Below are 144179 nucleotides of genomic sequence, written 5' to 3' on the forward strand. Positions count from 1 at the left end.
GGCATTATTTAAAGTGCCATTGTTTAAAGTGACTAGTGATCCATTTATTAAAGTGGCCAGTGATTGGGTCTCAATGTAGGCAGCAGCCTCTGTGAGTTAGTGATTGCTGTTTAGCAGTCTGATGGCCTTGAGATAGAAGATGTTTTCTGGTCTCTCTGTCCCAGCTTTGATGCACCTGTACTGACCTCACCGTCTGGATGGTAGCAGGGTGAACAGGCAGTGGCTCGGGTGGTTGTTGTCCTTGATGATCTTTATGGCCTTCCTGTGACATCGGGTGGTGTAGGTGCCCTGGAGGGCAGGTAGTTTGCCTCCGGTGATGTGTTGTGCAGACCGCACTACCCTCTGGAGAGCCTTGCAGTTGAGGGAGGTGCAGTTGCCGTACCAGGCTGTGATACAGCCCGACAGGATGCTCTCGATTGTGCATCTGTAAAAGTTTGTCAGGGTTTTGGGTGACAAGTCAAATTTCTTCAGCCTCCTGAGGTTGAAGAGGCGCTGTTGCGCCTTCTTCACCACACTGTCTGTGTGAGTGGACCATTTCAGTTTGTCTGTGATGTGTACGCCGAGGAACTTAAAACTTTCCACCTTCTCCACTACTGTCCCTTCGATGTGGATAGGGGGGTGCTCCCGCTGCTGTTTCACGATCATCTTCTTTGTTTTGTTGACATTGAGAGGTTGTTTTCCTGATACCACACTCCCAGAGCCATCACCTCCTCCTTGTAGGCTGTCTCGTCTTTGTTGGTAATCAAGCCCACTACTGTTGTGTCGTCTGCAAACCTGATGATTGAGTTGGAGGCGTGCATGGCCACGCAGTCGTGGGTGAACAGGGAGTCACAGGAGGGGGCTGAGCACGCACCCTTGTAGGGCCCCAGTGTTGAGGGTCAGCGAAGTGGAGATGTTGTTTCCTACCTTCAGCACCTGGGGGCGGTCGTCAAAGTCCAAGACCCAATTGCACAGGGCGGGGTTGAGACCCAGGGCCTCCAGCTTGATGATGAGCTTGGAGGGTACTATGGTGTTGAATGCATTCTTACATAGGTATTCCTCTTGTCCAGATGGGAAAGGGCAGTGTGATGGGGATTGCATCATCTGTGGACCTTTTGGGGCGGTAAGCAAACTGAAGTGGGTTTAGGGTGGCCGATAAGGTGGAGGTGATATGATCCTTGACTAGTCTCTCAAAGCACTTCATGATGACAGAAGTGAGTGCTACGGGGCGGTAGTCATTTAGTTCAGTTATCTTTGCCTTCATGGGTACAGGAACAATGGTGGCCATCTTGAAGCATGTGGGGACAGCAGACTGGGATAGGGAGCGATTGAATTAGTTGGGGGCGTGGTCAAGGGGCAGGGCAGAGCAGATGGCATCAGAATGTTTGAGGGGGTCAACCGCTTTGATGTTGCGGAAGGAGATGAGGCATTTGTCAGTGTTGTGGGGTGAGTATGAGGTAGAGAGAAATGAAGGATCTTGTAGTCAGACAGTGGGAACAGGGAGGGGGACTAACCTACTTATAACCAGCTAGCATTAGAACCCACAGTCAAAACACATCTGAAACACAACCTGTTTTGCCAGCAGAGCAAAAGCAAAGAGAGAGCGGAAACTTACTCAATGACATTGACGGCTGGGGCCCACGCGATAGCAAAGTGGTGGCTGGGTTACCAGAGCGAGAGCCAGGGAGAGAAGTGCTAGCCGGCGAATAAGCAGGAGGAGGCAGGAGCTACACCGAGCCGTGGGAGAGTCAGAGGGTAATCCAATAGGTATTCCAGAGGGAGGTATATGGCGAGGGAAATTCAAAATAGATAAATTCCCAAGGCAATAAACCAGAGGTGGGTCAGGGAACCAAGAGCCCAGCGATCAGAGGAAGAATCCAGGCAGGTGGAGGTGATCACAGCAGCGCCGTCCAGACTCAGAGGTAGGCCAACATCCAACTAGCAAGCTAGCTAGCACTAATATCCAAGCTTCCACGGTTTCTAAGAGTCACAACACTCCAGTAGCCTTAAAGTGGACAAAAACAACAGGCCGAAAAGTAGACAAAACCAACACTGAACGAAAAGCAGACGAGTGAACACTGTTACTAAACAGGTAACAGGGAGAAGCGGCAGTCAAGCACGACGCCAGCAGATACTCTGGCCCGGAAATGACATCACAGGGACTCACTGCTAATGTTTTGCCAGTGTAATTGAGACTGCAGTGCATGCACTTTCTCACCCTACAGTTACAAATAACATACTCCATTCAGAATATTAAGTAGCAGCCCAGTTGGCTCTTGGTCGGTATAGCCTATCCTTCTCTTTTAACTTTTAAATGTCATTTTAATTTAATCTCCCATTGATTAGATATCTCCTAACTTTTGCCCCACACGGAGGCTCTATGAATGTAGCCTATTGCCGCTTTGATGACTTATGATTGGCCAACAACAAGCTACACGCGCCATTCTCCACTCTCGTGGAAAGCAAGAGCAGCAGCATAAGTTATCACATTTCTCTCTCTCGCTCGTCTGCAGCTGTCGCATTCGGATCTGTATGGGCCCTTCCGGACAAGTCGGTTAAAATTGCACATACCCGATTACACATACCCAATCAAATCAGACCCAGACCTGTGACATTATCTAGAATTCGGGTCTCGGATCAGGTCTCGAGTATTCTGGTGCAGGTGGATCCGTGAAGACCTCTTAGTTCCAAGGTCTGCCCAAAACAGCCTTTAAACACAGGACTGGTAGTGCTGCCATGGAGGCCCAGACTGTAAAGCCACCCAAGTGTGCAGATCGCCTGCAGTGGGCTGGTTCTCCTTCACCCACCCCACCCTTGCCTGCCACCAGAACCCCCAGCACCCCCCCTCGAAATGAACCCAATTAAGGTGGTATTTAAAGAAAATTGGAGCAAGGCCGGATAAGTTGGGGCTTTTCCAAAAACCACAAAAGGAAAAGTCCAGGGCCACTCATAGGCAAAATATGGAATAGCTGCAGGACAAAAATGGAATGGCACTTTTGGGGGTTGATGGTGTTGAAAATATTTGTAGATATTCCCTTTTGATACTGTGATACTTTGTCTCTTACTCTTTACCATTACAGTGTTCCCTGTGCCAAAAGTCTGTCTAGAAATGTATCCTCTGTATAATTCTAGCTGTGGCAAATTGGACTTTAAATATAACCCATTAATCATGTGAATCTGGTCTTGGCAATGGTGTTTCTTATTCGAACAGAGGATCAGGGAGAGATGGATGCTCAATAATGACTCTGACCAGGATGCATGGCTGCTTTTCCTCTCCTCTTGTCCATGCCTGCTGTGAGATCTGGCCCAGTGTAGAGTATAGACCGAAAGCAGCACTTCATAATGTGTGTATGGAGCCTAGCCAGGACACTACAGGGGCCAAATCCACTCTGGCTCTTCTGTCTAAGCCCCTGGTTGGAAGAGAGGGGCCTCTGTGAAAGCACAGAGCCCCCTGGAGCTGAACAGTGAGGAGGAGTGTGGAGTGTGTCTATGGAGTGTGATAGTGGTGCCTGATCCAGTGGGCTGTCAGTATGAGTGTGTCTGAAGCAGTGTAATATGTGTGAGATGATCTGAGGGGATCTTTAGAGCCAGAAAGCTTGTCTGGGATCAGCAGTAATTGCCCACCTTGGTCGGGGACATTAGCACTTTTCTAGCGCTCTCTCTCTCTGATCTTCCTCCGCACTGTCATCTCTCAGGAAAATCCCCTCATGACTGAGCCCAGAATGTAAATGCGCAATTTTACCTCCTCCAAAGCAGGCTTTGTTGCCTCTCCCATTTTGCTTTTTACATTTTTTTTTTTTTATCTCAGCACTTAAAAGCAATTATACCCTAAATATGAATACTTTCGAACAGACGTTGCTATTCAAAAGTATTTTTTCCTCCCTTCATCTGTCTCCATTTTGCCTTATGGGCTAAATCAAAGGGAGGACAGTCAAGGTGTCTGGTGTCTGAAGATCTCACTCCCCGGCTGCAAAAAAATAGTTGTTGTAATGTGATCTCACGTTAAGGATGAGATCAAAACAATGGGGATGCGCCACGTCACTGCAGAGGAACCATGGGAACTGTTTCTGAGCCCAGCGATAAAGACTCCAGTCACCCTAGTCATAGACTGTTCTCTCTGCTAACCGCATGGCAAGCGGTACCGGAGCGACAAGTCTGGAACCAAAAGGCTCCATAACAGCTTCCAAGCCATAAGACTGCTGAACAACTAATCTTAATCAAATGGCCACCGGACTATTTACATTGACCCCCCCCCCCCCCCCCCCCCCCCCATTTGTTTTTACACTGCTGCTACTCGCTGTTTATTATCTAAGCATAGTCACTTTACAAATTACCTCGACTAATCTGTACCCCAGCACATTGACTCAGTACCGGTATCCCCTGTATATAGCCTCGTAATTTTTATGTAATTTTGAACTGCATTGTTGGCTAAGGGCTTGTAAGTAAGCATTTTATGGTAAGGCCTGTTGTATTCGGCGCTTGTGACAAATAAAATGAAATTTGATTTGATTTAACTGCCAGACGAGGGGGAGTGGAACACAGTCACGTGCTGGCCACATGATGAGATAGGACTCTATAATACCAGAAACACTGTTGTGGATAGGAGGGCCTGGATGGAGGGTCTGGATGTTTGTGTGATACTGCTGCTCATGAGGATGATGACGATTATGTTAATTGTGCTCGTGCTAGATGATGATGATCACAGTGGTGACGATGAAGAAGAGCAGAGTGATGATGATTTATCAGAGGCTGTGGATTGGCTTGGAATGATCCCTCTGTGTCAGTCCTCAGTTATTAGAAGACACGGGTCAATAGATCTACAGACCACCCTTGTGTGGCATCTATCTACATCTACATAGGAGCAGATAAGGTCCCACTTTATTTGGATAGACCGGATAGTCCATCTGTAGATGCTCTACAGATACTATCAACAAAATATCTGTTGATTAGCAACTGCTTGCTAAGGTTATGGTTAGGGTTGGGTTTAGAATAGGTTAGGTGTAGGGTAAGGTTTAAGGTTAGGGTTAGTAGATGTTACTGATAGTCTGTAGAGCATCTACAGATGGACTATCCAAATAAAGTGTGACCGCAGATTATCTACAGAGAAAAACATGAGGTTACGCACACTAAACAGTAAACATGAGTACAGTATGACATTTTATATTGAAAACGGCACTGTCGTTATTGCCTCTCCATAGCAGCTTCCACTGGGAAGCATAAAGTGAAAGGAGGACTCGCATATCCAGTTTTAACAAGCCTTTGTTTTCCCATGTGACTGAAAACAGACTAAAACAATCATCATTTTACTCACTGCCAGTGCACACAGATGTAAAAAGCGATAGAGATAAAGAAAGAGAGCGAGAGATTGTGTATGTGAACTAGAGAGTGAGCATGTTCACTTCTCATGCAGGAAGTGAACAGAGACCTGGTCCACAGGGATCCCCGTTTCCCCTTTTCGCCTCGCTCCCCCCCACTCAACTCTAGATTCCACGGTAATGGAGGGAGGCCCGAGAAGAGCCTGGCAAAGGCTAGAAGTGTGTGTGTGTGCGTGTGCGTGTGTAATTTAATGTAGTATGAAGGAAGCACTAGCTCTTTACATGAACATGCGATTGTTATTCAGAGTTTACTGTGTGAGAAAGAGGACAATGTGTATGGATTATCAGGGAACTGTATTGGAAACAGTTCAACTGTGTGGATGTTTTTTTAAGACATTTCTGGGAAACCTTTTTTTTTCTCCCTCTAATTAGTTGTCCTACTGTAGGTCAATGATGATGCACAGATATATAAAGTTGAATCCAAAATAAAGAATCTAACTCATGCAAGAACCTAATACAGTGCATCAGTGTTGTTCTGAAATGGTCTGAAAGAGATTTGCTTTGCACTCTATTTCAAATGTTCTGTTTTCTGTCATTTTTACTCTATGAATGTGGCCTAATCAAATGAAGGGTAATTTGGTACGAAAATATGAAGCTATGTGGACATTATGTAATGAAGGAACCCACAAAGAACAACTCAAACCCATTAAGTGGTCATAATTAAGATTGTATATGTTGTGGTCTTGGTCAGTAAACCCCATGACCACCCACTGGACACAGACGTCAATTCAACATCTATTCCACGTTGGTTCAACATAATTTCATTGAAATAATGTGTAAACAATGTTGATTCAACCATGTGTGCCCAGTAGGCATGGTCTTAGTTAAGGAACTTGCGGTCTGATTGTCTGTCCTGCTGTAGTGGTCTTGCAGGGGAGTAAGGGAGAAGCTCTTTTTGTCTATAAAATAGCGCTGCTTCTCATTAAGTTATTATAAATAACATTTTTTTTATCCTCAACTCAAATTCATGTAGGCAGTTGATGATATATGTAGTGTGAACTACAGCACTTTAATATAAAAGTAGCAAATTGAGAAGTGCATGCAACTGTAACATAATTATTCAACAGCACTTCACCTGCACCATATACAATGAGAACTGGACAGTCTGATCAAAGATGAGAGCAGAGTTTCTAAGCTTTTCCAACCATTTTGTTTCAAACTAAGCTCTGATACTGTGTCTCTCCACACAGGGGCATTACGTTTATCTACATCTGATAGTGTGATTTCGTCAGATTATTTTCTGAGCTGGTCCTTCGTCAATGATCCTCATGGGTCTCCGTGGTAAGAGAGGTTTAGCTCCATGGAGAGTTCTTCCGCTGTGGGAACTGCATGGTGTTTGGAGAAACAGAGAACTGTCTCTGTAGGGTTACATTGTATGAGAAACTACTTTAAGTGGGAGATTCTCACCCATTCTTCTTCTGCATCTCTCTCTCTCCATCTCTCTCTCTCTCTCTCTCTCTCTCTCTCTCTCTCTCTCTCTTCTCTCCTCTCTCCCTTCTCTCTCTCATATATCATGTTCCTCAGTGTGAGAGGGGTTGTATCACTACTCTGATAGACCAAGAGCCCTTGGCTCTTCCCGTTCTCGGTCAATGTGTGGGAACTGTGATTTTGGACAGCAGCCGCTTTTCCCACCACCAGTCCAGTTGGAAAATAGACCCAGTCATACTAAGAACCCAAATCAAACCAGTTTTAGCCCGCTTGCCTCTTCTCACGAGTTCTGGGAGGAGAGATCAGCAGCTCCAGAATAAGCTCTAATGGGTTTCGTATGCAGGTACCGCTGGGCCGCTGTGGTCATGAGAAATTATGGCTTTACGATCATGCACTCTTTCCAAAAAAAACCCTTTTACTTACTTCTTCCCAGTTTGTATTTATAAATAGCATTTCTCGTCTTTTCTTCTTCTCTAACTGAAAAATAGTATTTTCTCTTTCAATTGACTCGGTTTGACATCTCAATATCGGACACACCTTCTTTTGCGGGTCATTGGTTGAAGCCTTATGCAATCACACCTAACAGTCCAATCAGAGCTTTGTGGATGTTATATGTTTATATAACACCCTGCACTGCTCTGGTTTCCTAATGTTTTGGTTCTTCACGTGTCTTTAGCTCTCAACTTAACTGTTCCTTTCGGTGTGGGTTACTACCCCACCACGGAGCGTTGAGTGGCAAATGTTTATATTTTCAGGAATTCAGCTTCACTTTACAGAGTGAAGTTACCTGGATTAGCTTGTTAGCAGAGCTTTTTGTTGTTAGCCAGCTACAGTTCACCTTTTGCCTGGCCAACTCACAATTGGCATTGTTAGCTAGCTAACTCCACTGCTTTATCATCCTGCTAATATCAGGTTCCCACACATTTTAGCTACTTCTACCCAGGGTCTCTAGCTCTCTGTCGGTTCCCATCATTCAGAGTTAGCTACCTAAACTTTTGAGTGTCTTGAGCACCACTGGCGTTTTAGCTAGCAATCTCTGGGCAAAACCCCCATTCGGTGTGTCTGGCTAGCACGAGCAGTATTGTTTCTTCAGTGTGTTACCACACCATTGAAGCACCATGCCTTTTACATTTCCCTGTGAAAGATAACCCAGCCATCCGTTCTACCTCGAGATACTTGGTTTACACACAGAGTCGGCACTTGGTATCTCAAGCGGTGGCTCGGCTAGCTGGCTATCATCACTCAGGTGAAGATAGCGTCGCTGTTGGCTCTACTTTCACTACACTGAAAGTATAAATACGGCATTTTGTTTCCCACCACCCTGTTAAATAAAGTTTTCTGTTTCTACTTACCTTGCTCAAGCGCACATTAACCTGTGTTTCTTCCGACTTTCCGTTGTAGTAGCAGTGCATGGAGTAGCTAGCTAGCCCCCCGGTAACTCGATTGGCTTTAGTCTGTCCGGGCAAAACGAGATGTCGACAGGCTTACCGGCCAAGTTGTCAGGGAAGGGGGAGAAAAAGCAGCACAAGCCTAGCAAAGCTTGCTCTGGCAATTGTGGGCATCACATGTCCAGTACGGATTCCCATCTGCTCTGTACTACTTGCCTCGGCGTTGAACACGTTATGGAGGATCTCGTCGACCACACAAATTGTGTGCATTGTGCTCGTATGGGCTCCGGTGTCCTTAGAGCGAAGTACACGGAAAGTATTGCCCAGGCCTCATCCTTGCTCGAGGACGACTTTGCTGACAACGAAGTCCCAGAGGAGGGAGAAGCTACTCAGGCATCCCCTCTGTCTGTGCTTCAGGCTGTTTTGGAGAACCCTCACCTTTCCCAGGGGGCGGACCTTAATTCCAACGAATTCGGAAGTGAGGACGACGGCATGTCTCTTGCCGCATCAGGCCTCTCTGACCAGGAAATGGAGTACGCCCTTGAATCATTTATTCTCTCTGCTCAGTTTGTGCTACCCAGCCAGACTGAAGAGGTAGGGCAGGAGTCAAAACTGACATCCCCTTATTATATTTTGAGAATCTCACGCCTCCCCAACTTCTAAGAAGACTAGGATGGATACATTCTCCTCTCAGAGAAATTCTACATCCGTCTGACAACGTGTACCAGTCTTCCTGGGTGGAGCCACTCAAGGCACGGCATGGAATCATCGGGATGGCTCAGCCCGCCTTCGTGGAGCCTTCCCTGGCTCAGCACTTCGACCCGAAGGCTTTGAGCTCTACTTCCTCTGCCCCCAAGCTCACTCATCCCAATGACTGCTTCACCGTGTCTATGTATGAGAGAATCTACCGATCTGCAGCTCAGGCGGGGTGTTCCGTGAACGCAGCTGCCCTCCTGTCCATCTACATGGCGGTGCAGGCTAAGGAGCTGTGCAACTCCCTGGTGAATGGTCGCACCATCACCCAGGAGAAGCTAATGGAGCAAAGTCACCTTGCCGACCATACCACCTGGACCCTCAAGTGTACCGCTGAGGCTTCTGGGAGGGTCATGGCGCACACAAACGTCGGCCAGAGAGCCCTCTTGTTGAACAACGCAAGGGTGTCTGAGAAGGGGAAGATCCTGAATGAACAGATTGATCCCACCAGGTTTGAGTCTAAGAAAAAGGAGACTGAGGCTCGGGGCTTCCTGATACCACAGAAACAAAGCCCCAGAAGCCCACGTTCTCCCAGTTTGTCACCATGAGGCCTCCCTCACAGAACTGGAGGATCCCTAAGAAGCCTCAGCAGCCTTCTCTGGCAGCTCCGACCCAGGGACAGACTCAGTCTGCTCACCAGAGACATGGTGCCTCAGGGCACAGTCCTCACTCCAAGCAACGACTCAAGGCTCAAAGCTCGACTCAAGGCTCAAGGAGCCGGCAGAGCTCCTCTGACCTTCCGACCAAATCAAATCAAATGTATTTATATAGCCCTTCTTACATCAGCTGATATCTCAAAGTGTTGTACAGAAACCCAGCCTAAAACCCCAAACAGCAAGCAATGCAGGTGTAGAAGCACGGTGGCTAGGAAAAGAAAGGCCAGGTCTCCTCGGGAGTCCTGCGACAGGTCACACACGGCAGTGGTGTAGCAGGATGATTGTTTTGCATAGGAACATTCTGAACAATCAACCTCTCGAGGGCGTCCTTGTTTGGCCACCAGGCCTGGCAGGCCCCCTGTGGGACGACTGCCACAGGGCTCCCCTGTCCCCCCCAGAGGACAGGCGGGTTCCCTTGCTCCTCACAGGAGCAGTGGCATGAGTGTGCAGTCCTACTCACCGTAGACCAGGAGTACAGACTACAATTCGCAGGGGCCCCCCATGTTTCATGGGAATAGTGCAGTCCACAAGGGTAAGCGGGTTGAGTCCTCAGAGAGCCGTTTGAATGGTTCTGAGAGAGGCAGCTCCCAGGGCTTTGATGCTAACACATCGCATGCTGTTAGATTAAATTCTGCCAAATGAGTGGTTCACCACAGACCTCAAGGATGCTTATTTCCACATCAGAGTTTATCCTGCACACAGGAGATATCTAAGGTATGCCTTCGACGTGGCGAGAGCGACGGCTTTTCGTCACTGCCTCTGAGTTTGCAGTGTGTGAGAGACGCGAATTGGTCTTCTTTCAGTGTTCCATCCCTGCCGTTCTCTCCTTCCTACAGGAATTGCTTGACAAGGGCAGGCCTTTGTCGTTAAGGTCTACTTGGTGGCGATTTCAGCCTGCCATGTAGGACGAGGTGAGACGATGATTGGGGCACACCCTCTGGTTTGGCATTTTATGAAGGGAGCGTGCCATCTCCATCCAGTCTCCAAGCCACTTGCCCCATCATGGGACTTGGGACTGGTTCAGGATGCACTTACAGGCAATCACTTTGAACCCCTGGTGACAGTGGATCTTAAGACTCTGTCTTATAAGACAGCCCTGTTGCTCGCCTTGGCTACGGCCAAGTGCGTTTAGCGGCCTTCATGCACTCTCGGTTCATCCTTCATGCACTCAGTTTGCCCCTGACTACTCCAAGGTTATGATTTGTCCTAACGCTGCGTTCATTCCTAAGGTCATTCCCATGACTTATAGTAGTCAAGCCACTGACCTCTTTCTCCTCCACCCTCCACCGTTCCTTTCTCCAGAGCAGCGACGCATTAACACGTTGTGTTCGGTGTGCACCCTCCATATCTACATGGACAGGACGAGGCCATTCTGGAGTTGTGACCAACTGTTGTTTTGCTTTGCCAAAACAACAGGTTCAAACAATGCCTCTGGTTCAAACAATGCCTCTCCGATTGGAGGCTATCGCCAAGGCGTCCAATTGTCGGGGATTGCAGTCTCCCCTGGTTGTCCAGGCACATTCCACTAGAGGAATTTCCACGTCAAGGGCACTGTTCAGAGGCATCTGTCTTGGAGATATGTGCTGCGGCTAGTTGGGCTTCCCCTCACACTTTTGTGAGGTTCTATTGCCTGGACGTTACTGCGCCCTCCCTGGTACACACAGTCCTTGGCGCTGGAGCTGAGTAGGATGGATTATGTACATTATTATGTACCACAACAGGCTTTTCAGGAAACGGGCTATTGGCTATCGGGAATTTTTGCAAGTGTCCCATAGTGAGATGTCGAACTTAGTCAACTGAAAGAGAACTTTGGGTTACGGTATTTAAAGAAGAAGATGAGGGAGACATCTCACAAGATTGCCCCTCTTTCACAACTCGTGTAAGAGGTGGTTCTTAGAATGAGGAAACTAGAGCAGTGCAGGGTGTTATATAGACATGCAGGGCCTGATTGGCCTGTTAGGCGTGATTGAATAAGGCTATAACCAATGACCCGCAAAAGAGGGCATGTCCAATGGTGAGATGTCTCCTTCAGAGAACCGGGGTTACATACCGTAATCCAAAGTGTTATGTTGTATTACTGTCATCTAGCTGATGAGTTGTGTGTTTGCTCACATGCATTTTGGTGTTTGTGTACCAGTATGTTTGATTGCCACGTATCTGTGGGATTGCTCACTGAAGAATAAATCTCCCAATCTCCTCATACTGTAAGACCATTCATCAAGCCGTCTGACTTCTATCACATCCATTCAACTTTGAGTGTGTTTCCCGTCTTCATGGAGAGCTACAGTTTTAGGAAGAGGGCAACAACGAAGGAACAGAGGGAACATTAAAAACAATGAACTCTTCTCGTCGTATGTCTATGACAAAGCCAAAACCAGATGGGAGTTCTTCTGGCCCTCACATGTGAAGCACATGCTCACAGAGTGTGTGAAAACAGCTGTAAAATTCCCCAGAGCTCTAGCTAATTGAAAGCTTACCATCTTCTCTTTGTATTTCCTGAGCCGTGGGGGAGCAGCGTGGAGGGACACTGGCTTTGTGATGAGACTAAAGGAAGTGGATGGGAGTGTTTAAGACAGCACAGATCTGTCATACACTGTGAAGTGGAGCGCCACTCTTTCTGTGTGAGAATCTAACCGGTTGTGAGATCTGTCAGCGGGGATTCTGTGTGTGTGTGTGTGTGTGTGTGTGTGTGTGTGTGTGTGTGTGTGTGTGTGTGTGTGTGTGTGTGTGTGTGTGTGTGTGTGTGTGTGTGTGTGTGTGTGTGTGTGTGTGTGTGTGTGTGTGTGTGTGTGTGTGTGTGTGTGTGTGTGTGTGTGTGTGTGTGTGTGTGTGTGTGTGTGTGTGTGTGTGTGTGTGTGTGTGTGGTGTTCTGAGTTAATTGAATGCAGTGGTGTCTGGAGCCTGTGTGTGCGCGCATCCTGAGGCTTTGTTGTCCACAGAAGGCCTGACAGAGCTAAACCCATACAGATGTAGGATCTTAATTTGAGCCAGTTTGCTACAGCAGGAAAATGATCCTGCAGCAACAGGAAATATGAATTATTATGGGGAGTAAGTAATGGATATTTTTGTAGGGTTTGATAATTTTTTGGAAGGGAAAATCAAGTCTGAAATTTCTAATTAGAAATTACAAACGTCAGAACCCTTTTATACCTCAAATACACCAAGTTTTTAGTTTCCCGCATAGCAGGAAAGTTCTCCCTCAACGTGGTGATCAAATTAAGATCCTACATCTGTACGGTGAAAAGAAAGGAGAGAATAAAAGAGGAGATGAGAGAAAAGAGTAGCTTGGGAGGAGAAGAAAGAGTTTAAAGGTAGAAAGGAAGAGAGAGAAAGCAGCATACCAGGGAGGGAGAAAGGAACAAGGGAGTGAAGGAAGCAGCGGACCTTTTCATGGCATCTCAAAAGGTAGAACTAGTTTAAGAGTTAGGGATTGTGGGCATTGTATTTCAGGTTAACCACAGAACTGATATCAGACCACCCTATGAGAGAGTGTGTTTAATCCTGTGGGCAGACATCAAATGGCCCAAATAGATGCCATCAGCACTGCATAAATTAACACCCAACCTTACAGTGGAAAAGAACGCCGACATTCCTAACTTTGACTCTTTTGTTTTTTAACAAGTGACAACTTGCCAAGGTGCACTGTGCTGAGATTGCCAGGGTGGTGTCGGATTCCTGGGACGTGCTTTATTTACGCCCTGGGTACTGCCGTGTTGACAGCTATGGCGTTTGTGAGGCACTGAGGAGTGTGGGTAATTTGCCAATGAGAGGCGTACTGATGGTAGACTGGGGGATAATTAAGAGGGTAGGCTTGGGTAATGCACCACCATTGAGATGATGAGATGACAACACAGAGAGAAGGGTTTTGTATTTCTGGGTCTAAGCCTAAGAGGGCATTGGATGAGAACATAATTTGCCAGAAAGTAATGAATTAGAATGCATTGAGTTTGATTAAACTTTGAGATGTTTTCCTGCTTTGTACCCATTATACTGCACCCGTTAGTTAGTCTGCTGAGGTGATCCTGTTTGTATTTCTAGGGGTTGAATTATAACCTTTGCCTACGTGTTACCGTGTTCACTTTCAACACCTTCCCTTTGCTAACCATAGAGGTATTTACAATCCAGACTTTTCAATATTGAATGTCAGAACTGAAGAAGTATTATCCAGTGGAATGTCTTTGCAGTGAAGCTAATCATGTTGAAGAATTTGGTCGTAAATATTTGAGACCCCTCCAGTATTACTCAATGGTGCTATTGTGTTATAACTTGTGTTGACGAAACTTTTCTCAAATTTTATTTTACCTTTATTTAACTAGGCAAGTCAGTTAAGAACAAATTCTTATTTTCAATGGCGGCCTAGGAACATTGGGTTTAACTGCCTGTTCATGGGCAGAACGACAGATTTGTACCTTGTCAGCTCGGGGGTTTGAACTTGCAACCTTCCGGTTACTAGTCCAATGCTCTAACCACTAAACTACTAGGCTATATTATAATTAGAATAAAAACAACGATCACGAGAAAAAGCTGAAATTGATGTTTTTTTTAATGAAAATTGTTAAAAACTACATTATCCGCACACTTTACAAGCACTTAATACAGTCTTTAAAGATATTACATGGATGAAAATTAAATTAACATATCAGCTTCAGACATACATGCTTTGAGCATTAAGAAAAAGGAAAGAGAGCAAAATGAATTAACATTATGGTATAACAAAATGAAGAGGAGCTTCTTTAAAATAAACATCAAAAGATACAACAGAAAATAAAATACAATTAAATTGTATCATTTGGCCTTCCTGTTTTGCAAATGTCATATGATATACACACAACCTCTTTCACAAGAGTTGTGGACATGTTTTCGACAGATCTTGGAAACCAACCAAGGCTTTACAAAAGTTACCACAAACAATTTGTGTAAAACAACAGATCCAAACTCGCAATGGAACAATATTACAGGCATTTCTTTGGTTTTGATATAACCACATCATATCAGGTACATCTTTGGTTTCTCATAGCTGCATGAATTTTGCCCAATCTAAAGTTGGGCCTTCAAACCCAAAGGGATGAGTAGGAACACAGTCTAGGACATGCAATGTTTTCCCTCCACTCACCAGGAGATAGGAATGAATATTGATATTATTGATGGTCTTGAACAAGAATAAGGCATAGGGAAGTAGATACTGTATGTGATTAACCATCCCTAAATGGTAGAACATGGGCTCCCAAGAAGCCCCAACAAGTCTCATCCTCCTCCTTATCACCAAAAAAAACAACCTCTGCCAGTTTGTAACATGAGACACCTGACACCATGACTTAATTAAGTGGCTTTAACACAGCTCATACAAAGATGCTCTGTCCTGACAACATCTTAATCCTGGGCAGAGCGCTGAGCTGCTGGCACTAATGAGCAGTAAATTACAATAGGATGGAGAGAGATCCAATTTATAAAGGCTTCAAAGGACTCACAGCTCATGAAGAACAAAGGGGCTTGTTTTTTTGCTAGGATTGCCCATGTTGTTGGTAAGAGGATCCCACTTTGACCTCCCTTATCTTCATCCCTACTCTAGGTGTCCCCCTGGGGTACAGGGATCATGGCTGCGACAGCATGGGGAAAGGCCCTTGAGACTGTGAGAATGTGCAGACCTGTACCTTTACCTCAGTCACTGCTCAATCTACTGTGGTTCTAGTAAGGATATCAGAAGCTTGTTCTCGTATGAACGGCGTGTGTGTGTGTGTGCATTTGAAAATGAGCTCACTTCGTCTCGAATGTTTTGCGAGTCAGTTTATTCAGACATGCCAAAATGGTTTGAAATGAAGCCAATTAAAGTCTGAGGTTTCAGTCGTTCTTCGTGCAGGTTAGTATCTTTGTCTGATATACAAAGAAACAAGATCTGCATAGCCACATAATGTGGGTTGGATTGACAAATGTGTGCCTTAGGTATTTTTCTCTCTCTCTGAAAGGAAAATCTGTGTACATAAAAGTTTATTATGATAATTGAATGTTTAGAACAGTGAAAAAAAATGAATATTTTTTTTGCGATGACTTTGGGGCCTTAAGGAGGCTGGGGGGGGGGGGATCTTTAATCTTTATAAGTAATGTGATTGGTGAAATGAATGCTGAGATCTGTGGTTCTGATGGTGGAATATCATGAAAGTTTTTAGTGCATCTACGCTACATTGGAATACAAAATAATAACAATAGAAGTGTATTTTTTTCATAATTTAGGAGCAATATATTACACAGATTCAAATTTTTATATTAAACAACAAATGAACAAAATAGTTATATAAAAAGAGAAGTTGGAGAGAATGCTAAATGATGTTGGGCATAAGTGAACATTTCCTTAAATTTGGCTCAAATAAATATAAAAAAGTAAACTGTGCTATCCAGTTCAACCATACTATACTAAAACAGTTTGCATACAGAATGAAAAAAAACACTGAGTGTACAAAACATTAACAACACCTTCCTAATATTGAGTTGCCCCCCCCCCCTTTGGCCTCAGAACAGCCTCAATTTGTCGGGCCATGGACTCTACCAGGTGTTGAAAGCGTTCCCATGTTGGAACGCTTGGCACCAATGCTTCCCACAGTTTTGTGAAGTTGGCTGGATGTCCTTTGGGTGGTGGACCATTCTTGATACACACTGGAAACTGTTGAGCGTGAAAAACCCAGCAATGTTGCAGTTCTTGACACAAACCGATGAGCCTACCACCATACCCCATTCAAAGGCACTTTCATATTTTGTCTTGCCCATTCACCCTCTGAATGGCACACATACACAATCCATGTCTCAATTGTCTCAAGGCCTAAAAAATCCTTCTTTAACCTGTCTCCTCCCCTTCATCTACACTGACTGAAGTGGATTTAACAAGTGACATCAATAAGGGATCATAGCTTTCACCTGGATTCAGCTGGTCAGTCTGTCATGGAAAGAGCAGGTATTCTTAATGTTTTGTACACTCAGTGTATATATCATAAGTAAAAATAAAGAAAACAGTCCAACAAACTAAAACAAAAGGAATCCATAAAATTCCTGCTTTAAAAAAAAAAAAAAATCTGCTAATGTCCTGTACAGTCTTCAAAATATCAGCTATTCTACTGCATAGATTATCAATACATTAACAACTTTACAGGGGAGCTTCACTCAGACATCAGTACAAATAGTACATTAAATTGTCAAGCAATGCAGAATTACTTTGAGACCATGTATTGTTTTTAATGATGTTTCATGGACTGAAGGGTGAATCTCCAAACCTCACACCAAATAAAAGCTTCAGAATCAACTGTTATGTTACATTAGCAATACAGCCACAAGCCATCTAGGGCAGTTTCTGAGACACTCGTGAAGCAAACATCATATTTGACCTCTATTATCACCTGACAGTGAAAGGCCGTTGAGGCAGTACAGTCACTGGTCTGGATGCTTAGCTTGTAATGCCAAGAAAGGTACTGTCATCTGAGGGAAAAGGATCATTTTGGTCGTGTTGGCTAGTTAACCACAATAGCACTAGCATTTTTTCAGTTCATCAGCTGCATAGAGTGAATGGCTATGAAGGTTTTGCCATTCATAGTCTTTGGTATGCATGTACCTGTTTTTCAAAAGATCCTGATATATTACTATGGCTTTTTGTTGTAACACCAGAACATCTATTTACAGTTATTTTGCATTTCTTACTCATCAATTGAAAAGCATGAGATTTGTATGGTTTCAGAGCCTCAGAGAGTAGTCCCTGTCACAGTGCAGGATATACCCATGGCTTGCATAAAGGCAATCTCTGGCCATGGCATCCTGACAGACAGTGAATGTCTTTGGTCAACTAGGAAAAGGGTACGAAGCGAGTGCGCGAGAAATAAAATACAAACATGCAGCATTTATTTTTGGGGGAGGATTCATCTTTTTTTGTTCGTTCATCTTCTTTACTCTCTCTTCTCTCTCCTGCATTTCCTCTAGCTGTCTGACAGTCAATAAGGCCTCCAGACAGACTCGTCCATGCGTCCAGAGCCGCTCATGGCCGTGGGGGAGTTGCTGTGGCTGCCGTCTGCCTCCACCCCCTCGCTCTGGTTGTTCAGGCCCTGGTTCATCAGGCTGTTGCCCCCTCCAGAGGCTGAGATTCCAGAGCAAGGCAGCAGGCGGGTGGGGGAACGCTCACCCCCGGTCCCGGCCGGGCCCACCATGGAGAACTGGTAGGAGCCGGACCCGGTGCCATAGTACAGGTGGTAGGGGGAGGAGTTGGACTGGAAGTGGCTGCCCTGGTTCTGGTTTCCAGGGTAGGGCGGGGGCAGGTAGGTGTGGTAGCGGGAGGAGGCGGACATGCCTGTCACACTGAGGCCTCCGATGCCCGTGCTGGAGGGGTTGGCTGAGTAGGTGAAGGCCCCTGGGTAGTGCATACGTGGGTCTGAGAAACGGGGGTCGGTCAGCGGGGACAGAGAAGGGAAGGTGGTCCTCTGGGGGAAGAGGTCAGCGGTGGGACCTGAGCGAGGGAGAGAGACACGACAGATTTGGTTTAGAAACTCCTGGCGCACATAGATCAAACTCATGGAAATGTTTCAGAGTCAAAGTGAGATAGGGACAGAGTTCCTTCCTTTGACAGGAAGCTGTAGTGAAGTACCACATCCCCAACTGACAGTGTGGGCTCTCCAGTCTACAACCCTGCAAACACTAGCTACAAGTAATAAACTGAGACATCAAGCTGTGACAGCACATCACCACACAGCTCTGTGAACCAGATGAAGTTATGAGTGTCCTCCCTCTCAGCCTTTAACATAGCCCTCCTACAGAACCCTACCAGCTGAACTAGAGTAATGTACAGGAACAGCGTTCTCTGTTGTTTGGAGGAATGAAAAGAGGTATTGTCAGAGCAGAGTGGTGCTTTGAGTAAACACTGATAGCTTGTTGTGCAGCGTGTGCTGTTGTGTAACTCTACATACCGTACATCAAACTGATGAGAGAGAACAGGAAACTAAAGAGGTAACCATCCCATTCAGACAAACAGAGGGAGGGAGAGGGAGAGATTTCTATGTATTTGTGTATTTTGTCAAAGTAATGCAAGCCGTCTCAATGTCACATTCTTGTCAGTGCTAAACTATCCTGAAGTGTGGTCACATAGGTAACACAGCACACAAAAGCCAGCTGTTTTGACTTAAATTTCACAGCCAAACATTCCCTGATTTATTCAACTGATCTTGCTCAAGGGTTTGACTCTGCAGTTTTTCTCGCTGGGATTTGGGGCAGCTCCTGTCACCAGCATATTTCCTTAAACACAACACCATACCGCCCCCAAAAAAACATGCATGACTGCAGGGTTAGGCTGATTTGGCAGTTCTTTCCAAATGTGTGTGTTTCAAGTTTTAATGTCACGTACAGTGAAATGCCTTTCTTGCCAGCTCTGACCCCAACAATGCACTAATCAATAAGAATGTAATACTAAAAATAACAAGAGAACAAAAACACACAAGAAATACAAATAAGAATACGAGAAAGTAAGTAAGCATACTATATACAGGGTCAGCCAGTTCGTTTGTGTGTGTCTCTCGCTACCATTGATTTGGTAGCTGGCTGTTTTGGCTACAGCATGCTGCCACCTACTGTACTGTAGTATCTGGGTTTGATAGGTACATACAGGGACAGATCCACATACCATGCATTGAATGTATGCACCTAGGCCTTCAGCTAGCCTACCTGTTGGATCAGTCAGGTAGAGAACCCATAAAGGCTCCACTTACAATTACCAATATTGACAACGGTGATTTTTCTTCTTCATTCCGTGTGATGTAGGCTTCTGTAAACCAATAAACTGACGTTTAATGTCTCTGTTAAACGGACTACCCTTGTATTTTAGTTGGGTTTTGACTGTCTCTATGCACACTCTCAGGACTCAACCCACTCACGCACACTGACACTCCAACACGCACATGACATGCACACACATTTATACTGACTCTACACACACACACACACACCCTTCGTTTACGCTGCTACCAATCTGTTTATCCTGTATATAGCTTCTTACTTTCCCCTGTTTTTCAATTTGTATTTATTGTGTGGTTTCTGTTCTACGTTAGGTTATTTTCAATACTACATTGAGTTTGCAAGAAAGGCATTTCACTGTACTTGTGCACGTGACATTAAACCTTAACTCTCTACTCGATCAGTTTCACTTCTTTTTGGCAGGCAATCAGGAATGAAGGTTTGCTCAGGGTGCGGCAGTCAATCACCTCTGAGAAAGTAGGCCAACGGGAGCCATAGAACACCTGACAACTGTCACTCATCTCTTAGGTCACGTCTCACGGTTTTCGTGTTACTGAAGCCATGGTTTTTGGAATAAGAAATATATGTTTTATGACATTAAATATGTAGCATAGGCCTATATCTGAGACTTATGATGGCATTGTCATTTAGACTTTGTTATGGATTTTGGTTTTGCCAATACCCTTCCCATGCTCACCTGTGTTATCATTGGTAAGTCATCGCCCTCTTGCTATCCTACTGCAATGTAAATCATCCCGTTCCTTTCCTATATGCTGTTTCCCAGTGTATTGATGTATAAAACATTAAGAACACCTGCTATTTCCATGACATAGTCTGACCAGGTGACTCCATGATCCCTTATTGATGTCACTTGTTAAATCCACTTCAATCAGTGTAGATGAAGATGTTAAATAAGGACTTTTAAGTCTTGAGGCAATTGAGACATGGATTGTGTGTGTGGGCCGTTCAGAGGGTGAATGGGCAAGACAAAAGATTGAAGTGCCTTTTAAGATTTAAGCACCTGTTTAAGTGTGTCGAGAACTGCAATGCTGCTAGGTTTTTTACGCTCAACAGTTTCCTGTGTGTATCAAGAATGGTCCACCACCCAAAGGACATCTAGCCAACTTGACACAACTGTGGGAAGCATTGGAGACAACATGGGCCAGCATCCCTGTGGAACGCTTTCAACACCTTGTAGAGTCCATGCCCCGACGAATTGAGGCTGTTCTGAGGGCAAAAGGTGTTCCTAATGTATTGTAGAATCGGTGTATGTTTTAATCTAGATGTACATAGGGTAATGGGCTGGATGCTGATCTTGTCAGTAGAACTTTTTGTGGCCTGTAGCATGGGTGATTTTCTAGTACATAGGAAAGAATGGCATATGTGTACTGATGAATAGTTAGTTATTGGGTAAGGTGGGCATGCAGGTATGCATGTACGCTCTGGAATTTTATTGACTTCTTTGTCTTTTGCTGTGGCTTGGGAGAGCTCAACCTACATTGTGATTGTCAACAGGTGTGATATGGTTCCTTGCACCTGCCACGCACACGCACGCAGCCCCCCCCCTGAACCTACTCATTTGTTTGTCTGATTCCACTGGATTTGGTTTGGATGGGCTCAGTGTTCCCACATGACTCTAGTATAAAATGTGGATTTGGATGGCAGAGAAAAGACAGGCTGTATTTGTGAAACAGCAAGCGCTTGCACGCCACAGCCCCGAGGGGGGAAGATGCTGAACTTGCGTGCCATAGTCTTGTTGAAATGTCTTTCCCCTACGTCTGGAGAATTGGGTCCATTTTCAGCAACAAAAAAATATGTTCCTTTGCAATTTCCACGGCTCCTGCTTTCTTTTCTCAAGAACACATTTATTTTCTGCAGTTGAAAATCTCTTCCTTTTCGGATGAAGGGGGGTTAGTGAGGAGGGTTGGGGGTGTTGTTTCTTTTTCCAGAGTCTACCAGGCACCAGAGTCGGGCCCCGTATCTGATTTCACGCAAAGAAAATCCAAACCTTCAGCTGCTGTTGATTCAGTATAAGTGGAGTCGGCCCACTAATTCCTACCGGACTCCCAAAAAGCTCCCTTTCTCTCTCTCCCCCTCTCTGTCTCTCTCTGTCTCTGTCTCCCTGATAAATATAGGCTTCAGGGTGGAGCCTGTATCTGTGGCACGGGGACTTGATGGCTCTGGCGGCTTTGGCCCACCCCACACATGATCTCTATTTAATTGTCGCCAGTGGAAACGTGTTGACTAAATTGCGGCGGGGAGAGGCTCCTGTATTTTGTCAGGGGAAACTCAACTGGACACTTATCACAACACCTTAATGGGGTTGAGTCCCGTCACAACCTTGGCGGTGGGCCAGCCAGTCACCACCACTGTTTACCTCTCAGCAGCTCAGCTGCTCCCTCTAGAGGAGACGGGTAGATCAGCAACTCTCTACTCACACACAGAACCACAGTTTTGCAATCTTCTGTTAGCTACCCTGATCTACACACAGCCCCTCCTCATCTCTCTGCCAGCTAATTATAGGCTGAGGCTCTGCGGCTCCGGGGCTCTGGGGCTGTGGTAACAGCGGGGCTGTGGGTACAGGGGAGGAGGAGTGTTGGATCTTTGGTCCTGATGCGGCCTAGCTGGTAGCAGCGGCCCACCCAACACATGATCTCCATTAGGCTCAGCTGAAACGTGTTGACTAAATTGCAGGGACAGGAGAGGGGATGGACCCCAGAGGGCTAGTTGGTGCGGCCCGCCGTCTGTGATGTTCCCACTCTAAAAGGGGTGGCGGCTGGGAATCAAGTTTTTTTTAATAGAGAACACATTGTTCTAGCGCGCTCCTTTTTTCCCTTCACTCTCCTCTCTCTCTCGCTCCCTTGCTTGTGTGCACGTTCCCATATTGAGTTCTGCCACACCGCAGGAGCGGGGGAAATCTCTGTCTCTCTCGCTTGCTCTCTGAGGTCCACTAGTCCACAGTCAAGCGTGTAACCCAGATATGGAGGGAGGTTTGCCTCATTTGCTTACGGGAGAAACTGATTTTGGTTGTTAACATAAGGGCGAGCTGAGTTCGCCAGCGAGGTGTGTGAATGTGTGTGGGGGGGGGGGGGGGGGGGATGCAAATCCAGGCCCTCACCTGTGAAATGTTTACTCAGGCTGAATGCAAACTGTGACGAGCAGTGTCCAGGGAATGGTGTCTCAGGCAAATAAGTGGAGGGGTGGGAAAGAGGGAGAAAACAGACCAGTCTGGCCCAGAGAGAGAGAGATGGAGAGAGAGATCTCTTCTCCTTTCATCTCCTTCCCTCAGACCGCAGCCAGAGAGGAGTGACTGTCCCATGCTTCCCAGACCATCACTGATTTAAGAGTAGATTAGATTTTTTGTTGATGAGTTGTGAGAATGAAAAGTTGTTACGAATGCTGAGTGAGATCTTGATCAAACGCTGCAAGAATAGTCAAAGTTTGGCCAAGAAATACATTGCCAGGGAAATAATGTTGGTCCACAAGCCAAAGAATAGGAGACACAAATGAACACAAATTATCCTTAGATGTTTGTTTAAGCGCTCAGGCCTTGGGGTTGGAGCTTCGCATCTGATGCAAATAGCCTTCACCTCTTACCGTGGCTCTTCTGAACTAGAACAACACGGTCAACAACCCCAAAGCCCTCTCCATTGCAGCCACTGTAGCATGTGAGCCCAGCAGGTTTTGCATGGCTCTACCTATCACTAGCAACACGATTGAGGCATTAGGGTGTTTGTGATGATACAACACCAAGATGTTCCTAATGCATCAATGAACCAGATGTGATTTATGAGTTTGTTAACTAAATCAACTGTTGTTTCCTACTATGACTTATTATTATTTGACCAGGTAAATTGACTGAGAACACATTCTCATTTACAGCAACAACCTGGGGAATAGTTACAGTGGAGAGGAATGAGCCAATTGTAAGCTGGGGATGATTAGGTGACCACAAGGGACAGATTGGGAATTTAGCCAGGACACCAGGGTTACCACCCTTACTCTTACAATAAGTGCCATGGGATCTTAAGTGACCACAGAGAGTCAGGACACCCATTTAACATCCCATCTGAAAGACAGCACCCTACACAGGGCAATGTCCCCAATCACCGCCCTGGGGCATTTTTTTAGACCAGAGGAAAAGGTGCCTCCTACTGGCCCTCCAACACCACTTCCAGCAGCATCTGGACTCCCATCCAGGACCAAACCTGCGTAGCTTCAGAAGCAAGCCAGCAGTTGAATGCAGAGTGGTATGCTGCTGGCCAATGAGTTCTGGCCAGGTGGCATGTGCACTCTTCGATATTATTGTTGATCGTAATAGTTCAAAAATCTCTGTCTCTCTGGAATTGGATATGAAGTTCATGATTAGACATTAGGACTTCTCCCCACTACCGTTAGTCCCCATCAAACGGCAATTCCACTTTTCACACCCTAGTGAGTATTTTGTTCTGAAGTGAATATCTGTCAAGGGAATGTCTCGCTCGCGTAGTGTCAAAAGTAAATATGTCAATCTATACATTCCATCTCTGCGTACATTCCATCTTCTAGTCATTGAAAAATTATGAAACTGCTGCATTGTGTTTGGAAATCACTGACAGTCACATCTAAAGTCTGTTTTACAACGGGGGCTTTCTCTTATCAAACCTTTTGAAAACCATGATTTTCCAACAAGCCTAATTGATGAGTCATACAGAAGGGGCTTAGTATGAGGATCATCAAGGAGTAACATTGAATGGTGTGTAAGCAGATGACTCAGCAGGTCTGGTGCAGTGTGCTTCGGTGGTTTCTGGGAAGAGAACGGGTGGGTGGCTGTGGGGCAGGAGAAGAAGAGTGCCAAAACACCAGGGAGGGAGGGAGGAAGGGGGTGTTTTGGAATGTTCTGGGATCCAGAGCTCTGAAGGCAAACCAAAACGCATTCCCCAAAATGTCACAACGAGTGGAACGCCCATTGCATATCCTTCGTCCCAGCTCTTCCATTATCTCTATATTAATTCCACCTTGTCAAAGAGATGATTGACTGACTATTGATATGAAGCAGTGTCTTAATTGTTGTTCTCAGCTACTCCTGAAGATGTTGGATAGTGTGAATTGGCTAGGGTAATGTTGTGTATGTAGTCCAAGCCTCCTCAATCATCCCCTCTCTGTACATTTCATGCCTGTTTTCTCAGACTAGTAATTATGGCCATCTCTTATTGCTCACCACGCCTCTCGTACTGCTCAGTGATTGGGCCTGGCATGTTATGATTAAGCCTCAGAAACAAACAAACAACACAAGCAAACATCTTTCCCATATAGGCCTGCACAGAGATATGACTCACGCTGAAATGCACCTAAAACCGGGGTCATATAAGCAGAGCAGAATACTTGTTCACTTCCTACCGCTGTGCGAGGGTGTGTGAATGAGAGAGGCCGAAAGAAAAGAGAACAAAACAAAAAAAACGAGCGACAACAATAGAGAGAAAGCACAAGTGAGAAGTAAGGCGACGTAGAGCAGTTTGGGATAAGGGCCCCAGGTAGAGTAGATATAATATCTCTCTTACTTGACCATCTGAGGTCGTCCTCCACCTTGCATGTCTTCAGAGTTGGTGGGTCAATCTGGTCAGACCACAGGGCTGCAATGGACATAGATAGTATGTGTTAATGAAGGAGAATTTAGACATGACACTAGCCTGACACTACTGTAGTCTGGGCAGGTATGACAACGACCTCATTACATGAGTGTTTCTCATTCTGATGCACAGTAGAAGTGCAAGAGGATTAGAGAGAATTGTTTCCGGTTATGATTCTGTAGGTTCTGTGCATGTACTGTGTTTGAGTGCAGATCTCTTCAATGCCCTATAAAAAGCCAGCAACATGTCAAAGCTATCTGAGTGTGGTGGTTTGGCTGTCTACCTGTGACAGGCTTGCCTGTGCTGACTGAGCAGAGAGGAGGGCAGAAGGGGAGCTCTCACTGGAGTGAGACTCGAGAGAGGGCTTGGGAAAACAGGGCTGAGGGGCTGATGGAGCTAACAGAGATATTTTGGTTTCTCAGGGGTCTGGGAGGAGGAGGTGTGAGGCCTTTGTTGGCCTGTCCAGTCAGCCTGTCAGGGAGAGAAGAATCCTTACAAGCGCAGCGCGTGAGACCCTGGTTCACACTCAATGGCCACACCGCAGGAAGCTGACAATTTGACATGCAAAGAGTGTTAGTTTGCTCTCGGACAGAGATAGGGCAATTGTTACAAGCCAAACTGTACGAATGAACCGTGGACCTCAAACACACATGCTTTTACTTGTACACGCACACTCATGCCCACACATTCTTAAAAAACCACTAGTCCATATACAGATTCAGACATACTGATAGCAGAGAAACTGTTAGACGTTGGCAGTCATATACTGTATCTCCTGTTATGAACAAAAATATAAATGCAACAATTTCACCGATTTTAATGAGTTACAGTTAAAATAAGGAAATCAGTCAATTGAAATGAATAAATTAGGTCCTAATCTATTTATTTCACATGACTGGGCAGGCCCACCCACTTGGGAGCCAGGCACACCCACTGGGGAGCCAGGCTCAGCCAATCAGAATTACAGACAAAAATACTTGTCAGTTTTATCAGCTGTCCGAGTGGCTGGTCTCAGACGATCCCGCAAGTGAAGAAGCCTGATGTGGAAGTCCTGGGGCTGGCATGGTGACACGTGGTCTGCAGTTGTGAGGCCGGTTGGACGTACTCCCAAATTCTCTAAAACAACGTTGGAGGCGGCTTATGGTAGAGAAATGGACATATAATTCTCTGGCAACATCTCTGGTGGACATTCCTGCAGTCAGCATGCCAATTGCCACTCCCTCAAAACTTGAGACATCTGTGACGTTGTGTGACAAAACTGCACATTTTAAAGTGGCCTTTTATTGTCCCCAGCACAAGGTGCACCTGTGTAAGGATCATGCTGTTTAATCAGCTACTTGATATGCCACACCTGTCAGGGGGATGGATTATCTTGGCAAAAGAGAAATGCTCACTAACAGGGATGTAAACAAATTTGTGCACAAAATGTAAGAGAAATAAGATTTTTGTGGGGTATGGACAATTTCTGGGATATTTTATTTAAGCCCCTGTAAACATGGGACCAACACTTTATATGTTGCGTTTGTATTTTTGTTCAGTATACTGCAACTCTAAAATGTGCAGTTTTTTCACACAACACAATGCCACAGATGTCTCAAGTTTTGAGAGAGCGTGCAATTGTCATGCTGACTGCAGGAATGTCCTCCAGAGCTGTTGCCAGAGAACTGAATGTTAAATTCTCTACCATAAGCTGCCTCCAACGTCGTTTTAGAGAATTTGGCAGTACATCCAACCAGACCACGTGTATGGCGTCATGTGGGCAACCGGTTTGGGGATGTCAACGTTGTAAACAGAGTGCCCTATGGTGGCAGTGGGGTTATGGTATGGGCAGGCATAAGCTATGGACAACGAACACAATTGCATTTTATCGATGGCAATTTGAATGCACAGAGATACTGTGATCAGATCCTGAGGCCCATTGTCTCGCTATTCATCTGCTGCCATCACTTCATGTTTCAGCATGATAATGCACGGCCTTATGTCGCAAGGATATTTACACAATTCCTGTGAGCTGAAAATGTCCCAGCTCTTCCATGGCCTGCATACTCACCAGACATGTCATCCATTGAGCATGTGTGGGATGCTCTGGGTCGACGTGTACAACAGCGTGTTCCAGTTCCCGTCAATATCCAGCAACTTTACACAGCCATTGAAGAGGAGTGGGACAACATTCCACAGGCCACAATCAACAGCCTGATCAACGCTATGATGTGTCACGCTGCATTAAACAAATGGTGGTCACACCACATACTGACTGGTTTTCTGAATCACTCCCAAACCTTTTTCTAAAGGTACTGTATCTGTGACCAACAGATGCATATCTGTATTCCCAGTCACGTGAAATCCATAGATTAGGACCTAATGCATTTATTCCAATTGACTGATTTCCTCATATGAACTGTAACTGTAACTCAGTAAAATCGTTGAAATTGTTGGCTGTTGCGTTTACATTTTTGTTCAGTATACTTATATTGCAGTTTTGACATGAACATACAGTAACTAAGGCCTGGAGAGTTCCTGGTCATGTCCCTGTCCCTAGCCGGGCTACAGTAACACTACACTATAGTATGAGCTGAGGAACAACATCCTAACCGCTATATTAGCAGTTGTGATCCTGACCTTGAGAGGGGCCAGGAACAGGGGGAGGAGGGGGATGTTCACCTATGCCCACACTGGGCCCAGGCTGGCTGGGGTTGGGGTGTGTAAAAGCTCTCTCACCCCCGGAGCTAGTCTACTTCCTCTCCAAAGGCCCGGATCAGCACTTAGCCTCTGAGAGGTCCCGCGCTTCGCCCCACAATGGGAAATTCTTACACATAAATGGGGTTATTCAGAAAGGCTTCGAAGCAGCTGGTGCGATCCGCTCAAGAAAATAAACATTTCCTTCAAATATTTTGATTGGCTGGTGGACAACATCAATACCAGCGGCACAGATTACCCCTGTTAATATGAGTCTCAGCCCCCTGGGTGGGGATAGAGATTGGGGGAAGGGGGTATGTGCATTAGGGGTAGAAGACGACGGCCGCGTCACAAATATGAACGTTTTTGGGGTGCCATCAGTGATGGCTGGGAAGACACAAATAAACACATACTCTGCTTTTTGAAGTGCATTTGGAGATGAAAGGGCCAAAATGGCGTCTGTCCACATGACTCCGGATTCGGCAGCGCCTCAGAGACATGTAATGCGCCTGTCGTAATGAAGCGTGTCATTGAGACACAGTGAATGCTGGGCCTTGTGCTGGCTTCCTGTTTCGCTTAGGCCCTAGGCGTCACCACGGAGAGATAGAATGTGAGAGGGGGAGAGAGAGAGAGAGAGAGAGAGAGAAAGCGAGAGAGACGCCAGCGAGGAAGGGAGAGGGAGCGAGCGTGTTAGAGAGCGAGTGAGAGGGGAGGAACATGGCCTTGGCTCAGCTATGTGGGACATTTGATATGTCTTTTGAGCCCTCACTTAAACATGAGTAAAAACAAACACATCGACTGAAAAATCCTATGTTCTATTTGAGAGCCCCCTGCCCTGCCTCCCTTTCCCCTCTCCTCAGACTCAATAGAGACTGTTCATTGCGCACATGTAGTTTCTGTAATTGCTGAAATGTAAAGCTCGACCCGGCTCTGATGTTAAATTATAACTAACACAAACAGTTGAGTCTGGGAAAAAAAGCTCTCTTTTCTCTTTTTCCAGCTTACTGTTTAGAGATGGCTTCAAAAGAGTTTTTTTTTTTAAATTGGAGAACAAAAACATTTTCAGTTTGAATAATTCAGATCTAACTAAGGTCACAAAAACAGAGTAACCACAAGTGCAGCTCTTAGGCACCATAACAAATAAACCCCATGGCGACCATTGATATATTATGTAAATACAGCGCTGGAGAAGTAAAACAGAATCCCTCGTTGCTGGTCTGGATTCCCGCTAGTTTTGGTTGCATTTGGCCTGAGAGCTCCTTTCCTGTATGGGTTTGGCACGGACCAGCATGCATTGCTGCCCAAATGGAGCTTGGAGCCAACAGCATCTCCACCAGGCTCACAGCATGGCCACCTCTCTCTGGTCTTGTCCTGACAGACAGTCAATGACCCACAAACCAACACAATAACCTAGTAAGCACATCTGGTACTAAACAGAGACATGGAGGCACGATGCTTTGACCTTTCCCTCTATAAGCATGTGCTATGTGCCCGGCTGCATGTTCCAGGGACTGGCATACTTGTGTCTTACAGTGACTCTTTGTTGGTTATAATTGGTTGATAATGTCCTGCTGGGTGTTAGAGTGGTTTTGAGGTTTGAGGTAGACACAGATCCAGGATCAGATTACCCAACTCCACATCCTAACATTTACCATTAGAAGGATTAAATAATATCTGACCCTGGACTAGCGGTTAGGGGCTCTGGGTCTGATCAGGGCTGTTAGTGGTAGACTGGAGCAGGCATTCGCTTGGGGGGCCAGCCGGCTTGTTTATGTGGAGTAAACAGTGTGGTCACTGTGGACAGGAGAGGAGGGGTAGGACCTCCCTCTAGCTAGCAGGACTTTCACAACCAGAGAGAATCCGGGATAGATTCACCTGTTTGACCTTTCACCACAGCAGAACTGCTGCAGATGTATGCCATTGGAAGATTTGTGGTTTATTGGTGGAGTATCTACGGTAACCACCAGTAAATTGTTTTATTTTGACCCCTGCTATTTTGTAACCTATACCATACAGGTGTCACGGCTTAGCATTCGACCTTGTGAATAGTATTATATAATTAATACAACTAGAGTGTGCTGTATCACTCACAGCCAACACACACACACACACACACCACAAGTTTATTGGGCCCTCATCAAAGCAGTGGAGCACTTGACTAGATGGCCGAAAGGTATGCTAGTATCTGATATTCATCTCCAGTCAGAAAAACACAGGTGTTGGAACAAATAGCATGTTAAATGATACTACCTCAAAAGGCAAAATACTTTCTTTTGGATGATTCAATTGCTGCTGTCTTTTTTTCTTAAAACACATTTAAGTTAAAAGAGCAACTTTGTTCTGGCGATCTTGTTTAGTTTAGTCTCCTTTTCAAAAGGGAAAGAGGAAAACTGAAATCAGGATTATTTCTGTAGCGTCCCGTTGAGATCAAATATTTTTTCCATTTAATCTTAACATCTTTGTCTGGCTGGTAAGACTGGAATGAGCTGTAGACTTTATACCCAGGGTGTGTTAAGGAGATGGCATTCTCTAAAAATCATTAAAACACACAAACACACACCACACACCAGAGTAAACCAGAATAACAATTTTGTTGTCGATTGTCTGAGTGTGAGATTTGCTTGACTGCCCTGGCAGAGCCACACACACAGCTCCCCACACGCCCTCCCGTAGGTTCATTCCTCACGGCAGCCTCACCTGTGGTCACGGCTGAACAAAAACAAGCGGCTAGCCGAGCAAGCGCAGTGTCTGCCAGGGCTTGAATCCTGTCACTGCATGCACTGTAATGAGCTCTTAATTATCCTGGCTGTCTAGAGCGCTAGCAGAGCTTGCAACATTGGCACGTAACTGTGTGAGTGGTGTGTGTTTGTTAGAACATACTGTGTGTGTGCGTGTTTGTTACCACATACTGTGTGTGTGTGTGTGTGTGTGTACGTCTGAGAATCCCACCCAGCGTTTAGCTTTAGTTGACAACAAAACTCTGTCTCTGTTTCATGGCTCAGACAACAATATGAAGCGAAGGGCTTCATTAGGAGATGATATTGTATTTTCTCACGTTGTCGTCAGCTGGAAAGTCCAGGTTTATGTGTGGATAATGGAAAACATTTTTTTTTGCAACAGCAAGATGGGAATCAATGTAATTATAAAGTGTTGACGCTCACTCATCTATTACCCTGTGATCCTCCGCAAAATACAACTCTGCCTGCGACGACTGCCAAAAGCAGAGGCGCGTGTCGTGTTTATATGTAAATACATCCCTGTTTCCAAATGTATTTATTACAAAAGGTACTATTTTAGTTTGAGCTGGGTTTGTAGTTGTGTGTTGTCTAAGCTGGCATGGAGATGCCCAGGTTTATATGTCACTGGGTAGCTGAGAGGAGGGCGAATGTGTCTTCATTGTTATTGAATTATTTTAGCACTAGCCCTGAGCTATAAAGTCGTGATGGTAATATCAGAGATTAAGGTGTGTGGTTTTACAGTCCTCCACGCACGCATGCACGCACACAGAGATACAGAGACACAGACAGACACACACTCTTCAGAGAGGGCCCCTAGCACCTGCAGGTGTTGTGTGGAATCAGTTTGGAGCTCTATACCTCTCATCCCTGGCGGCTCTGAGCCACATTAATGTGTTGTGTCTATGTTGGAGGTGTGTGTTTGTGTGTGGGGGGTTGTGCATATATATACGCCCCACGTGTTTGTGAGCGTGCTGTGTGTGTGTGTGTGTTCAACTGGTGCAGGTCTTTGAGATCTGACAGGCCTATGAAGAGGTAATTCCTGCCCTAATCCTCCTGCAGCTATGCAGACAAGTACAGAGCCTTTCTTCACATGCCATCCCAGCATTGTCTGTACACCTCTCCTGCTAGACAGTTTGGAGATATTAAGAAATCCCTTATGGATAAGTCCCTCTGGATAAGCTTACCTGCCATGGCCCTTCCATTGGCAGACAACACGCAGTAAAGTACAGAACCCAAACTTAATATCATGAAATATATATTGTATCTCTGTCTAACTGCCAACTAATCCTGGTCCTACTGGTCCACAGCACTGGCAGATGATTTTCCTTGGCCATGTTCAGTACATTACATGGCACTTATAGAGGAACAACATCATCAGTTAAACTAAGTCCAAGCTGGTGCTGATAACCACAGTTGTGTAAGCTGAGCTGTACGATAGGTAGGTCCACAGTGGTGAGTCAGGAGCACAAGGCTAAACCCCATGAGAGATACACTTCCACCCACAGATAGCAAAACACTCCTAAACACACTGATAAAGACTCATTAACTGGGAAGTAGCCTTACTCTGTCTGTCAGCCTTAACCCCCTGCATGAGAACTAGGGAGTGGGTGGGAGAGGACAGCGTGTCTGTGTGTGTGCCTCGTGTGTGTTTGTGTCTGTATGTCTGTTCGTGTTTTGTCTGCACACATCCAGACATGCCATCACGTTAAGAAGCTCTGACACACAGTACCAGTCAAAAGTTTGTACACACCTACTCATTCCAGGGGTTCTTTTTTTTACTATTTTCTACATTGTAGAATAATAGTGAAGACATCAAAACTATTAAATAACACATATGGAATCATGTAGTAACCAAAAAAAGTGGTAAACAAATCAAAATATATTTTATATTTGAGATTCTTCAAAGTAGCCACCCTTTGCCTTGATGACAGCTTTGCACATTCTTGGCATTCTCTCAACCAGCTTCATGAGGTGCCTTGTTTAAAGTTAATTTGAGGAATTATTTCCTCAATGTGTTTGGGCCAATCAGTTGTGTTGTGACAATGTAGGGGTGGTATACAGAAGATAGCCCTATTTATGGCAAAGAGAAATGACAGTCCATCATTACTTTAAGACATGAAGGTCATTCAATATGGAACATTTCAAGAACGTTGAAAGTTTCCCCAAGTGCAGTCGCAAAAACCATCAAGCGCTATCATGAAACTGTCTCATGAGGACCACTACAGGAAAGGAAGACCCAGAGTTACCTCTGCTGCAGAGGATAATAAATTCATTAGAGTTAACTGCACCTCAGATTGCAGCCCAAATAAATGCTTCACAGAGTTCAAGTATCAGACACATCTCAACATCAACTGTTCAGAGGAGACTGTGTGAATCAGGCCTTAATGGTCAAATTGCCACAAAGAAACCACTACTAAAGGACACCAATAAGAAGATACTTTCTTGGGCCAAGAATCACAAGCAATGGAGATTAGGCTGGTGGAAATCTGTCCTTTGGTCTGATGAGTCAAAATGTGAGATTTTTGGTTCCAACCGCCATGTCTTGGTGAGACGCAAAGTAGGTGAACGGATGATCTCCGCATGTGTGGTTTCCACCATGAAGCATGGAGGAGGTGGTGTGATAGTGTGGGGGTGCTTTGCTGGTGACCCTGTCAGTGATTTATTTAGAATTCAAGGCACACTTAACCAGCATGGCTACCACAGCATTCTGCAGCGATATGCCATCCCATCTGGTTTGCGCATAGTGGGACTATCATTTGTTTTTCAACAGGACAATGACCCAAAACACACCTCCTGGCTATGTAAGGGCTATTTGACCAAGGAGAGTGATGGGGTGCTGCATCAGATGACCTGGCCTCCACAATCACCCGACCTCAACCCGATTAAGATGGTTTGGGATGAGTTGGACCATAGAGTGAAGGAAAAACAGCCAACAAGTGCTCAGTATATGTGGGAACTCGTTCAAGACTGTTGGAAAAGCATTCCAGGTGAAGCTGGTTTAAAGCATGCCAAGAGTGTGCAAAGCCATCAAGGCAAATGGAAAAGAATCTAAAAGAAGAAGAATCTAAAATATCAAATATATTTGAATTTGTTTAACATTTTTTGGTTACTACCTGATTCCATATGTGTTAATTCAAAGTTTTGATGTCTTCACTATTATTCTACAATGTAGAAAATAGTACAAATAAAGAAACCCTTAAATGAGCAGGTGTGTCCAAACCTTTGACTGGTACTGTATGTCTGAGAGCGAACTTCCACCCACGTACCCTCTCTCCCCTAAGACACACACACCTCCTTCCCCCTGTCTCCATTGCAGATCTGACTGTGCCAGTCAGTCTGAGACTGACGTGATTGCGGAGGAAGCGGGCGGCTGTGAGATTCCTGAGGCTGTAGAGTGGTGTGGTGAACCAGCTCCAGCCCCAGTGCCTTGGCCAGGCTGTTTGGCAGTGATCAGGTTGCCACCTGGCCCCAGACTGGACCCTGTGACCGATGCAGGGCATCCGGGGACAGAGCTGGCATGAGTGAGCGGCCCCTGCCAGTAAATGTACTGGACCCTCCCCCGGGTCTGGGCTCTCATATCAGTAGGGAGGGTTGTACTCAACCTGGGGCTTCAGCCTGCCACATACAGGCTAACTCAGCCCCTAAAGTGAGAACAACACCGTCAGTTCATTATGTGTCACAGTCAGACCATGCAGGCTAACTCAGCTCATAACACCACAGCCATGAGCTGTTCACTCCCTTACCGTCAGGGCAGATGATATTGGAGCATGAGGTCTGATACAGGCTCAGAGACAGTTTCAGAGACAGAACTGGACTGACCAACTGGACCACCTGGACTGACCCCTGACTCTCTACACCTTAGCAAGCATTCACACACACATAAACTCCTGTATTATACTTATGCCAAAAGGTTTACTCTACTCTACTGAGCCATTTACTTTATGTTCCTATTCTTATCTTTTATTATTTCTTAATGTTGTTTCATTGTCCAGAAGGAAGCTGCAAGTAACCATTTACTTGTAGTGTATACCATGTGTATCCTGTACATACGACTTATAAAACTTGAAACTGATAGCAAAGTCAGCTCTCACTGTCGGCAGGGAGAAGCATTTGTACCGCTAACCCCTATATACAGTGCTGTAGCCGAAGGTGGAGTGTTTTGTGATGAGTGAGCAACACTGACTTGGGACAGACGGTGTGAGTGAGTCAGTGTGATAGTTGTTCCTGTCTGGTCAGCGGCCCTACCTTGTATCTGGGACTGGGTAGAGGGCCCCAGGTGGCTCTGGTGCATGGGCCGGGGCTGGGGGTTACCAGGCCCCATCCTCAGGCTGGCCCGCTGGTAGCGCTCAATCTCTGTCAGCCTATCAGAGAACTGCATCTTCTGGGGGTCCTCCATCTTCACCCTGTGTCCTGAAAGAGAGCGAGAGAGGGAGAGAAAAAGAGAGTGAGAGGAGAGCCAAGTTACCACCTACACAGCCGGGAAATCATGGCTCTTTATTCGTTTTTCCCCAGCGGTACCAAATGGTCAAAAATAGTAAAAGCAATAACACATCCAAATGTTTGGTCTGCAGTAATATTTGAGTTTTATTTCCTAACCCTGTCCATGGGCACCAGCAGTTTACAGCTTATTACGTTTTGTGAGGGTTTGTTTAGAAGTGGAATGGTTATATTGGCAATGGCATCCCATTCTATTCTAAGACATAATTAGTGTGAAAACAAATAGTACAGTGACAGAATTATACACATGAATAAAGGCCACTGTCCTCCACCAAATAATCTGATTCAGTCAGATTATACGAAAGCTTTCTTAGAAATATAGCAGTACTCATAGAATGTTGACAGGCACTGGACTTGTGGTTGAGCTAAACTTGCAATTGCCTTTGCGTTAAAATCAGATAAACATTCATATAGGAATAGCACTAATACTCCGGTGTATATCAATAGTACTAGCACAATAATATAATTATAGTATGATAATAATAGTATGAAATTGTTTAACTTTACGGCATGAGAAAATTCTGCACTCAGAAGTACAGCCCCAGACTGGGTCTGCTTGTCGAAATGATGACTATACGTCATACAGCGACTCAGGTCTGACCAAGCAGTTACTCAGTGAGGGAAACACCCAGGAATTGCTCCTAGACTATATTACTCATCAGACTGGAACACACTGTGTGGACGGTTGCGCGTATGTGCATGTGTGTGTGTGTGTGACGAGAGAGGTGGGAATGTACGAGAAAAAGCATATTTGGCACCTCGATTACATTTGATCTGAACAAGACTTGGAAAGACAAATCACTACACTCAAACCCAAATCACTTTGAATAGTTTTTCTTAAAAGTTATACTTGAAAGGCTAATTCCAGTGCAATCTCTCTCCAGCTTTGCTTTATCTTGGCCAGGTCGCAGTTGTAAATGAGAACTTGTTCTCAACTGGCCTACCTGGTTAAATAAAAGTGAAATAAAAAAAGACATGTATTTAACATGTGGTGTCACAATAGAAAATTAAATAGTTTACATAAATATTGGCAGTGTATATTCTACACACACCTAAATGCCATACGTGAATCCGGATGAGGGACTCCTCTAATGGAAGAAGGGCTTTATATGTAACTATCAATGCAACAGACACATGTCTGAAAGAGCATGTAAACATTGTGGTTTTCTCCCTGGCATCTCTAATGTGAAGTAATGGCTGGATTTGAATATTTTATCACTATATAAAAGGGGGCCAGCAGACAGACTGATATGGATTTTGCCCATCCTCTCTCCAGACTTGACCCATGGGTAATATATCCTCCCTGCCTGCGACTTGACCCAAGGGTAATATATCCTCCCACCCTGCGACTTGACCCATGGGTAATGTATCCTCCCCTTTACCACTCACTCTTCTCTTTTCATACAATATAGAATTCTCTATCTCGCCCCTGCCCCCCCTTCCCACACACACAGACGTACACACACCAATGATGTGGACTGAGCTTGGCTCCCAAGTAGAATTTAACAGTTTACAATGCTTCCAATGGCTAGATGCAGACACATTCAAATCAACACTCACATGCATGCACATAACAAAACATAGATAAATACCCATAACCCACACAATCACCTCCCCCATCACACACACCAACACATTTTCTCTTGCCAGTAAAAAAAAAACACCCACACATGTTAACTCACATACTCACACTGGGATCAACACCCTCCCCCGTGTGTGTGTGTGTGTGTGTGTGTGTGTGTGTGTGTTTAATCCGTTACATGTAAAGGATGACAAAAAAAACACTGTAATGAGTGTAATAATCCATTCCGTTACCAGCTAAAATATTGTAATCCGATGACAGATACTTTTGAAGCTTCAAGTCAGAGACCACTATGATGACACACCACGTGTGTTTGATGGTTCACAGGAAAATAGCAGGAATCGGCTTTAGTAGGCTAAGCTATGTCTTCCAATGATGCGACCAATGATTATCCAACTTGAATAAAGGTAAGAGGTAAGGATGACAGTAGAGGTGTAGCCTACGGGCGATATGGATATCACTTATAATTGATATCCACATAGCACATTGATGTGAATCACACTGCTGCTCGCTCATTTAGGTATTTGCTCCTTACGGATTGTGGTTGTTGTGGATGGCTGTTCACAAATGTGTATGTGTATTTTAACCCAGTAATGGTTGAATTGATTACGTTTAAACTGCCTATCAATCATTGTTTTTGCAACTAGTGCGGATACAAGCCTATGAAAAAAAGGTTTGATGGGGTCCCTCCATCTAAAGTCCTCTGAGGTATTGTGTTCCATACCGTCAACCACTAGTTTCATTTAAGAAGACTAGTGGGGCGTTTATTGTTAAATCTAATGTGTGCTGATAAAAAACAAAGGCCTAATGGACAAATGCTCAAACTTGCACACTTTTGATAGACTTACATATCTGCATATATTATCAAGAAATCAAAGTGTAACCAACAAAAATGTAAAACAATAGGTCTATAGCAAATGCAGTATATGGCATTCATTTTTCACATTCAAATAGCACTTTTAGGTCGTGCTCAAAGCAAGCCATTCCATTAGAGCAGCATTTATTTTTCAACCCCGAGGTAATGAATCCAATCAGTCCTCCATGACAACAAAAATCATAAACAACAGAGTAGGGCTTTCTAATAAGTCCTTAGTTTTGGGCTTATGCTCATGTAAAACAATTTGGCTAATCTATATTTCGATATTTCCAAGTCCTATTTTGGAAGGGGTATTACATTCATTGGAATGACTGGAAATCTGACAGACTTAATTTAATGTAAATATACAATTGCATTATTATATGTAGTAGAAAGCGATGGGTTAGAAGAAGTCTACATAACCAACCCATAAAGTAAAATGCAACACCCATTTATGACCAGCTATGTAAACTCTAACATTGATTTATCCTGCAATAGATGTCTTTCAATTGGTAATATAAATGTTTGTCTTCTAATGCCTCTTTAGGGGAAAGTAATCTAAAAGTAACGGAATGTAACCAGATTACGTTACTGAGTTTGGGTAATCCAAAAGTTACATTACTGATTACAATTTTGGACAGGTAACTGTAACGGATTAAATTTAAAAAGTAACCAACCCAACTGTGTGTCTGTGTGTGTGTGTGTGCATATGGATGAGAAATGTGTCTGAATGCAGAGACCAGGGCTGTTGGACATCTCCAGCTGTTTGTGTTCCCTGTGTTGGAAGTCAGACTTGTAGTAGGATGCAGTAAAAGTGAGTGACCCCACCTATACACCCACCATCTCACTATGACACAGGGACACAGTCTACTCCAGACACACCCGCTTAAGCACACTTATACTCACACACTTTTACAACTAGTATCTTGTTATTCACACATTTCTGAACCCAGTCCCCCTCCCAGTCCCCACACCATCGAGAGGGAAAGTGGGACACACACAGGCAGCTACAGAGCTTAGCTGGCTCCATCTCCCACACAGACACTGTGGCTACTGTCTGCTCCACCCCAGAGCAGGGGAGGCCAGGAGAAACGGCCCTCCAAATATAGACCAATAGTTAGTGCAGTTATTAAGAGATTTACACCACCTCAAACGGCTGAGGTCAGGGATATGATACATCCAGCTCTGTGGAAGAAGTAAAAAAACAACCAGGGGGAAAATTAGAATTGGTCACTTTTTCTGTGGCCTGTGGTGGTCTGGGATGAATTGGTTGGCGCTTTGGGGATGAAAGTGATTGTACCGCACGATCTCACACACACACACACACACAGCAGTGGATCTAGTGGCTCAGATCCAGCTGGCAGGGGGTGTGTGGCGACACACTGTACTGTACTTCCAGTAGAGGGTTTGGCCAGCCATGAGAGAGAACTATAGGAGCAGAGCTGAGGCTTCATTAGGACCATGCCTGGTGCTCATTACCCCAAACCCCACAGTTACTGTTAACACCACTAATCAACTCACATGGTCGACTCTAGCTCTCCTCTCTTCTCCCTCTTCATTCCCGACTTCCTCTCTGTCTGTCCCCTCTTTCTCCTTTTCTCTCTCTCTCGCCCTCCCTCTCATTTACTTTTTTTTTTATAGATGAGAAAACTTCAGCAGTTTCCCATCTGGAAGCTAACACAGTTTATACAGTATACACAACCTTCCTCCTGTTTTCTTCTGTTAGATATCATCACCACTCTAAGCTTCAGAGAGAGGAAATGGATTGGTGCGATGGAGGGAGAATGGATGATTGGCTTTTCTAGTCCCTGTCTTGGCCTTGGTTAAGAGACCGACAGAGCCCATGGCCTGCTTGCTGTTCAACGCAGTGTTTAAACCTCTTTTCGGGTCTGACCCCAGCTTTTCCATGAGTGTGTCTGGTAGATTGCCAGAGGTTGACTCCCACTTTGCAGGGTCTTGACCATGGGTTTCTGTGTAACACAGACCCATTTCGGAGGGGATTGTGTGGTGGATGAATATTTTATGTGTCAGGGTGCACTTAGGAGAGAATGCACCGTTTTTTCTCTATGATATCATAACCACAAGATAGAGCTGGGAGATGGAGGCCAACGGGGAGGCAGGGATGATGTGGTTCAAATACCAGCCCTCAATACATGGAAGAGGTAAAATGGATGCCAGAAGCTGTAGATTTACTAGCTTCCTCTCTAGATGGCTGTTGCATCATCTTACAGCATTATGAGGACTGTGACGAACACATAAAAAGGTTGATACAAAATGTCTGGTATTAATGATGTACTGAAAATCCATTTCACTGAAAATCTCTTTAGAAATAATGGCTGTGCCCTTCCCACCCAGCGTTTGTGTTTTCTTGTTTTGTTGCCCAATACAATACCATTTTATCAGCAGATTAACTAAAGACATAGAGCCTTGATGTCCCCAATGTTTTTTTGTGCTCTTCAGAACATGTAGATAGGTTCAAGTATAACAGATAAGATACATCAGTGTGGGAAACTGACCCTGTGACTGGTCCCTCTGAATTGAAACACTGATGAGCAAAATGATCAACCCTGATCGCCTACAAATTGCATTGAGCCACAAGGAGCAGGATGATGAAGGTTAGTATTTAGGAATTCTAGAGCTGTGCCTATGGGCAACTCTTACTCAGAGCTCACAACCCCTTCAGACGAGCCAATCTCAGCAAGTCCCGCCCTAACCCTCTAAAGCCCATATCAGTGGAACACATAGACAGTGTTTGCTCAGAGAGTGTTAATGACAGCTCATAAACACGGCCGGGTCCAGCTGAATGATCACACGATACAGCTTTTTTTCCTAACATTGAAAGAAAGAAACATATGTTCCCTTCCAAAGAGAGACACATTGAACACAAGCTTTTTTTAGTAAAGGGCTGGGCGAGTTTTCAGGGGCAAAGTGAAACTCTATCTGGACTGCAAAGGGCAATACGTGCCTTGGCCCGGACCCAGGGCAATACGTGCCTTGGCCCGGACCCAGGGCAATACGTGCCTTGGCCCGGACCCAGGGCAATACGTGCCTTGGCCCGGACCCAGGGCAATACGTGCCTTGGCCCGGACCCAGGGCAATACGTGCCTTGGCCCGGACCCAGGGCTGTGCTGAATATATTTGAAGTGTAAATATTTGTATTCGTCGTATAAATGGACTTGAAAGCCACTTGATAACAGACTCGAATTGGTTGAGTGCCTATATCAGACTGAAAACGTCTAGCGCACCTCTATAAGGACTATGGGCATTTCCATGTAAATGGACCCAAGTTCATAGGAGCATATCAAATTGGGTGTCAAATGAAAGCTAAGAGTCTATATTTTGGGGAAATTAAGGCATAGTTACATTTAGAAAAAAACAATTGCATAAGTAAAGGCTTTGATTTCTGGATAAACAGATTTAAAAAGGGGTCTTACCAAAAACCAACAAATGTTCTCATTTCTCTCCCTCATGAGGGAGGATAATAAAAGTTCACAGAAGTAACAAGTAAAGGTAGGCCTATCAATTGGTTATAGTGTTTTACTGATATACATTTTGTTTATGAATTATTAAGTGATTAAAACTCGTAAAAAACTCCAAATTGGTAACGGAATTACCAAAAATTCTGTAATGGAATTACTGCAACTGAATTGGCTACAATGGGAAATCATCACAAACCACAGTTAGGTCACCTGCTACTATCCACCCTTCCACTGGCATACTGTTATGTTCAGCTCATAACTGTTTTATTTCTATTTCTGTCAAACCAAGAGTGTTAAAAGTCTGAGTCTGGACAACCTCTCTCTCTCTCTCTGGCTCTCTCTGTCTGTCTCTCTCTCTCTCTCTCTCTTTCCTTTCTTTCTTTCTTTCTTTCTGACACCTACCCATGAGCCCCCTCTCTTTCCATTTACTATTAACAGCTTCCTCCCCCACTGGGCACCGACCGACACCGGACGTCCATGGACGTTGACATTTGGTCAGTCCACCCTGGCCTTGATGTTAGCATCCACAGACGGACCAGAGCTCTGCCTTTATACAATATAGGTGTACATAGTAAGTTAGGTAGGTACCTTATATGTTGGCACTGTACCAATAGCTGTAGAGCAGAGTTCTGTGTTTGTCACTCTATTGTTATGACATGTTGATGTCAGCCTCTCCCTGTCTGTCGTGTGTGGATACAGCTGCTGAGATGATTCATAGAGTCACAAAAACAACACACAACTAACATGCTGCTGTTGACTGTGTTCAGTGATGTGTCTGAATATGCGTGTATTAGGGAGGAACCTTTCAAGGCAATAGGCCTTGTACTTTCTATCCTGAACTATAAACTCTCTCAAACGGTTTCTTCGTCAGTCAGAAACGTCAACCTGCCTCAGAATGACAGTTGAGAGGGTGTTGGAGTGGCGTCGGTCGGTTCGCTAGCGAACTTCCGCTTTGTGTTGGCGCTCGAAGACGTTTCAACATCTGTTGAGCGAAGCATTGCGCACCTGTCTTCCTTTTCCTCCTCTCTTGACTATTTTGCCTCCTGCCTTTCCCTACCCCCTTTGACTTCCCCTTTCACTCTACTACTGGTGCCATCGAGACGCCTGAGGCTTTAGCGATCACACTGCCCCTACAACTCAAATCAATGACAGAGTTGGGTTTTAGAGGCTGTCCAATCATAGATCAGTTTAAGGCTGACCCAGAAGGATGTGAGGTTTATTTCTTAGTAGTGTTTGTGGCTGTCTAGTCTGGCTAAATGAGTTTTACAGACACACACAGAGACACGTAAACACACACACACACACACACACACACACACACACACACACACAATGAACTCTTTTAATGTATCTTGTTATATATATTGACGTCCGGTGTCCACGTCATGAACTGAATGGATGCATTATTTCAGACTGTAAACTATCACCATGAGACGGAGGGCCTTTAGCAAGTAGTAAATTCCACCATGGGATTCCATGATACTTACGTGGCTGTGACTAGTCGACTGTCACTCTGCCCATGTTGCACACTGAGGTCTGTGTACTGGTGGGATTTCCACAGCCTACACCAATCTATCAGGGGAAGCTTAGCTAAGCCTGGCTCTCTTCCCAGCCTGTTACTGCTGTCTGTCTGTCTGTCTGTCTGTCTATCTCTGAGCAGATGCTAGCTATGCTTCCCCTGGGGACCATCCTCAGCCTGAAATCCTCCCGTCTACAGCAGGGCTGAGAGAGAATGTGAGACCGTGATCCAGTCTTCCCGTCTTGATGAAGGGATAAGGCTGTGTGTGTGTTGGTAGTGTAGTTAGAAGTGTGTGTGTGTGTGTGTGATTAGTGAGGAATAGGGGCTATGCCACACAGGGACAGCCCTACAGTGGTGCAGGTCAGGGCAGGCAGTGTGAGTGGAGGGGTGTAGACTAGGCCCCATACAGCCGGATCCACTAACAATAAAGAGAGGCCTGTAGCACTGAGCAATCAGCCCTCTTTTGTCCCACTACACTACTGTACGTGTGTGTCTCTCCTCTGGGGAGGGGTGATGTGTGTCAGTAGGGCGGAGGCAGTAAAGGTGGGTGAGGAGGGGGGGGTTGTTTTTCAGCACTTCTGCTGCAGAACAGAGAGGGCCCTTTTTTGCCCCGGTGACAGATCCTATTAAAGAAATAAGCTGCGCTGAGAGTGTTGTTTTAGCTCTGGAGGTGCGAGGCTGTAGGGGTTGCAGGGATGTGTGTGCAGGGGTAGCCAGGGCTTGCTAAGCAATGAGGTGTTGGTAGGAGGGAGGGGAGGTGTCCTCGCAGATCTGTGTGAAAGGAAAGCAACCATCGTCGTCACATGCGTCAACGCAATGCTAGCAGATGTGTCAAACGGTTTCTTATTCACACCTCGGTGCGCATGAACTTAGCTACGAGCACACACAAGACCCGTCTGCACACACACACAAGACCCGTCTGCACACACACACAAGGCATGTCTGCACACACACAAGGCCCGTCTGCACACATGCGCTCATGGGTCGCACACACACTGCTCAGTGACAAATGACAGGAAGGTAGACTCCAGATGTGTCAAATGGGAGGTGTGAATTTTCTTGTGTATTTGCGTGTGTGTAAGTGCATGTGAATGTTTACAAGCACGAGTTTGTTTTATTGTTGCAATATCATGTTGTTCTACACTTTAATCTTGACTCCGATCAAGGTCAGCAGAGTGCCACAGGAAAAAGCCCTGTCCACATTCTCATAGGGGGAAATTCCAAGCCAAGTTAAGTGTGCGTAAATGGAACATAATTCCTTTTTTTTTATGCCCTTTTCTCTCTACACATATTCTGACCTCGAACTTAAGCATGAGAATAGCATGCTATTCACCCGCTATTCGTTTGGGTTGAAGATCTAAGAATTGAAGGTTTGGCAGAGGTGTGTCTACAGATATGCCGTATTCTGACCTTGACTTAATGCCCTCATAATTCCACCCCCTTTACATGAGAGGACACCACGAATAAGGACTAGCGACCTGTAGGTTTACTTTTAAAAAAATGTACGATAGAAATAACACCAATCTCCATGCACTGTAATTTATACATTGATAAGAACTACTGTATTGATAAGACCTGGGTATATGAGTAATCCGTTTGGATAAGGGGATTGGAAATATAAATTAATGATTTTTGATCTATTTTATCCTATGATCACTGAAAAGTGAATTTCGGCCTCTTTTCCACAGTAAAGTATAAATAGCTGTATTTATTCAGAATTTGAATTGTAGGCCTATAGCTTCATAATTTTTTTTGGGGGGGGATGAAATTTGGAGACCCAAGCCCAGGCTGTAGCCTATGGGAACATGTTCACACTGACAGTAGCGTTGAACCTACAGAGTTGATTTATGCACTGTAGAATGTTTTTCATTATTATATTATATTATACCTTTCCTCTTTTTTTAATGACCATTTCTATCATATTAAATATGAAACACTATCGGCAGCCACCGTCAGTAATACACACATACAGTGCAATGACTGTTAGTTTTCTTCCATTTGTAGCCTACTTTCTGCATCATTCCATTCCATTGACCTTTCTTTCCTCCGTCACGTCCGTGTGCCTTATGGCGTATTACATGATTGTCAATAATTAAGGGCATGTAGCCTATTTGAATAATTATGGAACGCAGACCATACCTAGCAGTTTAAACCTGGAGTCTCACAGTTCTGTGGTTAATGAGGATTAGGGTAGACTGTTGTTCAACCCCTGTTGTACACTTTTCTATTCTTCCAATATTTCATGGGTTGAACAATTGAATATGGCAAATTTCAGGATGAATCAAACCCCTGGATTTTTCATTCAACAATGTATTTTGTTCATTAAGGCTCTCCAACCCTGTTTATGTAGGATTCATAAATATTTTCCTAGCCCTAAATAATGTACAAGATCAGAGTATTTTTTTTAATCTACCGATTGGCGCTGAAAGGAGATGAATATGCGTGTACTTAGATGGCTTTCTGTCATTGATCCCTATTCTGAACCTGTCTGTCGAGAAAATTATATTTAAAGGTTCACCGTATTTAAAGGGGATGGCTTTAGATAAATGTTTTCAGCAGTTGAATTACATTTATTCAGTGTGCGTAAGAGAACCACGCCTGCAAAGCCCATTACGCACCTGTATATGTTAAGTCTGAATACCAACTACTGAGAAGAGTTTAAATCAAAATGCGTAAAAAAGGAATAGATTTCCTAAGTCTGAATTGGGCTCATAGTCCAGACCAGACATTAATATGCTATAACAGGCTGGCCAGTAGTATTTGCTGCCTTTGTTAAAGTGATGTTTGAACCAGGCTGAAGAGCCAAGGCTTCTCTCCCCCATGTTTACCCAAGGGATTACTGACTCCTCCAGCTCTGGAACCAACATCTCCAAACACCTATTATTTGCTGACTGTTCCTTACCATTAAGTCCCAGAAAAATAAATATGTCAACCGCAGTCATCCACAGCGTTTTCCAGTAAGCCACAGGTACTCCTTCACACTATTCACCCCCTCCCCTCTCCATAGAAAAACTGTTTGTCATAATGCAGTAAGAGAGAAAACATTCCAAATCATGGGCTATTTATTTGTCTAAATCGAGATCTGAACTTTTATTAAATTAGGTCTAAAAGGTCGTAATGACTCCCTCCTGTATGGGTGAGTGTAAATAAGGAAGAAGCAGTAAACAGAGTGGGCTTATACTTCCCTCCATTGGTAGGTAAACAGGAAAGACATTTGGAGATGAAAGGGGGCTGAGTTTGGGTATGCAATTTGCCGTACTTCTCTCTGTTTCTGAGAAAAAGCATCTAGGTCGCCTCACTTGCACCATCAGGCAGAATTAAAAGTACGGGCAGAGGCCTCTGTAAATAATTCTGTAATTCTTTGCGTGTCCACTTGCTGCGTATGACGTCAGCGAATACAAAGTGAAAAGGTTGTTGGAGGAAACCCCCCCCGGGGCATGTGTGTGCACATAGCGAGGTGTGTGTGTCCACCCAGACAGGAGCAGACTTGAGCCTATATAACTAACCTGAGGAGTAGAAAGGGGGCATAACAAAGCAGCAGACAATGCTATGCTCGTCCTTTTCTCCTCCTTGATAGAAACGTCTGCAGTCATGTCACAACGACTTTCAGAAAAGCAAACAGAGAGACACAGATGGGGAGAACTGAGGAAAAAGAGCCTGTGATGGGCTCTTTCTCTTCGTCTGGACCAGGCTGAGGTATTTAGGCTCATTTGCAGTGCTTTCACAAGGGAGCTTTAGTGGGATTATCTACAGTGGTGTGTTGTGTCTGTTTCTGTCTGCCTGTTTTTCTCTCTTAGTGTGTGTTTGTGTGTATGGAGGGTTTGGGGGTAGCTGAGAAGTTTGGGGGTAGCTGAGGCCGAGTGTTTCCCTTTAGGAGGTTGTACTCGATGCTGATGGATGGGTGTATAGGTCGCATCAGCCAGGGTCAAAGAAGCATCAACTCCACCCTCTCAGCCATACCTCTCCACTAATGAAGGAACTTAATCATGCCATGGCTCTACAGGCCTCACCTCGGGCCTCTAACTGGATGGTCGAGGACACTAGCAGATGGAAGTATTATAGCAGAGTCACTGTATACATGGCATATGCCAGCTCCCTCTTGCCCCACTCCTGTACCTAGTCAGAGTGAATGATGTGAATGTTTGTCCCAGAACATAGGTTTCTTCTGAAACCAATCGAATATTTTCAATTTACAGACTGCATTCCAGCGGATTTATCAGTCAGTCAGTCAATATTTGCTCTGTTTCTAATCGCAGAGGCCAAGTGTGATGGAGAGACTGAGTCCAGAGAGAACGCTCGCCATTGCCTCACGTCATTCCAAACAACACTCTCTCCATACCTCCGGCTTGACTGGCCTTAGAAATGTGTGTCCTTTATGTCTTTAACAGCCCCTGTCCAATTCCACATCAGATGACATCATGGGTCTCTTAAAGGAGGTGTTTTTCTTCTTTGACATAAGTGCTGCTGCTATGTCACCATATCTGCAGGTTGTGCATCTGGGAGTTTTAGTGAGGATGGCTGGGCTGGCTATGTGGTTAGGCAGGAAAGCACCCAACGTCAGACAGACGTGACACTTTTTTCTCTCCTGGCACTGGTACACCTGTAGGCTTTTTCAAAAACACCCATCTCCATTTCAACATCAAAGTGGCCTTTGAGATAGCAATTGGCACCGAGGGCGAACCTTTCATGTGATTTGTGGAGCATAGGCGTGGCCGAGCTGCTGACTTAGGGTATGGACACACCTGGCAGGTGCACACACACACACACACACAGCTGTGTGCACATAAACACATTAACATTCGCCTCTCTTTGTTTACTATGAAGAGAGACTGCACTGTCAAGAAAAATAGCAACGCAAATGTCATTGTCTATTTGCATTCTTTGTACAGTCTGCGTGCCAAATGCAAATAGAATCTACCTGCCCACCCTCCCCATACCCCCCTCAATCTTCTGAAGCTGTGTGAACACACCCAACAGAATAAATATTGGCAACAAAACACAGCAATGATCAAGTGAATTCTGTAGAAGTACAATACTGTGTGTGGGAAAGAGTGTGGTAGTATCATAGAAACAGGATAGACAGCAGTAAAGGGCCTGCCATGACTGAATGCATGCATGTGCATACACATGTCTCTGTTTGCATGTATGCAAGCTGATGAACTGTACACACAGTGTAGTGCACCATGGCTGCCTCTGCTGCCTCTCACCTAGGGTTGAGCTATGAAACAAATGGTCCTCTTCCTCTGTTTTTCTCATAGTCATGTATGTTCTCGGCCCAGCCCTGTGTCCTTCGTCTCTGGTGAGTTCCTCTTTCTCAGGAACTGATTAACTCTGGGTGAGATACATAAAGTACTAACAGCCCTTCCCCTCGGAGGATATGTGACGGGTGATGTCATCACTCAGAGAGAGAAGACGGAGGCTAAATACGGTTAGGGGATTAATTCAGCTGAACTCGGTAGGGAGGAGAGGGGAGAGAGAGAGGAAAGGGGGAGGGAAAGGTGGGGGGGCAACTGCATGCGAGCAGCGACAGGGAGGGTCTCAACACTTCAGTCATATCTTGCTTCCTATCGCACGTCTTCCTTCTCTCTCTCTGATCGTCAGCAGAACATTGACGTACACAAAGCTGCTTCTCAGAAAGCACAGGGTGGCTCTAATCAAAGAGACTGTGCTGTAGGATTCACTTTGTAAAATGTTGCTCATAGGCCTACTGTACAGCAAGTGGAGTGTTTTGGGACGAAGTGACACAAAAGCAACATATTGTATTTGAGGGGAAGAGGAGAAGGGAGGAAAAAGTCTAACACTTTCAACATTAGTTGGAAAAAATAATGTGTGTCTGCAAAGCATTTGTGTGTGTATTTGTGTGTGTTTCTGTGTATGGGTTTTTGGATCATGCTGTGTGAGGTGAGCGTTGTGTGTTTGGCAGATCATTGCCGCAGGGGAGCTTCCTTCCTGTCCGTCAGGTTTCCTAGCTGGATTTGTAAACGTTAATAAAACGCCTCCCTCCCCCTGTACCAGCCTCTTTGCTGGCAGCCATGGAAATGCAGGCCCTACACAAACACACAGTAAAGCCCTGAGCAGCCTGACCCGCTCTACTCTGCCAGTCAGCCAACCGACAGGTGAACGTATGCAGGCCAACCAGGGAACAGGCTCTCATTCATCTCACAATGGGATAGAGGGATGGTCATCTGCTTTGATGTTATACTTAAACTTATATGCAGACAGCTGGTTAACTGAGGATATCATAAAGTCTGTGTTGTGTGTTTTTAATTTTGATGTATTTTTTTACACTGAAATATTTAGGAAGGAATAATGTAAGGATTGTCGTTATAAAGTGGGGGTGGTGCCATTCTCTATTTGAGTCCACTCTTTTAAACCTTTTTAACACAAAAGTCCCCTTCCCTAAATTAAACCATGTCGCTGTATAGCAGGATGGGGCCTGGCCACCAGGGTGTATAGTGAATAAAAGGCCACTCTGATGCCTTGAGTGCAGACATGACATGTAGACAGAGAGGAGACTGCTTTACCGTATGTGCATGCTTGTTTCTAACTACAGGAAGCCAACACACGGCCTGTTTTTCTTCGGCAGTGCATGCACGCAGACACAAACAAAATGCAGTACATATAATTTACAACATACAGACATAGCCAGCAACTCTATCACATTTCACACAAACACAAAGGATATTATTATCTATTCCTCCCCCTTCCCTTTCTCCACACTGTTCTCCTCCATTTTCAACGCCTCCTCAAATAGCCTCCAGCCTGGCAGGCGATGCGCCACCCCTCGCCCTTCACCCCCTCGCCCCTTGCTAGGATCCCCATGTCCCCTCCATGTGGCATACAGAACCGCCTGGCTCCCTGCATTGGCCAGTTGGTCGGTTTTGACTGGGCTGAATCCACCCTATCCCAAATAAGCGTAGCAATTCACCCATCCGGGGCAGCCACTAAAAACCTGTACAGTAGAACCATAATAAACATGATTTCTTAACAGGAAGGATCATTAAACCCTATACCCATCTGATCTGACTGGTGTCAGCCATGCATGGTCACACACACACACCAGCAGCCTTTAGAGGTTGACTCATCCTTGTAACACAATCATCCAGTCTTTCACATGATCACACATTAAACCATTTTGATATGCATCACTACCCAAATGATGGCTCTAACGGCTTTAGCATATTGGGCTAAATCTGTTAGCATAAACCATCTCTTTAAGAGTATTAAGTCAAGGAGCCACTTATGTGGTCACCCAGGTATGACCATTTGACCAGAGGCAGCAGGGTGAGGCCATAAGCGTTTGGTATTAGCTGCTTGGAGACACACAGCTCCTCTTAGCGGTCTCTGATTATGCATTAATACACTTTACCGTTTCCTCTGACAGTGCCACTCCCCACGCCCTTATACCACACAGACACGAACACTGCTGCACCATCCAATACACAGCATTGTCTCCCATTAACTGCAATTGCTGGTCAACTGTTGTTGATCCTCCCACACACTGACCGTACAGACACACACACACACACGCTCATGGACACGCACTCACACGGCTACATTTTCTTGTATCATCTGCATATGACTCATGTATCTCTTTTAGTCTCCAATGATGGCACCCTGTTCTCTCATCCCCTACACCAAGAATAGCCTCTCTCTTTCTCTCTCTCTGTGAATCCCTCTACACACAGCTCCTGATATAGCAGCACATTAGACTTCTGACAAGACAAATATTCTCATGTACCCTGTAAGTACTCACGTCTGGGTTCCCTGGGCCCATCCACAGTCACTTTAATGGCACGGTGGTAGGTGGCCACCTGAGGAGGACCGGTGAAGACTGTGATGGTTAGAGTGAAGCTCTTTCCTGGGTTAGACAGAATAGAGAGGGCCTTGGTAAGTGAAATGCATCAGTAAGACATAGATTCAGGAGGAACATCATGTGTGAAGGTTTATAGGCTTGGGTAATTAATTGTGGAAATAAACAGATTTTTGTGGAACAAGCACTTTGGTAATGACCACCACAGTCAACTTGCTGAATTAAAAGTGCCTTCTGATATGCCTCCCTTTTAAGTTTGTGAATTAAAGGGACCACCTCTTTGATGAGCTGAACTGTGGGCATGATTTGAATTATTGAGAGAATGTATTCCAGAATCTCTGAAAGGCTTACAGCAACAGTTTATTGTTCAACAAGGCCGATTGTTGAACAATAAACGAGCTCTCATCCTTGAGCTCTCCATCTGCATGAAAGGCGTGGGGAGAGCGCTGGATCATGCAACGGTCCGTTTTTCATCTCAGGCTATGAAGCCGCGCTTTAATAAAAACAAGGCATGGCCTATCTTGTTAAAGAGACTGTTGGGGAAAAGGGAATCCTGGGGTGGGATAATTGACTACAAAAATGAAAGGATCTACTAGAGCGTTTTCCATTCATCAGTCAGCAACTATTTAAAGTGTGAATGCGCGGGCCAGGAGGAAGGAGAGGGAAGGGAGAAGGTTCTGGTCGAACGTCAGCTATGTGAGCGCTAGTTTTTAAAGGTGTGTAAACAAGCAAGTCCCAAGCCTTGAACTGAATATTCTGGTCCAGTCATTTTGGTGATTTGGACATGTAAAGACAATGGTATAATGTTCATATAATATACAGGCTGCGGCTACTAACCCGATCATATTTTGAGAGGGGCGTGCGTGATGGTCAATTATAGAAATAACTGTGGTAATGCCTCACTCAGCATTAGGCTGTAGTTTGAAATTGGGTTTCGCTCTATGTCTATTAAGCATTTTCAAACGAAATCTTAAAATTTGGAATAATTATATTGTGCTCTGGATTTCCCGTCTTCCAATAAACAATGGTAATGGTTGTACGCTCTTTAAAGCTATTACACCAGGAGATGAATTTCGACGTGGTTTTCATCTGAATCTCACGTCCCCTAACCTTTTTATTTTATCCATTAATTTATTTGATAATTTTCTTTGTTTAAAATCGATTACCAAAATGAGGTATACTCAGGCTATAGTTTTGCAAGTCAGTGCAATGACGCATGCAGGAAGGTGTTTTGTATGTGAAGTAAACTCTTCATTATTAATGATGTAAGATAGAGGTGCGTGACTCCTTCCGCTCACCTCGTCCGCTCCTGCCCACGAACCGCAGGTCGTTAAAGCGGGCGACCTGGTTCTTCATCACCGCAGACGCGTTCCTAAGCTCCGCTGAGTAGTTCTCGTCGTTCCCCGCCATCACTGTGACCAAAGTCCCGTCGGGCACATCACCGAGTGCGACAACCTGTGAGAACACAACGCGGTCAACCTGGATCACCATGCTAAATAAACACAGACTACACCAAACCACATCCGGTGGAAGAAAAGAAAACGCACCATAAAACTAAAATATTACACCTGATTTCCAATTCATTAAAAAAAATGTTTTATATTTAAATATAAAATATTTGGGTCCAAATATAAAGGCCTATTGTGCTATAGGTGGGTTAAATTACATGGTGAGATGCTTCCTTGGAGCAAGCTTGCAATTGAAACAATATTTTAAGCTATGGAAATGACTTTTACATTTGATCGGCCAATATCCAAATCGCTTTTAAAAAGAATGTTAGCACATTTTAATAAATAAGAATACGACCTCAACAAGCATTTTTACATTTGGATGTGATACAATAAAATATATTTAGGCTATTTTACAAAACATTACACTTTTAGCCCGCGAATTCTATCACTTCCTGGTGTACAAATATAATTGATAACGTGCAGTGAAGCATCGTTTCATTGCTTCGAAATATGCAGATTTTATTCTGCACTGAAAGGCCTTTCAAAATAGCAATTTAATAATAACTAGTTTGTCAACTATAATTAATTAATTGTATTATTATCATTATTATTACTAAATTGTAATTATTTGTATTATGTTGTATGCTAATTGTTCCTTCATTGTATGTAGGCCTATTTGCAGTTCGTGCAAATCCAAACACTAGGCTGTGTAAATGTCATATTCAATTGGGTCAAATGCAACAAAAAAAAAGCTACTGCCAAGTTATCACTTTGGTAGGCCACTAGGATTTTCACAACTTGATTTAATTAAATTATTTATATTACATAACATGGATCTGCGTAAACTTTGTAATACTAATGCCAGTTTATGCCCTGTTGGCTATGTGAAGCTCAAGAAAACATAAAAATGGCATTTGACACTTGAGTTCAAATTATTCTGCGGTAGCAGTAATACATCATTAGGTCGTTCATTATTTTACAAGTGCCCATTTGTAATTAGTAATTTGCCTTACCTTGAAAGCCACAGGGAGTGTCTTGTTGCACCTCCAGTGTGAGGGCAGCACGGAGCAGAGGAAGTTTGGGCTGTCCGTCCGGACCAGTTCGCCAGCGTGGTCTGACAGGACGTCCACCACATTCCTGGCCTCGGGTCGTGTCCTCAGCGGTCCAGGGGTGCCCATGGTCCCGCTGCCGTCTCCAATCTTGCTGCAGGGGAACGACGTGGAGGGCGGTGTGAACCGTCTGGTGGTGGTAGGGTCTACGGGAATATGCATCACAACAGCTTGGGTCACGGCCACTTCTCTAGGGGTTTTGACGAGTGTTCGGGGCTCTTTTTTTTAATATGTATATTTTCTCGTTCTCTGACACTTGCTCCTTTGGTCTCGGCGAAGTCCAGTGGTTTACGCGATGATGTAGCTGAGCGCACGCAGCCCCCGGTTAATCTATCACGATGAGTCCTGGACTGTCCAGTGTGTGTAGTAGATGTCGTACCTTGCAGAGACGATACAGTTTAATGGTTGCGTGTTATATCATCTGCTCAGGATGTAGCTACCTGACAAACATCAAGTTGGTTTCTGTTTCCCACTGACTACAACAAAAACAAGAAACCGCAAACTCCGATCTAACCTCTTTCTCACTGTGCTCTGTTCTGGTTGCCTATGCTATGGCTCACTTTCTATTCTGCACTATTCAGCACTTGATGCGACGCCCCTCCACACTACAATTTTGGCCGCATATTAGAAAAATAAAGGTCTAAGGCAAACTATAAAATCCAGTCGTTTTTGCAATATTCACGGAAGCTGACGATTCGAGTGCTGCTTGTTTGCGCTTCAACTTCACAGCAGAATGTTCTCAATCTTGTTTCACCCTCGGTGACTGAATGAGCTCCTTCAATTGAATTATGCTCATCGAGTCTCGCCAAAGTAGGCTACAGTGTACTCAGTAATTCACAGTTCTCGACGCAGAGTTTGAGACGAAGAATTCCGATGGTTACACGCGGGCGTCAAGTGAAGAAGTTTCTTTTTATTCAATGATTTTTGTTCCTCGGTATCAAATGTCCTGCCACTTGCCACATATTATCCTTAATGAAACTGAAAAGTAAGTCGAGATCCCAAAACTATTTTCTTGTGAACTATTCTCTCTCTAGGTTGAAATAGGCGCTTGACTGAGTGGTGGTGCGAGAGTGAAGACTGCCGTGATATTATTTACTCAAGTCATTTTACTGTTTAGTGGTTGGAGTGTGCGGATGACTTCGACCAATGAGTCGCCTGGGTTGGGCTTTCTTTCATTAGACCAATCAACGTCTCCGGAATATAAGCGAAGTGAAGCGCTCTCTGCTTACTCTGTTATACTCACACGATATATTATTGACAGACTACGTATCTTGTGCTTTTCTACACTATGTGCTTAGTTGTTTTAATGTTTTGCACAGTTAGGCTAAATTTATACGTAAAATTACAGCAACTGTTCTCATGCATTCATTATAGTGTTGAAATTACATCCGGCATCGCGGCTGAATGGTGATGCTAAATAAAAGTTCGGCCTATTTGTTTATTGAAGATTTTAAAAAACGTCGTGTTATGATTGATCAGTCTTCCTTCTTTATGCCTATATATGACACCGGCAAAAACCTTCGAAGAAATAGAATCACATAATGCATTCTGCTTATATTAGCACATCACCGCAGTGTGTTTACATACAGTGTGAAAAGATAACAATAATTCAAGCTGGCGCATTAATTTGGTGACTGCAGAAGAGACATTTAGGGAAACATATATCATTCATATTTTGATGATAAGTAGGCCAGTCATATAATGTAGCGTAGGTCTACTTATGATATTGTTATGGGCTTATACTCACTATTAGCAAAATGTAGTTTTACTAAAATGAATAGGCTGCTACATCTGAATGCATAATTGTCAATCAACTGCAATGTGCTATTTATCATGTCAGGAGTTCATGCACCTTTCAAATGACATATGGTTGATCAATATGAGTTGTGAATTTGATATGATTTTCCCATTCTTGTCCCTGCAATTCACTCCTGCTTTTTTCAGAGAACATCAAAGGCATCTATGGATGAATGTGTTTGGTTTAGTATTATGTAAAATAGAGTAATAGGCTTGGGCTAGATTAAATGAACCGTAGTGCTGCTAGGGTTAGAGACCTATTGACATAATATGTGGAATTAGCAATATACTTTTTGTTCTCTTTCTTTTCCTTTTAAAATATCATATCCAGGGAAATGGGCTGAATTAGGCTAATGATGAGTACTATAAATAAATAATATTGGCCTCCATTTGACACAATATGCATAGTAGGTGCATCTTTGTAAATATAGCCTATATAATTACATATAATTGTCTTATCACTTTCATTCGATCACGCCAAATTGAAACTAATAGGCTTACATAACAACTACAATTGTGCCAAGTACAGTAGCCACAGGCAATTATTAATTGGAATTCCATCCATTAATAGGTTACTATGAACTGCACAAGAAACGACACACCCTGTTCACTCCTTCCCAGGCAATGATGGCTCGCAGGCGCTAGTTGGCGCAATTTGTCTTTGTCAAATGGACCTGCCTTCAGTACAGAGGGGGTCTGGATAGAGAAACGGCATTTATACCATCAGAGAAATGAGAAATAACAGCATATATACTATATACCTGCACCAAGACGAAAAAATGTGAGTCATAGACGACCTATTATCTATCACCTGTGTCGAACTTGCCGTTTTTTTGACGTTGAAAATTCATCAGAAATTGTACTCGGGATCCCAAATAATGACATTTACATTATTTTCTGAATTGATGTATAGGCTTCTAGGGGGAAGTAAAAATCACTCAAGCTTTATTCGTTTAATGTCACCTTTTACTTTCTAATGAAGTTATGAATAAATGTGTTGTTTTACTCCCATAGCCGATCATTTCGATTAAGGACGTGGATTTTGTTTTAGAATTTTGACTTTTTTCCACCGCAGGTGTATGGAGGGATATTTACCATTTTGTCCAACGCACAATAAATTATGGAATAAACAAATATATGACTGTATAGACCACATATCAAATAGCAGTTATTTAGTAAGCATACAAAAGTAAGCAAAAAACATTATGGAGATTACCTACAATCGCATTCGATATAGGCCTAGAGCACATATTAATACAAAATCCAAAATTAAAATGAAATGTCAAATATTTGTGGATAACTTGTTTTTTAAATCAAGAGGCATTTGATTGTTGGGGCTATTTTGTGGTGTTAAATGATCCATAGATGCACACAAACCACAAAGATATTAAAAACCGCTCCCATCAGAATTATGTCAGAAATGAATAACACAAAACACATCCAAGGATGGAATAAATACCTTGCAACGATTCATTGATGCAAGCTGTTACAATTTACCTCCCAAAGTGTGGATCTAAGGTCAATTTATTCACCTTCAATTTTCCAAAGTACTGTTTAGTTGCAGGCAGTAGGCTGTATATTATTGCGTTACTGAAGTGAATCCCCAATGCGATTACTAATGTAGGTTAATAGTGTTTGATATATAATTATCCATGACAATAATTAGACTACTCATAATAAGACTATTTAAATGTAAATTGAAATGTATTTTTCCCACTTATGTTGAATATACTAAGTGTGTGTGTGTGCGTGTTTGTTTGTGTGCGTGCGCGCGCGCGCGTGTAGCGCGTGTACGTTTCTTCTGTTGTTTTTTATTTTAGATAGTAAGGAAATTGTGGTAAGGAAGGGATGGGAGTGGGTTTAGATGTACCCTTCATTTTCTTTATTATACTGATGTCAGTCAGACAGATACGAAGCCAAAGTCTTGCGGGTAGAGTGGCGAGGGAGATGGGATGAGAAAATTATACACTCTTCACGCCTGCCAAGGCCGAGACCGTTAGAAGGGAAGCCATTTTAAATCATATTTTAACGACACGAATTGGCGCCAAACACATTGATAACAATTATCACACAGCCATTGTCTTTCTGAAGGCACTGTATAGACAGTATTCACACCCCTAGACTTTTTCCACATTTCGTTGTGTTACATATGGCCTGAATTTAAAATTGATTGCATTTAGATTTTTTAAATCACTGGCCTACACACAATACCACATAATGTCAAAATGTAATGATGTTTTTCGAAAATTGTACAAATTAATACAAATTAAAAAAAGCTGAAATGTCTTGAGTCAATAAGTATTCAACCCCTTTGTTATGGCAAGCCTGAATAAGTTCAGGAGTAAAAATGTGCTTAACAAGTCACATAGTAAGTTGTTTGGACTCACTCAGTGTGCAATAATAGTGTTTAACATGATTTTTTAAATGACTACCTCATCTCTGCTACTCTGTACCCCACACATACAATTATCTGTAAGGTCCCTCAGTCAAGCAGTGAATTTCAACTCAACCACAAATTCCAGGGTGATTTTCCAATGCCTTGTAAAGAAGGTCACCTATTGGTAGATGGGTAAAAAAATAAAGCAGACATTGAATATCCCTTTGAGCATGGTGAAGTTATTAATTACACGTTGGCTGTTGTATCAATACACCCAGTCACTACAAAGATACAGGTGTCCTTCCTAACTCAGTTGCCAGAGAGGAAGGAAATAGCTCAGGGATTTCACCATGAGGCCAATGGGGACTTTAAAACAGTTACAGTTTAATGGCTGTGAAAGGAGAAAACTGAGGATGGATCAACAACATTGTAGTTACTCCACAATACTAACCTACATGACAGTGAAAAGAAGGAAGCCTGTACAGCAGTTTTTCCCAAACTCGGTCCTCAGGACCCCAAGGGGTGCACGTTTAGTTTTTTGCCCTATCACTACACAGCTGATTCAAATAATGAACTCATTATCAAGCTTTAATTATTTGAATCTGCTGTGTAATACTAGGGCAAAAACCAAAACGTGCACCCTTTGGAGTCCCCAGGAGCGAGTTTGGGAAACGCTGCGTACAGAATAAAAATATTCAAAAACATGCACTAAAGTAAAACGGCAAAAAAATGTGTCAAATAGATTTACTTTATGTCCTGAATACAAAGCATTATGTTTGTGGCAAATACAACACATAACTGAGTACCACTGTTCATGTTTTCAAATATGGTGGTGTATGCATCATGTTATAGGTCTGCTTGCCATTTATTTGCAAGGACTATGAAGTTTTTTAGGATAAAAATGTACGGAATAGAACTAATCACAGGCAAAATCCTAGAGGAAAACCTGGTTCAGTCTCCTTTCTAGCAGATACTGGGAGACAAATGCACATTTCAGCTGGACAATAACCTAAAACACAAGACCAAATATATAATAGAATTGATTACCAACATGAATGTTCCTGAGTTGACTAGTTTTTTTTTTTTTAATCGGCTTGAAAATCTATGGCAAGACTTGAAAATGGCTGTCTAGCTATGATCAACAACCAACTTGACAGAGCTTGAATAATTTTTTAAAGAATAATGTGCAAATATTGTACTATCCAGGTGTTCAAATCTCTTCGAGACTTGCCCAGCAAGACTGATTCTAACATGTATTGACTCAGTGGGTTGACTACTTGTCTAATCAAGATATATTAGTGTTTTATTTTTCATAGATATATTTTTACAAATGTTAGAATGACAATTTAATCAATTTTAATGCCACTTTGTAACACAACAAAATTGGGTTTGAATACTTTCTGAAGGCACTTCTGCTAGGCGGTTGTCTAGAGTGCAGACTGCATAGTGATGTGAGCCCTCAACGGGGTGAGCTGTCAGCAAACCTGTTTCTTTACGAAGAGAGAAAATTCTTAATTGCCAAATGACCTCAAAGATCAAGGCCTGTGGCTTTTGGCTTTTGGAGAACAAGGGACATTTGTCTAAAACAGGTCGTTCTTCTAATTATAAACTCATATGCCTAATATCTTCTGAGTTTCTATCTGAGTAGTTAGAAAGTCACTATTCAACCAACTGTTGAATATAATAATAACATCTTAAAATGTAAATGCTATATGATCTCAAAATGTAGGCTAAATTAGCTGAAGCTGCAGGGTGCATATTTCAGGACCTCATGTCTTCAAAAGTATCGCCTATCATTGTTCGCTATTTTGAGGCAATGAAAGAACTAAAGTGGGACAATGACATTGGCGACATTTCAGTCATCCTTCTGCCTCCATTTATTATTAATATATGACCACACGACCAGCTACCCTGCGCAGCGGTAACACGCGCTTCGGGTTCCTGTCATATTTATACTCCTACATTGCAACACGCAGTTTCTATAGTTTCAGCCACACAGACTCTGAGGACGTAGCCTGTCGTGCCTCTGAACGATTTTTAATGATCCAAGTGGGTTAAGCTCAACCGAACGCAGAACTCCAGGAGGATGTCTAACCCCAGACCCACCTCACGCAGACGCTAGACTAGTTTTTACCCTCTACTTTTAAAACCCAGAGTTTTCAGCCCTAGCCTCTATAGGCCCAGTCAAAACACTACATGCCTCCAGTTTGGAAAGAGTTTGGGGGGTTAGAGTAAGAATGGTTAGGGAGAGCTCCAACCAAAATGAATAGATTCCCATTTAAGTTTCCTCCTTTAAATCATACAACAACTCTTACTGTGAACTGTGCACTGGCATATAAACCTCCAGCCCTTCTGTCCCCCTCTGTTTTCAAGAACTTAGGACCATATTACCATCAAGGTTTTCAGAAGAGAAATCACAGGAGAAAGCATCACACTTTCAGCCCTTTCATTCCCATGTTTTCAAATTAGCGTACTCAGGCCTGCCTTGCCCTGCAGTCGCCAACCAACACCCCAAACCATGGAAGATCAAGGGGAGTGGCAAAGTTTTCTTCCTCTCCATTTTCATATGGTTTGGCTAATAATGAGACAGAATGTAAAAGCTAATAGTTTGAATATCATCCCCATTAGCTGAGAAACCCACACAAGCCTTTGAGGTGTAAACCTATACCCAACGCTATCATGCCCGCCACCCAGCCATATCTCCCATGGCTGATGTCACTTTAAAGAGGCTTTGATGGGGAGACACTTTCAGATATGTGAGGAGATACAAAAGTGAAATGTTCATTCTCGATATGTATATGAATAACCACATAAATACACAAGCTATTTTCAGGCGTGTGCACATGTGCCATTGGAGGGGATCTTTTCTTTTGAAAAAGTGGGCTATGGGGCAATTAGAAATAGTTTGAGGTTAAATGATGACATAAGACAAAGATTTCTATCTTTAGCGGCTGTGGCGGTCGCACATTTCTGTACATTCACAAATTACAGGGCGAGTCTGGCCCTCAACCCACCGAACGCATTCCTTCCGAAAAGTGTCTGCTCGAATTTCAGCCGGGGGTTTTCTGCTCAGTGGAAATATGAGTGTTCTGAATGGACGACTCCTATGAAATGAAGTTTTATTCCTCTCGGATTAAATGAGCTCTACATTTGGGATCAGGGTATTTTTTTGTACCAATGATGAATTCTGTGGTATAGTTGAAATGCCAGAGCTGTTTACCCGTTGTCGTTTTTGAAATGCAGTTTGCTATGAAATGGACTTCTGCTGCTTGATATGACAAGAGTGTCAGTGATTAGTCTTCCAAGCATGACGTAAGTCATCAAAGCATTCTGTCCCTCGTCCCAAAGCCAAATCATATTCTAGCATTTGGATGTTTACACACAGACTATAGAGAGACTTTTAGAAGTAATCCTTCACAGAGAAACTGGGTTTAAGATTGTTTCATTTTGTATGGGGATTCTGATCTCCGATTGCTGATGTTTTCTCAAATGATGATTATATAATGTGTCAGCACATTGCAGTTGGTGGTCATTGTTGTCCATTATGATGTAGACCAGCAAATAGGAACCACATTGCTAGTTTTTATCATACCTTCTCAGATCTAAAGTGTTAGCCAATTACTCCTTCATCATACAATGTTCCATTTAGCTGCCTCAGATACGAGCACCACTACTCCTTTATTGAGATTACACAATCTTTCTTTTCTAATTACTTTAAACTAATTTGGGGTAAATCACAAATTGAATACTGTAGGCCTTCACTTGAGTATATGCATGTGATTCATGAGAAAGTCACGGTCTCATTGGGGATCCGTTTAGGCAGTCAGAATATATATCCCATAAACTGATGAATGAGCCTGTAACATTTCCAAAACCAGCCGCTAATTACTATGTAAGCATGACGAGCTGAAATAGTGCAGTCGCAGAGATAGACAACCAGCACATTCAGCTCATTCATCTTTAATCCACAGCCTACATGTTTTAAAAGGTGCGGAGTGTAGCCAAGGGCTTATTAAAGTAAAATAATGGCGGCTGGGGTTGTCTCTGTCTTGTCTCTGGGCCTTACAGCTAGCTACAGTAAATGAGTGAAGACATTGGTTGCGATGAAGAGGCCACTCAGATCACTGTTTTCAACACACTCCGAGACATTTGACATTTAACTCTCAGCACTTGAGAGAGAAATAGGACAAACACCAAATTGCAAGCAGAATTCTGCAAAAATATCCGCGGTATACAATGTAAAACACCAAATAATGCACGCAGAGCAGAATTAGGCCCATGCCCGCTAATTATCAAAATCCAGAAAAGAGACGTTAAATTCTGCAACCACCTAAAAGGTAGCGATTCCCAAACCTTTAATAACAAAGCCATCACATACAGAGAGATGAACCTGGAGAAGAGTCCCCTAAGCAAGCTGGTCCTGGGGCTCTGTTCACAAACACAAACACACCCTACAGAGCCCCAGGACAGCAACACAATTAGGCCCAACACATGAGAAAACAAAAAGATAATTACTTGACACACTGGAAAGAATTAACAAAAAAACAGAGCAAACTAGAATGCTATTTGGCCCTAATCAGAGAGTACACAGTGGCAGAATACCTGACCACTGTGACTGACCCAAACTTAAGGAAAGTTTTGACTATGTACAGACTCAGTGAGCATAGCCTTGCTATTGAGAAAGGCCACCGTAGGCAGACCTAGCTCTCAAGAGAAGACAGGCTATGTGCACTCTGCCCACAAAATGAGGTGGAATTTGAGTTGCACTTCCCAACCTCCTGCCAAATGTATGACTGTCACGACTTCTACCGAAGGTAGCTCCTCTCCCTGTTCGGGCGGCGCTCGGTGGTCAGCGTCGCCGGTCTACTAGCCATCACCGATCACTTTTTCCTTTTCTGTTTTGTTTTGTCTTTGGTTCTGTTTCACACCTGGTTTCCTTTGCTTTCATTTCTGTGTGTTTATATTTACCCTGTTGCCTGCCTAGGTTTGTGCGGGATTTGTCTTTCATTGTGATGTGCTCGGTGAGGTTATGCTGTTCTTTGTTTTCACGGATTCTTAAGAGTGTTATTGTCGGAACTTTGTTTGTTCCTCCGTGCGTTTGTGCGGGTTCTCTGTTGTCGAGGGCGTTGTACCTTTTTTGATTGTGCCATTCTTGTGTTGGTGGACTTTCCTATTAAAGTACACCTCTCAGACATCTCTGCTCTCCTGCGCCTGACTCCTACACCTACCTCCTAAACGCAACACTATCACAATGACCATATTAGAGACACATATTTCCCTCAGATTACACAGATCTACAAATAATTATAAAAACAAACCAAATTTGGATAAACTCCCATATCTATTGGGTGAAATACCACAGTGTGCCATCACAGCAGCAATATTTGTGAGCTGTTGCCACAAGAAAAGGGCAACCAGTGAAGAACAAACACCATTGTAAATATAACTCATATTTATGTTTATTTATTTGACCTTTTGTACTTTAACTATTTACACATAATATGACATTTGTAGTGTCTTTATTCTTTTGGAACTTTTGTGAGTGTAATGTTTACTATGATTTTTTTTTGTTTATTATCTAGTTCACTTGCTTTGACAATGTTAACATATGTTTACCATGTCAATAAAGCCCATGTCCCATGTTAATAAAGAGAGAGAGAGACGAGAGAGAGAGAGGGAGCCTCTCCTCTAGAGGGGGCTGCTGCAGACGTGACTAGGGGTGAGGTGACTGTATGTTCTGTTGTACTAGTACTCATATACTCTCCCTCTGATACACCCTAGCATGTGTCCAATTCTTCTAAAGGCTGCACTAAACCAGACAAAAAAGTACTACACTATAACGATTGCATAATAATTCAATTTGGTAGCATGAAAATTATAGGTATACAAAGATCAATTGACTTGTCGGTAGTGTGACCTCACATTGACATGCTTTATCAATACCAGATCAAATATGTTGTGTAAGAAATAGTTTCAAGTGGTGCGTGTTTGATTTGAAGGTTTAGATCAGGGTGTAGGGTTTACTCCGTGGTTAGACCCCACCCCTGTCACCCCTGTCCTTTAGTAGCAGTTCAAGGGGACACCTCCAGGCCTGCCCTGAGGACTCTCTCTGTGAACTCTCATGTCACCATTGGTCCGCCCTCACACATCATCTGTCGGGTACACTCGCTCCACGATGACAGTTAGAAGGCTGTGATGTGGTTATGCATGGTGTTTATTCATTGGAAAGCCACTAAGAGTACCATTGGATGATAAAGTCACGAAAAGAGCTGTGTTATTATAGGAGCACGTTTGGTTGAGTTTTGATCCAGTTGGTTGCGTGTGAGTTGTGGGCCCTTTCTTGCCGAGCTAGCGGATCCAGGATGATGTATTGTTGAGGGCAGTAGACTGATGACCTGACCTGAAGGTTGCCTCATCCACTCCGTTATACTGCCACGTCTGATTAGGCTTTGAACCATGTTTTGTATACATTGACGTCATTTTGTAATTGGTAAATCATACACTTCAACTTCTGCACTCTGCAAACTTGAAGAGACTTGTTTATCCTCCAATAGGAATATTTAGCTTCATGGTGAAGTAGCTGATTGTATTTAGAGTGATCCTTACTTGGCCCTAACTGTCCATGACCTTAGTCTCTAAATGTGTCTCATGAATGCACCAACTCATCCATCGTTTGAGGTTTTTTAGTATGACTTGTAATCATTTCTCTTTTTTCTTTGTCTCTTTGTCTGTCTAGAAGTTTGTCTGTCTGTGCAGGCACCCATCCCAGTGTTTCTTCCTCTCTCTGGTGAGTTCTTCTGATGCAAGGAAGGCAATCTGTAATCTGTAGTAATTGCATGTTGCAGAAAAACATTTTTCCGCTGTGGTAATCGCTGCAATATGTGCCTCGGCATTGCCAAAGTGACAGCAGCCCCACCCCCACCCCCAACACACAGACACACACACACCCCCGACTGGCTGACTCACTCTGGCTAGCCTCAGCCAACTGTGTCCGGCTACAGGAGCCGTGATCCTAGCCTCCTCTGGATGGGGGAGATACGGTAGACAGACGGCTGTAGAATACAGAGGAACTAACTGGCAGGCAGCACACCTGTGGCAGCAGCAGCATCACTCTACATTCACCTTCAGCAGCAGATTTATAGTTCCTCCCAGTGACAGTTTAACTGCCATTCCACACCACTGCCAGAGCCGTGCCGGAGCCAGATCACAGCTCCAGCTAGCCTCAGCTACCACACGCAGGCTGAGGCCATGGCCAGGGAACCGCTTGGGACAGGGAGGCAGCTCCAATTCTATGTCTGTGTGGTAGAGTTTTCAGAATGTGTTTTGTTGCGCATCGCACAAATAGGCTAAAAGGATATTATGAACATACCGATATTCTATTTCTTTGACAGTTATTCTTGCGACCAAATTCCCTTTAGTTACTTTCCTTAAAATTTGCTTTGCTTAATCATTGTTAATAGGCATAATTGAGCCACTGGTGAGGAATTCTGTGAATCGAGCTAAGGTCAGATAAAGGTAGATATGTCTGCTGCTTCGGGCTATTGCTGGGCTGTTGATGCATGTTTATCAAGCCATCGTCCACCACTCCACCACCCCACCACTCTAAAACTCCAACACTCCACCACTAACACTCCACCACTCTAAACTTCACCACTCTAACACTCCACCACTAACATTCTACCACTAACACTCCACCACTCTAACACTCTAACACTCCACCACTCTAAACTTCACCACTCTAACACTCCACCACTAACATTCTACCACTGACACTCCACCACTCTAACACTCTAACACTCCACCATTAACATTCTACCACTAACACTCCACCACTCCACCACTAACATTCTACCATTAACACACCAACACTCTAACACTCGAACACTCCACCACTCCACCACTAACATTCTACTAATAACACTCAACCACTCTAAAACTCCACCACTCTAACGCTCCACCACTAACATTCTACCACTAACACTCCACCACTCCACCACTAACATTCTACCACTAACACTCCACCACTCTAACACTCTAATGCTCCACCACTAACATTCTACTAATAACACTCCACCACTCCACCACTAACATTCTACTATTAACACTCCAACACTCTAATAGTCCACCATTCTAAAACTCCACCACTCCACCACTAACATTCTACTACTAACACTCCACCACTCGAACACTCCACCACTCGACCATTAACATTCTACCATTAACACTCCAACACTCTAATAGTCCACCATTCTAAAACTCCACCACTCCACCACTAACATTCGACTACTAACACTCCACCACTCTAACACTCCATCACTCTAACACTCCACCACTCTAAAACTCCACCACTCTAAAACTCCACCACAGTAACACTCCACCACTACCATTCTACTAATAACACTCCACCACTCTAACATTCCACCACTCTAAAACTCCACCACTCTAAATCTCCATCACTCTAACACTCCACCACTAACATTCTACCACTAACACTCCATCACTCTAACACTCCACCACTAACATTCTACCACTAACACTCCACCACTCCACCACCCCACCACAGTAACACTCCACCACTCCACCACTAAAATTCTACTACTAACACTCCACACTCCAACACTCTAACACTCCAACACTCTAAAGCTCCACCACTCTAACACTCCACCACTCCACCTCGCCACCACTAACATTCTACTACTAACACTCCACCACTCTAACACTCCATCACTAACACTCCACCACTCTAACACTCAACCACTCTAAAACTCAACCACTCTAACACTCCAGCACTCCACCAGTAACATTCTACTACTAACACTCCACCACTCTAACACTCCACCACTAACATTCTACCACTAACACTCCACCACTCTAACACTCCACCACTCTAACACTCCACCACTCTGACATTCCATCACTATAACACTCCACCACTCTAACACTCCACCACTCTACCACTCTACCACTCTACCACTCTACCACTCAACCACTCTAACACTCCAGCACTCTACCACTAACATTCTACTACTAACACTCCACCACTCTAACACTCCACCACTCTAACACTCCACCACTCGGACACTCCACCACTCTGACATTCCACCACTCTAACACTCCACCACTCTAAAACTCCACCACTCCACCACTCATAAACTCCACCACTCTAAAACTCCACCACTCTAACACTCCACCATTCCACCACTAACATTCTACTACTAACACTCCACCAATCTAACACTCCACCACTCTAACACTCCACCACTCTAACACTCCACCACTCTAACACTCCATCACTCTAACACTCCACCACTCCACCACTAACATTCTACTAATAACACTCCACCACTCTAACATTCCATCACTCTAACACTCCACCACTCTAACACTCCACCACTCCACCACCCCACCACAGTAACACTCCACCACTCTAACACTCCACCACTCTAACACTCCAAATCAGTAACACTCCACCACTCTAACACTCCACCACTCTGACATTCCATCACTATAACACTCCACCACTCTAACACTCCACCACTCTACCACTCTACCACTCTACCACTCAACCACTCTAACACTCCAGCACTCTACCACTAACATTCTACTACTAACACTCCACCACTCTAACACTCCACCACTCTAACACTCCACCACTCGGACACTCCACCACTCTGACATTCCACCACTCTAACACTCCACCACTCTAAAACTCCACCACTCCACCACTCATAAACTCCACCACTCTAAAACTCCACCACTCTAACACTCCACCATTCCACCACTAACATTCTACTACTAACACTCCACCAATCTAACACTCCACCACTCTAACACTCCACCACTCTAACACTCCACCACTCTAACACTCCACCACTCCACCACCCCACCACAGTAACACTCCACCACTCTAACACTCCACCATTCCACCACTAACATTCTACTACTAACACTCCACCAATCTAACACTCCACCACTCTAACACTCCACCACTCTAACACTCCACCACTCCACCACCCCACCACAGTAACACTCCACCACTCTAACACTCCACCACTCTAACACTCCAAATCAGTAACACTCCACCACACTAACACTCCACCACACTAACACTCCACCAACACTAACACTCCACCACACTAACACTCCACCACTCCAAAACTCCACCACTCTAAAACTCCACCACTCTAACACTCCACCACACTAACACTAACACTCCACCACACTAACGCTCCACCACTCCAAAACTCCACCACTCTGAAACTCCACCACTCTAAAACTCCACCACTTTAACACTCCACCACTAACATTCTACTACTAACACTCTACCACTCTAACACTCCACAACTCCACCATTCCACCACACTAACACTCCACCACTCCACCACTCTACCACACTAACACTCCACCACACTAACACTACACCACTCTAACACTCCATCACTCTAACATTCCATCACTCTAACACTCCACCACTCTAACACTCCACCACTCCACCACCCCACCACAGTAACACTCCACCACTCTAACACTCCACCACTCTAACACTCCAAATCAGTAACACTCCACCACACTAACACTCCACCACACTAACACTCCACCACACTAACACTCCACCACTCCAAAACTCCACCACTCTAAAACTCCACCACTCTAACACTCCACCACACTAACACTAACACTCCACCACACTAACACTCCACCACACTAACACTCCACCATTCTAAAACTCCACCACTCTAACACTCCACCACTCTAACACTCCACCACTAACATTCTACTACTAACACTCTACCACTCTAACACTCCACAACTCCACCATTCCACCACACTAACACTCCACCACTCCACCACTCTACCACACTAACACTCCACCACACTAACACTACACCACTCTAACACTCCACCACTCTAAAACTCCACCACTCTAACACTCCACCCCACTAACACTCCACCACTCTGACACTCCACCACTCTGACACTCCACCACTCTGACACTCCACCACTAACACTCCACCACTAACACTCCACCACTTTAACACTCCACCACTCTAACACTAACATTCTACTACTAACACTCCACCACTCTAAAACTCCACCACTCTAACATTTCACCACTCTAACACTCCACAACTCCACCATTCCACCACACTAACACTCCACCACTCTACCACACTAACACTAACACTCCACCACACTAACACTCCACCACACTAACACTCCACCATTCTAAAACTCCACCACTCTAACACTCCACCACTCTAACACTCCACCACTAACATTCTACTACTAACACTCTACCACTCTAACACTCCACAACTCCACCATTCCACCACACTAACACTCCACCACTCCACCACTCTACCACACTAACACTCCACCACACTAACACTACACCACTCTAACACTCCACCACTCTAAAACTCCACCACTCTAACACTCCACCCCACTAACACTCCACCACTCTGACACTCCACCACTCTGACACTCCACCACTCTGACACTCCACCACTAACACTCCACCACTAACACTCCACCACTTTAACACTCCACCACTCTAACACTAACATTCTACTACTAACACTCCACCACTCTAAAACTCCACCACTCTAACATTTCACCACTCTAACACTCCACAACTCCACCATTCCACCACACTAACACTCCACCACTCTACCACACTAACACTCCACCACACTAACACTCCACCACTCTAACACTCCACCACTCTAAAACTCCACCACTCTAACACTCCACCCCACTAACACTCCACCACTATAACACTCCACCACTCTGACACTCCACCACTAACACTCCATCACTAACACTCCACCACTCTAACACTCCACCACTCTAACACTAACATTCTACTACTAACACTCCACCACTCTAACACCCCACCACTTCACCACTCTAAAACTCCACCACTCTAAAACTCCACAACTCTAACACTCCACCGCTCCAACCCTCCACCACTCCACCACACTAACACTCCACCACACTAACACTCCACCACTCTAACACTCCCCCACTCTGACACTCCACCACTAACACTCCACCACTCTGACACTCCACCACTAACACTCCACCACTCTAACACTCCACCACTCTAACACTCCACCACTCCACCACTAACATTCTACTACTAACACTCCACCACTCTAACACTCAACCACTCTAACACTCCACCACTCCACCAGTAACATTCTACTACAAACACTCCACCACTCTAAAACTCCACCACACTAACACTCAACCACTCTAACACTCCACCACTCCACCAGTAACATTCTACTACTAACACTCCACCACTCTAAAACTCCACCACACTACCACTCTACCACACTAACACTCAACCACTCTAACACTCCACCACTCTAAAACTCCACCACACTAACACTCAACCACTCTAACACTCCACCACTCCACCAGTAACATTCTACTACTAACACTCCACCACTCTAAAACTCCACCACACTACCACTCTACCACACTAACACTCAACCACTCTAACACTCCACCACTCTAAAACTCCACCACTAACGTTCTACTACTAACACTCCACCACACTAACACTCCACCACACTAACACTCCACCACTCTCACACTCAACACTCTAACACTCACACTAACACTCTAAACTCCACCACTCCACCACTCATAAACTCCACCACTCTAAAACTCCACCACTCTAACACTCCACCATTCCACCACTAACATTCTACTACTAACACTCCACCAATCTAACACTCCACCACTCTAACACTCCACCACTCTAACACTCCACCACTCTAACACTCCATCACTCTAACACTCCACCACTCCACCACTAACATTCTACTAATAACACTCCACCACTCTAACATTCCATCACTCTAACACTCCACCACTCTAACACTCCACCACTCCACCACCCCACCACAGTAACACTCCACCACTCTAACACTCCACCACTCTAACACTCCAAATCAGTAACACTCCACCACTCTAACACTCCACCACTCTGACATTCCATCACTATAACACTCCACCACTCTAACACTCCACCACTCTACCACTCTACCACTCTACCACTCAACCACTCTAACACTCCAGCACTCTACCACTAACATTCTACTACTAACACTCCACCACTCTAACACTCCACCACTCTAACACTCCACCACTCGGACACTCCACCACTCTGACATTCCACCACTCTAACACTCCACCACTCTAAAACTCCACCACTCCACCACTCATAAACTCCACCACTCTAAAACTCCACCACTCTAACACTCCACCATTCCACCACTAACATTCTACTACTAACACTCCACCAATCTAACACTCCACCACTCTAACACTCCACCACTCTAACACTCCACCACTCTAACACTCCACCACTCCACCACCCCACCACAGTAACACTCCACCACTCTAACACTCCACCATTCCACCACTAACATTCTACTACTAACACTCCACCAATCTAACACTCCACCACTCTAACACTCCACCACTCTAACACTCCACCACTCCACCACCCCACCACAGTAACACTCCACCACTCTAACACTCCACCACTCTAACACTCCAAATCAGTAACACTCCACCACACTAACACTCCACCACACTAACACTCCACCAACACTAACACTCCACCACACTAACACTCCACCACTCCAAAACTCCACCACTCTAAAACTCCACCACTCTAACACTCCACCACACTAACACTAACACTCCACCACACTAACGCTCCACCACTCCAAAACTCCACCACTCTGAAACTCCACCACTCTAAAACTCCACCACTTTAACACTCCACCACTAACATTCTACTACTAACACTCTACCACTCTAACACTCCACAACTCCACCATTCCACCACACTAACACTCCACCACTCCACCACTCTACCACACTAACACTCCACCACACTAACACTACACCACTCTAACACTCCATCACTCTAACATTCCATCACTCTAACACTCCACCACTCTAACACTCCACCACTCCACCACCCCACCACAGTAACACTCCACCACTCTAACACTCCACCACTCTAACACTCCAAATCAGTAACACTCCACCACACTAACACTCCACCACACTAACACTCCACCACACTAACACTCCACCACTCCAAAACTCCACCACTCTAAAACTCCACCACTCTAACACTCCACCACACTAACACTAACACTCCACCACACTAACACTCCACCACACTAACACTCCACCATTCTAAAACTCCACCACTCTAACACTCCACCACTCTAACACTCCACCACTAACATTCTACTACTAACACTCTACCACTCTAACACTCCACAACTCCACCATTCCACCACACTAACACTCCACCACTCCACCACTCTACCACACTAACACTCCACCACACTAACACTACACCACTCTAACACTCCACCACTCTAAAACTCCACCACTCTAACACTCCACCCCACTAACACTCCACCACTCTGACACTCCACCACTCTGACACTCCACCACTCTGACACTCCACCACTAACACTCCACCACTAACACTCCACCACTTTAACACTCCACCACTCTAACACTAACATTCTACTACTAACACTCCACCACTCTAAAACTCCACCACTCTAACATTTCACCACTCTAACACTCCACAACTCCACCATTCCACCACACTAACACTCCACCACTCTACCACACTAACACTAACACTCCACCACACTAACACTCCACCACACTAACACTCCACCATTCTAAAACTCCACCACTCTAACACTCCACCACTCTAACACTCCACCACTAACATTCTACTACTAACACTCTACCACTCTAACACTCCACAACTCCACCATTCCACCACACTAACACTCCACCACTCCACCACTCTACCACACTAACACTCCACCACACTAACACTACACCACTCTAACACTCCACCACTCTAAAACTCCACCACTCTAACACTCCACCCCACTAACACTCCACCACTCTGACACTCCACCACTCTGACACTCCACCACTCTGACACTCCACCACTAACACTCCACCACTAACACTCCACCACTTTAACACTCCACCACTCTAACACTAACATTCTACTACTAACACTCCACCACTCTAAAACTCCACCACTCTAACATTTCACCACTCTAACACTCCACAACTCCACCATTCCACCACACTAACACTCCACCACTCTACCACACTAACACTCCACCACACTAACACTCCACCACTCTAACACTCCACCACTCTAAAACTCCACCACTCTAACACTCCACCCCACTAACACTCCACCACTATAACACTCCACCACTCTGACACTCCACCACTAACACTCCATCACTAACACTCCACCACTCTAACACTCCACCACTCTAACACTAACATTCTACTACTAACACTCCACCACTCTAACACCCCACCACTTCACCACTCTAAAACTCCACCACTCTAAAACTCCACAACTCTAACACTCCACCGCTCCAACCCTCCACCACTCCACCACACTAACACTCCACCACACTAACACTCCACCACTCTAACACTCCCCCACTCTGACACTCCACCACTAACACTCCACCACTCTGACACTCCACCACTAACACTCCACCACTCTAACACTCCACCACTCTAACACTCCACCACTCCACCACTAACATTCTACTACTAACACTCCACCACTCTAACACTCAACCACTCTAACACTCCACCACTCCACCAGTAACATTCTACTACAAACACTCCACCACTCTAAAACTCCACCACACTAACACTCAACCACTCTAACACTCCACCACTCCACCAGTAACATTCTACTACTAACACTCCACCACTCTAAAACTCCACCACACTACCACTCTACCACACTAACACTCAACCACTCTAACACTCCACCACTCTAAAACTCCACCACACTAACACTCAACCACTCTAACACTCCACCACTCCACCAGTAACATTCTACTACTAACACTCCACCACTCTAAAACTCCACCACACTACCACTCTACCACACTAACACTCAACCACTCTAACACTCCACCACTCTAAAACTCCACCACTAACGTTCTACTACTAACACTCCACCACACTAACACTCCACCACACTAACACTCCACCACTCTCACACTCAACACTCTAACACTCCACCACTCCATCACTAACATTCTACTACTAACACTCCACCACTCTAACACCCCACCACAGTAACACTCCACCACTCTAACACTCCACCACTCCACCACTATAACACTCCACCACTAACACTCCACCACTAACACTCCACCACTCTAACACTCCACCACGCTGGTTTGCTATGTGTGATTGTGGCGCATGTTTATGAGGTCACCATATCAATCCCCCCCACCTCCGCCCCACGTCCCACACACTGTACTGTGAGACTGTGGCATGATTCGATGAAGTCCTCGCCCACCATTTCACCAATCCAACAAACAACTTCTCGATGTGTAACTGTGGCTAGACGTGGCCCACGTTTGTGAAGTCATTACGCACTGCATCACCACCCCTGTACTCAACACAGCCCCAAGACCTGTTAGCTCACTGATGCTGCACTTCCTCACACTCCACACTGGGTAACCACACACCTCTGGTGGGCAGGGACAAAAGTAATGCCATGAGACATTTATAGATTCAGTGTACAGACACTGTGATTACATCCAGACTGTCCACAGTGAGGTGAGCAACCCTTTCCTCTCTGAGCTGCTGCCTGGTGCGCTGCTGCACAGCACTGCCTATCAAACCACCCAGCAGTTGAACTTCCCTCTGTGTATTAAATGGTCTCTGAGAGATCAAACATGTCACCCTGACGAGAAGAGGAGACAGCTCGGAGCTCTGGAAGCCTTTCAGTCTGACAGCCAAACACATTTGACTGGCAAACAGAGACATTGTTTCCCTTCCCCCTGCCAAAATGGGAGTATGTCTGTGATCCTGGAGCTCGACATCGCACACAAATATAGAAGCGCAATGAGAGACCCAGCGAGGGGTGAACCCTAGCCCGCCGGCTCTGAAAATAAGTTGAGGCGTCCCTCTCGCACAAAGGCAAAGCCCCATAACTCAGTTTTTTCCCAAATGAAATCGCATGTGAACCGAATATTAGGAAGTGTGCATGGCTGCCAACAGCCGCCAAGCCATTATAGCCGGGCCTGTTAACCACATTTTCACCAGCAGACAATGCCCCTTTGTCCTCGTGTGTGGCTGTCCCCTCTGCCGGAACCCAGAGAGGAGCCCTGTACAATTAAACAGTGTGGATGAGGAGAGGGGAGCAGAGGAGAGGAGAAGAGAAGAGAAGAAAGATGGAGATTGGGGAGAGGAGAGCTGAAGAAAGGGGAGGAGAGGTGGAGAGGAAAGAGGATGTATAGACTGGAGTGTCAGTTCTGTTCTCTAGTTAATTAGTCACAGTCGTGTCAGCAGGAGGCAGGGGAGCCTGCCTCCATGGCCAGAGGAACCTTTCATGTGGTTACTCACGGAATGCTGTTGTTCATTCCTTCCTGCAACAAAAGCCACATGTTTTTATTTTTTTGTTGAGTATAGGCTGTCCCCATGGAAATATGAAGGAACAAGACAAGGTATGAGTGGTATGACTGCTAAGAAGAAAAAGGCTGTCTGGTGAGGAATTCACCAAACAATCCTGACTGTGCCAATATGATAATCTTTGGTTCATGTTGTTAAATACATTTTGGACCATAAACTGGCCACCACGCCCTTTGCCTTCAGGACACTCTAACACATTGGTGCCTACTGTAAAATACAATACATTTAAGTAAAAATACTTAAAAGTATAACTTAAGTAATGTAAATGATGTCTGAGTGTTGGAGTGTGCCCTTGGCTATCTGCAAATAAACAAATAAAAATGCATTCTTGTTTGCCTAATATAATGATTTTTTTATATATTTGAAGAAATTATATTTATTTTTAATACTTAAATATATTCAAAACCAAATACTTTTAGACTCTTAATCAAGTAGTATTTTACTGGGTGACTTTCAATTTCACTATTTCACTTGAGTCAAGTATCTTTACTTTTACTCAAGTATGACAATTGGGTACTTTTTCCACCACTGTCTGTACTGTCTACTCACTCACTCACTCACTCACTCACTCACTCACTCACTCACTCACTCACTCAATCACTCACTATCTCATTTGCTGTCTAAGCAGCCACCCTGCCCTGTTAAACTCCTTCATCCTTGTTTGGGTATTTAACGGAGGTCATCCCAGGTTCTGTCACACATTCAAGTGTAAAGACGCCTCAAAGAATTTCTAGATATTGAAATCGCATGTATTTCTCTTCACTGGAGTTCAATCTCCTCGGCCCTGTCTAGCTCACTGGAGAGCGAGACTAGAATAAAACAGTGACCCAGCGCCTGTTTCCTGACAACTGTCCATGGTACTTTCCACTGCAGACTTGAGACAACTCTGAAAGCAGCGAGCGACTGCACTGGGCCTGAAGGCTTTCATTCCGATGCAGGAAGGGTGTGGCTCCTCTCAGTCAGAGAGTTTAAAGAGTTTCACAGACATACATTATTTTCATCACCTGCAATAAAACCACTCCTTTGAACACAAAATCATTACTGTCAATCATCAAATTGAACCCAATTGAGTTTGAATGAAATCATGAGAAGAGAAGAGACCAGCTGTCATCACTGTGATTTTACTTGAACTCTCGTCTCTTCTCTGAACTTTTACTGTGTCCGGACAGACGGACACTGTCTCTCTCCATTGCATGCAGCTCTCTCTGTCTCTCTATGAGTTCCATGTGTCCATGTGGCTGAATGTTTCCTCTCATAATCTTTGTGACTAATCACTAGTGATGTTGCCCATGAGTGGTTAGCACCCTGCCCCATGCAGTGCAATGTAGCGTACTTTCCTCACTCTCTCTGTGACTCAGAGCCTCTGAGGAGCCCTAACTGCTCGCTAATCCTCTGATTGCTGTGTTTGGCCCCTCGGGCTCCTCAGCGCCAGGGCGGGCCAGGCTAACGACAGGCTAACGACGACAACAGTGAGCGTTTATAAACCAAATTAGGAGGCTAGAGTCTGGCTTGTCGTGTGGTGATTAGCCTGATCAAACGCTCGCTGACTGACTGACTGACTGGCTGACTGTTCGCTGTGTCATTATGCTGATTAAAGGAGCCTCGGTTGGTCCCTAGCTACATGTAACACACAACTTTCTGCTGGGTTGGTTAAGTTAGCAGAGGTAGCCCTGCAGTAGTCTTTATCGTGCGTGAAAGCCAAGGGGATGGTGGATGAGATGGTGTGAAGATAAGAGGTTTTGTGTTGATGGTGAAATTAAGGTTCAGTGTAGGTTGTGGCCGCAAAAAGAGGAGTTTGTGAGGCTTTAAATCTCAGTGGTTTAACTCTCTGGTGATGTTCTGGTTTGTGAGGCTTTAAATCTCAGTGGTTTAACTCTCTGGTGATGTTCTGGTTTGTGAGGCTTTAAATCTCAGTGGTTTAACTCTCTGGTGATGGTCTGGTTTGTGAGGCTTTAAATCTCAGTGGTTTAACTCTCTGGTGATGTTCTGGTTTGTGAGGCTTTAAATGTCAGTGGTTTAACTCTCTGGTGATGTTCTGGTTTGTGAGGCTTTAAATCTCAGTGGTTTAACTCTCTGGTGATGTTCTGGTTTGTCAGGCTTTACATCTCAGTGGTTTAACTCTCTGGTGATGTTCTGGTTTGTGAGGCTTTAAATCTCAGTGGTTTAACTCTCTAGTGATGGTCTGGTTTGTGAGGCTTTAAATCTCAGTGGTTTAACTCTCTGGTGATGTTCTGGTTTGTGAGGCTTTAAATCTCAGTGGTTTAACTCTCTGGTGATGTTCTGGTTTGTGAGGCTTTAAATCTCAGTGGTTTAACTCTCTGGTGATGTTCTGGTTTGTGAGGCTTGAAATCTCAGTGGTTTAACTCTCTGGTGATGTTCTGGTTTGTGAGGCTTTAAATCTCAGTGGTTTAACTCTCTAGTGATGGTCTGGTTTGTGAGGCTTTAAATGTCAGTGGTTTAACTCTCTGGTGATGGTCTGGTTTGTGTATGACAGCATGTAAGAGGTGATAGTACCTGAATTCTCACCACTGCCAGGTAGGACGGCTTTCATCACATTAATACAACCTGTATTTTTCCAATGCAAACAAAACTAAATAAATATGCATGTACAATCAAATCTCTGTTATAATTTAGGTTTTCAAAAATTCTGTTTGTAAATTTACTACACCAGTATTAGTCATTTCAAGTCTGCGTTTACTCCAACTGTGGGTTGTCCTTGACTGTGATAAAAGCAGCAGGAGGCCATCTGTGAGCTCTTACAGATTATTACACTGAGGTCAGACGGGATTGAGAGAGAGAGAGAGAGAGAGAGAGAGAGAGAGAGAGAGAGAGAGAGAGAGAGAGAGAGAGAGAGAGAATGATATGGTCATCACGTTGACACACTGTACATCACTCCTCTCTGACTCAAAGTCTGTATGTGTGTGTCTGTATGTTGTGTATGTATGTGTGTAAATGTGTGTGTGTGTCCGTGAGAAGAGTTTCAGAGCCAGACAAAGTGACCTAGCACCAGACAGAGAAGGGAGAGAGAATGGGAAGGGATAGAGAGACCACTTCTGCTCCATAGCCGAGAGGGGATTCCCTCGTGTAGGGCTTTCTACTGAGTTTTTACAGAACTGAGCAGCTGGAGAGAAAGTACAGCAACAGATCCACACTAAGGTTACCTTAGGTCAGTCTTTTAGGGGGGGAAATGTATTCATATATTTCATTCTGCACAACTCATATTACATTGTTTTTTAGAATTCTTGTCATTCTTAGTAATCTTGTCTTGTTTACTGTCAATGGGCATTTCAGTATTAATTTTCAGTATGCAAGCATTGTTGTTCATTTTTAACTACCCCTTTAACCAAAACTGTACCTTGCCATGGTAACTACACTGAACAAAAATATAACGCAACATGAAATCATTTCAAAGATTTTAGTGAGTTACAGTTCATATAAGGGAATCAGACATGAAATAAATGCATAAGGCCCTTATCTATGGATACCACATGAACGCATTCAAATTGCCATGGATAAAATGCAATTGTGTTCTTGTCCATAGCTTATGCCTGCCCATACCAGAACCCCACCGTAACCATGGGGCACTCTGTTCACAACGTTGACATCAGCAAACCGCTTGCCCTCACTCGACGCCATACACGCTGATACACGCTCGCCCCCACACGACGCCATACACGCTGATTCACCCGTGAATCTTCTCTAGCGTGCCAGTGGCCATCGAAGGTGAGCATTTGCCCACTGAAGTCAGTTACGAAGCCGAACTGCAGTCAGGTCAAGACCCTGGTGAGGACGACAGCACACAGATGAGCTTCCCTGAGACAGTTTCTGAAATCCTTTGGTTGTGCAACCCCACAGTTTCATCAGCTGTCCGTGTCGCTGGTCCTAGATGATCCCGCAGGTGAAGAAGCCGGATGTGGAGGTCCTGGGCTGGCGGGTTACACATGGTTTTCGGTTGTGAGGCTGGTTGGATGTATTGGAGGCGGCTTATGGTAGAGAAATTAACATTCAATTATCTGGCAACAGCTCTGGTTGACATTCATGAAGTCAGCATGCCAACTGCACGCTCCCTCAAAACTTGAGACATCTGTGGCACTGTGTTGTATGACAAATCTACACTTTTTAGAGTGGCCTTTTAATGCCCCCAACACAAGGTGCACCTGTGTAATGATCATACTGTTTAATCAGCTTCTTGATATGCCACACCTGTCAGGTGAATTAATTATCTTGGTTAAGGATAAATTCTCACTAACAGGGACGTAAGCTTTTCGTGCGCATGGAACATTTCTGGGATATTTTATTTCAGCTCATTAAACATGGAACCAACACTTTACATGTTTCATTTATATTTTTGTTCAGTATACATACTATGCATGTAAAAATGTCTCAAATCCTGTGGCTGGTAGAGCTGAATCACCTGTAAAATACATTATGACCACCAAAACTGACTGACATTTGTATTTGTATTTATTAGGGATCCCCAGTACTCTTCCTGCGGTCCAAACACCAAAGCACCCACATTACATATAAAAGAAAAGATAAAACAGTGAATTATGTTTGTACTGAATGAGCTAAAGATAAAACAGTACATCATGTACAGTTGAAGTCGGAAGTATACAAATACATTTATCCTAGATTTTCACAATTCCTGACATTTAAACCTAGTAAACATTCCCTGTCTTAGGTCAGTTAGGATCACCAGTTTATTTTAAGAATGTGAAATTTCAGAATAATATTAGAGAAAATGATTTATTTTATTTTATTTCTTTCATCACATTCCCAGAAGTTTACATCCACTCAATTAGTATTTGGTAGCATTGCCTTTAAATTGTTTAACTTGGATGAAACGTTTCGGGTGGCCTTCCACAAGCTTCCCACAATAAGTTGGGTGAATTTTGGGCCATTCCTCCTGACAGAGCTGGTGTAACTGAGTCAGCTTTGTAGGCCTCCTTGCTCGCACACGCTTTTTCAGTTCTACCCAAGGATTTTCCATATGATTGAGGTAAGGGCTTTGTGATGGCCACTCCATTACCTTGACTTTGTTGTCCTTAAGCCATTTTGCCACAACTTTGGAAGTATGCTTGGGGTCATTGTCCATTTGGAAGACCCATTTGTGACCAAGCTTTACTGGTGTCTTGAGATGTTGCTTCAATATATCCACATAATTTTCCTCCCTCATGAAGCCATCTATTTTGTGAAGTGCACCAGTCCATCCTGCAGCAAAGCAACCCCACAACATGATGCTGCCACCCCTGTGCTTCACGGTTGGGATGGTGTTCTTCGGCTTGCAAGCCTCCCCCTTTTTCCTCCAAACATAACGATTATGGCCAAACAGTTATATTTTTGTTTCATCAGACCAGAGGACATTTCTCCAAAAAGTTTGACCTTTGTCCCTATGTGCCGTTGCAAACCGTAGTCTGGCTTTTTAATGGCAGTTTTTGAGCAGTTGCTTCTTCCTTGCTGAGCGGCCTTTCAGGTTATATCGATATAGGACTCGTTTTACTGTGGATATAGATACTTTTGCATTCGTTTCGTTCAGCATCTTCACAAGGTCCTTTGCTGTTGTTCTGGGATTGATTTGCACTTTTCACACCAAACTACGTTCATCTCTAGGAGACAGAACATGTCTCCTTCCTGAGCGGTATGATGGCTGCGTGGTCCCATGGTGTTTATACTTGCGTAATATTGTTTGTACAGATAAACGTGGTACCTTCAGGCGTTTGGAAATTGCTCCCAAGGATGAACCAGACTTGTAGAGGTCTACAAATGTTTTTCTGAGGTCTTGGCTGATTTCTTTTCATTTTCCTATGATGTCAAGCAAAGAGGCACTGAGTTTGTAGGTAGGCCTTGATATAAATCCACAGGTACACCTCCAATTGACTCAAATTATGTCAATTAGCCTATCAGAAGCTTCTAAAGCCATGCCATAATTTTCTGGAATTTTCCAAGCCTTTTAAAGGCACAGTCAACTTAGTGTATGTAAACCTCTGACCCACTGGAATTGTGATACAGTGAATTATAAGTGAAATAGTGAATTATAAGTGAAATATTCTGTCTGTTGGAAGAATGACTTGTGTCCTGCACAAAGTAGATGTCCTAACGGACTTGTCAACTATAGTTTGTTAACAAGAAATTTGTGGAGTGGTTGAAAAATGAGTTTTAATGACTCCAACCTAAGTGTATGTAAACTTCCGACTTCAACTGTAACATCCCTACAACACCACATATCCACAACACAAATGTTCAATACCACCATACAACAATATCACAATGTGTGTATATGCACCTTTGTGTGCGTCTCTTCACAGTCCCCGTTGTTCCATAAGGTGTACTTTTACCTGCTTTTTAAATCTGATTCTACTGCTTACATCAGTTACCTGATGTGGAGTAGAGTTCTATTTTGTCATGGCTCTATGTAGTACTGTGCGCCTCCCATCGTCTGTTCTGGACTTGGGGACTGTGGAGAGACCTCTGGTGGCATGTCTTGTGGGGTATGCATGGGTGTCCGAGCTGTGTGTAGTATTTTAAACAACAGCTCGGTACATTCAGATTGTCAACACCTCTTACATAAACAAGTAATGATGAAGTCAATCTCTCTTCCACTTTGAGCCATGAGAGATTGACATGCATGTCATTAATGTTAGCTCTCCGGGTATTTTAAGGGCCAGCTGTGCTACCCTGTTCTGAGCCAGCCAACTGCAATTTTCCCAAGTCTCTCTTTGTGGCACCTGACCACACTACTGAACAGTAGTCCAGGTGTGACAAAACCAGGGCCTGTAGGACTTGCCTTGCTGATAGTGTGGTTAAGAAGGCAGATCAGTGCATTATTATGGACAGACTTTTCCCCATTTTAGCTACTGTTGTATCAATATGTTTTCGACCATGACAGTTTACAATCCAGGGTTACTCCAAAGCAGTTTAGTCACCTCAATTTACTAAATTTACACACCATTCATTACGAGATGTAGTTGAGGTTTAGGGTTTAGTGAATGATTTGTCCCAAATACAATGCTTTTAGTTTTGGAAATATTTAGGACTAACTTATTCCTTTTTACCCAATCCGAAACTAACTGCAACTCTTTGTTAAGTGTTGCAGTCATTTCAGTCGCTGTAGTAGCTGACGTGTATAGTGTTGAGTCATCCGCATACATAGACACACTGGCCTTACTCAAAGCCAGTGGAATGTCGTTAGTAAAGATTGAAAAAAGCATTTACTTTACTGTAATGTACTGTATTGTACTGTACTATAATCTACTTTACTGTAATGTACTGTATTGTACTGTACTGAACTATAATCTACTTTACTGTAATGTACTGTATTGTACTGTACTATAATCTACTTTACTGTAATGTACTGTATTGTACTGTACGGAACTATAATCTACTTTACTGTAATGTACTGTATTGTACTGTACTGAACTATAATCTACTTTACTGTAATGTACTGTATTGTACTGTACTGAACTATAATCTACTTTACTGTAATATACTGTATTGTACTGTACTGAACTATAATCTACTTTACTGTAATGTACTGTATTGTACTGTACTATAATCTACTTTACTGTAATGTACTGTATTGTACTGTACGGAACTATAATCTACTTTACTGTAATGTACTGTATTGTACTGTACTGAACTATAATCTACTTTACTGTAATGTACTGTATTGTACTGTACTGAACTATAATCTACTTTACTGTAATGTACTGTATTGTACTGTACTGAACTATAATCTACTTTACTGTAATGTACTGTATTGTACTGTACTGAACTATAATCTACTTTACTGTAATATGCTGTATTGTACTGTACTGAACTATAATCTACTTTACTGTAATTTACTGCATTGTACTGTACTGAACTATAATCTACTTTACTGTAATGTACTCTACTGTGCTGTGCTGTTCTGTGCTCTACTGTGCTGTACTTTGATGTCCAAATTTGTGAAACATAGATGTCTATGATTCGTTCAGATATGGTCTGGACCAACCAGATTTGGTCTTGTTTGGGGTAAGAGCTCATTAAAATAATAGCCAGTGTGTAGAATAATACCCAGATATGCAGAGGAGGATATGGCACATTTCTACATTTGTGTGCCAATTTAGGATACATCCCCATTTGTATTTGTATCTATTAGGGATCCCCATTAGTTCCTGCCAAGGCAGCAACTACTCTTCCTAGCTTCCAAACACATTAAGGCACTTACATCACACATACAACAAAAAGACCATGAAGAGAATGGCATTCATGTCCATAACTATGCATTTCTGAGTAGCACAGATAAGGGACCCATGATGAAATTCCTTTACTGTAATCCAGGCATTAATCCACTTCATTTACTGCAGTTCAATAACCAAAATAATAAACCCAGGGTAAACCCAGGTTGTCATGTCATAGCTGACACCTTATTCTTCCTGCAGACATCTTTGAATCATAATTTGGAGCAGATTTTAATCATGTTTTTAGAATACATGATCACATAAAATTGCCCCTGTCTAAAAAGTCAAGTTGCAAAAAAAAGTCAAGTAGTCATTTCCCATTTCTGAAAAGATGATCTCTTGAAATCACTTTTTCTACTTTTTGGGAAGGTTGTCACGTCCCCCTAAAATGTGTTTTATTGCACCAAAGATAATTAACTAATGCAAACAACTTGAGATTTTTCTGGGAAAAACAGAGAAAATATTGTATCAAAAACAATTTCATCGCCTGCAGCTTATATATCCTATCATTATCTGCATCTTTGCTCCACCGTAATTAACTTTTTTCTTTATTGCTTTTGGGAAGAGGGATGGGCTATGGACATTTTGAGCATGAGATTTATCGTAATGAAGGAAGAAGAGGCTTCAGTCTTTAGTTCAGTTTCACATTCTGGCTTGTTGAGCTGTTTTGCTGTTGAATTGTTCGATGTCTCCGCGTTGAAAACCAGATGTACCATACTGTATATAGGCAACTGAAATTAGCTGCATGTGAAAATACAACTATGCTGAAATAGTTTTCATGCGCTACGCTAAATGGGAGGATTCTTCTTTATGTTGTTCGAAACATCTGTGTAACGGTATTACTCAGCAGGGAGGGGTCATGCCTTATGAAAAACAACAACATTCTGTAGAAGTTTCAAATTCACTTCAAATGGACTCTGTTTGTCCAGTGTTGGCTTCTTTTGATAGACAAGACCGTTCAAAAAATAATACATAATTCATTTATTTTCAAGAAGGATCTTCATTTTCATTCTTTAATTTCCTGTAAATTCGTTGTTGGTTGTAATCTGATCTATTATCGCCTTCATTAGTACAACTAGGGTCTCATTTAGTTAATTAATCACATGGTATTTAACACTTAATGGCATGACAAAATTACTTAATAGCACTTATATAAGCTTCCTGTAACTTAATTATTGCCAAACTTAGGTCACCATGCATAATCACTGGTGGTATTAGACTGTTGCTTGTCCCTAATTGTCAGCTGCCTCAGTGCATGAAACTAGCTGTGGTTCAGGGCAGCTGTTATACAACTGCATGATAAGTGATCAAAAACATTACAAGCCTGGGTTTGTTCATAATTCAATTCTCTCAGACAAAAGGGATGAGGTTATTAAAAGCATGATAGCAGGGATTTAATCAATACCACAGTAAGGGCCTAATGAAATATGATAATCTCATAAGAGAACGTAATTAAGCGTAAAGAAATGACTCATCGGAATATTGTAACCATAAACAGTAGATATAAGACTTTTAAAAAAACAACCAGAAAATGATATTGTGATCATTTCCATCTCCTTGTCCAGTTATCCAAATACTTTCGTCGTCTGAATACTTTCCTGCCTGCATGCTAGTGTTCCTGTTCCGATATTTATTTTCCACATCGGAGGGTCCCAGAAAATAGCTTGTCTAGACGTTATGAATTCCGCTGACATCCCAGTGCATTGTATCATGACAAACTTGGACATTTGTGTCTCTCACCATACCAATTACGCCGTAGTTATTAAGTAAGGGCATAATGTGTTTTATCCTTTTTGCTTGTCTGAGGGAGGTGTGGTAATGTATTTACCATACATTCACAGAGGTCAGTCCCCTCAGAACTGCCATAGACATTCACAGAGTTCAGTCCCCTCAGAACTGCCATAGACAATCACAGAGGTCAGTCCCCTCAGAACTGCCATAGACATTCACAGAGTTCAGTCCCCTCAGAACTGCCATAGACAATCACAGAGGTCAGTCCCCTCAGAACTGCCATAGACAATCAGAGAGGTCAGTCCACTCAGAACTGCCATAGACAATCAGAGAGGTCAGTCCCCTCAGAACTGCCATAGACAATCACAGAGGTCAGTCCCCTCAGAACTGCCATAGACATTCACAGAGGTCAGTCCCCTCAGAACTGCCATAGACATTCACAGAGGTCAGTCCCCTCAGAACTGCCATAGACAATCACAGAGGTCAGTCCCCTCAGAACTGCCATAGACATTCACAGAGGTCAGTCCCCTCAGAACTGCCATAGACATTCACAGAGGTCAGTCCCCTCAGAACTGCCATAGACAATCACAGAGGTCAGTCCCCTCAGAACTGCCATAGACAATCAGAGAGGTCAGTCCGCTCAGAACTGCCATAGACATTCACAGAGGTCAGTCCACTCAGAACTGCCATAGACAATCAGAGAGCTGCTCTTAATGTGAAGTCTAACTCTGGATGAACTGTGCTAAAGGGGTTGAGACGCCACACAGAGCTTTCTTAATGCTTCAGTCTGGCACAATTCCTACTGACTCACTATACACACCAGCCATGCCATACTACACAAAGTCTACCTTGAGTTTGTTTTCAAGATGAATTTCAGAAACATATGTTGATCACCCGTCCAGTGCTGTTTGTTGATAGAAAGTTGTCCGCCCTTCCGAAACAATTACTTGTTCAAACGAAATTTGAGAGAGCGACCAATACAGGAAATATCCACATTATCAGATTGGAGACCAGCTCCAGAGAATCTGGCCCTTGTGGTTGCCGGTCGACCACCAGAACATTTGATTTACTACAACACTTAGCACAACTTTAACCTTGACCAACGTTATATAGAGTTTAGCGTGCTCAGCCAAACAATTTAGGGGAGACGGGGTTTGGAAATTGGTTGACCACATAATCAGCAGATGCCGCCTTCCTTCCTCTACCTGGAAGCCATCTTGTTGGCGACCCCTGAAGGTGTTATCCATCAACAGGTGTTGACAGATCTCATCATTTTGTTAAATTCATCTTGAGGCTTATCTGTAATGTGAGAGAATTCATTAGAGGGTTTTACCCAAAGTTTATTTTTCTCATACAATTCTAACAGTTGTGAGTCTTTTAGCTTTTTATTTCCGAGTTGTAGAACTAACCAGACCACCTCCCAGAATCCACCAAAAATAAACTCACTACTACTGTGGCAAAGCATGGCGTGTTTTTCACACAGAAACCCTAACTTTCATTCATACAGTGCAACAAGCCAAACATATAAAACCATTCCCACCCTAATAAACTGGGGCCTTTTTTCTGCCACAAAGGGAACTGGCTCCCATGAGCGTTACACTCTAAAATGCCCCCCCCTGTCTACAGGGCCTATTGGGTAAAAAGCTTCCTTTCCAGCTAGGAGGAAAAGCGGTCAGGGAACCAAGCCAAGGATATGACCCAGTACCCACGCCCAATCAGAGTCACTGTAAACCAGGAACCTCACCTGACTCAAACGCTGAAGACAGCAAAAGTGGCAGGTTTGTAACCCAATAAAAGTTTATACATTTTTCTCTACAGAGTGAAATAGTTGCTATTTTCACTCGTATCACCTGGTATTTCACTCGTATCAAGAATTTGGGATACCAAGCTGCTAATGTTAGTTCTGTGAGTATTTAGCATACCTCATATGTGTGTGTCTGGATAATTGGTCTGTTGTGAGAGAGGAGCAGGTGTAACCTCATTGTGGTTATCGGGGAACGGCAGGAGCTCTCTTCGTCTGCATCAGATTAGCGCCTTTAGAGAGCATCTCCATCTCACATACAGCCTGCCCTAGTGTGCTAACTGTCAGGGCCTCGCAACTGTTTTTGGAGGGGCTCTCTTTCTCATTACAAATAGCGTGAGAGCTTCAGCGTCCCTCTCTCACTTCTCTTCTCTCTTCTCTCTCTTTTCTCTCTCCTCTTCTCTGTGCTACAGGAGTGAGGTTTTTGCGGTGAAGCACATTCTTTTCTCACACAAAGCGCGTCAGATGTTGCACATCACGTGCTCACATGTGTTCACTTCTCAGCATGAGATATACTGCTGCTTAATGTGATGGAGCTAAGAATATCATTCTATACCTGCTTATGGACAGGGCTCCTGTCTACTTGTATTTATGTATTCAGATGATCGTGTCTGAATGCATATTCATCTATGGGTAGCCTATCTCGAGTTGCTAATCATTAGATATAGATCTTGCAAAAATGATGAAGAACATGCGATGTTTGGGATTTGACTTTTTTTTTTTACCAGCTAAATTTAAAAGAAAGTACTTTAGAAGCACAATCTATAGGCAGAGTTTAACTGTAACACTATGACTTCTGAAAACATGTACACATCCACATTTCCATGGTATTAAATTCAGGAATTGGAAACATACAATATCCACAAACAATATCCTCTTAATTTCAGTCAATTTTTTAAAAGTCTTTTCCAAACTGCTTTGCCTGTGTAATGCAAGTTGTTAAACTAACCGCCAGAGTATTTCTCTCACATGAGGCAGTCTATTTGAATTGCTTTCAAATTGAACCGGAGGATTTAATGACTTTTTGCCTTTGTTCTATTACAGTTCGCTTTCATTTTCTCCACTGAATAAATTGTAAAAGGATATTGCATATTCATTAATGATTTCCAATGGTGATTACAGCTTTAAACACTCTCTATTTTTCTATCCTATCTTTTGCATGCACTTTGGTTTTCCCCTGTCGCTACAGTCAAAATACAAATTCAAGCATCCGAAGCGCTTTACATAAGAGGTCCGCTAAGCGTAAGATATGATCCCAACTCGGTCAGACATTAGAGGGTTGCACACTAAGTAAGGCCGTAATGCTTTAAAGGAGAATTATCAATCAACAGCCAGACCTCATGCTCCAGTCTGAATTATAGCGGGAGAGAAACATTTAGTGATGCGTAAGAAGGAGAGTGAGAGAAAGACATGGTGCAGAGATGCGGCTTTGTCAAGAGGAAACTATAAATGACTGAGTATCTGTCTGAGCTGTGAGAACACTGAAACACCATCCTCTGTCACTCTGCTCACTGCTCCAGTAGGGATATCAGAGGCTTGTTCTCATATGAGCGGCAGATGTGTGTGCGTGTGCGCGCGCGTGTGCGCATGTTTATAGAGGGGGAAACTGGGCTCCAGAGATTTTAAGATTTATTCTGCAAACAATTAGGAGCTGGTAGTGCTTATCCAGTGGTTCTCTAATTACCACAGCAACCAGGACGTAATCGAGGGTAGATTTTCTGTTGCTGTTTTATGTAGTAGGGAACCAATCTCCCAGACCTCCTCAGATTAATACTCTCACAGCAACATGCCCTCGATAAAATTACATGTTGGGGACTTTTTAAATTAATAGCAAAATGATGCAAACACATTTTCAAGCAGCTAGAAAGTGAAGAAACCATGTAAAACTTCTGTTCTGTTTGTCACAGGAGAATATCTGACTTCCACTCTAAATCTAACTGTTGAAAACTGAATTAACTGTATAAACTGTTGGCTGAGGCCTTTTGCAATTGAACACAATTGAATCTTCTATCACTATATGTAATCTAATTTATTACAATGTTATTTAATAATCTTATAATTTATTGTCTCATTATATCAGCGGGAAAATTTTAGCCAACAGTTTATACAGTTAATTCAGAGTTTTCAACAGTTAGATTTAGAGTGGAAGTCAGATATTCTCCTGTGACAAACAGAACAGACGATTTACATGGTTTCGTCACTTTCTAGCTGCTTGAAAATTTGTTTGTATCATTTTGCTATTAATCTAATTTGAACACAATTGAATCTTCTATTACTATATGTAATCTAATTTAGTACATTGTTATTAATAATCTTATAATTTATTGTTTTATTATATCAGCGGGAAAATTCTCGCTAAACTTGACTTCAATCTAGGCTTTAATCCAAGTACTGCAGGACTGAGGTAACCACGGGGAAAAAATGGCTCCTTCATTAACAGCAGTCTTTAGCCTGAGTGTAATGCACTCACCTCACCACACAGGCCAAGAGTACCTCCTGTAAGTAGTGAAGGAGACAGACCAATGTTTTTTCTCTTTCTGTTTTATCGTATCGCTGTGTTCCAGTAAAGGCCGGTCCGATGGAGCCTTCCTTCCTTCTATTCTCCCAGAGAGCTAGAAAACCCCCCCTCTTGATGGCTGTGGTGAGAAGCCCATTATTGGTGTGCTCCATCAAGACTATATCAGACGCAGCCCTGAGGCCCACAGCTGTAAGGGCCCTGTCACTAACGGCCTCGGCTACTGTATGGACCCATGCCTCCTTTTCCACCCATTTAATAGGAACGTTAGGGCATTCAGCGTGTGTGGTACGATCCTTTCAGAGAGGGTCTACTCAAACACCAAAACAAAGTCTCTCTTTTAGAAGTGTTGCTGTCCCTGCTGTTTTGGAAAATGCACACACCCCCACACTCCTTCGTGTTGCCAAACAGACGAGGCCACACATTTTAAACAACTGGGAGAGGGTGGACCGCCAGAGCCGCCAATATCATTCTCTCTCTGACGCCTCGAGCCACAGACATGACAGAGGAGGGAGAGAGGGAGAGAGAGAGCGTATTGAGGGGAGGAGAGAGTGCTTACCTCTCAGTAGAGTGGGGCCGTAGTTCCCGAAGCAGTCAAAGATGCTGTTGGAAGCCATGTCCTCGTGGCTGAAGTGGTGCCAGAGCCGTCGTCAGCCCTCTCTACAGTCGATAACGACCAACCTTGGAGAGAAACAGTGGTTGAAATAGAGAACGAAAGAGTGAGAGAGAGGAGAGCGAGGGAGAAGGATAGATCCTGGAACTCGGAGCCCATTTGCAACCAAGAATTTGGGGTTTGTAACTACCGCAGGAATCCCTCGCCACAAGCCTGCAAAGAGAGCAGTATAAGTATGCAGCACCAGGGGTATGAGACATTCAGAAAGAAAGAGAGGAAGAGGGAATGATAGGGGGAGAGGGAGTGAAAGAGAGGGAGAGGGAGAGAGAATGGTAGGCTGGGGGGATGAGGGAGAGGGAGAGAGAATGGCAGGCTGGGAGGGTGAGGGAGAGGGAGAGAGAATGGTAGGCTGGGGGGATGAGGGAGAGGGACAGAGAATGGCAGGCTGGGAGGGTGAGGGAGAGGGAGAGAGAATGGCAGGCTGGGGGGATGAGGGAGAGGGACAGAGAATGGCAGGCTGGGAGGGTGAGGGAGAGGGAGAGTGAGAGAGAATGGCAGGCTGGGAGGGTGAGGGAGAGGGAGAGAGAATGGTAAACTGGGAGGGTGAGGGAGAGGGAGAGAGAATGGCAGGCTGGGAGGGTGAGGGAGAGGGAGAGAGAATGGCAGGCTGGGAGGGTGAGTGAGAGAGAGAGAATGGCAGGCTGGGAGGGAGAGGGAGAGGGAGAGTGTGGCTACACTGAGATGCAGTGGTACCATCCCTCTCCAGGACTCTGGTTCCAATGCACTCACCGTTGTTGTATCGGGTCTGGACGTCTTGTTAGCAGGCCACGGTGGGGTGGCAGGGAGGTGTGGTGCTGTGCTGGTCCGTTCCGTCAGTGGGCAGGGGCTCTGAGGTTAGCCAGGTAATCTCTCTCTCTGTCAGGAGACGTGGTGTCCCACGGTGGTGACCTGACTGGAGCGTCAGTGTTAGCTAGCGCCGGCTAAAGCCACAGCTCTCTTTGCGTCCTCGCCATCCTCCAACTCCCCTCCGTGAGTGGAGGAGCTCACGTCACATGTCACATGAGGTCACAGGGCCTCTCCTCCCCTCCCCTCCCCTCTCTCTTTTCGCTCTTACTCGGTGTAGCTTATTTTTTCCTTTTTGCTTTTACTTTTTCAGCTCTCTGCTCCCCTCTCTCTTTTCTCTCTCTCTTTTGATTGGTCGGCCAAGTTTTGGAAATGTTCTGTTTTCTTTAAGTTCAAACCAGGCAGTGGCCTACGCCATTCAAAGTCTGTGAGGCTTTCAGAGGGCGCCGAAACCCAATGTGAACAACCAGAAAAGCATTGAACACGCATTAAGAGAAATAGAAATAAGAGAGAAGAAAGAGTGAGAGTGAGGGAGAGAGAGAGACCGAGAGAGAGCGTTGACTGTGGAGACTGGGGCTTGCCGCTGCATAGAGAGAGAAAAGGAGCAGAGCAGAGTAGAGAGGGTTCTGTCTCTGAGCGCTTTCAGAGAGAGACTGTGTGTATGTATGTGTTTGTGTGTGTATGTCTGACTCACTGCGCATCTGTGTTTGTAAGAGCTGGTGGTTTTGGGCCTGGAAAACCAACCCTCCACCCTCACTTACCGCTTGATAGTATCGTAATCTTAGCTGCAGTGCTGCTCTGCTCTGCTGTCCCCTCTATTCTTACTACCTCTCTCTCACACACTGTCCCATTCACTCTGCTTCTCACCAAGTCTATTCTTACCTACCACACAATAAAATTATTTGGGAATATTTATTTCACACCTGTAATACAGGACAAAGGAGCAATACACAAAGGTTGATAAAATATGTAGAAAATACAGTATATAAACATAGATCCACTACTACATAACTTACTAAAAAGCATTTTGGCTTTAAGCACAGCCTGAGAGTGAATAGCATATTTCCAGTGTGTTGTGGGTATGTCAGAGTTCCCCCCCCTCAAATATCTAAACCGGATTTAACCTGATTGTGGTTTTGACACTTTCAGAAAACACAATCTGGTCAGGGCTCTAAAAAGAGAAGCCTATAGAGCCCTACATTTGATATATTGCATAACTACACAAGTGTACGAAACATGTGTTGCTGCCTTGTTATCTTGTTGTCTTAGACCTCTCTTTATGTAGTGTTGTGCTGTCTGTCTTGTTGTGATGTGTGTTTTGTCCTATATTTATATTTTATATTTTTAAAATATTTTTAATCCCAGCCCCCGTCCCCGCAGGAGGCCTTTTGCCTTTTGGTAGGCCGTCATTGTAAATAAGAATGTGTTCTTAACTGACTTGCCTAGTTAAATAAAGGTCCAATAAAAAAACATTAAGAACACCTGCTCTTTCCATGACATAGACTGACCATCCCTTATTGATGTCACTTGTTAAATCCACTTCAATCAGTCCAGATGAAGGGGAGGAGACAGGTTAAAGAGGGATTTTTAAGCTTTGAGCCAATTGAGACATGGACTGTGTGTGTGTGCCATTCAGAGGGTGAATGGGCAAGACACAAAAAATGTAAGTGTCTTTGAATGGGGTATGGTAGTAGATGCCCAGCGCACCGGTTTGTGTCAAGAACTGCAACGCTACTGGGTTTTTCTCTCTCAACAGTGTATATGTAATATGAGTGGTCTACCACCCAAAGGACATCCAGCCGTCTTGACACAACTGTGGGAAGCATTGGAGTCAACATGGGCCAGCATCCCTGTGGAACGTGAGTCCATGCCCTGACGAATTGAGGCTGTTCTGAGGGCAAAAGGGGGTGCAACTCAATATTAGGAAGGTGTTCTTAATGTTTTGTACACTCAGTGTATGATACAAGATGCAAACCAGACAGACAGACACACAGACAGAGTTGCAGACAGACATTGTCCTCTAAAGTACTAGACACTGCATGTGCGAGTCATGTAATTGGGTGTGCCTTAGCTAGCCAAGCTGCCCAAACTTTCTTTCTCTCTCTCTCTCTCTCTCTCTCTCTCTCTCTCTCTCTCTCTCTCTCTCTCTCTCTCTCTCTCTCTCTCTCTCTCTCTCTCTGTCACGCTAACCATGTCTGGACAACAGGACCCACAACCACTGTCTGGACAGTCATGTGACCCACGGTTACCCTGGGCAACCAGTGTTTGTTTGTGTGTGTCCGGACATGTATATTTTTATGCTACTTGTGAGTTTGTATGCATATGTGAGTATTGTTGTAAATTATTTTAAGATTTGCAGCATTTTGCGTGTCTATGACTCATAGCCATGTTTGTCCATGTGTAGTGAATGACTCGTGACCCGCACGTGCTCATGTGCTAATTGCTGGACAGGGCTGTATGCTCCATGCTCTGGTCTGTGTGTTAGTGTGTATCTGTGCGCCTCAGAGCCCACACTGCCCTGTAAATGAGCAGTTGCCGTTGGTTAGGCGGCAACGCGGGGACGGGAAAATGACATGGCGTCGGGGAGTGTGGCCGAAGGCTGAGGTCACAGCACGGCCCCAGGGCTTTATTCAGTACTTCTCCTCGGCCACTACAGGCCTCCGACAAAACCTCACACCCACAGCACAGCCTCCCCTTCTCACACCTCTGCAGCCCACGCTGTGCCAGGCCACCAGGGGATGACAGCTCTGTGGAACTGTAATGTACTGTACCAGAGAGCCTGGATAAGACATCCTGGGCAGAAGTTTGACATATTTGACATGATATGTGAAGAGGTTGTATGCTATATGGATTCCAGCTCTAGGGAAGACCCTTTCTGCGTTGTACACACAGCCCTCAACACAGAGTTGTTCAGTCGGGCCAGTCCGGCCTGATCGACTCTGAGGAGAGACTGACTGCATCACTTCTTCTTCTTTTTTAGAGGAAACATGAATGTATTGGAAATCCCAAATTGTTTGCATAGTCAATTTACACACACACACTTATCCCACCAGACATCAAATCAAATCAAATCAAATGTATTTATATAGCCCTTCGTACATCAGCTGATATCTCAAAGTGCTGTACAGAAACCCAGCCTAAAACCCCAAACAGCAAGCAATGCAGGTGTAGAAGCACGGTGGCTAGGAAAAACTCCCTAGAAAGGCCAAAACCTACGAAGAAACCTAGAGAGGAACCAGGCTATGTGGGGTGGCCAGTCCTCTTCTGGCTGTGCCGGGTGGAGATTATAACAGAACATGGCCAAGATGTTCAAATGTTCATAAATGACCAGCATGGTCCAATAATAATGAGGCAGAACAGTTGAAACTGGAGCAGCAGCACGGCCAGGTGGACTGGGGACAGCAAGGAGTCATCATGTCAGGTAGTCCTGAGGCATGGTCCAAGGGCTCAGGTCCTCCGAGAGAGAGAAAGAAAGAGAGAAAGAGCTCACTTAAATTCACACAGGACACCGAATAGGACAGGAGAAGTACTCCAGATATAACAAACTGACCCTAGCCCCCCGACACATAAACTACTGCAGCATAAATAGACAGGAGGGGTCAGGAGTCCCCTGTGGCCCCATCCGAGGACACCCCCGGACAGGGGCAAACAGGAAGGATATAACATGGACATGCCACCAGGGATCTTTTCACAGTCCCCAAATCCAGAACAAATTCAAGAAAGCTTACAGTATTATATAGAGCCCTTATTGCATGGAACTTCCTTCCATCTCATATTGCTCAAATAAACAGCAAATCTGGTTTCAAAAAACAGATAAAGCAACACCTCACGGCACAACGCCCCTCCCCTATTTGACCTAGATAGTTTGTGTGTATGCACTGATATGAAGGCTACATGTGCCTTTAAAAAAATGTATGTAGTTCTGTCCCTGAGCTGTTCTTGTCTATTGATGTTCTGTATTATGTCATTCTGTATTATGTTTCATGTTTTGTGTGGACCCCAGGAAGAGTAGCTGCTGCTTTTGCAACAGCTAATGGGGATCCTATTAAAATACCAAATAGAGGGAGAAACCCCCCTATCCACATCGATTGGACAGTAGTGGAGAGGGTAGTAAGTTTTAAGTTCTGTGAAAAGACCCCTGGTGGCATGTCTGGTGGGATAAGTGTGTGTGTCACAGCTGTGTGTGAACTGACTATGCAAACAATTTGGGATTTCCAATAGATTCATGTTTCTTCTAAAAAGAAGAAGAATGATGATGCAGTCAGTCTCTCCTCAGAGTCGATCAGACCTGACTGGCCTGACTGAGCAACTCTGTGTTGAGGGCTGTGTGTACAATGCAGAAAGGGTCTTCCCTAGAGCACTAATCTCCTCTATTACTCTCCACTACTACTCTCCTCCACTACTCTCTACTACTCTCCACTACTACTCTCCTCCACTACTCTCTACTACTCTCCACTACTACTCTCCTCTACTACTCTCTACTACTCTCCACTACTACTGTCCTCCACTACTTTCCTCTACTACTCTCCTCTACTACTCTCCTCTATTACTCTCCACTATTACTCTCCTCTCCTCCACTACTCTACACTATTACTCTCCACTAATACTCTCCTCCACAACTCTCCAATACTGCTCTCCACTACTCTCCTCTATTACTCTCCACTACTCTCCTCCACTACTCTCCACTACTTCTCTCCTCCACTACTCTCCTCTACTACTCTCCTCTACTACTTTCCCCTATTACTCTCCTCTACTACTCTCCTCTACTACTCTCCACTACTCTCCTCTATTACTCTCCACTACTCTCCTCCACTACTCTCCACTACTACTCTCCTCTACTACTCTCCTCTACTACTCTCCTCTAATACTCTCCTCTATTACTCTCCTTTACTACTCTCCCCCACTACTCTCCTCTACTACTCTCCACTATTACTCTCCTTTACTACTCTCCTCTATTACTCTCCTCCACTACTCTCCTCTATTACTCTCCTTTACTACTCTCCTCTACTACTCTCCTCCACTACTCTCCTTTACTACTCTCTACTACTCTCCACTACTACTGTCCTCCACTACTCTCTACTACTCTCCACTACTACTCTCCCCACTACTCTCTACTACTCTCCACTACTACTCTCCTCCACTACTCTCTACTACTCTCCACTACTACTCTCCTCTACTACTTTCTACTACTCTCCACTACTACTGTCCTCCGCTACTTTCCTCTACTACTCTCCTCTACTACTCTCCTCTACTACTCTCCACTACTCTCCTCTATTACTCTCCACTACTCTCCTCTAATACTCTCCTCTACCCTCCTCTACTCTCCTCTATTACTCTTGTTTATTAATCTCCTCTACTACTCTCCTCTACTACTCTCCCCTATTAATCTCCTCTACTACTCTCCACTACTACTCTCTACTACTCTCCACTACTACTGTCCTCCGCTACTTTCCTCTACTACTCTCCTCTACTACTCTCCTCTACTACTCTCCACTACTCTCCTCTATTACTCTCCACTACTCTCCTCTAATACTCTCCTCTACTCTCCTCTACTCTCCTCTATTACTCTTGTTTATTAATCTCCTCTACTACTCTCCTCTACTACTCTCCCCTATTAATCTCCTCTACTACTCTCCACTACTCTCCTCTAGTAATCTCATTTATTAATTTCCTCTACTACTCTCCTCTACTACTCTCCTCTATTACTCTCCACTACTCTCCTCTAATACTCTCCTCTACTACTCTCCACTACTCTCCTCTGCTGCTCTCCTCTACTCTCCTCTGTTACTCTCATCCACTACTCTCCTCTACTACTCTCCTCCACTACTCTCCTCTACTACACTCCTCTACTACTCTCCTTCACTAATCTCCACTACTACTCTCCTCTACTACTCTCCACTACTCTCCTCTATTACCCTCCACTACTACTCTCCACTACTACTCTCCTCCACTACTCTCTACTACTCTCCACTACTACTCTCCTCCACTACTTTCCTTTACTACATTCCTCTACTACTCTCCTCTACTCCCCCCATCTACTACTCTCCTGTATTACTCTCCACTACTACTCTCCTCCACAACTCTCCAATGCTGCTCTCTACTACTCTCCTCTACTATTCTCCTCTACTACTCTCCTCTACTATTCTCCTCTACTACTCTCCTCTACTACTCTCCTCTAATACTCTCCTCTACTACTCTCCTCTAATACTCTCCTGTACTACTCTCCTGTACTACTCTCCTGTACTACTCTCCTTTACTACTCTCCTTTACTACTCTCCTCCACTACTCTCCTCTACTACTCTCATCTATTCCCCTCATCTACTACTCTCCTCTATTACTCTCCTCCACTACTCTCCTCTATTACTCTCCTCTACTACTCTCCTCTACTACTCTCCTCTATTACTCTCCTCTATTACTCTCCTCTACTCCCCTCATCTACTACTCTCCTCTATTACTCTCCTCCACTACTATTCTCTATTACTCTCCTCTACTACTCTCCTCTACTACTCTCCTCTATTACTCTCCTGTACTACTCTCCTGTACTACTCTCCTGTACTACTCTCCTCTAATACTCTCCTGTACTACTCTCCTGTACTACTCTCCTGTACTACTCTCCTTTACTACTCTCCTCCACTACTCTCCTCTACTACTCTCATCTATTCCCCTCATCTACTACTCTCCTCTATTACTCTCCTCCACTACTCTCCTCTATTACTCTCCTCTACTACTCTCCTCTACTACTCTCTTCTACTACTCTCCTCTATTACTCTCCTCTACTACTCTCCTCTACTACTCTCCTCCACTACTCTCCTCTATTACTCTCCTCCACTACTCTCCGCTACTACTCTCCTCCACTACTCTCCTCTACTACTCTCCTCTAATACTCTCCTCTATTACTCTCCTTTACTACTCTCCCCCACTACTCTCCTCTACTACTCTCCACTATTACTCTCCTTTACTACTCTCCTCTATTACTCTCCTCCACTACTCTCCTCTATTACTCTCCTTTACTACTCTCCTCTACTACTCTCCTCCACTACTCTCCTTTACTACTCTCCCCCACTACTCTCCTCTACTACTCTCCACTATTACTCTCCTTTACTACTCTCCTCTACTACTCTCCCCCACTACTCTCCTCTATTACTCTCCTTTACTACTCTCCCCCACTACTCTCCTCTACTACTCTCCTCTACTACTCTCCTCTATTACTCTCCCCCACTACTCTCCTCTATTACTCTCCTTTACTACTCTCCTCTATTACTCTCCTCCACTTCTCTCCTCTATTACTCTCCTTTGCTACTCTCCTCTACTACTCTCCTCCACTACTCTCCTCTATTACTCTCCTTTACTACTCTCCCCCACTACTCTCCTCCACTACTCTCCTCTACTACTCTCCTTTACTACTCTCCTCTATTACTCTCCTCTAATACTCTCCTCTACTGCTCTCCTTTACTACTCTCCCCCACTACTCTCCTCCACTACTCTCCTCTACTACTCTCCTTTACTACTCTCCTCTATTACTCTCCTCTAATACTCTCCTCTATTACTCTCCTTTACTACTCTCCTCTACTATGCTCCTCCACTACTCTCCTCTATTACTCACCTTTACTACTCTCCCCCACTACTCTCCTCTATTACTCTGCTTTACTACTCTCCTCCACTACCCTCCTCTATTACTCTCCTCTATTACTCTCCTTTACTACTCTCCTCTATTACTCTCCTTTACTACTCTCCCCCACTACTCTCCTCTAATACTCTCCTCTATTACTCTCCTTTACTACTCTCCTCTACTACTCTCCTCTACTACCCTCCTCTATTACTCTCCTTTACTACTCTCCCCCACTACTCTCCTCTACTACTCTCCTCCACTACTCTCCTCTACTACTCTCCTCTATTACTCTCCTCTACTACTCTCCACTATTACTCTCCTCTAATACTCTCCACTACTCTCCTCTACTACTCTCAACTACTACTCTCCTCTACTACTCTCCACTACTACTCTCCTCTACTACTCTCCTCTGTTCTCGAGCTGTTGGAATGGAGGGCCTCTGTGGCTTCCTGGCCTGTTTCATCTGTATGTGTTTATGGAGGGGGAGACCGGAGATCAGTAGTGGAGAACCGTAATAGGATCATTGGTCTCACAGTAGGGGCTTTGCCGTCTAGGTCTGTGGCAATGCGTTTGGGTGTAGCAGAAGTGGTGTACAATGTTTAAGCTTTACATCGGAACAACAGTGTATGTGGTTTGTATGCATAATTTAAATATTGTTGTTCATGGCATGTCAATGATATATTATGTATTCACATTTAATTGATTATATTGGTATTTTGGAAGTTTACAAGAAGAAAAGCACTTCAGACAATCAACAGTTTCCTTTTTTGCTGTTGCTGTGTGTGAAGAAATTGCATCTGGATTTTCCATGGGGGAACATAGAAAAAGGAATCAACCCCAGCCTTTCTCTTACTGTAGTTATACAACATGTGACCGTTATTGTTTCTGAGCAATAAATATCATTGGCTCTGTCCATCTAGTTGCCCTAGCCAAATCAAAAATTCAACTGAGTGGATTCAAGGCTTTGTCTTTGTCCTCTCTTCTCTCTGTATTTGCTCTTTGCCTAGGTAAACATCTGCTCCGTGTTTTGAAATGCATCCCAGTTGCTCTGCCCATGACCGTGAGAGAAATGGTCAGAAGATCATTGTGGTCTTTTGGATAATTTTTTCTGCTGCCCATGCCTTGTTTATCAAGTCCCTGTATTTAAGCTCAATATAACTCCTGTTTTGCTGAGAAAACTGTGGTGGTTTAATCACTGTCAGTGGTCCTACGCCTTTCGGGTGTGGCTCGGGAGGCAAAAAGGACCGAGTGCGGTCGTGCGTCCAGCTGCAAAGGGTCTTATTTTGTGGTCTAAAAATTGCAGGCTTCCCCATATGTTCCCCATAAACGTGGAATGCACTGTGGGACTTGAGGAGGCTTTTATAATGAAGTGGCCGTCATTGCACCCATCGCCGGCGGGGATATGGGCCGCCCTTTTGTCCACTGTTCCTGGGCTTGGATTGGATTTAGACAGTAGTCAGGCTTAGTATCCTTACTGTTCACAACTACCTTGTCTTCTCTTGCTATACCAATACTGCCCATTCGTAATTGTAGAAAATAGATGTGAGTGCATGTTACTTTTATATGTTTCTGTGCATATAAAGTTTGTACACAGGTTGTTATTAATGATTGATCTGGGACACATTTTAACACTGCAGATGATGTACAATCCAAAATACAACTTGGAATCAGTTATTCTGACTTTTTGTAAAGCAGACATTTTCTTGGAAATTCTAAACTTTTTCTCTCTCTCTCTCTCTCTCTCTCTCTCTCTGTTTTTCCCAGTAGTGGCACCTCCAGAACCCTCACCAGGAGGAAGTTGGTGTGCCACCATGTGTAGAAGAATGATAACGTGTGAAAATTTGAAAATAACATACTGTTAAAAACACAGCCAAACTGTCAGTCATTTCCTGAACTCATTGAGAGCCTTGTGAAGCATTGTTACTGCAGTTATACCATCCCAAACTGAGCAGTAGCCCACGCCGCTAGGCTTTGTGTGTTTTTGCTAAAGCAAGGTACTCCCAGATGCAGTGCAGTGGTTGAGAATTCAGTATCGTGGTTGGAAGTGATCACTCTGCCCATTATTTATTTATTGGCTCTAGCAGACATAGAGACTGTGGTGAGCCCACAGAGAGCAGAGCAGGCCGTTGTGTCGCTACACTCTATTACACACCGTAGGGGAGCTGCCCTGTGGCAGCTAGGCCTGCACAACAGACCCTGCAGGCAGGGCCGGAACTCTGGGAGACCACTGTCAGGGGAACATACTGTAGGGATAGAAGGAGAAACTCTTTAAAGACAAGCCAGGTTTTATGTTGTGGTGGAGCAGTAGGACTTAGTGGAGGGGAACTTTAGAGGATCCAGACTAATACACTCTGATATAGTTCATGTTGAAAATAGGTATAATAAAGTACAATACTGATGGTGGAATTATAAAACAGAGTTTTGAAGATTAGTTGTGTTACAATCTCTTTACTATTCTCTGGTTCTGTGGTGCACCCCCCCCCCCCCCCCCTCCGCTTGCTTTACCCTAGCTCTTCCTGTTTTTCAGACACAATGTGCCAACCAAGACACTAAACTCTCTGCTTCTCACGAGCCGCCAAAGCATTCACGGTTTGCATGTACTTTGGATTGTGACTTAACAATATAAAACGGGTGTCGTTGTATAAAGTTGTGCTATCTCACATGTATTTGGAAAGGGTTTTGATTTGTTTTGGTTTCACCATCAGTGCGATGGTAACGACACCGTGGGGTACCATACTATGGGGTGCCACGGCGATACTGCAGCTGTACTTGGGACAGAAAATGGCTGTGTGTGTGTCAGCGTCGGTTTCTCTTCACTGGCGGCAACAGTGATTGATGGGCGCTGAGTGGGTGGAGCTGCCTTCTGTGGGGTTTCCATCTCTTACAGTCGATAAGCGCCGGAGCCTCTCAAAAATCCCCAGCAACCCCGAGACCTCAAACACCCAAAACACCAAGCACACATTCCCTAAACCAAACCAGGCCGGGCCCAGCCCAGACCAGACCAGATCAGACCTAACCCAGACCAGAATACGGTCTACCATCAACCCAGGTGCTCTCCACCAACCTCACAATGCTGCCAGGAAACGCAGAGGAAACATTGCTGCAACGTTGCGCATTTGCATCAAAACACTTCTTCTACATGATTGTTGTTTCTGTCTTTCCAGCTGCTTGTAACTCAAGTCAATTGCACACTATGTCTGTTTGCAGGGAGGTTTTGGCAGAGCATTTGTTTTACACAGTTACTAAGTCATTTAGGCCGACCGTGTTTTATTACCTGTGTGTGTTTCTGTGTGTGTGTGTGTGTGTGTGTGTGTGTGTGTGTGTGTGTGTGTGCGTGCGTGTTTCCTGTGGTTCAGACAGAGGTTTGGATGTGATAGACTGGTCTGCTCACACGCTCGTCTGTCTGTGGAGGCAGGATGCTGCTCCACGCTAGCTACTCAATTAGTGCACAGACAGCTGCACGGTGACTTACTTTCTGTGCCTGTGTCTGTATGCGTGCGCGTGCGTGCGTGTGTGTGTGTGTGTACGTGTGTGTGTGTGTGTACGTGTGTACGTGCATGTGTGCACGTACTGCCTGTACTCTTTCACATGTATACAGTACTTGACTTGGACTGAAATAGGTTCTGTTTATATTATATTATTTATACTGTTTATATTTAGGTGCAGGAGCTCCACAATACTTTTGCTCTAATATTCTATAAGAGGAACAGGAGCTCAAGCAGTAGAACATTTGAGGTGCCGGTACTCAGCTCCAGTGAGCTCCTGTCCAAGTCAAGCTCTGCATGTATGGCAGAGCCTGGTGCCATTCATACAAACAACGGTGATGTGTAAAACAGAATAAACTTCAGGTGTCACTTTCAGTTGCAGTTACAGAAAACTGTCACTTTCAGATGTGGGCGGTTCTGTGGGAAGGTCAACCTGAGCATGCCCAAATAAAGTAATTTAGTAATTAGTCATTTCCAAAATGTAACCATGTTTACATTTATCTTTAAGGTCTATATGCTGGAGTTCATGTTTTATATGAAAAGTTTAAGGAGGAAATTGCATGAATTTTGGCCATTTTAGAGTAAGAGTCCAAGTCTCAAAAACGTATTTTCAGTCAATCATATGTGACCAACTGGCTCGATTCGGTCTTATGTAGCAAAATCTGAAATTATGTTTTTTACATTGGATAAAAGTAGAGACTCAGAGCTAGAAAATGGTATATTATACACTACAGTTGAGGAACAAAGGTAAAGTCATTCTGCTTTGAAAGTTGATAAACCTTTAACCCCAATCCTGAGAAAATTTCCCTGTTTTGGAACATCTACTGCAGAGCTCTTCTTTGTCTACACCCATTCAGAATTGTTCACACCCTCTTGTCTTAGCCCCACCCATTTCTTAAAGGATTCACATGTGAGGCCATGTGCTAAACAGAGTGAGTATGGTAGTGTACTAAGCAAACAAAGATTTCAAGACTAAAGGCAAGTTTAAACTACGTCTATCGACATGTCTGTAGACAGTTGTCACAGGGACGTCATGAACACTCTATTGTCGTCCGACATCAAACTTGTCGTTGCCGTTTTGAAAAAGTATAAACACAAAACCTACAGGCTGCATGACATCAGTAGCCTGATGGTTCAAAATAAACCCATCCGTTTATAAATGAATTTAGTATGTGTCAATCTTGCAAACTAGGCAACTAAAAGCAACTTTCTAAACAATGTTTTGGTTCGTTTCTAGCTTGTTAGCTAGCTAGTGAACGTTAAGTTATCTGGCTAGCCAGTTCATATAATGACCATATGTGACCCGTTTCAGGAAGCTAGGCATATGTCACACATCATTTGAGCATTTTTTTTCTTCTTTTTTAAATGTGTTTTTGGGCAGAAATGCCTTCTGGAACATGTGAACTTTCATGTGCCTTAATAACAAACGTGTATTACATCTGTATATACAAATAAAATGGTTAAATTACGAGCCTGGTTGGTTTAGTCACAGAAAAAAACAGGAACCTTCCCGCTAGCCATGATTGGCTGAATTAATGGATGGGCTGGACATGCCGGGCGAGGAGTTTGGATTGGTCTGCCATGTAGTATGCTTCTGTCTATAATGTGAGCTGCTCAGCTTGTGTCCTTTCTACATGTCATTTTTGAAAGATATAACATTAGCCATTGAGAACTACAAATGTTTTGCTGCTTTTCTCAACAACATTGATGGACTATCGACAGATCAGTTGGAAAAAGTTGTAATGGGATACTTTCTGCACACTCCACGGTCAGTGTGAACCGGAGTGACTTGACACAATGCTAGCTAAACAAGATGTAGCAAGAAACAAAACTGAGTTAAATGGTTCCAGTCTGCCGTGAAGCGTTCATCCATATATACAGGTAAGAGTCTAGCTAAATGTTCAGATATTATACATTTCTAATTTTGTCAGAAAGTCGTTTTCATTGCAAGTTAAAGTGTATTTTTCGCTAGCTAACGAATGTTAGCTCGCTGGCTCGCTGGCTCGCTAGCTAACGTTACGCTTATGATCTGTGTAGTACTATTATTTGAATCAGAAATCAATTTGCATTTGCTAGTTATAGCCTATTGTTAGCTAGCTAACATTGAACCTAGTTGGTTAGCTTTAGTTAACTGCAGATTTATACTACAGCTATGACAATGTTTGTATTGGTATTAGTGTGAGTTGGGATTATGCTGGTTCGTTGTTGAGCTAGCTACATGTCCAAACAAAAGAATCCACTTTGACAGATGATTACATGACCCTTCAAGTTAGCCAGGTGTGTCTGGGGGTGATTACGGCCATCTATTGTCGTTCATGAACATGTCTAGAAAATAGCGACCCATCCGCTTAGTTAGACGTGGCTGGGGGTGGTTATAACATTTATTTCACATGACCCATCAATTTAGACAAGTCTGTCTGGGTAAACATGATCTAATAATTCTAAAATATCTTTAGCTAGACATTTTCTTTTTTTGATGTTGCTTCTATGCCAATGACCATTTCACTGTACCATCTGTATCCTGTGCACACCTTCTGTATCCATTTCACACCTTCTGTATCCTGTGCACACCTTCTGTATCCATTTCACACCATCTGTATCCTGTGCACACCTTCTGTATCCATTTCACACCATCTGTATCCTGTGCACACCTTCTGTATCCATTTCACACCTTCTGTATCCTGTGCACACCTTCTGTATCCATTTCACACCATCTGTATCCTGCGCACACCTTCTGTATCCATTTCACACCTTCTGTATCCTGTGCATGTGACAAATAAACATAGATTGTATTTGATATAGTGTGTGTTCACCAGAGACAGTAATGTGAAGAATAACGTGACCTGCACCAAAGACAGATTAGAAATACAGTACATTCGGAAAGTATTCAGACCCCTCAACCTTTCCACATTTCGTTAGATTACAGCGTTATTCTAAAATGTATTAAATTGTTTTATTTCCTCGTCAATCTACACACAATACCCCATAATGACAAAGCGGAAACAGGTTTTTAGAAATGTTTGCTAATTCATAACATATTAAACACTGAAATGTCACCTTTACATAAGTATTCAGACACTTTACTCAGTACTTTGTTGAAGCACCTTTGGCAGCGATCACAGCCTTGAGTCTTCTTGGGTAGGATGCTACAAGCTTGGCACACCTGTATTTGGGGACTTTCTCCCATTCTTCTCTGCAGATCCTCTCAAGCTCTGTCAGGTTGGATGGGGAGCGTCGCTGCACAGCTATTTTCAGGTCACTCCAGAGATGTTAGGTCGGGTTCAAGTTCGGACTCTGGCTGGGCCACTCAAAGACATTCAAAGACTTGTCCCGAAGCCATTCCTGCGTTGTCTTGGCTGTGTGCTTAGGATCATAGTCCTTTTGGAAGGTTGAACCTTCACCCCAGTCTGAGGTCCAGAGCACTCTGGAACAGGTTTTCATCAAGGATCTCTCTGTACTTTGCTCCGTTCATCTTTCCCTCAATCCTGACTAGTCTCCCAGTTCCTATCGCTGACAAATATCCCCACAGCATGATGCTGCCACCACCATGCTTCACCGTAGGGATGGTGCCAGATTTCCTCCAGACGTGACGCTTGGCATTCAGGCCAAAGAGTTCAATCTTGGTGGCATTCAGCCCTTCTCCCCCGATTGGTCAGTTTGGCCGGGCGGCCAGCTTTAGGAAGAGTCTTGGTGGTTCCAAACTTATTTGATTTAAGAGCGATGGAAGCCGCTGTGTTCTTGGGGACCTTCAATGCTGCAGAAATGTTTTGGTACCCTTCCCCAGATCTGTGCCTCGACACAATCCTGTCTCGGAGCTCTATGGACAACGGCTTCAACCTCATGGCTTGGTTTTTGCTCTGACATAAAATGTCAACTGTGGGACCTAACATAGACAGGTGTTTGCCTTTCCAAATCATGTCCAATGAATTGAATTTACCACAGGTTGACTCCAATGAAGTTGTAGAAACATCTCAAGGATGATCAATGGAAACAGAATGCACCTGAGCTCAATTTCGAGTCTCTTAGCAAAGGGTCTGAATACTAATGTAAATAAGATATCTGTTTTAATTTGCATTATGTCAAAAAATTAGTTTTTGCTTTGTTATTATGGGGTATTGTGTGTAGATTGATGAGCGAAATGTTTTCTTTAATCTATTTTAGAATAAGGCTGTAACGTAACAAAATGTGGAAAAGGGGAAGGGGTCTGAATACTTTACAAATGCACAATACATCTGAGTCCCTCCCCCAGTTGTAGGTCAGTAAAACTATCCTAAAAGCAGGTCGTGCCCACACACTCTACCATAGAACACACACTCTACCATAGAACACACACACACACTCTGCCATAGAGAACACACTCTGCCATAGAACACACACTCTGCAATAAAAAACACACTCTGCCATAGAACACACCCTCTACCATAGAACACACACTCTACCACAAAACACACACTCTACCACAAAACACACACTCTACCACAGAACACACACTCTACCATTGAACACACACTCTACCACAGAACACACACTCTACCATTGAACACACACCTCTACCATAGAACACGCACTCTACCATAGAACACACACTCTACCACAGAACACACTCTCTATCGTGGAAAACAGATCCAGAGAAGTTTGACCATTGTGGTGACAACATGACTCACCTTTCTGAGAAACAAAAAAAAGAAGTACCAAAACACCTTTCCTCTGAACAGCTACATTATCGAAAAATGCTGCCTTTTCTTTTCATGTCAATGCATGTGGGCACAACAACAACAACAAAAAATATGCTCAGGGTAGGCTATACTAAATGCACACAGTGCCTGTGATTTTTTAACTGTTCCTACATAGCAATACAAGTATTTTCCTGTATTTCTGTTCTCCAAATCAAACCATATGCAGTGCAGGGAGGGTTAGGGTGGCTCAGGGTAAGGCAGGGACAGGCCTGGTTTTAATAGTGAGAAAACATCAGTGGTCCTGTAACAGAGACCTACAGACGATTAAGCGTTATTGTGCTTTGAAATGATAAACATTCTTCTAGTCCAGGAGCGGTGTTCATAGACTGGTCTACAGCTGCACATGTTGAGTCTATAGTCTAAATGTGATGCATTTTGCTTTATGAGAAAGTTCACTGTAAATGAGCTAATGGTTTGTTTATGTGTGATGGAAAGCTCCTGTATACAATGTCGAAACTCACACCTTTGGAAGTGACAACCTAGAATGATAATTGTGTTTGAGGTTTCAACAGAAATGAGGACTCCCTGCAATAAAAGAGAAAAAGACAGAAGCCAACAACTGCCCCCACTTGAAACTGCGAGGAGAAACGGATTCTCTCTAAGACGCGCGCGCACACACACGCACGCACGCACGCATACACACACGTACACACACACACACACGCACGCACGCACGCGCGCACACACACACACACACATGCACACACGCGCGCACACACACACACACACAAGCTGTGTGTGCAGTAGCCCTTGGCACATAGCTACATGCAATGCCCCTGCAACAGTTTCCTGGTGTTAACACCTCTCTATCTTTCTCACAGAGGCTGGTACAATGATCCTCTCACACCCGTCTTCTTATCAGTCCTGCCTGAGAGTCTGAACCATTATCAGATCTCTGCTGAGAGATGGAGAAACTGCCAACCAACTGATTATGCTGTTTGTTTACACACGTTGTCTAATCCACATCCACATCACATCGAATAAAGGAAATTAATGCAAGTTTAAAGAATGACAAGTTATTGATGGGTGTTAGACTTAGCCAAATACATTTAAACTCAGTTTTTCACAATTCCTGACATTTAATCCAAATAAAAAGTCCCTGTTTTAGGTCAGTTAGGATCACCACGTTGTTTTAAGAATGTGAAATGTCAGAATAATAGTAGAGAGAATTATTTATTTCAGCTTTTATTTCTTTCATCACATTCCCAGTGGGTCAGACGTTTACATACACTCAATTAGTATTTGGTAGCATTGCCTTTAAATTGTTGAACTTGGGTCAAATGTTTTGGGTAGCCTTCCTTCCACAAGCTTCCCACAGTAAGTTGGGTGGATTTCGGCCCATTCCTCCTGACGGAGCTGGTCAGGTTTGAGTCCGGTTTGTAGGCCTCCTTGCTCGCACATGCTTATTCAGTTCTGCCCACATATTTTCTATAGGGTTGAGGTCAGACTTTGTGATGGCCACTCCAATACCTTGACTTTGTTGTCCTTAAGCCATTTTGCCACAACTTTGGAAGTATGCTTGGTGTGACGACCCTTCCACTCTGTCTGCCGAAATCTTTCTCTTTGCTCTTGTTTTCCTTAATAGGATGTCGGTGGGCGGAGCTGGAAGGGTCGTCATGTGAAATGGGACACACCTGGGCTGTGTCCCAGGATAAATGCACCTCTTCCCCATTCATTGAGGAGACTCTCTCTCCATGCAGACACAGACAGATTTTGGTTTTGGCATTTTTGTGGCTATTTGATTTGTTTGCGTTGGCACCTATCAACACCCCTCATTATCACATGTATACACGCGACCACTCACTTACACTACTGACTACGGACTAAACACACACCAGTGTTGATTGTATTAACTTTAATTCAGTTAATAAATATATTTTGTTGTTCTTTATCTCCACGTTGTCTCCCTTTTTGTTACCGGCTTTGAGCCGGTTCATGACATTGGGGTCATTGTCCATTTGGAAGACCCATTTGCTACCAAGCTTTAACTTCCTGACTGATGTCTTGAGATGTTGCTTCAATATATCCATGTGATTTTCCTTTCTCATGATGCTATCTATTTTGTGAAGTACACCAGTCCCTCCTGCAGCAAAGCACCCCCACAACATGATGCTGCCACCCCCGTGCTTCACAGTTTAGATGGTGTTCTTTGGCTTGCAAGCCTCCCCCTTTTTCCTCCAAACATAACAATGGTCATTATGGCCAAACAGTTCTATTTTTGTTTCATCAGACCAGAGGACATTTCTCTAAAAAGTTCGATCTTTGTCGCCATGTGCAGTTGCAAACCCTAGTCTGGCTTTTTTTATGGAGGTTTTTGAGCAGTGGCTTTTTCCTTGCTTAGCGGCCTTTCAGGTTATGTAGATATTTGACTCGTTTTAGTGTGGATATAGATACTTTTGTACCCGTTTCCTCCAGCATCTTCACAAGGTCCTTTGCTGTTGTTCTGGGATTGATTTGCACTTTTCGCACCAAAGTACATTCATCTCCAGGAGACAGAACGCGCCTCCTGTTTATGCTAGCGTACAATTGTTTGTACAGATGAACGTGGTACCTTCAGGCGTTTGGAAATTGTTCCCAAGAATGAACCAGACTTGTGGAGATCTGCAATTTTTCTCTGATGTCTTCGCTGATTTCTTTTGATTTCCCCATGATGTCAAGCAAAGAGGCACTGAGGTTGAAGGTAGGCCTTGAAATACATCCACAGGTACACCTCCAATTGACTCTAATGATGTCAATTATCCTATCAGAAGCTTCTAAAGCCATGACTTCATTTCTGGAATTTTCCAAGCTGTTTAAAGGCACAGTCAACTTAGTGTATGTAAACTTATGACCCACTGGAATTGTGATACAGTGAATTATTAGTGAAATAATCGCTGTAAACATTTGTTGGAAAAATTGTGTCATGCCCAAAGTAGATGTCCTAACTGACTTGCCAAAACTATAGTTTGTTAACAAGAAATTTGTGGAGTGGTGACTCCAACATATCTGCATGTTAACTTCCGACTTCAACTGTAGGTACATGGGCGATTCCAGTGTTATGGACATTACATTTGCACGCAAATTCACAAATGTAATTTCTTAAAGAATGGGGGGTAAATCCAAGATATCGGTCTTCAAAATATTGGCATGTAGGAGAGATAAAACAAATAAGAGTGATGTATGTTAGATGAGGCTACCCTCATCTCATATGTATATACTGTACTCGATACCATCTACTGCATCTTGCCTATGCCGCTCTGTACCATCACTCATTCATATATCTTTATGTACATATTCTTTATCCCTTTACACTTGTGTGTATCCTGGCTGAATGGCGGATCCTGGCAGACTGGCGGATCTGGCTGCTCCATGCAGACTGGCGGCTCTGGCTGCTCCATGCAGACTGCCGGCTCTGGCTGCTCCATGCAGACTGCCGGCTCTGGCTGCTCCATGCAGACTGCCGGCTCTGGCTGCTCCATGCAGACTGGCGGCTCTGGCTGCTCCATGCAGACTGGCGGCTCTGGCTGCTCCATGCAGACTGGCGGCTCTGGCTGCTCCATGCAGACTGGCGGCTCTGGCTGCTCCATGCAGACTGGCGGCTCTGGCTGCTCCATGCAGACTGACGGCTCTGGCTGCTCCATGCAGACTGGCGGCTCTGGCTGCTCCATGCAGACTGGCGGCTCTGGCTGCTCCATGCAGATGGCGGCTCTGGCTGCTCCATGCAGACTGGCAGCTCTGGCTGCTCCATGCAGACTGGCAGCTCTGGCTGCTCCATGCAGACTGGCAGCTCTGGCTGCTCCATGCAGACTGGCAGCTCTGGCTGTTCCATGCAGACTGGCAGCTCTGGCTGCTCCATGCAGACTGGCAGCTCTGGCAGCGCTGGACAGGCGGGAGACTCCGGCAGCGCTGAACAGACGAGAGACTCCGGCAGCGCTGAACAGGCGGGAGACTCCGGCAGCGCTGGAGAGGAGGAAGGCTCTGGCAGCGCTGGAGAGGCGAAGCGCACTGTAGGCCTGATGCGTGGTGCTGGCACTGGTGGTACTGGGCCGAGGACACGCACAGGAAGCCTGGTGTGGGGAGCTGCCACCGGAGGGCTGGTGCGTGGAGGTGGTACTGGATAGACCGGACTGTGCAGGCGCACTGGAGCTCTTAAGCACCAAGCCTGCCCAACCTTACCTGGCTCGATGCTCACTCTAGCCCGGCCGATACGAGGAGCTGGTATGTACCGCACCGGGCTATGCACCCGCACTGGAGACACGGTGCCTGCCCGGTCTCTCTAGCCCCCCGGTAAACACAGGAAGTTGGCGCAGGTCTCCTACCTGGCGTTGACATACTCCCTGTGTGCCCCCCCCAAGAAATTTTTGGGGCTGACTCTCAGGCTTCCATCCACGTCGTCATGCTGCCTCCTCATACCAGCACCTCTCCGCTTTTGCCACCTCCAGCTCTTCTTTGGGGAAGCGATATTCTCCAGGCTGTGCCCAGGGTCCTTTTCCGTCCAAGATTTCCTCCCATGTCCAGAAAACTGGATTTCGCTGCTCCTGCTGCCGCTGCCTGTCACCATGCCGCTTGGTCCTTTTTTGGTGGGTGATTCTGTTACGGTTTTCTTTCTCCTCTTCCTCTGAAGAGGAGGTGTAGCAGGGATCGGACCAAAATGCATCGTGGTTATTTTGATTCATGGTTCTTTAATAAAGAAACTACACATGAACAAACTAACAAAACAAGAAACGTGAAAACCTAAACAGCCTTATCTGGTGCAAACAAACACAGAGACAGGAACAATCACCCACGAAACACTCAAAGAATATGGCTGACTAAATATGGTTCCCAATCAGAGACAACGATAAACACCTGCCTCTGATTGAGAACCACTTCAGGCAACCATAGACTATACCAGAAAACCCCACTAAGCCACAATCCCAATACCTACAAAAAAAACAAGGCAAAACACACCACATAATAAACCCATGTCACACCCTGGCCTGACCAAAATAATAAAGAAAACACAAAATACTAAGACCAGGGCGTGACAATAAGGACAAAGTGAAACAGGCTTTTAGACATTTTTGCACATTTATAAAACATAAAAAACTGAAATACCTTATTTAAATTAGTGTTCAGCAGGGTTGGGGAATATTATTGCATTATTGTGCTTTGAAATGATAAACATTCTTCTAGTCCAGGAGCAGTGTTCATAGACTGGTCTACAGCTGCACATGTTGAGTCTATAGTGTAAATGTGATGCATTTTGCTTTGTGAGAAAGTCCACTGTATGCAATGTCGAAACGCACACCTTTGGAAGTGATAACCCAGAATGATAATGGTGTTTGAGGTTTCAACAGAAATGAGGACTCCCCTACATGTAAGGGATTACAAAGAAATGGTAACTGTAATTCGTTAGTGGTTACATTTAGTGGTTACGTTTAGTGGTTACATTTCTCCATGTCTCTCCCTCAGCTTTTTGCCAACAGAGACGGGGCGATGATTGTGTTATTGTTTCATTTGTGGATTTGCTCTTTAAACAGCTGCATATTATCAAGATATCAAAGTGTCACCAACAAAAAGGTAAACAGTAGGTCTATATCAAATGCAGCACATGGCATTCATTTTTCACATGTAAATATCACTTTCAGTAGTGCTCAAAGCATTCCATTCCATGAGAGCAGCATTTATTTTTCAACTCAAATCAGTGAACCCAATCAGTCCTCCATGACAACAAAACATTAACAGCAGAGTAAGGCTGGCTAATAAGTCTTTAGTTTTGGGTTTGTGCTCAGGTAACACAATTTGGCTAATCTATATTTCCATAATTTAAAGTCCTATTCTTAAAGATCAAGGTGCATATCATTTATTGGAATGACTGGAATTCTGATAGACTTTGGTTTTTAATGTAAAGATATAATTTAACGTGTTATTATATGTAGTAGAAATCGATGGGTTTAGAAGAAGCCAACATAACCAACCCATAAAGTACAATTTAACATCCATATATGGCCAGCTATGTAAACTTTAACATTGATTTATCCTGCAATAGATGTTGTTCAATTGGTAACATACATTCTTTTCTTTTTCTAATGCCTCTAAAGGGGAAAGTCATCTAAAGTAACTAAATGTAATCAGATTACATTACTGAGTTTGTGTAATCCAAAAGTTACGTCACTGATTACAGTTCTGGACAGGTAACTAGTAACTGTAACAGATTACATTTAGAAAGTAACCTACCCAACCCTGGTATTCAGACCATGTTATGAGACTGAAAATTGAGCTCAGGTGCATCCTGTTTCCAATGATCATCTTTAAGATGTTTATACAACTTGATTGAAGTCCACCTGTGGTAAATGAAATTTATTGGACATGATTTGGAAAGGCACACACCTGTTTATATAAGGTCCCACATTTGACAGTGTATGTCGGACCAAAAAATAAGCCATGAGGTCGAAGGAATTTTCCGTAGAGCTCCGAGACAGGATTGTGTCGAGGCCCAGCATTGAAGGTTTGCAAGAACACAGTGGCCTCCATCATTCTTAAATCAAAGAAGTTTGGAACCACCAAGACTCTTCCTAGAGCTTCCTAAACTGACCAATCGGGGGAGAAGGGCCTTGGTCAGGGTGGTGACTAAGAACCTGATGGTCACTGACAGAGCTCCAGAGTTCCTCTGTGAAGATGGGAGAACCTCCAGAAGGACTACCATATTTGCAGCACTCCACCAATCAGGCCTTTATGGTAGAGTGGCCAGACGGAAGCCACTCCTCGGTAAAAGGCACATGACAGCCCACTTGGAGTTTTCCAAAAGGAACTAAAGACTCTCAGACCATGAGAAACAAGATTCTCTGGTCTGATGACACCTAGATTGAACTCTTTGGCCTGAATGCCAAGCATCACTTCTGGAAGAAACCTGGAAGCCATCCCTACAGTGAAGCATGTTGGTAGCAGCATCATGCTGTGGGGATGCTTTTCAGCAGCAGGGACTGGGAGACAAGGATCGAAGGAAAGGTGAATGGAGCAAAGTAAAGAGAGATCCTTGATGAAAACCTGCTCCAGAGCGCTCAAGACCTCAGACTGGGGCGAAGGTATACCTTCCAACAGGACAACGACCCTAAGCACACAGCCAAGACAACGCAGGAGTGGCTTCGGCACAAGCCTCTGAATGTCATTGAGTGGTCCGGCCAGAGCCCGGACCTGAACTCGATTGAACAACTCCGGAGAGTCCTGAAAATAGCTGTGCAGCGGCGCTCCCCATCTAACCTGCAGATCTGCAGAGATGAATGGGAGAAACTCCCCAAATACATGTGTGCCAAGCTTGTAGCATCACACCCAAGAAGACTGGACGCTGTGATCACTGCCAAAGGTGCTTCAACAAAGTACTGAGTAAAGGGTCCATTCTGTAAGACATTAAAGTTGTGAACTTGCGTGCGAATGTAATGTCCACAACACTGGAATCACCCATATACCTAAACTCAGCAAAAAAAGAAGCGTCCTCTCACTGTCAACTGTGTTTATTTTCAGCAAACTTAACATGTGTAAATACTTGTATGAACATAACAAGATTCAACAACAGATGTAAACTGAACAAGTTCCACAGACATGTGACTAACAGAAATTGAATAATGTCTCCCTGAACAAAGGGTGGTCAAAATCAAATATAACAGTCAGTATCTGGTGTGGCCAACAGCTGCATTAAGTACTGCAGTACATCTCCTCCTCATGGACTGCACCAGATTAGCATGTTCTTGCTGTGAGATGTTGCCCCACTCTTCCACCAAGGCACCTGCAAGTTCCCTGACATTTCTGGGGGAAATGGCCCTAGCCCTCACCCTCCAATCCAACAGGTCCCAGATGTGCTCAATGGGATTGAGATTCGGGCTCTTCGTTGGCCATGGCAGAACACTGACATTCCTGTCTTGCAGAAAATCAAGCACAGAACGAGCAGTATGGCTGGTGGCATTGTCATGCTGGTGGGTCATGTCAGGATGAGTCTGCAGGAAGGGTACCACATGAGGGAGGAGGATGTCTTCCCTGTAACGCATCGTTTTGAGATTGCTGCAATGACAAGAAGCTCAGTGCGATGATGCTGTGACATACCACCCCAGACCATGACGGATCCTCCACCTCCAAATCGATCCCGCTCCAGAGTACAGGCCTTGGTGTAACGCTCATTCCTTCTGTGATAAACGCAAATCCGACCATCACGCCTGGTGAGACAAAACCATGACTCGTCAGTGAAGAGCACTTTTTGCCAGTCCTGTCTGGTCCAGCAACGGTGGGTTTGTGCCCATAGGTGACATTGTTGCCGGTGATATCTGGTGAGGACCTGCCTTACTACAACAGGCCTACAAGCCCTCAGTCCAGCCTCTCTCAGCCTATTGCGGACAGTCTGAGCACTGATGGAGGGATTGTGCGTTCCTGGTGTAACTCGGGCAGTTGTTGTTGCCATCCTGTACCTGTCCCGCAGGTGTGATGTTCAGATGTACCGATCCTGTGCAGGTGTTACAGGTGGTCTGCCACTGCGATGACAATCAGCTGTCTGTCCTGTCTCCCTGTAGCGCTGTCATAGGCATCTCAATTTATTGCCCTGGCTACATCTGCATTCCTCATGCCTCCTTGCAGCATGCCTAAGGCACGTTCACGAAGATGAGCAGGGACCTTGGGCATCTTTCTTTTGGTGTTTTCAGTAGAAAGGCCTCTTTAGTGTTCTAAGTTTTCATAACTGTGACTGTAATTGCCTACCGTCTGTAAGCTGTTAGTGTCTTAACGACCGTTCCACAGGTGCATGTTCATTAATTGTTTATGGTTCATTGAACAAGCATGGGAAACAGTGTTTAAACCCTTTACAATGAAGATCTGTGAAGTTATTTGGATTTTTATGAATTATCTTTGAAAGACAGGGTCCTGAAAAAGGGACGTTTCTTTTTCTGCTGAGTTTATATAGTCTATTTCCCATCATTCTAAATCCTCTGGGAATAACTTGTCGTTCTTTAAACTTGCAGACCACTCCGGAATACTACACTGCGTTAATTTCCTTTATTCGATGTGATGTGGATGTGGATTAGACAACATGTGTAAACAAACAGCATAATCAGTTGGTTGGCAGTTTCTCCATCTCTCAGCAGAGATCTGATAATGGTTCAGACTCTCAGGCAGGACTGATAAGAAGACAGGCGGGTGTGAGAGGATCATTGTACCAGCCTCTGTGAGAAAGATAGAGAGGTGATAACACCAGGAAACTGTTGCAGGGGCATTGCATGTAGCTATGTGCCAAGGGCTACTGCACACACAGCTTGTGTGTGTGTGTGTGTTTGTGTGTGTGTGTGTGTGTGTGTGTGTGTGTGTGTGTGTGTGTGTGTGTGTGTGTGTGTGTGTGTGTGTGTGTGGTGTGCGTGCGTGCGTGCGTGTGTGTGTGTGTGTGTGTGCGCGCGCGTCTTACAGAGAATCCGTTTCTCCTCACAGTTTCAAGTGGGGGCAGTTGTTGGCTTTTGTCTTTTTCTCTTTTATTGCAGGGAGTCCTCATTTCTGTTGAAACCTCAAACACAATTATCATTCTAGGTTGTCACTTCCAAAGGTGTGAGTTTCGACATTGTATACAGGAGCTTTCCATCACACATAAACAAACCATTAGCTCATTTACAGTGAACTTTCTCATAAAGCAAAATGCATCACATTTAGACTATAGACTCAACATGTGCTGCTGTAGACCAGTCTATGAACACCGCTCCTGGACTAGAAGAATGTTTATCATTTCAAAGCACAATAACGCTTAATCGTCTGTAGGTCTCTGTTACAGGACCACTGATGTTTTCTCACTATTAAAACCAGGCCTGTCCCTGCCTTACCCTGAGCCACCCTAACCCTCCCTGCACTGCATATGGTTTGATTTGGAGAACAGAAATACAGGAAAATACTTGTATTGCTATGTAGGAACAGTTAAAAAATCACAGGCACTGTGTGCATTTAGTATAGCCTACCCTGAGCATATTTTTTGTTGTTGTTGTTGCGCCCACATGCATTGACATGAAAAGAAAAGGCAGCATTTTTCGATAATGTAGCTGTTCAGAGGAAAGGTGTTTTGGTACTTCTTTTTTTTGTTTCTCAGAAAGGTGAGTCATGTTGTCACCACAATGGTCAAACTTCTCTGGATCTGTTTTCCACGATAGAGAGTGTGTTCTGTGGTAGAGTGTGTGTTCTATGGTAGAGTGTGTGTTCTGTGGTAGAGGTGTGTGTTCAATGGTAGAGTGTGTGTTCTATGGTAGAGTGTGTGTTCTGTGGTAGAGTGTGTGTTCTATGGCAGAGTGTGTGTTCTGTGGTAGAGTGTGTGTTCTATGGTAGAGTGTGTGTTCTATGGCAGAGTGTGTGTTCTATGGTAGAGTGTGTGTTCTATGGCAGAGTGTGTGTTCTATGGTCGAGTGTGTGTTCTATGGTAGAATGTGTGTTCTATGGTAGAGTGTGTGTTCTATGGTAGAGTGTGTGTTCTATGGTAGAATGTGTGTTCTGTGGTAGTGTGTATTCTATGGTAGAGAGTGTTTTCTGTGGTAGAGTCTGTGTTCTATGGCAGAGTGTGTGTTCTATGGTAGATTGTGTGTTCAATGGTAGAATCTGTGTTCTATGGTAGTGTGTGTTCTATTGCAGAGTGTGTGTTCTATGGCAGAGTGTGTGTTCTATGGTAGAATGTGTGTTCTGTGGTAGCGTGTGTTCTATGGTAGAGTGTGTGTTCTATGGTAGAGTGTGTGTTCTATGGCAGAGTGTGTGTTCTATGGCAGAGTGTGTGTTCTACAGCAGAGTGTGTGTTAAACGGCAGAGTGTGTGTTCTACGGCAGAGTGTGTGTTCTACTGCAGAGTATGCGTTCCATGGTAGAGTGTGTGTAATATGGTAGATTGTGTGTGTAATATGGTAGATTGTGTGTGTAAAATGGTAGATTGTGTGTTCTGTGGTAGTGTGTGTTCTGTGGTAGTGTGTGTTCTATGGTAGTGTGTGTTCTATGGTAGAGTGTGTGTTCTATGGTAGAGTGTGTGTTCTGTGGTATAGTGTGTGTGGGCACGACCTGCTTTTAGGACCACCCCCCCACCTGTCAGAACTATGTCACCACACTCATCTCTGTACTCAGGATGGTTTTACTGACCTACAGCTGGGAGAGGGACTCAGATGTATTGTGCATTTGTAAAGTATTCAGACCCCTGCCCCTTTTCCACATTTTGTAACGTTACAGCCTTATTCTAAAATAGATTAAAGAAAACATTTCGCTCATCAATCTACACACAATACCCCATAATAACAAAGCAAAAATAGATTTTTTGACATTTATGCAAATAGAAATAAACAGTATTCAGCAGGGTTGGGGAATGTTATTGCATTATTGTGCTTTGAAATTATAAACATTGTTCTAGTCCAGGAGCAGTGTTCATAGACTGGGCTACAGCTGCACATGTTGAGTCTATAGTCTAAATATGATTAATTTTGCTTTGTGAGAAAGTCCACTGTATACAATGTCGAAATGCACACCTTTGGAAGTGATAAACCAGAATGATAATGGTGTTTGTGGTTTCAACAGAAATGAAGATTCCCCTTCATTGTAAGGGATTACAAAGAAATGGTAACTGTAATCCGTTACAATACCAGCTAAAATATTGCAATCATATTACAAATACTTCTGAAAAATGTAACGATTTCTTCGAGAGTTACTTTTAAATTCAGAAAGGATGTTTGCGATTTTTTGTTGTTGTTGACACTTCTCCTGTTTTCTCAATGACATTCAAATCAGCATTGAAAAAAGACGCTGAGCGAGTCTGACCACAAGTCAGAGACCACTATGATGATACACCAAATGTGTTTGATCAATCGTGGGAAAATAGCAAGAATTGGCTTTGTAGGCTACAGTCCAAGCCATGTCTTCCAATGGTAGGACTGCTGTCGGCATTCCAAAGATTATCCAACTTGAATAAACGCTTGGAGGTAAGGATGACAGCAGTGGTGTAGTCTACGGCGATATGGATATCACTTATTATTGATATCACGCATTGATGTGAATCACACTGCTGCTCTCTCATTTACCTATTTGCACCTTATGGATTGTGGTTGTTCTGGATGGCTGTTCACAAATCTAAATATGTATTTGAACCAAATATTGGTTGAATTCAAGAAGTTTAAGCTGCCTACCCATCATTGTTTTTGAAACCAGTGGACAGCCAGTGAAAAATGCGCTCTCGCAACAGCTGCATAGTGCGGATCCAAGCCTATGGAATAAAAGTGGGGCTTCTTTTGCTCAATCTAATTTATGCTGATAAAAAAACATCCATATGCCTAATGGACACATGTTCAAACTCGCACACTTTTGATAGACTTAAAGGGGGCCTTGTGTCCTCCGAAACACAACCCAACCAACCCAACCACTGCTTCTTGACACAATGCCTGCCTTACCCGGAAGCCAGCCACACCAATGTGTCGGAGGAAACACCGTACACCTGGTGACCTTGTCAGCGTGCATGCGCCCGGCCCGCCACAGGAGTCCTAGAGCATGATGGGACAAGGACATCCCTGCCGGCCAAACACTCGTGTGGGGAATACACTAGATCACTCCTACTCTAACGTCGGTGATGCATACAAAGCCCACCCCGCCCTCCCTTCGGGAAATCCGACCACAACTCTATTTTGGTCCTACCGTCCTATAGGCAGAAACTCAAACAGGATGTACCCGTGACTAGAACAATTCAACGCTGATCTGACCAATCAGAATTGAAGATTGTTTTGATCAAGTGGACTGGGAACTGTTCCGGGCAGTCTCAGAAAATAACATTGATTTATACGCTGATTACTTGAGTGAGTTTATAAGGAAGTGCATTGGAGATGTTGTACCCAATGTGACTATTAAAACCTACCCTAACCAGAAACCATGGATACATGGCAAGGCTGCCAGCCCAGACGACATCCCTAGACGACGACGAGACAGCCTACTGGGAGGAGGTGAGGGCACTCGGAGTGTGGTGTCAGGAGAACATCCTCTCACTCAACGTCAACACAACAAAGGAGATGATTGTGGACTTCAGGAAACAGCAGAGGGAGCACCCCCTTATCCACATCGAAGGGACAGCAGTGGAGAAGGTAGAAAGTTTTAGGTTCCTCGGCGTACACATCACAGACAAACTGAAATGGTCCACCCACACAGACAGTGTGGTGAAGAAGGCGTAATAGCGCCTCTTCAACCTTAGGAGACGGAATAATTTTGGCTTGTCACCTAAAACCCTCAAAACCGTTTACAGATGCACAATTGAGAGCCTCCTGTCGGGCTGTATCACCGCCTGGTATGGCAACTGCACCTCCCACAACCGCAAGGAAGTCTGCACAACACATCACCAGAGGCTGACTACCTGCCCTCCAGGATACCTACAGCACCCGATGTCACAGGAAGGCCAAAAAGATCATCAAGGACAACAACAACCAGAGCCACTGCTTGTTCACCCCGCTATCATCCAGAAGGCGAGATCAGTACAGGTGCATCAAAGCTGGGACTGAAAGACTGAAAACAGTTTCCATCTCAAGGCCATCAGACTGTTAAACAGCCATCACTGACACAGAGAGGCTGCTGCCTACATACAGATTCTAAATCATTGACCACTTTAATAAATTGATCACTAGTCACTTTAATAATGTTTAGATATCTTGCATTACTCCTCTCATATACTGTATTCTATACCATCTAGCCTATGCCGCTCAGTTATCACTCATCCATATATTTATATGTACATATTATCATTCTATCCCTTTCCATCCCTTAACTTGGCAAGTCAGTTAAGAACAAATTCTTATTTTACAATGACAGCCTATCGGGGAACAGTGGGCTAAGTAAAGAGAGATCCTTGATGAAAACCAGCTCGAGAGCGCTCAAGACCTCAGACTGGGGCGAAGATATACCTTACAACAAGACAGCGCAGGACTGGCTTTGGCACAAGCCTCTAAATGTCCTTAAGTGGTCCAGCCAGAGTCTGGACTTGAACCCAATCGAACAACTCTGGAGAGTCCTGAAAATGGCTGTGCTGCGACGCTCCCCATCCAGCCTGACAGAGCTTGAGAGGATCTGCAGAGAAGAATGGGAGAAACTCCCCAAATACAGGTGTGCCAAGCTTGTAGCTTCATACCCAAGAACACTGGAGGCTGTGATCGCTGGCAAAGGTGCTTCAACAAAGTACTGAGTAAAGGGTCTGAATACTTATGTAAATGTGATACATTTCTAAAAACCTGTTTTTGCTTTGTCATTATGGGGTATTGTGTGTAGATTGATGAGGAAAAAAACAATATTATACATTTTAGAATATGGCTGTAACCTAACAAAATGTGGAAAGGTCAAGGGTCTGAATAATTTCCCGAATGCGTTGTGTGTGTGTGTGTGTGTGTGTGTGTGTGTGTGTGTGTGTGTGTGTGTGTGTGTGTGTGTGTGTGTGTGTGTGTGTGTGTGTGTGTGTGTGTACGTATGCACCTTTGCGTTTGTGTGATTGAACCCTAAGGTCAGGGGACCTGCACCCATTTGAGAACCAGTAATATGACAGCACACACCATTTTTTTCTGAATGTCGCTCTCACTTTCTCTCTCACCCCCTTACACTCTCTCTCTCTCTCTCTTTCATTTCTCTCTCTCTCTCTCTGACAAATGGGAGCAGCGTCCATTAGGATGTTTTATGAGGTGATGGTGACACGGGGCGCTCTATGGCCCCTAACTTCTCTTTGAGGCCTTTCAACTCCCCAGACTCCCATCTCTAGTACCCCCTGTATGGTTTTCTCTCTCTCTCTCTCTCTCTTTCTCTCTCTCTCTCTCTCTCTCTCTCTCTCTCTCTCTCTCTCTCTCTCTCTCCCTACTCTGCCCTGTAATATTGGATCTCATCGCTCTTTGTCAACCTTGGCGGGCCTGATACAGATTTGTGCATGTGCTGTCTCTTCATGTGTAAGTGTGTGTGTATGTGTGATCCTGAATCCCCTGGCTCATACGATCCCTCATTGCTTGTAGTTCCAGACGGTGCGGCTGATGTATGGACCTCGGCTGTCTTTTATTCTGCATGGGAGACAGCGCTGCCTTTGTGACCCTGGAGGAGGCAGAGAGGTAGGAGGTAGAGGGAGGCAGGGCCTGCCCCTAATGAAGACCACTCAGGGCAGGTTTTCACTTGGCCTCTAATGCGTTCCAAACCCCCTGGACTGATGGGGTGCTCAGAGGTATACATGTACGCATGGTGTTGGAACAGTGTAGTGAAACCACCTCCCTCCACCTCTCTTTTTCAACTTAGAGACATAAACACTTTGCCGGGTGTCAAATACCGCCTTGAGACGGCCCCTAATGCCTTTCCTCCTCAGATGACTGTTTGAAGTGGATGGGCTCTCTGGGTGTCAGGGCGCTCTGGGAGAGGACTGGACTGTCAGTCAACGAGGGGCTGGTGGGGGGCTGGGGGGCTGGTAGAATGGATTAGCCTGGACATAGGAGCACAATGTAAAAGGGAAGAAGGGGGTAACAGTTTACCATTGACCTTGAGACATACAGGACTGTAGTGATTGACAGGTCCCTTGTGTTTCAGTGTGTCTAACTGCAACTGCTTTACAGGAAAAGGAGACAGCTACAGAGCACTGAGTGTGAGTGTGGTTTTAACACCTAGGTCTTCAGTGCTGTAGTGGGTTGTACAGTACAGACCAAGACTGAAATTCACACCCTCGAGACTGTTTGCTACTTTTTTCTGTACAGTATTAATATCAGACACAGTTATTGCATGGGCAGCAGCAAAGATAATGGTTTCTGAGTTTGTTTCATTTAACTGATAACAAAATCACTTGGGTATTGGTGGGGTTAATGGTTTGCGGGCATATGGGACAACAGAAAACCTACATATCAACATCTAGATATAAACAATAAGGAAGGGGTCTACCGTGCCTCTGTCCTTTCTTATCTCCACGCTACCAAAGTACAACGCTTCCTCTGAATCTCTGCCCAAATCCTATCTGTCTGCCCAAACTCTTTTCTTAGGGTTAAAGTCTCTCTCTGTGTGTGTGTGTGTGTGTGTGTGTGTGTGTGTGTGTGTGTGTGTGTGTGTGTGTGTGTGTGTGTGTGTGTGTGTGTGTGTGTGTGTGTGTGTGTGTGTGTGTGCATGCGTGCGTGCGTGCGATACTTATGGGGACATTTTGTTTTTTTCTAGGGGGTTTAGGGTTAAGGTTAGAGTTAGGGTTAGGGTTAAAATTAGGTTCAGGATTAGGAGCTAGGGTTAGGTTTAGGGTTAAGGTTAGGTGTTTGAGGTTAAGGTTAGGGTTAAGGTTAGGGTAAGGGTTAGAGTAAGGGTTAGGTAAAAGTTTGGTAAAATATGATAAAATATGATTTTGAATTGGACTGAATTTATTTCCTCACAAGGTTAGTTATAAATGTGTGTGTGTGTGTGTGTGTGTGTGTGTGTGTGTGTGTGTGTGTGTGTGTGTGTGTGTGTGTGTGTGTGTGTGTGTGAAGCATCTATTCTGCTTATCAAAATAGCACCTAAATTGTAAATGTAAACTTTGATAAGGAACAGATGTGCTGTATGTACATTTAAGCAACATAGCATGCAGGGTAATGTGCTTCACAACACCTTTAACTTCAAGCATCATGTTTAGGGTAGTTTCCCACGCTCACTGCTTTAAATAGGCCTACAAGCCGGTGGGTTCCACTGACACACTCGCTGACACACACACACATAAATTGGCGCACAGGCACGACAATCCATGCAGCACTTCATTCTCAAATGCCTCATGCTCATGCCTTGCTGGCAGCAGGTGCTTGGTGCATCTTCTTCCTCATAATTTTAGGAAAGAGCCAAATTGTGCAACTTGCGTGCAGTATGTCGCATGTGTGTCTGTCTGGGAGAGATTGTAGCCAGGTGCTTGCTGACATACTGGGGCTTGTGGTTGTGGTCAGTGGCTTGCTGGCTGCTCGGCTTCACTGCTCTGTAGACAACCCAGAGGGAACTGCCTCTTTTTGTTTTTCTGCTTAACCTTTTTTGGTGCGTGTGTATGGCAGTAACAGAATGCTTGCAGTGTACCCTAAACACCATTCCACATCACCTGCCTGTCAGACAAGAGGCTTTCGTGACAAGACTCTGAGGTTTATTTTCCGCCAATGGTGTGCGTGTGCATGTGTGTGTGTGTGTGTGTGTGTGTGTGTGTGTGTGTGTGTGTGTGTGTGTGTGTGTGTGTGTGTGTGTGTTGTTAAGCTTGAGTGTTCTAATACTGGCTTCTTCATGTCAGTCCTGAAGGCCTCCTCAATATGCAGGATTCCATTCTGAAGTGAAGCTATTGTATTACTACTGGCTTTACAGATACAACATGATGTCAACATTACAGAAACAAACTGACGTCACATATAGGACCAGACACAGTCAAGGGGTCCTGAGGACCCACACTGGAACCATATTGTAATCTGCTACTATAATAATATTGGTGCTGCATTGTTGTTGTTGTAGAATCACTACAAAGCTAACTACTGGTGCAAGTAGGAGGTTTAAAGGGCCCCTGTCTGTTTTTCCTGTGGGCTTTGCTCTGGTAGAGAAGCCACCACTGATGGTGACAGATGCCAGAGATGAATGAGTGCTGGGCCCAGGCAGGGTTTGTGGGCATACACCAAGGCACAATATCTAAAGACATGAATTCCCTATAGTGGGTCTATTAAACTACAGTAGTTTACAAGCTAATATGATGATATGAAGATTAACATGTTGTACGTCACAACGGAATGAATCGGAATTGCAATGGGATGCCATAACGGCAACATGTATCTGAAGTGCAGATGCTGAGTTTCACACAGGGTTGGTTAGAAACCTTTTTACCCAGAAGTCCTGGCCAGGTTCTGCTCAGATGAGTCATGTAGACGTATCAAAAGGTCTGCATTCACCCCCACACAAACCACTGCTCATGATCTGACTCACTGAACATCAGCCTGCTTAAACTCATAGAGACTCACACATACTCTGGTTCACACACATTCACTTTCCACAGCATAACCTGTGCAACTCACTGCAACATCAAATCATTAGACTTCCACAGATATATCAGTCACTGTGATTCATGTGGGTATGACAATGATACAGCCTGTTGCATAATAAACTGGGGATCAGCCAAACATATTGCAACATGGCTTTCATCAGTTGACCTTGGTGCAAAACAGTATGGTGCTCACAACCAGGTGAGAGCTAACTAGTCAAATACATAGTTGACTACGTTATTGTTATCATTATTAGTGAAGTATCCTGCCATAATATTATTTGTTATAGTGCAGTACACTACTGTACCATTGAGCAATCATAATGTGTCGCCATGGGTCTACTGCTGTATGTGTTCTACTGTATGCTCTTCTGCGTTGTGGTTCATAGAGAATACATCTTTCTGCTTGTTTGATCTGTGCATTCAGAGGTTGGCATGAGAATGCTTTGCCCCGGCCTGGCCGCAGACCAGTTCCTGTATGAGTGGATGGTGTTCCTTTCTTGCTTTTCGACCACATATGCGAAGGAAAAAACCATGCAACAGACTTGCTGTGTATTTTCTCACTCAGTCATACAATATCCTCTTGGATTCGTCCATACAGACACACGCACGCACACACGTACACACGTACACACGCACGCACGCACACACACACACACACACACACACACACACACACACACGCACACACGCACACACGCACACACGCACACACACACACACACACACACACACACACACTCGTCTCTCGCTGTGCTCTCAATCATATCTTCGCCACACCGTGCAGTACTGACCTCTTCCCTTAGTTAGACTGTCATCAGAGGGATTCTACCCATTTCTCTCCCAATGGTGCTCAGCCACATACTGTAGGTGACCAACATATGAACATGAGGTCAAATTTTCACAGAAATCAGACATTAAAATCTGTATTCTAGTCTGTCTTTCCCCTTCAGCTGAGAAAACTTCAGAAAAACATGACTGGACCAACAATGTCTTGTGTCATAAGCCATTTAGCTACATTGGCGATTCATTGAGCTTCTGACGACTTTTGGATTTATTCACTGTCTGACAAGTATAGCTGGATGACTCATGGTTTACATAACCGTTGAAAGACCAAACGGTCAACAGCGAGATGAGAGAGAGAGCGGTGATGAATCACTCCATCCATCACTTGTGGTCTTCTGAATGTCTCAGTCGTTAGGTGCATGTTTCCATTATGCTAATGAGTAAAACAGACCCTGTTCCAAACACTATGATGTGATCCCTCCAGACTGACTCAGTGACAAGCTTCTGTAGACAGTCATTCTGTGGTAGAAGAATATCCAACATGGCTGAACAAGCTACCTTATCTTTCCGTAATCAGAGCTGATGATGAGCGCTGATGAGACTGGAAATTATTTCATAATATAATTGAACTGCAATCATGACAGTCAATCTTAAGAAGGAAAAAAAGTTCTAAATAATAATTGGATCAACTTTATAGGTGGGGAAGCTCAAATTGAACAGTTATAATTTTTACTTTTTGTGGGTTCTAGAGTTTTCACTTTCTAATTGGTGGCAGCAGACAGCACTCTTAGACATGAATCATCACATTTGACTTCACACTGTACATATCAGCATTAATATTATTTGTTTTGTTCAGACAGCGATATAGTTTGGGGAGTGGAAAACCACAGACGGCGCATTGTGTGTTTGTTTCACCAGCCTTCCCCAATCTCGAAAGCAGAAGTGAAAAACGGTTTAGAAGTGCGACCGATGCTTTCCTGTGACCACGGAACCCAGACGACTGTCTGAGAAGCTCTCACGCGAACGCTGGCCAGGAACCATGGCGACGGCAGGTTACAGGCGCAGAAGTGGAAGCAAGCAGGCGACTGAGGAAGTCATTGGTTTTTTGATGGCAATCAACGTGGTTTCATGTCACTCCGCACCAGTGGAGGGACATGGTCTGCAGGCGTGGGAAAGAACATTGAATACACCGATCAACACAGATGACCAGTCTGCTGATGTCTACATCCAGGACTAAGACTCATTCACTTCCTTGTTGACCTCATCACATTTTAGATGCAGTTTCTGCTGTTGATTTAATCTGCAATCAAAATATATTGCAGTGCACCAGTCTGTGAGAGCCCCATATCTTACAGCCATCAGTGCTAAGTGCTAAGTGCTAAGGACAGGGACAGGCGTCACATCTTTCTGTCTGCGTCTGAGGCCATAAATACATCAGCAACAACAATAGCAGGGACCCAACCAGAGACATGCAAACCACAGAGACTTGTGTTACTGTTGTCTGCTACCATGGAAACAGTGGCGCAGGTCTCACCTGACTATTCCACCCTTCACTTTTACTCTGTCTCTTCTCAGAGGGGGGCATGCTCCAAACAAACAATTACAAGTTATCTGACCAGGGAGGCTTTAGTGGAGTCTTACAGTACTAGCAGCCAGGTTTGGTGGATTCTGACAACAACCATAGAGGTTTTACTGGCTGCAGAGCAGGCAGGCTTCCCTCCCTCCTACAGAGGTTTTTGTGGATTCAGCCTGTTATAGAGGTTTAATAGGTTCTGACCCCCAGTTAGATGGACTCTGTTGGGGTTTTAATGGTCTGGTCTTGGTTTCGGCATCGCAGAGAGAAGCTAATGACAATTGATCATTAACAAGTATTCGGCAAATAAGCACAAAGTAACTGCAAACTCATGGCGGTCGCTCCCTGGCCCTGGCGTTCTCGCGGTTGTCTGGCCAGTGCCCGGGTTTCATGGAGGGAAAGTATCTTAAAACTTAGATGGAATTTCATCCCAACTCTCTGCATCTCCTTTTTTTCAGTGTATACCGAGAGCTTGTTTCTGCTTTCAATTTCTATCCATCTCTCCGTGTTCTATGTCCTTCCTCCTCGTCAGACCGTGATTGAGGCGAGTATAACATATCTACTGGATGTCCTCGACTGTCTCTCAAGAAAACATATCCACCAAAAGAGAATCAGGCTTTACTACTCATTCCATAAGCTCAGCCCCCATAGCCATGCTTTTGTATTTTAAAGAAGTATTAGTAGTCAATCTTGAAGTAGTATGCGTTACATATATCGTATTGTGTTGAACTTCGCTGTACATTTGTGTTAACTTGTTTTGGCTATGCTGTATTTTGATGCACATGAGTTTCACAATGTCCGTGTGTGTGAGAGACTGTCTCATCATGTGATACCAGCATGGGGTGGCTGTCATCTCCAGAGCGGTGAGTCTCCCTTAGCCACACCTGCCGCAGCATGGCTAGAGCCTAGTTTCCCTCAACCCAGCTCCTCCATCACTGTGACCAGGCTGATCTATCATGCCACCAACCAGTCTAGCTCTCCCTACAAGGCAACCAAAAAGAGGAGCCGAGGGGGAAACCACTCTGTGCCTCTTAGGGTTCTGTGGTCCTCTGACACGGTGCCCAGCTAACAGATTTGGTTCCTTGGAAGTTGTGGGAACATACGTCTTTAGGTTGCAAGGAGGTTCTGAGAACGTTTTACTATGGTTCCCTGAAAGTTTTCCTGGGAGGTTTCACATACTGTATTTGTGATCATTTTTGAGTGGTCCCTGCAGCGTACCATCAAAAATGTATTGATTGGAACAGTAGAAACAGAACGTCTACATATGATGCAACAAACGCGTCTAAATAGCAGTGTTGTCTGAAAAGCATCTAAACGATTATAAGGTCATCACAACTGTATTCCTCAATTTCTCCTTTTATTGTGAAAGATAAATGCAGACTTCATCGTCCGAGCATCACATGGAACACATCCACAGCCAAACTCATTCCATAAACCAGTCTAAATAACAGGTTTCGCTGACAAAAAATGAAACATAAATAAGTGACCTAACAGCTAGCCTTGTTTACAATGTACCACATCTCTGGTGAGCAGAAGGGAGAAATGTAATATTGTTCAGAAAAGAGATACGTGTCAGCTAAGTTATGAGATGGGATGTTGGCTATCAACAACAAGGCAACTCCTATGACTAATTGGGAATGGGACGTAAGCGTAGGATTGATCACCCTGTCGCTGGCCGACTTTGGGGAGGGTGTATAGTATGAAAGGCCGAAACACCCTAGGAACCAAAGGTACACTACTGACGATGCGCTCCCCAAATTTCACCAGGCTCACTGTTCATTAACTCTTGGAAGTGCTTGCACAAAGGATAGTAACATCTCATCCTGTGTTCTTGGAATCTGAGCAGGTAAATTCTTTATGATGGCAGCCATGTTTGTTTATGTTTGACAAGCAAAAATTCCCTAATCGCAGAATGCCATTCACTATAAAATGCAAATAAACAAAGTCAAAGATGGCTGTGCCCATTGCCCAAATAAAATCAACTTAGTTTGGCCACTTTTCAGCATATTACAAATCTTCGACGTGCTTGTTACAGTGTATACAAGAACCAGAGCACATGACTTAAAAAGTAGTTTACAGTTTTTGACAATTCACAAAGCACTTAAAAAGTAGTTTACAGTTTTTGACAATTCACAAAGCACTTAAAAAGTAGTTTACACTTTTTGACAATTCACAAAGCACTTAAAAAGTAGTTTACAGTTTTTGACAATTCACGAAGCAAATAAAATGTCATCACCTCACAGATTATCACCTCATATACAAGCCTACTGCCTAGCCTAGCAGACAATGTGGTCTTGATGCAGTGAAGGATGCAGAGAATAGCTGCAAAATGCAACAATCAAATTCTAGAACAGCAGCATGGAATTCTGGTACCGCATGCAAAAAGAACTCACGCTGTAAGGGCCGTTATTAATATATAGCACTTACGCGTCAAAATAATTTTAATAACACTGTTAGCTTAGGTTAACTGTTTTGAACTCCAAGCACAGATAGGGCACATGGACATTTATTTATTTAAGCATCAATTAATCATGCAAACACATTTATTTTTTATTGTGGTATGGTGTCAGTGAGATTCAAACCTATAATCTTGTGTTCTCTATCCATGGAATTAGTCCACTGCACCACCAGGATGGAGCTAGCATGCCATGTTTTTTCAACTCATACAAAGCTGTTCATTTTGGTTTATTCAAACAGACCCCATTTCAAAGGAAACAAGCACTCATTAAGATCAGGTGTGGCCAATTAGTGGTCGCAGCCAACACACCTGAACACACTTAATGAGATAGAGGCTAGAGAGAGTTTTGTTGACGCTGAGAATGGAATGTATATGTTTTTAAATAACATTCTTACTCGTACTAATGTTTTCTTGTGGTTTTCATGGGAGGTTTTCTTAATGTTCTGAGAACATGCCTTTTAATAGAACCATAAGGAAACCGGCAGAAAATGTTACGCTAAATACTGACATTCCCACCTAAGAAACATATGGTCCTCAGAACGTTGTGCTAGCTGGGTATCCTGGACCATTCCCAGAACTCGTGGGAAGATTGTATGCAAAATAACCATAGGACAACCACACTCTCACCAAACTCTAAGAAACATATGGTTCTCAGAATGTTATGTGCTAGCTGGGTGTAGACCCACAGTCCAGCCATACTTGGATTAAGCCAAAACAGGGGTGACGCAGAAACAAACACATTAATACAGGATTATAAAGAGCGAGAAGTGTGTATGTGCATGTGCTTGCAAAAGAGAGAAGAAACAAAGAAAAGGTCTCTTCGTTTATGTGCTAAATACCAGACTAACCACAGGTGGGAGCTCCTCTGTTGACCCCATAAAAAAGAAAATGGAGGACCAGTCTTTGTTTGATTTCTTTGTCATTTATAGATCCTTAAAGTTCCAACAGAAGCCAGGCAGAAGCTGCAAAGCTTCTGGCTAACACACTGAGCGCGAGGAACCACAGCTCCGGATGTTCTGGCACAACTGAAATGAATTATTGATGTATGACTCCAGTTTGATTCAGTCATAACCCAGCAATTTAATAATAGACACTCACTGCCCTAATCGGGACAATACTATGCATTCTGCTTGAAAATCATGCAGAGCATTCAAGTTCATTTTGATGTCCTGTGGTTTGGTGACAGGTTTGGTGTTAAGTCTTATGGAAAGCCCCCCATTGTCATGTGACCATCACCATAAAGGTTACTGGTTGCAGCACATCTCCCAAACTGAACACACCATAGGTGATGATGAGTCTTTTTTCTTGCTCTAAGGAATTTCCCCCAAAATGGTCATACAACCCTCCAAGTAATTGATTTTGTAAATCTGATTGTCTAGATTTCGAAAAGTGGAAAAAAAACAGAACATTCAAAATCATGTTTTTCATTCAATTTGATGATATTTTAATGAAAACAGATGAAAGTAGAACTACCAAAGGGGTGCCAAAATTTGACTGCAGCATGTCAGCAAATATAGTTTGAGTGTTCCTCTATTCAGCTAAGGCAGAAATACTTAAAGGTTTCCGCTTTCATCCGTGTCTGGTGTTAGCTGGTAACTGACTAGTTACAGTCCCTTCAGAAAGTATTCATATGACTTGACTTATTCCATATGTTGTTGTGTAACTGCCTGAATTCAAAATTGATTAAATAGATTTTTTTTCTCACCCATCTATCTACACATGATACCCCATAATGAGAAAGTGAAAAGATTTTACTTTTTTTCCCTCAAATTTCTTGGAAATGAAATACAGAAACATCTCATTTAAATAAGCATTCACACCACTGAGTCATGTTACAATCACGTTTGGCAGTGAGGGAGTCTTTCTCAGCTGTGGGTCTTTCTGGGTAAGTCTCTAAGAGCTTTGCACAGCTGGGTTGTACAATATTTGTACAATATTCTTAAAACTATTCTTCAAGCTCTGTCAAGTTGGTTGTTGATCATTGCTAGATAGCCATTTTAAAGTCTTACTATAGATTTTCAAGCCGATTTAAGTTAAAACTGTAAATAGGCCACTCAGGAACATGAAATGTCGTCTTGGTAAACAACTCCAGTGTATAATTGGCACTGCATTTTAGGTTACTATCATGCTGAAAGGTACATTTGTATCCCAGTGACTTTTGGAAAACAGACTGAACCAGGTTTTCCTCTATGATTTTGCCTGTGCTTAGCTCTATTCCATTTATTTTTATTTTTAAAAACTCCCTAGTCTTTGCCAATGACAAGCATACCCATACCATGATGCAGCCACCAACATGCTTAGAAATATGAAGAGTGGTACTCAATAATGTGTTGTGTTTGCCCCAAACATAACGCTTTGCATTCAGGACATAAAGTTAATTTCTTTGCAACATATTTTGCAGTTTTACCTTTAGTGCCTTATTGCAAACAGGATGCATGTTTTAGAATATTGTTATTCTGTACAGGCTTCCTTCTTTGACTCTGTCATCTAGGTTGGTAATGTGGAGTACCTACAATGTTGTTGATTCATCCTCAGTTTTCTCCCATCACAGTCATTAAACTCAAACTGTTTTAAAGTCACCATTGGCCTTATGATGAAATTCCTGAGCAATTTCCTTCCTCTCCAGGAACTGAGTTAGGAAGTATGCCTGTATTGATTTTACTATTTCTTAATTTATTTAAATAGTCAAGTCAGTTAAGTTGTGTTGTGACAAGTTAGGGAGGTATACAGAAGAAAGCCCTATTTGGTAAAAGACCAAGTCCATATTATGGCAAGAACAGCTCAAATAATTAAAGATAAACGACAGTCCATCATTACTTTAAGACATGAAGTCAATACGAAACATTTCAAGAACTTTGAAAGTTTCTTCAAGTGCAGTCGCAAAAACCATCAAGCACGTGGCGATGCTTTTCTAGTGACACTGTCTGTGATTTATTTAGAATTCAAGGCACACTTAACCAGCATGGCTACCACAGCATTCTGCATCGATACGCCATCCCATCTGGTTTGCGCTTAGTGTGACTATAATTTGTTTTTCTATAGGACAATGACCCAACACACCTCCAGGCTGTGTAAGGGCTATTTTACCAAGAAGGAGAGGGATGGAGTGCTGCATCAGATGATCTGGCCTCCACAATCCCCCGACCTCAACCAAATTGAGATGGTTTGAGATGAGTCGGACCGCAGAGGGAAGGAAAAGCAGCCAACAAGTGCTCAGCGTATGTGGGAACTCCTTCAAGACTGTTGGAAAAGCATTCCAGATGAAGCTGGTTGAGAGAATGCCAAGAATGTGCAAAGCTCTTATCAACGCAAAGGGTGGCTATTTGAAGAATCTTAAATATAAAATATATTTTGATTTGTATAACACTTTTTTGGTTACTACATAATTCCATATGTGTTATTTCATAGTGTTGATCTCTTCACTCTTATTCTACAATGTAGAAAATAGTAAAAAATAAAGAAAAACCCTTGAATGAGTACAGTAGGTGTTCTAAAACCTTTGACTGGTAGTGTCAAATATTGATGTCAGACAATGTTCATATTTCATGACTACGATATTTCATGATGTCAAGAAGTTTCTATTAATTTCCGTTTGGCATGTCTCTAGATGTAATGACATGACAACTGTGCCATTTTGGTTAACCGTTCCCCCGCTTTTTTCCGATGCTGGCTGAAGACCTACAGGGCCTTCCAGAAGTGTTCACACCCGTTGACTTTTTCCACATTTTGTAGTGTTACAATCTGAATTTAAAATTGATTAAATTGAGATTTTATGTCACTGTCATACACACAATGCTCCATAATGTAAAAGTTGAATTATGTTTGCGGAAGCTTTTACAAAATAATTTAAAATGAAATGCTGAAATGTCTTGAGTCAATAAGTATTCAACCTCTTTGCAAGCATAAATAATTTTTAGGAATAAAAATACGAGTCACATAATAGGTTACATGGAATCACTCTCTGTGCAATAATAGGGTTTAACATTATTTTTGAATGACTTCCTCATCTCTGGACCCCACACATACAATTATACATTCATTAAAAATCCTACAATGTGATTTTCTGGATTTTTTTTTCTCATTTTGTCTGTCATATTTTAAGTATACCTATGATGAAAATTACAGGCCTCTCTCTTTTTAAGTGGGAGAACTTGCACAATTGGTGGCTGACTAAATACTTGTTTGCCTCACTGTATGTACTTTTGTTTATCCCACCTGTAAATATGTGTTGTTGTATTTTGTCGCGCTGCTTTTCTTGTAACGGAGTCAGGTTTGTAGGCCTCCTTTCTCGCATAAGCTTTTTCAGCACACAAAGCTCCCATAAGATTGAGGTCAGGGCTTTGTGATGGCCACTCCAATACCTTGACTTTTTTACGTTGTCCGTAAGCCATTTTGCCACAACATTGGAAGTATGCTTGGGGTCATTGTCCATTTGGAAGACCCATTTGCGACCAAGCTTTAACTTCCTGACTGATGTCTTGAGATGTTGCTTCAATATATCCACATAATTTTCCTCCTAATGATGTCATCTATTTTGTGAAGTGCACCAGTCCCTTCTTCAGAAAATAACCCCTACAACATGATGCTGCCACCCCCGTGCTTCACGGTTGGAATGGTGTTCTTCAGCTTGCAAGCCTCCCCCTTTTTCCTCCAAACATAACGATGGTCATGCAAAACAGTTCTAATTTTGTTTCATCAGACCAGCGAACATTTCTCCAAAAGGTACATTCTTTGTCCCCATGTGCAGTTGCAAACCGTAGTCAGGATTTTTTATGGCGGGTTTTGGACCAGTGGTTTCTTGCTTGCTGAGCGGCCTTTCAGGTTATGTCAACATAGGACTCTTTTTACTGTGGATGTAGATACTTTTGTACCCGTTTCCTCCAGCATCTTCACAAGGTCCTTTGCTGTTGTTCTGGGATTGATTTGCACGTTTCGCACCAAATTATGTTAAACTCTAGGAGACAGAATGCATCTCCTTCCTGAGCGGTATGACGGCTGCGTGGTCCCATGGTGTTTATACTAGCGTACTATTGTTTGTACAGATGAACGTGGTACCTCCAGGCGTTTGGAAATTGTTCCCAAGGATGATCCAGACTTGTGGAGGTCTACAATTTTTTCTCTGAGTTCTTTTGATTTTCCATAGTCAAGCAAAGAGGCACTGCGTTTGAAGGTAGGCCTTGAAATACATCAACAGGTACACCTCCAATTGACTCAAATTATGTCAATTAGCCTATCAGAAGCTTCTAAAGCCATGACATAATTTCTGGAATTTTCCAAGCTGTTTAAAGGCACAGTCAACTTAGTGTATGTAAACGTCTGACCCACTGGAATTGTGATACAGTGAATTATAAGTGAAATAATCTGTCTGTAAACCATTGTTGGAAAAATGACTTGTGTCATGCACAAACTAGATGTCCTAACAGACTTGGCAAAACTATAGTTTGTTAACAAGCGAGTTTTAATGACTCCAACCTAAGTGTATGTTAACTTCTGACTTCAACTGTATACATATGATATATATATATATATATATTTATTTATTTATTTAACCTTAATTTAACATTATATATATATAAAAAGCCACATGCAACATGGATGCAGTGAGCAGTGTTGCAGTGAGATCACCTCAAGCAAATCTGCTGATAAACAAAGCAATTCAAACATTGAAATTGCATGCATATATATATATATACACTGCTCAAAAAAATAAAGGGAACACTAAAATAACACATCCTAGATCTGAATGAATGAAATATTCTTATTAAATACTTTTTTCTGTACATAGTTGAATGTGCTGACAACAGAATCACACAACAATTATCAATGGAAATCAAATTTATCAACCCATGGAGGTCTGGATTTGGAGTCACACTCAAAATCAAAGTGGAAAACCACTCTACAGGCTGATCCAACTTTGATGTAATGTCCTTAAAACAAGTCAAAATTAGGCCTAGTAGTGTGTGTGGCCTCCACGTGCCTGTATGACCTCCCTACAACACCTGGGCATGCTCCTGATGAGGTGGCGGATGGTTTCCTGAGGGATCTCCTCCCAGACCTGGACTAAAGCATCCGCCAACTCCTGGACAGTCTGTGGTGCAACGTGACGTTGGTGGATGGAGCGTGACATGATGTCCCAGATGTGCTCAATTGGATTCAGGTCTGGGGAACGGACGGGCCAGTCCATAGCATCAATGCCTTCCTCTTGCAGGAACTGCTGACACACTCCAGCCACATGAGGTCTAGCATTGTCTTGCATTAGGAGGAACCCAGGGCCAACCACACCAGCATATGGTCTCCCAAGGGGTCTGAGGATCTCATCTCGGTACCTAATGGCAGTCAGGCTACCTCTGGCGAGCACATGGAGGGCTGTGCGGCCCCCCCCAAAGAAATGCCACGCCACACCATGACTGACCCACCGCCAAACCGGTCATGCTGGAGGATGTTGCAGTCAGCAGAACATTCTCCATGGCGTCTCCAGACTGTCACGTCTGTCACATGTGCTCACTGTGAACCTGCTTTCATCTGTGAAGAGCACAGGGCGCCAGTTTGCCAATCTTGGTGTTCTCTGGCAAATGCCAAACATCCTGCACGGTGTTGGGCTGTAAGCACAACCCCCACCTGTGGACGTCGGACCCTCATACCACCCTCATGGAGTCTGTTTCTGACCGTTTGAGCAGACACATGCACCTTTGTGGCCTGCTAGAGGTAATTTTGCAGGGCTCTGGCAGTGCTCCTCCTTGCACAAAGGCAGAGGTAGCGGTCCTGCTGCTGGGTTGTTGCCCTCCTACGGCCTCCTCTACGTCTCCTGATGTACTGGCCTGTCTCCTGGTAGCGCCTCCATTCTCTGGACACTACGCTGACAGACACAGCAAACCTTCTTGCCACATCTCGCATTGATGTGCCATCCTGGATGAGCTGCACTACTTGAGCCACTTGTGTGGTTTGTAGACTCCGTCTCGTGCTACCACTAGAGTGAAAGCACCGCCAGCATTCAAAAGTGACCAAAACATCAGCCAGGAAGCATAGGAACGGAGAAGTGGTCTGTGGTCCCCACCTGCAGAACCACTCCTTTATTGGGGGTGTCTTGCTAAATGCCTATAATTTCCACCTGTTGTCTGTTCCATTTGCACAACAGCATGTGAAATTTATTGTCAATCAGTGTTGCTTCCTAAGTGGACAGTTTGATTTCACAGAAGTGTGATTGACTTGGAGTTACATTGTGTTGTTTAAGTGTTCCCTTTATTTTTTTGAGCAGTGTATGTTTATCAGCAGACTTGCTTGAGGTGATCTCACTGAAGCACTGCTCACTGCATCCAAGTTGCTTGACATAGGTGTTTTCAAAGAGCCGCCAGTCATGGTGAGCTTCCTGCCATTTCAGACTTCCTGCTAGTTTTATACGAGAGAGAATGTTGGGAAAATATTATGGGTGATGTTTTAGCCACTCAAAAGGCTATTTTACATGGGAATCAAAACGACTGTTTGGGACCTTTAATTTCTTACTATTCCAATTTGACACAATGAAGTATGTCATAAACAACAACGTTTGCCTAGACCATTCTAAAATAAAAATACATACTTCCTCTAAATATGTTGTGAAATACTGTAAAATACTCAATTCAATTACATAAAATAAATAGATACTGTTGAATTTGTTATCACTTTGTGCTTTGGTAGTTGCATCTGCATTGTGGGTGATATGGTCAGTGAGTTCCAGTGGTGTGGTGATAAGGTTACTAAACCCATACTGTAGAGATGCATTACTGTCCAGCCCAATAAAATGGAGTCCCTATGTGGTCTGGTTTTAGGGCCTGATTAAAAACACCAAAAACCAGGCCAGGCTTTTAGGGTTACTGCAGAGGAAAACCACCACTCCTCAACAATGAATATTTTACCTTGCTACCGGCAATACACCCGCGTTGAGTGACCACAGGCCATGTTAAGTGTTCCTGACCAGAGGCAAAGGGGGCACTTAACATATTATAATGCCCACTATCTATCAGTGTTGTTGGACTGCCCATGGAGGCTGAGATGAGGCTGAGAGCCCCGTGGTGGCTGGCTCCAGATCACTACTCCACCAATGACCTTCTCACAAACCACACACTCCACACTACCAGCACCCCCCAACACACAAATATGACCGTTGTCCTGGCAACTCAGATGGTAAAAGGGACATCAATCATCAGCGTAGATGACAGCTGCCACTCTAGAACTGACCCCAAACCCCATCTCCAATAGGAAATGTCACTGACCTCCATTGGAGGACTTCCACATCAGGAACAGGGAGAACAGCAATCTTACACTCATCATCTTGCATTCAGGCCAAATTGACAGAACTACTAATATACGTTGACTGTGGAGTTGATTAGATATCTCACTAAACTTCAATCCACCCTTACAAAAAAAAACATGTGCAAATTTGCAGTTTCACATGTGAAATAACTATTTTCACACGTTGAGCTTAAATTTCACTTGAAATCATATTTTCTCATGTATTACATTTTCAGTTCACATGTTAACACCACCTTTTCACATGTGAGGAGAATAACATGCTTCACCTCACTTGAATTGTTCACAAGTGTTCACAGGATTTTTTTCATGTTGTTTTTTTGTAAGGGCACCTACTCATATAGAATAACATTTAAGGATACATTGCTCACATAGTCAGTCATAATGGGACTCTAGTCTAAAGACCAAAGGCCATTCTATGGGTGTTTCTCAAAATGCATACTACCATGCTCCGAGCACGGGAGGGTCTGAGTATAAGTCCAAATCTACGCAAGTATGCGAAACGGAGCACGGAGGGCACTTCTCAAATGCGTACTCCGTTTGGACATATTTTGAAGTATATATCGAGGCTTGCTTCAACGTAAAGTATGCAAAAAAATATGACGCAGCCACGTCAAAAATTACACACATTTTCTTGAAATCAATGGCTGAGCTGAAGCGAGAGAAAAAACACTCCGACTTTGGAATTCAATGTTGCCTATTCACATCTCATATGTTGCCTAACTACAACATTTTAACCTGATACGTTAATAAATACATGCTGTGTTAATTTTGGCATGGTTACCTGCCAATAATTCCCACTGTAGTGTGCGTAGGTTGCAAGGCCATAGTAAATCAATAGAGCTAACTGGCTAGCTACTACTGTTAACTAGCCCGATAGGCACAAAGAATTGTTAGCTAGCTACACACGAAGAATGGACCTTGGATAACATTTGTTTTAGGTCATTTTTTGCCTGTTATACTAGCTGGTTAGCTACATTATTACTATTCACATATACAGTAGCTAGCAGATAGTTATGAAGTAAAATTTTGCTTTGTGTACATCTTGTTAAGTCTCTATTGTTGCCATTGTCATGGCTGGAATACGGTTCAGTGAATGGGGAGATGCAGTGTGAGGTAATACAGTAGGGGGAGTGTGAGTGCTTCTCAAATGTAATGTTTTATGCGTTCTCCACGCTCTCGTCCTCACAAAAACGTATTCAAGAGAACGTTCTCGGAGAATGCACTTGGAGCATGAGAGTGTGGAGCACGGTAGTATGCACATTGAGAAACACCCTTTGTTTTCTCCTTCCCTATTCCTTCCCGCTCCACATCTCAATACACATTACAGAGAGCAGAGAGCTCTGTATTACCAAACAAATATATGGAAAAGTGAGTTTCTGAGCCCAACCCGATTACAGCTGATCTAAATTGGATCTGTCGTAGATGTGTTTTATAAGGGGAACTGTGGAACACTACTCCACTGAGCGATGTTGCAGTGAGACAAGACAGCCAGTGATAGCCGGAGTTGATTCGATTTGCTGCTCAGGGGGGACCTTAAATGTGAGGTAATTGCTGACTGGCAGTGTGTTAGGCGCCCCGGCCCCGGTCCACTCCAATGGTTTCAGATGACACGGAAACGCTTGGGGTCCTCAGATAGAATGAGGGTCAGGGAAGGGAATGGACATGTGAAACGTTGCTCACTGGGTCTGTTCTGTTAATTACTGTAAACATGCATTTGAGTGGGAAAAGTATTGTATGTGAACACTTTGTGTACAGTATACGTACATACCAGTTCACAACAATCAAAAACTGAGACCATAATCTATAGTAAAGATTGAGGGAGGATATGACTATGTCTTAGCATGCTGAAGAGAGAGAAAGTGAGTTTCAGTTTGATTTGATTTGAAAATAAAACGGCCTTGGTCTGAGGAGCAGTTCAGAAGAGGGGAAGAGAAAAGGAGAGAGAACTAGACGGCAGCCTCTCTGTGTGATCCTTGAGAGCCTGTTCTGTTTAACGCTCTCCAAAGTGTTTTAAACTGTTACAAGTGCATTAGTGCTGTGGGTCAAGTCTTGCTTGACTAACCTCTGACCCTTAGTCCAATCTGAGCATGGGCCGTGGCAGTGAGATCATGGTGCGGCCTGCTGTGTTCCGAGAGAGGGTGAGGGGGCTGCTGTTGCCCCAGGGAAGTGCAGTTTCCAGTGGGGAGGTGATGGGCAACGGGGTGCCTGTAATGATCTCCACATGGATTTTTAATGGCCCTCTCCGTTGGTGTTAGTGTTATTGTTAGCACAGGGGGACCGTCCAAAACACACTGAATTATTCACAAACCTAAAACTGTGATCACACACACTCCACACACTGTGAGCCTGACCTTTCAGTGACCCTCTCTCCATCACGCTCAATCTCCCTTTCTCTTTTAGCCTTTGACCTTTGAGTGGCCCCTCTCTCTATCCTGCTCAATTTCCCTTTCTCTTTTAACCTTTGCCCTTTTCTCTCACTCAATACCATTTGGGTCGTTCCACGAAAAGAGGGCCTTTTGCATCCCTTTGATATTTTAAGTAGAAATTGTGCACCAATATTGAATTTAAAAGCCTGTTATATTAAATGAAGTGCCCTTTATTATAAACCACATGGAGAATTCTATAAATCATTTGCCCACTAACATGGAGTGAACAGCTGCGGTGAATACCAGAGGTGTGGCCTCGAGTCACATGACTTGGACTCGAGTCAGACTCGAGTCACAAATATGATGACATGCAACTCGACTTTGACTTTAACACCAATGACTCGTGACTTAACTTGGACTTGAGCCTTTTGACTCGACCTGACTTGATACCCTCTCCAAGCCCAAATATAAAAACGATGCTATTAAAAAAACTCTTTATTTAAAGGATTACAGTTTGATTCAGACAGCAGCCAATCAAATTGTGCAAGCTGAGAAAAAGTTGTGCGTGGCAGTGCAGAGGAACGTTGGCGGGTGAATTCAGATGGATCCCTTGGAAAGATGATACTCCAAATTATTATTTTTGGATATAAAGACTACGTTGTATCAACAAAAAACTGATTGCAACTTGCAAAACATGCGGAAAGAAAATTACAGACGGAGGCGCAACAATTTCCAACTTTGTTCGACATTTGAAGCTGCACAAAGAACAGTAAGTCGTGGCTAATGTAGACGACAGCTATATCATTTATATCTTTGCTAGTGTAGCATGTAGGCTAACATAACATTAAATCAATGAGCCTCCACACAGTCAGTCAGTGCGGGAACGTGATCATTGCACCCAAGATTGAGCTACATCTGGCTAGGCAGTTGGTAGCCTAAATCCTGCCTGATGTTACTGCTGTTCCTAAAACCATTGACATACGTTAGCCTACTGTAACCAGACAGAGAGAGTGTGTGTGTGTGTTAAGGTTGGGCGATTGTGTACAAGCCTACATCGCCCGATTGTGCCCCAAAGCGATCCTCGATAGTCGATCGCTATTGGGGGGGGGGGGGGGGGGGTCTTTCTCATGGCTACCCATGTATTTCTATGGAAATATAAAGTTTATTTGGAAAGTAATAAATATATATATTTTCAAAACCATTCAGGATTTGCATAAATGTAGTATACTAACTATTACTATTGTTAAAAATATGAAATGGTATTACATTTGGTGAAGAGCACATTATGACTTGTTTAGGACTCGAAACTCAAAGTTCAGGACTTGAGAGTTGACTTGAGACTTGTCGGTCTTGACTTGAGACTTGTCGGTCTTGACTTGGGACTTGACTTGGGACTTGAGTGCTAAGACTTGAGACTTACTTGTGACTTGTAAAACAATGACTTGGTCCCATCCATGGTGATTCCTCTCTATCCAATGGCATACACAGTGAGACAGACCTGCCCAGCAGCTCTGACTTTGTTTACATAAGACAACAAGTCACGCATTTTTTTACTTGAGATAAACTACAAATGAATTACATATTTCTTAGACTCATTCTGGGGATTTTGAGGAAGTGAAATAGGCTACAGTGTCTCATGGGGAACAAACATCATTAGCCAAACACGGAATCGGTCATGAAACACACCTCCAAGACTGAAATCTCATTTTTGTAATGAGCAACAGAAAAACACACGTGCCAATCGACGTGTTCAGTGGCACTTTAAGGGCAACCCTGTTACATGTACTGGACTCTTGATTTAATATGGTGAAATGATTCATTTTTTTATGTCAAAAGAAACATTGAACATCTAGTAGTCAAATCATAGTGTAAAAGCAGGTGAGCCGGTTCATTTTCTGGTGTTTTGTGGTGCAAAACTAAGTGGGTCGAGCACAACACCTCAAACCTATTACCCAAAGATAGACAGGCTAGAAACAACAGTGAGTGGTATTCAATTGCCATTCTCTGTTGCACACAACAAGCTTCCATTCCCCCTGTCACAAATGGATTTATGGCTGATTTAAGAAGAAATCATGAACCCTGTTACAGTCAACCTTCTTACTTTATTTGACAAGTACTATATCATAGTCTCTTTTTTTTTACCTCTTGAGTTGAATTATTAAGTTGAACGTGCTCGTTATGGCAGAATGTTAAAATGAGTTGAAATCAAAAGTATTTTTTTGACTGAGTTACACTTCTCAAAAGGCACCGATAAAAACACCATTGAGACAGCACACTGACAAACTGCCCAGCTTTACATGCCAATGGCCCAGAGTTGTTGACAGTGGGATTTTGCATGGATATGCCACGTCCTTTCATATCATTATATTACATGGGCAAATTATGTTGATTGCGCAAAACAAGTGGAAAAAAATCCTGGAAATTCATGTTTCATTGCTGAGCTTTGCAATCAAATGTGGCTAAGCATTTACATAATGTCCTTGACTTTTTGTTCATGTGCTGAGTTTGACTCAAAGAAGCTTATCAGTTTTGTTTATCTTGTCATGGTTCAGGAAAATACCCATCATATCAGAATTGCTTACTCTTTGAGCATATGTGTGTATGAAGATAATCCATCTAAATGCTGCATCTCATATGGAACATTCTACTGTGGTTGCCTTCTGATGCTTCACTGCAACTGAGTGATTTACGGTGTGTGTGTGTGTGTGTGTGCATGTGTGCGTGCGTGCGTGTGTGTTTTACCCTGTGACCACGCCACCTGGTGGTACACAGAGCAATTAGAGAACCTCTTCCAGGTGTATTTGAGCTGTTTCTTTTGTTATCAGCTGGCATCTAGTTCTATTGTCTGACCTAGGGAATCACATTCAGTGACAAGACACTGACTTCATTTTTTTTAAATCGCTAACATTTTTAACTGAGTTGTGACATAGAAGTATAAATTATAAGAGTGTGGAGAACCATGAGTTAAACCCTCTTTCCTCAGTGAACCAGGCCCATGACGACCCCTCTGTTTCCATCCCTTGCTCTGCTCTGATCACAAACGCAAACCCCAGAACGGCATCTGAAAATCCTGTCAGGATTCAAAGACCGTGACCACCCTCATAAAACACATGCACTCATACAGTACTCTGGCGCTTTCATTAAACACAACACTGTGCAAAGCACCCTCCGCGCCTCTCCTCCCCAGGCCCCAACCCTAGGCCCAGACCCAGAGCCCTGAATGCAGCCAGCTGTGGGCCTGTACTGCAGGCCTGCAGTCTCTTAACCAGTGCTGGTTAATTCCGGCTGGAAGGCAGGTTAACCGGGCAGGCATGGGCCTCAGAACCTGCAGCAGGACTATGACCATCATTAGAGTGACCGCAGCAGCCTCTCACCCAGGCCTTAATGCAGCCCTGTACTCACTGGACGGGGCCACTGTGCCTTTTAATGATGGCGTCGTTGTGTTTATGAGGCAACGACGCCAGTCTTCTCACTCTTACTTTGCCTGGGTTTCCATAGACACGATACTCTCCAAACTAACCACTCTCATCAGCAGTGTTGTTTCAATTGGAATGTGTGATATAGAGCACCATCGATAGCATGCTCTAATATCAGGGTTTAGTACCAGCATTCAGAGCTTGTTTTAGTGTGAGTGTGTCATGTTTTTACAGTAGGTCTGTCAAAACAGCCCTGATGGCATTTTCTATCAGCAGTGTGTTGTGAATCAGTCAGTCAGTCACAGTCAGTCAGTCAGTCAGTCAGTCAGTCAGTCAGTGTCAGTGTGTGTAAAAGCAGCACTAAGAGCATGTTCTACCAGTAGCACGGGGTGTTTTTATGTGTGTAACATTAGCAGCTGTGATTGAACATGTCACTGATGGCTGATGGGGGGTCCCTGGGTAGCAAACGACCTGTCACCTCCCTGGGCGGACGTCATTCGTCACTCTGCCCCCCTTAAGAGGCCTGCTGCAGTTTTCACAGTAGACCCAGGGGTCAGATTGAAAACATACACTCATAAACAGCATCTATTATTCATGGCTTACAGCATAGAGATCCGCTCTCCTGCACCAGCTACAGCTGCTGTCAAAGCATGCTATTCAGCACAGTCCAGAGCCTTGGAGAGAAAATCCTCTGACATTACAGCTGTCACATGGCAGCCATAACCCAGGTGGAAAGGCTCGTGCATGAGTTAGTGCACCTGTGTGTTGAGGCTTTATGAAGCGTACCTGTTTGACTGAGGGTAGGGTTAACCCTAACCCTAACCCCAACCCTAGCCAGTCCAAATCAACGGACTCTAAACACAGTAAAAGAAAATGAATCATCTATTGAAATATAAATCATCAGTTCTTTTTCTACTGTGTGTGTGTTATAATTTCACTATGGGGTTCTCCCTGAGAGTGGGCCCAGCTTGGCTCAGAGTTCAGTGTGTTAGTGTGCTAATCCATTACAGTACCCAAAGGCCCTGTGATTATAGGCCCTGCTAATACACACATTGAGGGTTTGCTTTGGAGACTTTCTCTGATGGTATCAACTAGCTACAGCGAACCCTGTGCATTTGTATGTTCCGGTGTGTGTTTGGGTGGGTGGGGGTGGGTGTGTGGGTGGGTGTGTGGTTTGGGGTTGTGTGGGGGTGGGTGGGTGGATTGGCCGTTCGTAGATCATAATGCTTTCATTTAAGCAGCAGGGATGGGATGAGAGAGTGGTGCTTGTCTCCACTCTGACCCCGCTCCCCTTTCCCCATCCCAGACCCCACCCTCCAGGCCAGGGCCAGCTCAGCAGTTAGTAACTCCTGCTAACGACCTGTAATGATTTTAATCATCTGCAATCAGATGAGGAGTCATGAGTCTCTGGGCGAAGGGAGCGAGACAG

At 43.9% G+C, this 144179-nt stretch overlaps 1 protein-coding gene across 4 annotated transcripts; it reads right to left on the reverse strand.

Moving 5' to 3' along the window:
- Positions 1–14104: 14104 nt before the first annotated feature.
- Positions 14105–90797, reverse strand: LOC110505435 (runt-related transcription factor 3). 4 transcript variants are annotated; one of them, XM_036962235.2, is made up of 8 exons: positions 90039–90797; positions 89196–89317; positions 52566–52807; positions 51400–51556; positions 50045–50149; positions 34601–34765; positions 24873–24944; positions 14105–18055 (listed from the first exon to the last, which is right to left on the reverse strand). In XM_036962235.2, exons 2-8 carry the CDS (start codon positions 89251–89253, stop codon positions 17547–17549), a joined length of 1308 nt encoding a protein of 435 aa, XP_036818130.1. In that variant the 5' UTR covers positions 89254–89317; positions 90039–90797; the 3' UTR covers positions 14105–17546. The 4 variants fall into 4 exon arrangements, with proteins under 4 accessions (XP_036818130.1, XP_036818129.1, XP_036818131.1 ...); XM_036962234.2 differs by having other exon boundaries at positions 50030–50149; positions 90039–90771; XM_036962236.2 differs by lacking the exon at positions 24873–24944 and having other exon boundaries at positions 50030–50149; positions 90039–90771.
- Positions 90798–144179: the final 53382 nt, after the last annotated feature.

The sequence above is a fragment of the Oncorhynchus mykiss genome, chromosome 25 (genome assembly GCF_057628025.1).
Source record: "Oncorhynchus mykiss isolate SJ-2025 chromosome 25, ASM5762802v1, whole genome shotgun sequence".
NCBI classification, from domain to species: Eukaryota; Metazoa; Chordata; class Actinopteri; order Salmoniformes; family Salmonidae; genus Oncorhynchus; species Oncorhynchus mykiss.

Coding starts and splice junctions, on each gene's coding strand:
- LOC110505435 (XM_036962234.2), bottom strand. CDS start 89,253: ATGGCTTCCAACAGCATCTTTGACTGCTTCGGGAACTACGGCCCCACT. Junction 24,945..34,600: donor TACCCAGTCCCAGATACAAG/GTAGGGCCGCTG, acceptor TGTCCATTGCAG/CCCTGTGGTCTGACCAGATT. Junction 18,056..24,872: donor GGACGACCTCAGATGGTCAA/GTAAGAGAGATA, acceptor TCCCTCGCTCAG/GTCCCACCGCTGACCTCTTC.